Source organism: Larus michahellis, chromosome 1 (genome assembly GCF_964199755.1).
Source record: "Larus michahellis chromosome 1, bLarMic1.1, whole genome shotgun sequence".
In the NCBI taxonomy this organism is placed as follows: domain Eukaryota; kingdom Metazoa; phylum Chordata; class Aves; order Charadriiformes; family Laridae; genus Larus; species Larus michahellis.
Window position 1 is genome coordinate 87,300,665 of NC_133896.1, and position 144,179 is coordinate 87,444,843.

Genomic DNA, 144,179 nt, shown 5'->3' on the forward strand with positions numbered 1-144,179 from the left:
TAGTCCCTGGTTGAGATTAAGTACACTGTAGAGCCAGAAGAGTATTTACAAGCCTTTGTTTTTGATTCACAGGTATTTTCTGCTGGTAGCTATGAAGTAAAGAAGCTATATCGAGGAGGTTTTGTTTTTTCCACATATAGAAGCTGGATCTAGATTTGCCACCAAAAGAAGAATGAACATTTTCGAAGTTTAGAACTGATCACTAATTTCTGTTATTACTTTATCAGCAGTATGGTCTATATTTGAGTCTTTGGTTGCGTAGGAAACAAGAGGCTGTGTTCACCTGAAACTGGTAAGCGTAAAGCAACAGCAAGTGTAAAAGGTTCAGTCCCATCAGCTACTGTTTGAGAGTTAACCAGTTTAGCCATGCTAAATAAAAACTTCAGGTTTTGTGCCCTTAAACTTACAGTAAGTCTTGGTATATAAGCATACGGTATTATCTCCATACTACAGATAAAGACATCATTTGCTCCTTCCTACGGTGGTGCAGCATTTTGACTTTTCTTTATTTAAATATGCATAAAACAGCAAGCAGCGCCACACAGTTTAAGCTATGACTCTACTTTCATTCTATTGTAAAATCCCACTTATGGGATTTTATGCGTCCCACTGGAATGGTTATAATTAAGCACACAAATCAAGTGCAAGGGCAAAAGGCTCCTGACAGGAAGAACAGAATCTGAGGAACATCTTCATGACTCTTGCATAGGCCAAGTACATTATATTGTAAAAGTAGTGAAACATAATGCAAAAATTATTAACTTTCACCCCTAGAAAAGTCCGCTATCAACTCGAGACTGCTTTCAGATGGAAGTCTACCCTTGGCCAAAGTGGGGGACCACACAAATACAGCAGCTTTGAGATTTAACTTCACCATGTTTATCTCCACAAGCCAAGTCAGTACTGCAAAGCAAGCATATCAAAGAGAAGACCAACTAAATGAAAACAAGTTTAGTACTGCGGCAGCTTCTTGCCAAAACTCTTTTGAGCCAGTGCTCCTACCATAAGAAAAGCTTTTCATAACTTTTAAACTTCAGTGAAAAAGTCCCTTCATAAAATTAGACTCTGTCCTTCCAAGGATGCATCCTTAGCTGAGACAGGAATGCTACATCTGTTATGGTCATCCACATACACCTCTCACTGTTCTCTGAGCTCCAAGGGCATCATGGTACACTCAACAGAAGAGATCTCCACTGCTTAACCATAACAGCTTGGGAAAAAGCACCTCTTTTTGATCATTTTGAATCTGCCATTCCCTACGTGTCTTACTGCATGAGGCAGGATGTAGTTGTTCCCTGCTCACCTTCTCCTCATCGTCAATAACCAAAGACTAAGCTGAGGACAACCACTTAGCAAATACGTAGGAACTTCTGATGAGGTAAGTCATCAAAGCAACATTGAAAAAGAAAAAGGAGGTAGCATGTTCATATGGTAAGAGGTCATATGTCGTTAGTGATATAGCATATTCCAAATACACAAGGACTGATTTAGATACTAAAACATGTACTGTAGTGTTAATGTTTCGAAACAAGATTGCTTTTTGATGTCATCATAAACAGCACATACTGTGAGGAAGTAAGCATGAGAAATTCAATAATCACTAGGAAAACAGAGAGATGGGGAACACAAGGATCCCAAGATGAGTGGGAAGGCAGCAAAGTTACATCACTCACCCTTCTTTGCATGCCATTTTGGAGGGGACCATGTATCTCGCGAGAAGATCCACAGCCACGACCTTCTAGGGAAAAGCCCCAGGCTTTGAGGCACTACACCTGGGGAAGAAACAGCAGCGGTGGTGGGTAAGTGAGCAGTGTAACAAACCTCATGCAAACTATTCCTGCTAACTGCTTTACTTGTCTTTAAAGATATTCTGCATTGAAAACTAATTTTATAAACTTGAGCCATCTCTGGACTCAGGTAAACAAATTTATCTGCAGAAGACCCCCGGGAGGCAGTTTTGTGTTGACCATCAGTTCTGATGTCTCTCTTACATCTCATGAGTGTCCAGACTTCCAAAGAAGCGGTGCTTCAGCTGTGGACTAGCGGCCAGTGAAATTACCAGAGAGTAATCCAAGGCATGACCTGTTTTAACTTCCCTTCCTTTAGAAAAGGCTTACAGCGTGCCCAGCATTAAGCACCTGGAGAATGGGAGAGTACGTTGCTCTAGAAGCTTGGAAGAGCAGGTGGACTATTATTCAGACTGTTGGGTGCCTTTCCAAAAAAAGAAACCAAAAAACCCCACAACCAACCACCAAAAAACACATGCCACGAGAGTCTTGTTGTAGCCCTAGGCTGTAACCAGAAGGGAGACAGATTTCTTTCCTCAGAGAAATAATGATAATAAATCTGAGTGAAAGGGAGCACACCAGAGCTTGTCTTATTAATAAAGGGAACGATAACCGTAGCTGGAGGGGATTATGGCACTCACCTAAGAGGGAAAAAGCTCCTGTTCCAGGCTTCTGTTTCAAGACCGGGGCTCAGCAGTAGGTGCTGGCTCAGGAGTCATCGGTTGGCTGTAATTACAGCTTTCATCCCTCTTGCCAGCTGTTTCGCTTTGCATCTTGACGTGGAGTGTTTAATGCAGGCCGTGGTCCCGCAGGTGACTCTGTGCAGCTCTGCCTTGTGCTGGTGTCACCCCGCCTGTGCTGCGAGGTCCCGCATTATCCATCTGCAGAGTAAGGGCAGTGCCTGTATTTGTCCTATGTGCTACAGTTTTGGAATAATTGATGAATGTACATAAATAATGCTATAAAGCAGAATTACTTACAGCATTACTTTCATCATCACACCATTGTATTGTTGAAATCCAGCAGAGCTTTTGCTCCACTTCTCTATGAAAAACTATCACAAATTGTTCTCCTTCAGCACCAAAAGCAGAGGAGCTCTGCAGGACACCATTAACGTAGAAAAGCATCAGTCGGTGCCACAGTAAGAGATGGCAGGAGATAGAAAGCCTGTTCAGATGAACGTGGGACTCCTACCTACCCCAATGCTATGCATCTTTCCGGCACTCTGTGTCTAAAATTCATTTAATTCACCAACAGTATTTTGGGATTTCATACGTGTGCTAAATTGTAATAAAAGACATCCGCTGCTGGCAAAGCATCTCGGCTCGGTGGATTACAGACTCCTCCCCAGCCATTGGGTAGGGTCGCCTGAGACAGCTGAAATCCACTGGGGATTGAAAAGGTGTGAGCAGTAAATAAAAGGAAATCCTGGATCACCGTATAATGTTCAGCTCCCACACTTTGACCTCCTTTGGTGCCTTCTATATTTTGTTAAGATCATATTTCTTTACGTGCTGCCTGGCTTAAAAACCGTCATAAATCTGTGGCGTGCAGTAAGAATAACAGAGAAGGCACCGTGTAATACAAGGGGCTATAACTCCATCCCAGGCACTCGGAGGGAGTCGTAAATCAGTGTGGTGAAGCTTTAGCTGGGAGAAGTGGGGGCCGAGGCTGGGAAGGCAGCAGTAGCCTGGCCCCTGCCCACCGCACAGTGGCCACCTGACTTCCCTCGGACTGAGATGAGAAGCCCACAAGCCTTGGTGCTTCCTTACCGGGGTGGGGGGGGAACAGCTTTTTCCTCCCCTGCTGCAGGTGAGGGGCTCCCCCCTGCCCTCTTCTCTGTAAATGGAGAGCTGTGCCCAACCCCCCCCCGCCTTCTGCCCACAGGAATCCCCGCAGGCTGCCCCGGCCCCTCTGGGGCTCCCCGTCCGCTCCCTCCCTCAGCCATCAGGCTGTCTAAATTAAGGTACAGGCTCTGAGTATCTAATGAGTAACACGTCCTCCGTGTTTCTGATGACTAAAGGCATCATCTCCAATTAACCCAGAGCACACAAAAAAAAAAAAAAAAGAAAAAAGAGAGTTCCTAGGGTTCTCCAGGCTCGGACAGCGATAAAAACGCTTTAAATATTTTTTGGGAAAAAAGTGCACCTTACTACCTTTGGGATAAATAACCTGCTGAATGTGACGTACAGCTGCGGGTTTGTGTTATCGGCAGGTTGGAGCAAAGCCCAGTGATGCCGGTCACGTTGCGCGCGCTGAGGTGTTTCACCTCCGCTTGGCCTCATCTGTGAAAAGGAAGTGACCGCGTGTTTTGGCTCACGTATGGCCAAACCACACCTTGTCTCCCAGCTGCCGACGCCGAGCGTGGTTCAAGTAGCTGAGGCTGGTTTCCTTTTGCAGCTGTTTTAATGTGAGCAATGGACATTTCTTTTTGTGCGTTCACGTACTTACTACCCACACTAATGTAGATGTAGCTCCTCCATTAGAAATTTGGGAATAGCTTGAGCTACGGATATACTACCATATGCCAGATAATACAATCTCCTTTTCTTCGCTCCAGTGTGAAAAATCTTTTTTTCAAGCGTGGAAACTTTCTGAGGGAGATTTTCCTAATTCTCGTTTTGCTCAAATTTTAATAAAATCGGGGGATGATCACTTTTTCTTTTTTCTGTCAGCTAGTACAATATGATGAATGTCTGAAATGTAATGTATTTATGAGGGTTGTTTTTGCTACTGTTAAAACTTCTTAAGCTTTGAAAGCTGCTGAATTGCAAAGGGGAATGAAATGGAAACTATTTTCTCCATTTGAACATCCAAAGCGACTCTCGAGTTTCGATAAGATGGGGAAATAAATGGTAAATCATTGAATCCTGGGCCATCAATCATTTTAATTTACCCATGGTAAATAGCAAAAAAAGGGAGCGAAAAGGAAAATATAACCAAAGTTTTGGACATGTTGAAACTTTAGAGGGAAAATAGAAGTTTTTATATTCTAACCATGCGTATCATATGCCTAACCTCAGCGGAGGTCACTGGAACAAGCCAGCAAGCCAAGCCTAACTAAAAATAGGACCTATGGGATTCCCCATCTGATTTTCGAATAGTCACTGCTGCAACACCATTTGTCAAGCTCGCAGGGTAGTTTTTTAACAGATGTAAGAGAGACATTACCAAATTCAGGTTAAATCCAGAGAGAAGAGAGTGTATCCATCCACATGGGAATGATCTGCTCAGGAAGGACTGTAAAAAACGAGATTAGGTTGAAACCTCCCAGACCCTTGAGTGCTGCACGTTGTGTTTTACTCTTAACAGATCCACAAAAAGTGAGATGTTCTCATCACTGAAAGCGAGATGTTTGAAAAACCTGTCTTGCTGTGCAAAGGAAGATGGATTAAACTGCTATTTTTGACAAAAGGTAAATGTCAAGTTACCTTATCAGGAATTATTTTATTTTTGGTTTAGATGTTTATACAGAGAAACATGTAAGAAAGGTACTTTGTGTTTGTTCTAAGTGCATCAAGTGTTTCTCGCTCTCTTCCAAGTGTTAATTAAAAACATGTACTAATATGTAAACTGCTGCACACTTTTAGCTGATTGAGAGACCTTTTTAACACACTAATGCCTTTGTTTGCACTATAAAATCTCACTTGGGCTCTTTGAAGATGGAAATATTATTGTTTACGTTTGAATATGCAAGCCGGACAGGGAAAATCTCGAGTAAGAGCCTCAGGCCCTGGCTGGAATACAAACACAAGCCACATCGGGGAGCTCAGCTGCAACTTGGTTGTCTCTTAACCTGGTTACTCATATGGTTTTGATTTGAGTTGGAGACTAGGCATGAACTGTATTCCACAACCAGACAAAAGCCTTTATACCATCAAATGCTTAGCATGACTGGTAATCGTTACTGTTAATTGTAAAACAATTAGAAGTGCCAAAGTGACTTAGGAACACAGGTCTATTTGAAAATCTGTGTGTATTTTGGCCTAGGTTTTTTGATGCCTTTGTCTTGCTCTGTTAAGCAGCGCTGGCACTGATTTTTTTGGCGAGATCTGGGCATCCAAGTCACCGAATCCCAGATCTTCACAGACATCTTCAAAGGCTCCCATTTCCCATAGTTTTTATAATGGAAGTTAATACCTGGATACCTTCATGGATGGTTTTTGGATCACAGCCATGCCAATATAGCTTTAAAATGTTTTGTTAATGCTCCTGTTATTCAAGTGGTGTGTGCTGCTCCTAGAACTGGGCCAAGTTTTACATTTTCCTACCCATTCCACTTGTTGCATCTGCATTGCAGGAACAAAGATGTCTGTAGCTCAGCTGCCCACAGCTCTCCCGGTTCTGCAAAGCGCCACGGTGGTGGATGCTTCTTAACAGGAGCCCAGATTTGCTTCCTTGATGTGTCTTCAGTGAAAGTCCAGCAAGGCACAAGGAGAACAGGCCAGGCAGACACGATTGTGCTTCAGCATGACTACAGGCAGGTGTATCCATGAGCCTGTAATAAAGGAGCTGGGCTGTGCTACAGCCCAAACCTGAGCACAACTTTGGGTTTAAGAACTATGGAAGACAGCTGAGGTTGCATTTAACTGGGGCTCGAGGCTCTGCTTGGAGGCCCTGCAGCGTATCCTGGGTGGTCCGAGGGGAAATCCCTCTCTGCTGAGAAGAGGCATGCCCACCTGGATGTCAGTGCTGTTGTTCCAAAGGCCTGGCTGGGCTGGGGGGTCTAAGGGAAGGGTCATGAGCAGACCCACTCCTTGAGCTGACTTACATGTAGTTAAAGAGCCTTTTTCAGTGTGGGCTACATCCCCCCCTCAGTTGGATTTGTGTAAAATCAATGGCATCAGCAGGACTTCCTGGGTGCAAGCAGATAGGTTGTTGCTTTCTTAGAGCTAACGTGCTTGTGAGGTCTCTGAATCTCAAGGGTGCATTGTTGGATTTTTTTCCTAGTAAAAGTTTTAAAAGTTGGTGCCATTCTTTTTGCTTCAAAAACCTTCCAAACATTATCAGCAAGCGGGGCCGCATCCTGTTATTGACTGGCCTAGATGGGCTTCAGCTCTCGCACTTCCATTAAGCGCATTAATTCACGTAGTAATTCAGACCAAGGCAGAAAGCTACAGTGGAAAAGCCCAGCAGAGCAAACACCCCTCACGCAGAGAGAGAGACTTGAAGAAACAAACTCTTCTTGGTGTCCAGCCGGGGGAGCTGCCTCCTGCACTCTCACCGTGCAAAAGCACTTGGTGGGCTCACAGCTGGACCTCCCCTTCCCATCTGCCTGCCTGCTGGAAAAGTCAATTCAGTGCAAGAGGTGGCATCTTCCTGCTTGGGTGATCATTTGTTGGTATTCCTGGGTTTTTTTCGTTTGTTTGTTTTTCCTAAGCGTATGTAGTTTAACCATGGAGCCCTGGTCAAATTCCAGTTTATATAACTACCACCCTGCTTTTACCAGTCCCTTTTGCAGTTTTACTCCAGTGCTGTACCCTCCCTCCCTCCCCACCTTTGATTTGCTGTTGTATTTCATGACAAAGATGACTTTATTTCATCAGTAATCCCAATAACCCTTATTCCCATCACTGGTATGCGTTCATATTGTGGGAACTGAATAGCATTAGTTAAGGAAACCCCTCCAAGTCCAAACAAATTTCAGCTACGCCATCTCTAGGTAACCGCCGTGCACAATCACATTCATGGTAATTAGCAATATGCTCAGACCTCTCATTGTCTGAGTGGTGCATGTTGTTTTACCACAGATCACTTCTGCTAACATTTGGTTTTCTTCTCATTTAGTATTTGTCTCCCAGTATGAGCACAATCCTGGGACCAGGCCCTCTCTGGAGAACCTCTCCGAGCACAAGGGAAGGCAGGCATTTTTTCTTTCCTGCTGAGCACCAGCTCCCTCTGTGCAACCACAAGTGCCGCTCCTGTTTAGCAATATGCGGTGTGTCATGTTGAATCTGTACCAGCTACAGTCTGGCGTGCCAGCTACGGTCTTACTGCATTTTTGGATTCTCTCCCAGTACAAATCCCCCTTTGTAATTTGCCCTTTCAGCGGAGCGCCCAGGAACTACTTCTGCGTTCAAGGTCTTTGCCCTCTCAAGAGCAGCCACGGAGGAACAGCCCCAGCAGCTGGCACTTCGTGGTAGCTACGCAGCCGCAATGCTGGATTTTCACAAGTGGGGCTGGTAGCACTGCCTGTTATTAAGGTTATCCAGATTGTCTAAAAACATTTACCAAATGGAGTCAAAATTTTCATGCTAGGCATCTGGTTTTGGAGAATACGGAGGTTTGCTCTCGTTAAAAAAACCCCCAAAACATAACAGCCTTGAACGGGATCATGGAAGATGTATAAGGCTCCACACATCCATGCAGCAGAGATCTAAAATTCCACACGGGTGGCTTTAGTGTCAGGGATCTGCTTCATGTCTTTGTCGTACCTGTGATCACGCTGGAGTCAAAACACCATGTACTTTCTCCAGGGCACAGAAGGGGAACTAATGACTGAAACCTCACAGAAAATCCTGCACCCATCGATTCTCACCTGGTCTGTTATAAGCAAATGTACAGGCTTTGTTCCAGCAAGACATATTAAGATTCTGCTCATCGACTAATACTGCTGTTATGCTAAAAAAACCCCACAACAAGTTGAAGCAGACACAGCTTACAAAAGTGTATGTTATCGTATGTACTTACCATGTTAACGCGTACTCATGATTATGCTTTTTACTCACACCTAACGTGGGCAACACACTACCACATAACCTCATGAAGAATTAATGCTGACTCAAGTTTGAAAAGAACAGCTTGTTTTTCATCGTGATTCCACCAGCCCAAGCTACTACTTACATTTTGATACAAACATTTTCAGTATACAGTTCTGAAAAATATTTGGTACCACAGACTTGTGCTTTACAGTTTCTACTGGAGTTCCCATTAGCTGTAATGACACCTACTGCTAAGGACAGACCTGATTAACTGCAGGCTTGCACGCTGCTAAATATAGGCACATGTTTTTGCATTTACTGTAGATCCCAGCGAAGAGAACACTATGGATTTTTTTGGCCCTTTGTTTTAATGGGATTGCCAGAATGACTAAAATCTGAAAACTCACAGCTCATTACCAAGAACAAAATGCTGACCCAGGCAGAGCCAAAAGATTTTAAAACAACTTCAGAGACAGGCTATTGTAGAATGCGGAGAGCATTTTCCCTCTTTTCACCTCTTTCTCCCATGCAGAACATTTGCTATGTAGTTACTGAATGTAAGATTAAGCTAGAAATGTCCAGCCAATTTTGTATTCTGGAGAGAACCAGGATGTTTTAAGCTACACACAATGCAATCGCTACTCACGCTCATCTAAGATGTTTACACTGCAGCTGTGAGTCTGCATTTTCAGCAGAAGAAAGAGAGTTCAGAATCTGCAATGCATGTCCCGCAGCCCTCGAACATGGCCAGCATGGTAAGTATCCTTACAGCAGTTTTAAATTAAGAGATCCTCTTTAAACAGCAAGAAGAAAAGAGAAGATTAAAACCAGCCACAGTATCGCCTATTCTCCTATGTTTTTCAGACACGCAGCAATTTCTCCTCTTCTACCAACTGCCTTTATCCCTCCCTATGAACACGAGTCAAATAACATTCCTAACCTTTCATTAAAGGTATTAAAAAAAGTTCCTGTTTTGAGGTGTTGAATGACCTCAAATACCATCTGAGTCCAGATACATGTGATATTTTTGGGCCAGAGAAGCAGTAAAACACCCAGTTTTGCTGTCGAATGTAACATCAGTTTTCTCATTTGCTTTCCCCGTGGATGCCTCAGCTTGCCTAGCTGCAGATATGAGGGTAATGCTTTTTACGTGAGCAAGGCTTTCTTTTGTGTAGCATGTAAGATAAGAATGGAGGATTACAACTAACTAAGTTTTCACTCCAATCTACAGTAATGAGATGATGTATAATCAAAATACATACAAGTGGTTATACATAAAGGGTTTGATATCGCTGATCTTAAGGTAACCTTAAGTTTTACATGATTCCTATTTCCTGGTATATTTTGCATGTGGGAGAATGATTTAGTGTATACAAGCAAAAACGGCACCTTGTTCTTATATTCCCTTTTTTCCACAGTTTTTTGGTATAAGACTCTGCAGTTTGTATGCTCAAAATGTCTTTAACGGACCTAACGCTTTCTGTGAATGGTTTACCTGGTGCAATTTGTGCCTTTTAGATAGCAGAGAATTCTCTTTTGGGGGCATTTAAATGTCATGAAATGAGCCTGCTTATGGGAAACTGAGGGTACAAATCAATGTCTGGTTTTGGTTTTTTAAACCTGTTCCTTGATTTTCATTGTTACAACTTTTTATTTGTAATATAAAGCTGACCTGCTGGAGAATGTTGTGTGACTTAATCTGGTATTGTTTGTAGAACACTGGAAGATTCCTGAAGGGGAGGTAAGGTTGAACAAAACAAGTGCGTCGCTAGTAAAATCCGTTGCACACCAACTAAGATGCCAAGGAAATATGAACATCTTGAATGCCAATTCACAGCACTTTTGGAATAATTTCCCACAATAACTTCGTTCCACTCAAATGAAACAGAAACACAACAGATCAAGAACACACAAGCTTTGAAATAAGCAAAAGTTCTTTAATTAAATTTCTCATGATAAAGACTTTAAAAAGATAATTATTTTGCAGGCAGTTATTAAAAATAATGCAAGACACTAAATTTAGAGCTATTAGGAACAGGATAACAACAACTGTATCTAGACTTACTTTGCTGGTCTCAGAAGCGTATTTTAGCTCTTGTTTTTCTGTGAATTAAGACACTGATGTTGTTATGCTGCTTATCAGGGAAGGCAGTAGGTTGTATAGTTATCTCCTGATTGGGGCAAAATCACTACCCTGAAACCACACAACCTACTACCTCATCCTGTTAGAGCATCAAGCACATCTTCTGAAGCAAACTAACATTTCACTGTTTGCAAGTAAGATTCCCTTAGCACTTTCTAGCCCTCGTATTTCTTAGCATTAAAAAGACCACAATTGCCTCCTGTTGGCCCTTCCTCACAGTTTTACCTGGAAATCAGTCAGAATTGGTGGGGTGACTCCAGAGATATAAGAAGTACAGTGGCAAGCATTGTCCCTCCCAAATTAGCATTAGGTATTAAAAAAAACAAGTTAAACCAGCATACAAAAACTGATTAAAGAAGCCTCTTTACTTAGGGCTCAAGCATTTACCAGTTCCAGGGCAGAACATGAGCAACTGGAAGACATCCCCTTTGTTTTTTGTCCAACTATTCACTTCACAGTTTCTCAAACAGCCTATGCAAAGTAGATTTAAAGAGCTGCTGAATGAAAAGTGCCATTTTCCATTGAATATAAACACAAATGCTACAAAGTCATGGAGAAGTGGGTCAGCTGTTTCTCAACGGCCACTCTCATGGCAGTCTGAGAAAGCTGAACGTGAGCAAGCCCATTGCGGACTGTGTCATACCTCTGTGCCCTGCCACTTCCACCCCACCTTCCCTGAGAAAATGACAAAAAGGAAATTGCTTTTGCACCTGAATGAGAAGTATAGGAACCTAAACACCGTAAGGACATCTGTGTTCTTTCATAACCCTGCTACAAGAACCAAATCCAACATGTAGACAGTCTGAGACTGTTACGGTTGAAAAATATTTGCTTTGTCTTTTGAAGACCTATCCCACGACGATATCACAGCCACTTCAGGAAAGACAGTAGATTGTATAGTTATCTGACAGGCAGGGCATAACCCTAAAACTATACAACCTACTACCTCACCCCAAAGGACAGTCAGACTCTCATCAGATGAAACAAAAGCTGTATTCCCAGACAGCTGGATTCCTTGGTGACAACCTAGAAGACAAAAAACTCTGGGGACAAATATTAACAGTCTTGAGTCTGAAACAGTTTGCTATATACCAGTCGACATTTTGCTTAATGAGCTCGTTTCGTGTTTGAAACGTTTAATAGATTTGCAACTTGTGAAGTTACGTCAGTGACAAGATACACGAGGGGAAAGAGGATACAGCATTCATTTTTAATAAATGCACTTTCGTACTTCCAGCTCTGACATGACTGCATCTTATCAAACCAGTTTTGTCACTTCAAGAAAGGCATCGCTACGACTCAAAGAGAGTGGATGCTGATTTAGAGGGATTGTTTAACATGCTTCTAGATATTCCTCTGTTATCCTAACGGGGAAGAGCTGAGTATCTCTAACTGACTTTCTCAAATTCCGCACGGGTAAATCTACGACTGAAGTAAGAATTCGTCAAGACCGTGAGAAAATGTTATGGCCTACTTAAACAATATGCTACTCCTCAACGGACAGCAACCCAGCTCTGAATCAACGGCCAAACTAAACATACCTTACCCTACTCCACAGGCTTTGGTTAATATGAATGGCAAAAATGCCACTGTAGTATAACCTACTCTAACCTCACACGTATACTGGAGTTTGAGGGCATTGTTATTCCCCACCACCTGGTTTGATGGACAACAACACTTCTCATTCAGGGCAGATCTAAAGAAGTGTAAATAACTGCAATACCAGTCTATACTATAATATAAATACTGCTATTAAAGGAAACTAAGGAAACTTTCAAAGCAAACGTCCTAACTTAATCAGCTAATTTACTTTTTGTTAACAGTAAACTAAAGCAAATGACACATGCATCTTCCATACCCAAAGAAACTAAAGCAATGTTTCACTATACAGCAGATCTCACCCAAAGGTGGTGGTTCACATTTCACGGTAACTGAAGGGATCTTCCACTGCTTTCAGCATAATCGATATGGAGACCTAAAAAGAGAGGAACAAGAGAAAACACACACATATCAATTTCATTTCACTGCACACTGAAGCAATCATAAAGTGAGTGAGAGCACATGCAAAAGCAGAAGATAGCGTCTCTGTACATTTTCTCAAGGAGAACCATGCACAGCACCAGCTTTCTCACTTGGTTGTTATTACCACAATTATTCCACGGCCCATAGCGACCCCCAGGTTGAAAGAGACAGGCAAGAGACAAAGTATAGTGAAAACAGAAAAGGTATTTTTTGAGATTGACTTAAATGTTAAGAGCACTGCTGAGACAGCCAGAGAGAGGTATCAGCTACTTCACCTTCAAGGAACAAACACACTTTTAAACGAAACAGAGAAGGAAGGAGAATACAGATATCTCAACAAATTAGATATCAATGTGTTAATCTATAAAAGGCAATGTTATACCATTAACTTCAAAGATCATTTCACTGCAGTGGACTGAGACCGCGCGTAGAAAGAGGTTGCTGGTTACTGTGAGCTGTACATGGTGCATATTTGTTGCACAAAATAGGAATGGTGCAATTCTGTCCATGCTGAGACCACTGTATTGGAGCAACTACTGTACAGCCCCAGATTTCACATCTTATAACATCAATGCCCTTGTAGGCCAAAAAGGATATATATTAAAATATTCTCTGCATAATATACATAAAGAGTAGCATTAGAGATTTCAACATCTCATTAATGTAAATGGTAAAAATTGGTAGCAGAAGCTGCTCTCTAACCACTGTCAAAGAAACCCATTTGGAAAGCTCTGCAGCAGAAAGCATGATAGTCTTCTCTGTGTACTTAAGTGTTTTAAACGTCTGCATTTTCTTAGTGCCAGCTTTTTGACAAGGTCAATTACTTTCTGAATAATCCTCTGAAAAAACCCTACCCTGTACCTCTGTTTTTTAGATAAAATATTTGAAAACAAACATCTCCTTTATGCGTGTGTTCAGAGATCTCGGTATTTTTCCTAAGAGCCTAGAATTTGTATTGAAGCGTTGGCTAAAATTCTGTGCAGAAGTCAGTGAATTTTAGCAGTGCTGGGTGGGTACCTGTGTATTGTGCAGTCATCTCACCGAAAGTGCCTTCAGTGTAAAATAAACCCTACCCTTATATAAATATAACAGCATTGCATAACATAATTGAAGGAAAGCTGTGTATTGCGTGATTTACTTCAAAGTGAGACTTTTGTATAAGCATTTGCTTTATAGTGGAAGAATAAAAACAATGTAACCTTTCAGTGTAGCAGCTCTTTATGCTGGATGGTCCAGCGAAAACAGCCCAAAGAACCAATCTAGCGTTAAAAGGATGTGTCCGCAGTAGTGCAAAGCCCAAAATACCCCACAGACCCAAACACCTCCACCCCCTGGAAATTTGGGATGAAGATCCTACTCTTACAGCCGATTCCACTGACTCTAAGAGACAGAAGTGAAAATATCGATCCAAACAATGGCGATATTTTGGAAAGCCCGAACACGTTCTAGAGATTTACATTGCCTGCCTGTCTTTAACATATCTTGACTTCACTTTCACTTTTAAGTGCAATGCCATGTGGGAGATTGGAAAATATTCACCCATGTTGAAAAAATGGTGAGCTTTTATTAACCAATTCAAAAGGATTCTCTTCTTCTCTATGAGGATAACGATGTTAAAGACTCTTTTCTCTATGTGCAATTCTGATATAATGTTGCCTTAATGTATGTGTTCCCACACAAACAGTAGTTTGTTAATTCGCAAAGATATTGAGATAATGATTTGTGAAGTACCATAAACTTTGTGTAATACTATTTTCTGTAAGATCTATTATTATGGGTATCAGTAGCACCCATTAGCAGACGAAAATGGGAAAGAATGTGCTTTATGTAACACCTCAAATTAATTAGTCTTCTGCTCTCACAAGCTGCTCATAAACTTATTTTAATTGACTAGATCACCAAACAAGGATGAACTTTAAAATGCTTAATGAAAGGAAAATGCATGTTCATTTTCTTTCTATGAAGAAGACATGCATACAAAATAACTATCTGGCAAGAGTTCTGTTTCTAGTTTAACAACTGTTTAATACTAGGAAAAATATGACATTTCCACATTCCAGCTCTCACTGCTCACTGAAAAATGTGTTGGAACTGATGTTAATAAATACCTTAGCCGTCACTTCTAAAAAGGCACAGGGCCGAGTCCACTGTTTCTGTGACGTAATAGGAAAGAGGACAGTTTTAAAGTAGGGTTGTTGTATAATTAAATGCCTTACTAATTAGCAGACTCCAGGACAACACAGACCAAGCGCTTTGCATTTTCAGAGCACCTTCCACCCAAAAACTCAGAACGATTTACAAACGCAAAACCTCACTGGGCTCCCAGGAGGAAGGTAAATGCCCCGGGTGCAGGCCTGAGGTGCTGCACCGTGACTACTCTGGGGCACGGAGATGGCTCAGAGGCTAGCGACAAGGTAAGCGATTCCCCAGGAAGGCTGAGGGTCTGGATGCAGGCCAGAACAGCGGTTTCCAACATGTCTCCATATAATTACTATCTTCTGGCTTCCAAAGTGGTGTACAGTCACTGCTCCGCTCTTGCAGACTATTTATTAACAAAAAAAAATTTCACAAACATTTGCCGGCAAGAGCAGTTGTGGGGTAAATGGCTGAGGTTCTGCTACCCTGGATGCTGAGGCCAAGGGAAGCTTTCCGACTGAATTCAACAAGCCCTGGATCAGGAATTTGAGCTGCTACATCATCCTTCCAGGACAGGGTTGTGACAGAGCAGTACCATGGCAGGTAACTTTTCTGGAGATTTCAGACAGAAATTATTTGGTGGAGAGAAGGATTCAGTTTCCTGCGACCTACCTATGACAAACTTGACACACAATATTTTCAAATACATTTTTAAACAAATATATCAAAAATGATACACTGTCTTCATACACCTGGCATCCTTCAAGAAGTAAAAAGTATTCCACAAACACAGATTCTGTGACTCCTGTGAAGTACAACGTATATTGTGATCTTACCAACTACAGCTGCTTCTAAAATGGCAAATGACAGCTCTTTCCTCAGTTGTGAAACTTTCCTGTAATTTAATAATACAGGGTAGATTCTGCTGGAGCTTCAGGCAGGCAAAATGGGAAATACTCACAGGATCAAGCCTCCACAGCCTCCTCCTACATTCAGTGGACAGGCACAGGTTTTTCTAAAATTTGGTTCAGTTACGCTCTGGCTCTAGACAGTTCTATGTACGAGTGTTTGTCTTTCTCAGCTGGCTAGAGAAGAACATTAGCCTGAGTACACGAACTTTGTAAGATCTTTAACTAGGCTTCAGTATGGCCAGACTGTGAGTAGGAGAACAAATTTATCATTCTCTACCTTTGTGATAACGTCCAAACAGGTGATCAACTTTGTCTGTGGTGTTTGCTCATCAATGAGGTTTCTCACTGCTATCACGTTCAAGTGCACTGTTCTGGTTTCTACAAACCCTATTCACAGTTTTGCGTGGAAACATTTTCCTCAAAGTCATCAGGAGACTTCTTTTAAGAAGAGGCACAACTGACACGCTGTTGAAATCAATGGTGCACCTTCACTTGGCCTTGGTGGCTTTGAAGTAAGTCCTGATGATCCAATACACCACAAATTATGGGGCATAGAAGTTAAAGTCAACACTTCTGGATCCTTAGACATCTTACACACCAGAAAAGAATTTAGGAGCCAACAAGTACTTGCATTGAGCAGTAATTCTATTTAAATGAGTTGTATAATTTTTATTCACCTTTGTATACTTTTTTATTACATCATAGGTACTGTAACATGGTTCTATTTAATATATAATTTTAAATATTCACTGAAACCATTGTTTTTATCTAAGTGTTTGCAAACATTTGGGAAAAAGGAGCAGCTGTGAAATTACTCACTCTGTGGCTAAATGTGTCTGAGCTCTGCAATAGTTTATATATGTTCCTAAGATCTTGAACATTTTATGTATAAGGGAAAAAAAAGGCAACAGAATGTACAAAATACACAAATATATTTTAGCTTAAATAATTCTGTCTCACATACTGTAGCCTGACTACCAGCCCAGACCTGCACTGGAGCTTGTTACTCTCATGTGGATCCATGCAAAAGTCAAGGAAATTCCTCCATAGAAATGACTGCTCACGTATCATGTTTTAGAAAAGGTTTACAATGGTATCAAAAGAATGGGATGTGCTGAATGATAGCTGCTTTAACCTACTGAATGGGTGTAAAGAGAGATCTGGCTAGCAGGAAAGACAAGGAGTCAGTACTGGGTATACATCAAAGTTGTTCTGCACCTTCACAGACATGTTCTATACATATATGTTAGGCATTTCATAGCTTTACTGCTGTAAAATGCCTTGAATGTTGAACAGATGCTTCAAAAGGGAATGCATTAGGAAAAAGACAGTGTTCCATCAGAACAATACCTCATTTTTCTTGGATGTGGGATTATGTCTTCTAGTTATGCCAACTGCAGTACCTACACTGACAAAATTTTTATATTTCTCTTGCATTTATTTCTGAGTTTTGCTTATGTAATACTCTGAACGCTAAAAAGCCATAAAAGCTAGTATTCAAGAGAACGATGAAAACACTCAGAAACTCTCAAAGCTTCCACACAAAGAGAAATTAAACCAGGGCTGATCACTGGCTGCTCCATATGTTGCACTTGTATTCTTAAGCAAATAAGTATTTAAGGAGATACATTTTTTTTTTTTTAATAAACTCCAAAAGGAACGCAGAGCTGCTCAGTGTATTATGAGCTATTTGTTTTGTAGGACTTAAAATATTTATCTTCCGTGTTTTCCGAGCGTAATCTTTCCGTCCACTTACTTCCCAGCCGGGTTTGTTGTGTTCGCCCCGATGGGCTTTCTGCCCGGGTCTAAGATGGCTGCCAGGCGCGACACGGAGGGCGGCGGGAGCAGCAGCAGCGGCGGCGGCGGCAGGAGGGACTCACGCTGGGCTGCGTTCCTGAGCTCTCCGTGGCAGAAATGACGATTCCCAGGCACCGGTGCCCAGAAATCAGGGTAAGGCCGGCGTCCAGGGGAGACGAAACCTGTGTGGAAATGGCAAATCCACCGGGGGCAGGTGAGGTACCTCTTACGAAAAAACAAATGTTACAGGTACTCTTGATATCTTGCCACGCATAAAAGCAAAAATGCAAGGGCTGGATTATCTGGGAGATGAGTGTCTGCAGCAAAAGGAGATGATGCTGGTACAAATTAGGGATTGTTCCTTGTTAAGAAAAGAGCTACGGAAACGTGTCAGAAAAGAGCTATGGAAATGTGTCAGTTTTATTTTCTCTTGTCAGAGATGGCAAGAATAGAAGGGGCATATAACACCTTTCTTACAGTAAGCATTTCCCTAACATTCATAATTTATCTCCATGCCCTAATGCAGATTGTATTCATGCAGATGACACAAAAATGAAATATTAATTACACCCCCCCCCCCCCCCCAAATATTCACTAATTTTAGGAAGTTGATATTCACTTATTTTTGGAAGAGTTGAACTTGCATAACTCAGCTGGTATCACTCGGATTTGCTTAATATCTCTGAACCCAAAATCAGACACTTAAATTCAGCACCCTTATCTTCTGTTTGATATGCGATGTCCCAACTCTTCAAAGTTGCGCCTTTCACACTTCTCGAGTCCCGTAAAAAAAAAAAAGGTAACTGGGCACAACCACTGATGAAGAGAACAGTCAGGATCACAGTCTTCCAATCTCTGTAGCTAAATACTCAGACATCCCACAGGCAATTACTTGAGTAATGTTTTTAAGCGCTTTTTGATGGAAAAAAAACCTACTACACAGAGAATCTTAAATAAGCTATCTGACTTTTAAGTCAATCAGATCTGGCTTTTTTAATATGTGCAATTCATACAGTATCACACTTAACCCTCTGTGGTAGTACTTATAGGAAGTGTTATGTATTCCAGTTCCTTACGTAAACTAGGAAAACAACCAGAGTCACAAGATTGTGAAAACAATGATAATCTGACATCTTCCGAAAAACTGCCGTCCCCAATCTTAACCCACAAATTCCTTCTTGGGAAAACAGAATTTTCACTCTGAAAGGGATTTAAATCCTTGGAAATTGTTTTCCATGCTAAAAGACATGCAATAAACCAGTATGTGCTAGTCCTAACTTAATTAAGAACCAAGAGGGAATGTCTGTCAGGGTATGTTCTAAGCCTCAGCAAGAAACTAAAATTAATTTTGCAGAAATGCAGCTGCACCAATAATTCTAGTTGTTAGGAAAATATCTTCTGCCCTTTGACCCATAAGGCTTTAGTTTTAAATTTTAGTCCTTCATGAGACCAAGCAGCTGACAAGCAGGAGTGAGGATGTGAGTAACCTCGGACCCAGGATTAGACCAAGGGGCTAAATAACCCAGCATTACATGGATTTAGCCTAAAATTCTGTATTTACATCAATGCACACTTAGATTCGCCATCACCACAAACAGGATAAAGTTACTCGAGTGCTAATGAAGAATAACCTTTTTATTATAGCAGACAAGCAAAATCCATCCTTTACAAACTGTTCCATTTGTCGTGATCACTTTAGACCCGTAGCATTTGAAATTGTGGATAGCATTATGCGAAAAGCTGGCATAAAATCTCCAATCTATGTAGGATGTTTGTTTAAAAATGTTGTTAAAAGCTTAAAGTTAATTTCCATTTCAGAACGATGTTCTGAGGTCTGGACTGCATTTTGGCTAAAGCCACTGGGCTTGTTCAGCCTGACAGTTCAAAAGCAGAAGTCTGGAAGTTCACATACGTTAACAAAGGGAAAATACTTGTACAGGCCTTGCAAACCAAAACTGCAGCGGGCTGTTTATTTCTGGTTACTTCTTTGAGGGGGTGAGGTGAGGCTATAGGTGAGGCAGCACCTCAAGTACTGTGTTCAGTTTTGGGCCCCTCACTACAGGAGGGACGTTGAGGTGCTGGAGTGGGTCCAGAGAAGGGCAACAATGCTGGTGAGGGGTCTGGAGCACAAGTCTTATGAGGAGCGGCAGAGGGAGCTGGGATTGTTCAGCCTGGAGAAAAAGGCGCTGAGGGGAGACCTTATCGCTCTCTACAGCTACCTGAAAGGAGGCTGTAGCCAGGTGGGGGTCGGTCTCTTCTCCCAAGTAACAGCCGATAGGACAAGAGGAAATGGCCTCAAGTTGTGCCAGGGGAGGTTTAGACTGGATATTAGGAAAAATTTCTTCACTGAAAGGGTTATCAAGCATAGGAACAGGCTGCCCAGCGAAGTGGCTGAGCCACCATCCCTGGAGGTATTTAAAAGGCAGATAGATGTGGTGCTGAGGGACATGGTTTAGTGGTGGACTTAGCTCAGCTAATGGTTGGACCCAATGATCTTAAAGGTCTCTTCCAACCGGAACAATTTCATGATTCTATAGAAGACCTGATCCAAAAAGCCCGTTTGCAAAAGCAAGCATTTCCATTGACCCTGTCAGACGTTCTCGTGTCCCTGTTAGCCGATGGCTTTGCCAGGCCATGGCACACCAGGGGACAGCGTGAGGCCTCCACCAGCCGAGGGACAGGCTGCAGCCAGGGCGGCGTGCCTGCCTCGGGAGGTGCAGTGCCTCCCCGGACCGCGTCCTGCCCTGCCTCCCCTTCCTCTGCCATCCTCCTGGAGCCCGAGCTGGGTCCTGCTTCTTGCACTCCTCCAACTCCCGGGGACCTCCCTGAATTTGCCGCTAACAACATTGCTAATTATTGAGATCCCTTTCTCCTTTTAGTTATTGCTTCTCTTTGGTTGCCAGCCGATGATCTCTGTGCACAGTAACAGCTTTGTTACCACCCTTTGATACTGTCTCAAGTTGTGTTATGATTTAAAAAAATATACACATGTGCTTTTGTCACGATTACTTTGCTTCTGCTCTGATCAGTTGTTTTCCATTCGGAGTACTCCACGCTGCGGGCACAACAAAGACACCGAAAAGAAGGCTTACACATAACGCTCGCTGCATGAGCTAATTAGATTACCAGCCTCATTAGCCATCCAGTGCCAAGCCCAGTCCGAGACCCACACCAGGTTTACATGACACAAGTCTTAAAAAGGCGAGGAAGAGGGGGAACCACTGAAAATTGCTGTTTTCACCATGAGGGCCCAATTTGGCCATTTGTGCTGAGGGGTTAAAGGCTTTTGGAGTGCCGGGGGTGACTGGGGCCATGACACCGATACGGCACTGGCTGGCATGGGGAGATGCTCCTCACGAATTACAGGCGAGGAGCTCGGGTGGACAGACACACGGCGCTGCCTGCTCCGCTCCCTCTGCACCACCTTCGGTTTTCTCAGGTGACCGGGGCTCTCCACAGATTTGCTCTACTGTAAGTCTTTTTACCCGAGACTAAAGCTTTCACGGGTTAAATGTTCATTAATGGACTTAAAGCAGGGCTTCAGGTGGTAGAGTGTGAGCAGACCTGTGCCAGAGCTCAACGGTGTGTTAGACTCTCTGTGTCCATTATTCATGATGCTGTTGCCACAGGCCCTAATTTTACATAAATGAAAGTCACAAGAGAACTGTTAGGATGAGCAACTAGGAAAAGCACAGGAAAAGAGCGCCTCGTCAGTCGGTATTAAAGACACGGTTTAGTATTACATTTTCTGATTTTGAAGCCTCTTGGGAGTGGAAATACGCAACACATTTTCTCTGACGAGTGACAAGATGAAACTCAAAATCTCGAAGACGGTCTTTAAAATCAATTTCTTCATGTCCTCTGCACAACTCCATTCCAATTCCCCACATATGAAAAATACATAACCTCTTATCTCCAAATTCATGTGCCTTACAGTTCCTTTTAGCTCCTACTTAAAAACTACTAAAATCTTATCTTAGCTATCATGTAAGCTATTGTTCTGCGCCTGCTCTGGGATGCCAGAAAACTTCAGAATTTAAATTCTGTCAGGCAAGGAGCATATTATACCTTCTCTGAAGACAGAAACATGCACACTAATAGCATCAACCCAGCAATACAGCAAGCAGACTTGGTGCAACTGAAATAATTAATTCCCCTCCCCTTATCAACATAACAAATAAAGTCATATAAAAATACCTACTTTTCTATCTCACAGCATTTATAGCAAACATATTAGACAGTATTTAAACATTTTCCTGTAGGAGAAATGACTTTGAAATAAGCTTCAGGCACAGAATCCATGACATGTAAATTAAGATATACTTCACAAGATATATCTTAGTTGTGAAAGTAGGTCATGTATTAAAGGCACTTCCAGACTGTTCCTTGATGTAAATGTTCTGAAAACATTCTTGTGTGTATAGAATAATATTTTAATTATTTATCAGACTTCATTCTCTAAGAACAGCAAAGGAATGCGTATTTCTAAGAATCTTCATAGGGTAATTATAAGTACTTCTTTGTAACCTTTGTAACTTTATGTAGCATACACTGAATCCCTAAGGGAACTGCATCTTGGAAGCACACCACAGAAAAGTTGATACAGTAGAAAAAGTTGATGTATAAGATCACACGCTGCACATGTTGGGATCCTGACTAAAGAATATCATGACATTTGCAGACTTTTACTACCTTGCATTATTTTGGGACTCTTGGAATTTCCTCAAGACTGGTGTTGCGTATTTGTTCACCTGGCTGTGAGCAAGTTATTCCATGAGTAAAGTTAAAGAGAAAAAAAAAAAAAAAAGGAGAGAGAAAGTAAGAAAGCAAAAGTCTATGTGTTTGTAATACGAATTGAGTTTCCAGGCCAGAATGTCTATTGAGAGAATCTAAAAAAACGCGAGGAAATTCAAATCAGCACTACTATCAATTTATCCACTAGGTGTCACAAAATAATCATACAACCAGATGAAAAGCAATTATACGTAAAATGCGTCAGTGTACTACATCAATGAAGTGCCGCTTTGAAACGAAATCTGTTACAAGAGCAGATGCAGGAAAATGTCATGAATCTCATGAATATACATACTGTCAGGAGTGTATGGGAACCTGAGCCATGACACACAAAAGCTGTTGCTAACCACGGTGTATGTCATGTAATGGATTCACATACAAGCATATAAATGTGCCATTAAAAAAAAATCTTCCTAAATCGTAAAAGTGGTATCATCAGTTCTCACAATCACAAGTCTTACGCTTCTTGCTTTTTAATGCTTTAGCTACTGAACTAATGTATTATGTCAGATACTCTACAAATACTTAAAAATCCCTCCTGACTACAGGGAAAACGCTGCAAAGAAAACAAGTTCTGAAGGCTAAAATTTATGAGGGGAAGAAATAAAAATATATTGTTAATATTACTATAAAATCACAACAAATGTCAAACGTTGGAATTGGCAATAACATGCTGATAGGCACTCTTAGATCCAGACTGTTCTTATGGAAGGGTGTACTGTGAACATTAGGGCACAAAATTACCGAACCATTCTGTAGCCATTATTCATGAGATATTAACCTCTACATTGGAGGTATTTTTGTTCTTAAAAAAAATTCTGGACCATTCTAAATTCATAATTACATGCACACCAGCATTCCTCCCAAACACTGACTGCATTAAAGGATCAAGGCTGGGGTGCTGGAATGGGCACTTTGTTTTCCAAAATGGTTCTTTAATAACAGTAACTTTTCCTCAGAGTTGCATAAAATTTTTATGGGCCAAGTAGACTCCAGTGTGAATTTATCATTATCTGTATTCACACGTAATCCACACATCTAAAAATATTGTAATGAATAGTATATGCAACATCATAAAGTAGAACAGGTTGTTTAGATAAGAGGAGGCAACATACCCTGGACATTTTTTATCATATAAACATAACAGTAACAGGGCTATATACCCTCTGCTGACAAGTGCCATTTCATAAAGCCAGCCTAAGCGTTGTTAAAAACCCTTCCCCCTTTTCAGAAATGCAGTGAAGGAACATATGCCCTAACAACTGCACTACATGTTTATATTGCATTTTATATGTTTTATCGCGGTTGTAAAAAGCAAGCATTTTCAGAGTGTAATTAAGCTCACACGACAAGGTTTCGACTTTTTACATAGTCTTTCTTTATAAGATGTTCTTTCTAAATGTCAGAGCTGCCCAACAGTTTTCAAAGCTTTGAAATACTTTCTAACTTGCAGATCATAGGAGGAAGCTTTCCTTCCCTCCAGTTTTCCCTCCTTTTTTAAGCAACTCAAATATTTGTGCTTACAGGAACACAGGTACAAAGCCGAGAGTGCTGGTTTTTTGCTTCCAATACTAGCATAACTTTATCCATATATGCTAAAAGAATCTGGTGGTTGTGAAATATACTTTCAGAAAAACTGAAAACTATTCTCTGAAGTTTTCCCCACGTTAAAACCATTATCTGACTTTAAAGAACCCTCCCATGATCTCCATTTAAGCTGACAGAATTCAGAGCCTTGTGAAGTCAATGAGAATTTTGTTATCTGACTTCAGTGAAGCTGTGATTTCACTTTAGGCAGAACCATACAGAAGAAATGCAGAGGTAACTATTCATTACATAAGCCCCTGACTCTTTTGATACCAGAAGGTGAATTGATCCAATGTACAATATTATTAATTCCACTCTAATTTTCAATGAGTTGTTCCTTTTTGATCTGCCAGTGGTCCAAGTCTGCAGTATCATTCTTCTTGTAGTCTTTGTTATGGACAGAATCAAAGAACCACAGAATAATTAAGGTTAGAAAGGACCTCTGGAAGCATCTAGTCCAGCCTCCTGCTCAAAGCAGGTCTAATTAGATCAGGTTGCTCAGACATGTATCCAGTTGAATCTTGGACACCTCCCAGGTGCCCGCAACCTCTCTGGGCACCTGTCCCAGTGCTTGGTCACTCTTTGGTAAAAAGATTTTCCTTGTATCTGACTGGAATTTCTCGAGTTCCAACTTGTGGTTGTTGGTCCTCATTCTATTGCTGTGCACCTCTGAGAAGAGGCAGGCTCCATCTTCCCCTTACCCTGTGATCAGGTACTTGCAGACAGCAATAAGTTCTCCCCTTTGTCTTTCTTTATGCAGCCTGGACAGACCCAGCTCTCTCAGCTTCTCCTTGCTTACCATGTGCTCCAGCCCTGGCTAGACTGGTGGCCCTCCACGGGACTCGTGCCAGTATGGCAGTATCTTCCTTGTACTAGGGTGCCCCAAATTGGAGACAATACTCTAAACACAGTCTCACGGGTGCTATAAAGAGGGGAGGATCACTCCTCTAGAGCTGCTGGCTATAGTTTTGCTAATGCAGCCCAGGATGCAGTTGGCATTTTGCCAGAAGGGCACATGGCTGGCTGACGTCAACTTGTGCACCAGGACCCCCAGATCCTGTTCTACAGAGCTGCTTCCTACACAGTTGGCCCCCAGCCTGCTTCGTTATAATCTCACTGATGGCAGTATATATACCATTTCTTAAATTATCAATATTAAAAACTTTTTTTTTTTTTTTGTCATTTGAAAGCTTATCTGTCCTACGCCTCACTTGGTCTCAAAGTACCATGAGTAAAACAGCTTAGGAATGTGAATGTCCAGCAAATGTGCTTCCCATTAGCTCTTAATGCCATAAATTGAAAATCCTTCATACTACTGCTAGAGAAGTGCTTCCACTCAAATCTTAAAGGAGCTTTAGACAAGATAGTAAGTCTCAACAGCAGCATACAAGACACTTACTTTTGCACAGGGCAGGCTTGTAAATGCATGTGGTTCAGAGGTCCTGCACTTATGCATCAGTATTTCACTTACAATGGAATAATTTTAAATTACATTAAGGACTATAATCATATTCTACTATCATTTACTTTTTCATATCCTCTGCCACTAGAAATAAGCTTGAAGCAAGACACCCAGCCCCAAGTGCACTATTCTGGGAAAGTTCAGATTTAGATGAGAACATTTATGCTCATAACTACACGATTTTTAAAAAATCTTAATTCAATATGAATAACCAGTTCAAGTTGTTTTCTGCTCATTAGTGAGCAGTTGGAAGGAACTGGTTAATCATTGTTAGCCATCTGCTTTGGAGAATCAACACTGTACAGAACCTTTTCTGCAGGCAATGCAAAACCACAATGCACGAAGAGCACTAAAGGAAAATCCTGTTTTCAGCTATGTTTTTTTTTTTCAGTGCAGGCTAAAATGGTAAATATTTTGTGGTTAACCCCCTCTCACTCTTTGACAGCACTTTTCTCTGGACAGTGGTCTCTGTGGTACATACCACATCATTTAGCAGTCCCTATAAAGGTACAGCAATAGTGCTGTGGAGAAGCATTAGTGGTCTGCTCAATAACAACTTACTCATGGACAGCCAACCATCAAACCACAAGGTCACCTTTCAGAAGGATGTCAGAAGGCTGCAGGCCACATACAAGATGCCACCTGTGGACTTTGCTGTAATTTACATTGTTAGAACACAAACCTACAGAAATATTAGCAACATTATTCATTTCCACTCCCCCCCTCCTCATCATTCTTCACAGATGAACGGTAAGCTGCTCCTGTGGACTCTCCATTGGATTTCCTGGCCAAAAATGAACCTTTCAGATATTTGCAGTTCTCTCAGGAAGGCTCCGAATTCGCTAATTAAAACCAATTTTAAGTTCTTCTAAATATACAGGCCAGGACTTAAAATGTTGTATTGAGTCAAAAGAAGCATTTGCCTCCTCACAGAAAAAGTGAAAATGAAAGAATAAAATTGGTTGACTATCCATGCTACTTTCTGCCTCATCTTCCCCATCTAGTGAGACTGACAAGAGCTGTGTCATAATTAGAGATGGAAGAAAGCTTCCATTTTTAGATTAGTTTTGGAATTCAGAATCTTCCTCAAAGCATGCATGTGCTTGAAAATGAGGAAAAATATATGTGAAAGATGTAAAAACGTTCCACTGAAACACATGAAGATTGCTGGGAAAAGGCACTTCATAAACGGAGGTTTTATTAAAATATACATTGCTAACAAGTGGCAAAAATCTCAGAAGAACTGCTGAGCGTGAGAAAATCAATACTGCTAGGCTCACTCTCCTGCCCAAGATCTAGCACTGGGGGCCATAATTCAGGTTATTAAAGTCTTTTTTCAAGATTGATTAAAGTTCATTTTAGTAACATCAGCAGGGAACCCTGGCTCCAACGATCCTAATATTGAGAGTGCTAAAGACTGCAGTCTTCCAGCAGAAAATAAAAGCGTGTTTCTCTAGGCCATCTTGAAAACACAGAACTCACAGTGTATTCAATCATTAGAAAGGCCTGTCAGTGAAAAATATTTTTGCTTTAAAAAACCTCATAAAAGGAACACTGGGAAATGTTCCCTCTGACTTCTTCTTGCTCAAGCCATAAACTTTAATCATCCTCCTTTTCTTTGCAGATCTCCTGAGATATATAACAACAAGGGAGACCTACTCTTGCAGATTTCTGAGACCTGTCAATGGTTTGTAATTTGAGGTAACTGGTACCAACAGAGGTCTTAAAAGGAGATCATCCAGTAAGCCTTTGGAGACTTTAGGGTTCAGGACCCAGCATTGTCTAATGTGCACTACAGGACTTTCTGAGAGTACTGTTGGGAGTCCCCCTCTATTAAGCTTGCAGCAAGAGAAAGAAAGATTTAATGAGAACAGTTCACAGAAGAGCTGCATTGTCTTCCAAAAACTCAGCAAAAGAAGTCTTTGGAACAGAGAAGAGAGTAAGGTGAGAGGGAGGAAGGTCCTTTGGGTGTGCAGAGATTTGAGAGCGCTGGATTAATTTCACAACTGTACCACGTATTTCCTTCATAATCTTGGGCAAATATTTGGGTCAGGCTTTCAGAAAAGTAAGTTCAGTTCTTCTGGCTTCTTTAGATGTTAAAATAACTAGTCAGACTTTCAAAGGCAAACTGCAACCTGGCTGTTGGTCTCTGCAAAAACATTACAAGATGAGTTGACCCACGCTGAATGCTTTTAAATATCCAGCCTCAACTGTTGAGGCTATACATCTAAAAGTGCTCACGTCTGTGCTTCACTTCCACACCTGTAAAATATTATGTTCCTATTTCTATGAGCTGAGGAGAACAAATTTGTAACCTCCACAAACCAGCTTTGATAAACAGTGATAAGATCATATAAGTAGGTAGACTGATACAGGGAATCTGTTTCCAGGGGACCCATCTCCCCTGGCTTTGACAAGAAGGGAACTGTGTTTCTACAAACCCCAAACTCACGATCATGAGATGCTATTGATGCCAGGGTAGGTTGCTCTAAACTCTGCAGGGAGCCTGGCCTTCTGGCCAGTCATGGGAATGAGGAGGGCACTTTTCACTCCTTTTTTAAACAGAGACAAGTGCCCCTCTAACATGTGTCGAGCTCAACTGTTTGCTGTGCAGGTTATTATTATGTAGTATCTCATAAAGCAGAGATATTTAGATCAAGATCTGACTTCCCTTCCTAAACTCAGCAACGTTCTTTGATAGCAACAGGATACTTAACCAAACAATTCAGATCCTGGTTCTGAGAGATTAAGACTATGTCAATACGGACATCTTAATCTAACTTCAAACTCCTAAAGGTGTCTTAAAATACCCTGCATCTACCATAAAGGTCTCTAGCTGTCTTAAAATTTAACTAAAACATTTGGACTTCGATGAATTAAGATTAATGGATCCACGCTCAAGAACAAACTCCTGGCATTCCAGATCACCCTTGTAGCATTCCCTCAGAAGGAATCCAGTGTTTCTTGACCTTATTTTTCCAGAGCAATATGGAAATACTTTAATTCATTGCTCATTAGGGTGAGAATGGCACAGACAGACCTGAAATACCTGCAAAAGTTCTCCCTTTCATCCCTCAGCTGGGTCCAGCAGAAGCTGCAAGTCAAAGGCCTTGCCAGCAGGAACTTCACACCAATTGACTCCACATTCTGCAGCCATTTTTCTAAGAAATTGTTACATTTGGTAAGTTTGATTTAAAAGACCCATCAGGAAGATGCATCAATAGTTTTCTGCAGAAATGTAAGAGTAGAGGAAAAGCAGATTATTAATGCTATAGCATCACCCTTAAAGTTGGCAGGAATCAGGCACAGTAAAACAGAAGGCGTGGGCAAGTACTTTCAGTCTTCCTTTATGCCAATACACAGGTATATAGGGCTGCACTCTTGTAGACACAACCCAAGACAGACATAAGAAGTCTATACTCTGATTTTTTCTTGTGGATATATCCACATGAATGTCTTTGGTTGAGGATCATGTATTTTTCATATAGATTTTCCACAAAAATCAACAGCCTTTCTCTAGCATTCAATTCATTATCCACACTCCCCACATTGCCCCATCAACATTTTATTTGAAGTATCAGTGATAGCATCCCATCAACATTTAATCGCCACTTTCTATAACTGAAGCGTATTAACTCTTGATTTCACCCATGCTAAGGTTTATCCTTCTCCTTCTTTTAAAATTCTAATGATATTAAAAATAAAATACCTTTCTAAAGCATGACTCAGAAATGCATAATATTCCTTTCTTCAACTCATGGTAAAGGAACCAGATATAAGCAACGGTAAAAGAATTCTCTATTCTAGTCTATAGCTTTATACTGAATCTTGGGTGTCATACGAACAGGACTTTTAAAGAAAATGTCAACAACTGTAACAGTTACATAAGATACAGTTAGAAAAATATTTTGCAAGGAAAAATGACAGTTTCTGTCACTTGAGAAGATGATTTATACTTCTGTTTTAGAATGCAAGCAGCCAACATGTGACCTGACATTTACTAAAGGAAATAGAAGAGACGTTCAGCAAGATTACAAAAGGAAAAGCATTAATCGCTCTATACCAGCAGTTCCTCTCTGTATTACAGAAAGATCTGCATAGTCTTCCTCTCAACATTATGCAAAAAAATAAAAAGAGAGGTCACAATAACAGATCTCCCTTTTGGCATTTTGTGTTAACTTGCTCAATTTACGAAGGCCATCTGGTGCTGTTTACGCTGGCCTTTTTGCATTGTGTCTCATGTTGTTCTTTATGGACGAGCATGATTCACAGTTCACATTAATTGTGTGTTTTAAGTTATTTTGCAAGCAAATTTGTTGGTTAAAACTGCATAAAGAATGTATAGCTGCCGATGTACACATTCCACACGTGACAGAACATAGTGAAAATGCAATTCCAAATGCAGGGATGTCCAAAAAGGAAAGACGGCAGGTCAGGTGAGCTGGCTTTCATTGCTGGCTCTATTATCTACCTCCTGTATGACTTGAAATGATTACACAAGCCCTTTGGGGCTCATTTTTATCACTTGTTAAATGGACATCATAATTCCCTATCTCACAATGATACTATGAGGTTTATTCATTAATGGGTTCAATTCAATGCTGAGCAGATGGTCCATACAAATTTTACGCATCACTGAAGTAACATTTAACCTCAGAACTAAAGTGGCATATAGTTTCGTGCCAGTCTCTTAGCAGTCACCGTATAAATATTACACAGTCACATTACTGAAAATATCTGAGAGATAAGAGTTGTTAGTAGTGCTGATTTTGCATTCCTCAAGTTACAAATGTACAGTACGATGAATGTAAAAGAACATATTCCTTAAATGCAGTGCAAACCAGGTACTGGCACATCTCCTTGTAATGGTTATAAATGACAAAGAAAAGAGAAAATGGTACAACTCCTGGATTGAGGGTACGGTGATCCAAATGAATCCATGAAATGATTATTTTAAAGTCTCAGGAATGACCACTAATAGTGGCTGGAGGGGTTTCAGTTTGGTGTTGGGAAAAGGATTGTTTTTACTGGCCTCTACCAAAAAAACAGTTCATGAATGTGACTGCCATTTACCTGTAGAAATACAGCTACAATTCATCATAGCAACGAGTTTAAAGGTGTATTTTAAAGATATTTATAAAGATATAAATGCTTACTTTGCTTACTCTGGCAATCAAATGAAAGAAAAAAGTTCTTTTCAAAACATCTTTTTCCAGGTTTCTGAAGACTATTTTTGAACTTTATTGCCAGAAGTAATCTACCATGAAGACCTAAGCACCAGCAAGAAATGAATCCCCAGTGTGATTGCTATGCGTACCTTGTCATTTCCTCTGCATAGATGACGAATCTTCACTTCTTTCGTCTTCTAACTTGGTTAGAAGTAAGTTATTCTTTCTATTTCAAAAAAGAAAGAAGGAAAAAAATTAAAATTTATATGTTATCAGTAGAGGGAAAAAAGTGAGAAAAAGACATACAGTTATTAAATGCAGGCCTTCCAAAGTCTATTCTGCAGGTGAGGAATGTGCTTCAGTAGAAGACCAGTGTCCCTTCAAACTTACTTTGAAAGCCTTAATCACGGGTAAGTGAGGCATGAATGGCACTTTGTACAGGGATGACTCTACCCTCAGGGAAGCACTATGACTTAAGATTTCCGAGACTGCTCAATTTAGCTGCCACAAACCTTGAAAGCTTCAAGTAAAAAAGTCTCCTCTACTTTCACAGACAAGCAATTTTAAAGAAAAGTTGCCAGATAAAAATATTTCAACCTTTACTCCTGACTATCAACCTTGTTTTCAGTCCTTTAAAATTACTATACCAATTGGTAGTAGAAAGATTAACTGTTCTCCGACTAATCAACCAAGCATGCACATCAATATATCATGTATAAATTATTCATAAAATGTAGTATTCAGCAGTTTAATCTCAGTAGCCAGCGACACTAACATTTTTTGATAATGCATTTGTGTCAGTAATACCTTTGCATATGCTTTGTAATCACAGTAAAATATAGAAACCACTAATTACATATAAAAATATACACAGTACGGTGAAATAACAATTTTGTTTTCTTGTACTGTGACAGCGATAGAACTATGGGGAACATGAAACGACACCCTGGATAAATTATTCTGGGTCATCCCAAAGAAGTGATGCTATGACGGTTCTCTGACTATTCATCAGACCGCATGCTAAATCTATTCACTTCTTATTGCTTCTAGCTTTATTCAGTTTATTCTGCTGCTGTTTTTTGAAGAAAGGTTACTTTTCTCCATAACATCCTTAAAATTTGTATATATGCAACAGCCCATCAAATCTCCTGTTTTCCTCCAACAAAAGACACCTCCCATTTTGGCATTTCTCAATCTGTGACCACCATAATATGCAAGTGCTTCACAACTCCTGTTGAATGCTACCCTCGCAACCCCGCAGTAGGAAAATTATTGCCTTTGTTTATAGAATATGAAGATAAAGAGACAGAGAGAGGATATAGCTCACTTTGTCTAAATTAAGATAATAGAATCATATACGGTAACAGTAGATAAAGGGTCCTTCAGAGAGAAATCTGTAGTACATATCTAACATAGGTACCCTGAACCAACCCCTTAGGAGTCTCTCTCTTTTTCTCTCTCCGTAGCAGCAGCTCAGGAATTACCTATACGTGCACCTAAAATAAATCCAAATGTAAGTGAATCTTCTCTTCACTGCAAGTCTAAGAGCAAAGCCCTGTAAAGACTTAAGCATCCTAAAAATTAGGTTTGGGTTACCCACTGTGAGATACCTGGCCTTGGAATGAAATACAGTAAGGCATCAGAGTTTCCCACACAATCTACAAGGAGAGCTGAAGACTTCAGACTGGTATGCCTATGCTTGGATATCAGGTCTTCATATCAGTGTTTATTCACTCCTCATTCTATTCCTCTCTTTCTGTGAAGATAGCTTTCATAAGGCTTCCCCCCCCCCTTTTTTTACTTTACATCCCAAAATGATTTTCTATTTTTTCCCACCTGTTTCAGTATCTTTCACTCCACAGTACACCTTTATATTTTCCCCACATTTTTGCTTTGCTAAGATTTTTCTCTCTTTTGTTGCTGCTTCCATAGTCCACCTAAGTACTAGAATCGTCTGGCTTATTTTTCTCAAAGCCACCATCTCAGCACTGCTTTAATTTGCTTTAGTGGTCAGAGACCAGCTCCTCTTCTTCTGCTCCTTTGGTGACATAATACTTCACTCTCTATTTAACTTACTCTGAAATGTGCCAGTACATCTGTGTACCATTTTGAACAGCTGAAAGAATTTATTTTAAATTGTCACACAGTTTATTAATAATGAAGAAAAATGCATGTGTATATTTTTCCTTAAAATAGAACACAGGTACTGTACAAAAATGTACACTAAAATAATCTTTAGCCTCAGTCAGACATGTGGCCAATGGGAACCCACAGGCAGCAAAGAAGTCCAGACACAAGATGGGATAGAAATTCAAGAGATAAAGAAACTCTTCAAACCTGACTGCCTTAAAGCTGTGTAAAGAATACGTGTTGATACAGTGCCATATTGAGATTTTATAGACATGGTTTTCAGACTATTCCATTATTACGGAAGGCTACAATCCCACAGATGTTTAGACATGAAGGACTTTACTCAGTCACATCACTGTTTTCATGACTGGGTCTTAAATTCCTTCTCCAGAGAATTAATAAGAAAACCCTCACTCTTACATTTATCATAGAAGAGCAGCAGTTGCCAGATATATTTCCGCTGAAACATGAGAATGTTCAACAAGAAACACCATGTTAAGCTTGTGTCCCTTTTCTGAAATGCACTATGCCCATGCTTCAAGGGCTTCCAAGACTTAAGTTAAATATGGGATTCAAATTAAAGGTGCGTTTATGTATTGTTCAGAACTGGGACATTACTTAACATCAGACACATTGTTCCCCAAGCAACAAATACGACCTTCTTTAGCGAGAACCATATTTTAACATGGTGAGTAAAAGCAAAAAGAGAAGACAAACAGCAGGAGCGTGTTAACTACAGTATTTGAGACAGTAAAGTGATACAGCCTGACAGCCAGAGAACTAATGAGAGTGCATCTCTAGAACAGAGAGTAAAATTGTCCTTTGTACTTAATATCTACACACTGAGATAGTTAAGCAAATCTACATCTAGTTTTAGCCAAAGTCACAGAGCTGTTGGTTCCTCACTAATCCAATGCACCAAAAAAGGGTGCTAAAGATAGCCTCGAGGATTAATGGCTGACAGTGGGAATCAATGTACCTGTTTTAACTTAACCCGAGTACATATTTCTGAAGGCCAATGGGATAAGCCACCCTTTTACCATGGCAGGTTTCAATACAAGAGGATTGCTGTTTTAACTCCTGATTTTTAAAATGTAATTTTTTACACATAATGACAGCCGTGCAATGCCAAATGCCAAACGTTGTATAACTGACACATAATGTCCACTAAAATGGAAAAGCCACAGTTCACTTTATAGCAATGCAAGATGTTCACTTTATGGAAAGAAAGGCAAAATTATCCTTCTAATTGATTAAACCCCCTCGAAAAAACGTGACTGACTGGAACCCCATTGCTGGATTTTTTTTTGACCGCTTGAACAATAGCATGCAGGTATTTTTTGAGAATTTGCCACCAAGAGCAGTAGGTTTGAATCTACATTAACTCTTAGCTGACTTCCAGGAAGTGGAACTCCATTGCCCCACGTCTACGTGAATTATTTCCTCCATGCAGCAAAACATTAGTAAGCTCTAATTTACTGTGACCTTTAACTAGACTATTGTGATAATTTTCACAACTTTTACAGGTTCTCCTTCCCTCCTCCCCCTCTCTGTACTGGTCAGACTGCTGACTAATCTTTCTTGAGGAGTTTTAACATTTTTCCTCTCTGATATTCAAAGATCCCTCCCACCTGATTCATGGACTGAAAATATTTGCTTTTCTTAGTTGGAAAATCCTATATCTGAAACTAGCAGCCAATTCCTTTGAAGAATTAAAAGCACTTGCTCTGAGAGGTTCTCTGTAGGGAAATGTTTCCTTTCAGAAACATATTCGCAATACTAGCATAGCTTATAGCAACCACATTTCAATAATCTAATATATCAGATGAAACTTCCAAAGAGTCACTTCCTTGTTGATTATCTTCCCATAGAAAAAGGTCTTGCTCCAACTAACTGCTACTAAGAATACTAAAAAAAAAATTGTGAATTCATCAAATAGCAGTCATGTAAAAGAATCAAATGCTCATTTCCATTTCATGTGGACTAAAGCATTTGTTCACTGAGACATACTGTTAAAAGGCAACCTAATCACAACTGGAAATACAGGCTTATGCTGCCCATTACCTCTAACATCATGACTAAACTAGCGTTTTATTCCTTTAAAATGGTTAACTAATACTTGCTATCTTGAAATGGGAATCTGATTTAACAAAAATGGATTTGAGCTCTAAATGTTCCTTGAACAATATAGTGTCCTCGGTGTTAGCTTGCTGGGTCTGATACTTTTATTTTTTAAATTTATGGAGCTTCATTCAACTTTCAAGAAATGAAGCGAGTATCTCCTAAACGTATCTTGGAAAACTATAACTCACTTCTCCTTCATCCGTTCAAGATAATCTTGGTGAAAGTAAAAGAACATATGAAAAGCATAAAATAGCATTTGTGGCCAAATGCAGTTACACGACTGACACTCGGGAGGTGAAGCCTACTGAAACACAATGGATAAGGCTGAAGCAGGATCCCCATGAAGTGGCACCACTAATCCCATTTTAGGAAAGTGTTGGCTATGAATCTTTTTTGGAGTCATTTCATATTTGCCAAAAGACATCCTAGGTATGGTAACTACAGCTCTTTCCTTTGACCGTAAGCTCCACAGCCTGACTGTGCAACTTTACTAAAACACTTCTATGCAAAATGCAAAACGCAAATTTTTGTGACACGATGCCGCTTCAACGAACAATAGAAAATTGCTTCCACAGTCAAAGTCCTCAAAACACCTGCAAAGACTAAAAGAATGGGGTTTATGCTGAAGTAATATAGAAACAATCAAGGCAAATCAAAGCCATTATGTAAACAAGCAGGTTACTAAAAATAATTAAGAGTAAGTTAGTTATTGATTGTATTTGAACAATCTTGTATTTACTGTTATTGAAGATGAATGCTCATACAACTAGATCATTTGCAAACAGCTGGAATATGTGGACTTAACCCCAGACTTATGTGGTGTTTCACGAGATGCACTGTGCAGGCCCGTATGCTAAAATATGTTATTGTGAATCCAATCATACAAATTGCAGGTTTTAGCGTAAGAACGCTCTGGCCTATGGCAACTGTAGTCCAGGGTGTTCTTCCACATGCAGGGTGACTAACTTCAATAACCACAGCACTTCTGCCAATTTATTCCATATACATACCACTTGTATTTTTTCTGTAACTAGAGTTTACTAATCACTGCTGGAAAGAAGACAGCAGGCTAGACAGATCCTGGTTCAGACTGTTAATTCTTAAGATTTTTAACGGAGCAGACTGTGTTTCTCAAAGTTTTGTTTAATGTACATGCATATTGAAATTGCTACATGCCTCTCAGGCCAGAATAATTCACAATCAAACGCTGCAACACAGTATGAGCAGGAAGAACATCACTGCAGGCAGAGAGGTGCTGACACTGAAGTACAGCCAATGCAGTTCCTACAGCGTTTCTCTGATTCACTGCAGCACATTTCACAGTAGAACTGCTGGCTACTGTCAGCCATCAATATCCAGTGGTAAGATTCATACCTTACTGAAAATTTCCCTGGAAAAGGCTTTGGAAACAAAACACAGGCATTACCAACTGGGCATTATGAAAACAATTATAAATACTGTCAATGTAATAGCAAATGTGCCTGCTTACGGAAATTTTGCTCCAGGCACGATGTAACAGGAGCCACACAAACTACCAGAAGGGTGTCCCCGGGGACTGACATGTGTGCAGCTAAGGGCGTGCTGCTGGCTCCTGGGCGAGAACCTCAGAACATCAGCGCTTTGCAGCATCTTTGGACCTGCCTGGGGGAACAACATACTTTCCTAGAGAGCTACGTGAAGCAAACTCACTGCTCTTTCATGCAAATATGGCAAGGGCCAAGAAGAAGTACTGACACACATGATTCTCAATGCATTGGTCAGGAAAACCAAGGTAGGTAGCCAGAAAGTACACTGCTCAAGGGGGTATGCTAAGGTTTTGTTCCTGTGATGAACCAGCAGTTGTATCTGATACTGCTTTTGATCCTTGTTTTGTCTTTAACAAAGACGATATGTAACTTTTGAGGTAAATCCATATTCTGGAATGTGCTGAACAAATATTTTGTAAAAGGGGAAAAGTTTATCTTAGCGCCATTTTGCTGTGAAGTGATTTATTAGAACTCAGAGCCAAAACAGGTAACAGCCCTAAGGAAGTGCTGAATCTTCCAAAGAATTCCACTCCAGAGTTAAACACTGTACATGAACAGGAAGATTTTTTCCCACACATACATCAATGCAATTCTCTGCACCAATACCTGAAAAAGACGCAGGCATTAAAGAAATGCACACTTAAAGAGGCTACTAATGAGCTTACTTCTGTATCACAAAGTCTAGATTAGTCAATGAATCTTTCAAACTATCTAACTTGAAAAATAGCGTTTGGCAAAGTCCACTGACATCTGCCACAACTTTATTTAGCCTTCTACATTCCCTGGAGGTACTGCATACGAGTTGCTCTGCAGTACCACACTAGAGCAACTGCAGACAGAAGGGAATGTAGACAGACATGCAAAGTGTTTAAAATAGGAAACACAGGCTCTGTGCTGGGGGCTAGTATAACAGGTGTATATATATTGGGAGCTTATATTAATGAGGCTTCTGTTACACATATACAAGGCTGCCAGCAGCCTTTTCAGAAGTAGATGGGTATTTTGGTTAAAGTCAGACAGAGTAACCTCGTAGTAACCTCTAGTCTGGCTCCCAGCCACTAGAGAGGACTCTGAAGGACTGTCCCTTGGTGCTGCATTGATTAGATTTCTTCCCATAATACATCCAGTGTTTTTGCTCAGTAAACCTTACTGACAATTGAATCAAGAATAAAGAGTGAGAGGGGAAATAAAAGCTGATCTCCATGTGAAAATGGGCCATAAAATTAACAAGGTTCTCAACATCAAGTAATTCTGTCTGCTCTATTGTGGCCAGAAAACCAGAGCCTGTAAAATACATAAGCAAGGAGCAAAAAAAAAACCACCAAAAACAAAAAATCCAAACAGTCGTACAACATCAAAGTCAAATATTTAAACACACAATACCTAAGAAATCTAAATGCTAAACTTTCCCTACTAACATTTAAATATTTCCTTATCCACATATTGTATATGCATCATTTTGAGATAGTAGTTATGTTGGCAAATACATATTTGCCGCAACCTTTTACGGTGCTGTGTAAATGTTAACATCCAAGTTTCCTAATTTTCATGTCAACATCAACATCAGCAACAACAGTGCACAGAAAGCACCTGCACAAAAACAAACAAAAAGGCCGCACACTCTTAAATAAAATGTGGATGATAAACCGGGACGTAACAACCCTACGGTGGAGTAATTTTTCTGTCAAGAACATTAGCATCAATGCACTGGGGTACTATAATCCCTCCCACCACCCAGAACACACTCTAAGCTAGTTGCTGGGTACTGAAAGTGCACCGCTGTCAGCTGGACTGCGTGGCTGATTTATTTCAGGGAAGGCAGACTGAGTCTATCCAGTAGGAGACATTTTGAATGTACAATACTTTAATTACACTTGTAAACAAACTTTCATAGAAAATTTTCGCATGAATGAGAATTTGCAAATGCAAAGATTGAGCACAAAAGTATTTCAGACTTCATTTCAGTCTTTTGCCTTTTGCAGCATGCTAATCTGCCTCCTCCAAAGATAGCGCGTTATTTTCTATAGAAAAGGTTGGGCTAGTAGAAAAACAGGACCTGCAAAGTTTGGTGGTGGATTACCAATATTTTTTGCTAGAATGATCCTTAGTTGCTAAAAAAGAAACCAAACCCCAAATCATCGTCATTGGAAAGACAACCGTAACACTGAGCGTTCCAAACAAACAGCCCATTCATTTAAGAATGGAACACTACTTTCTATCAATAATGAATCACCTAAGCTCTGACTAACAATTATAACACTCACCTACTTGGTAATTCATGTAAGAACAACTATGATCTTTCTAATGTAAACATAACCTACTACCAAGTATTAAAGTAGAAAGGATGAACAGGATTGTCACGACTTCATCTATCTGCACTGCATGATAAATAATAAAGTAAGTAAACCAAGTACTTCATAATATCTAGAGTAAGATGGGAACATAATACACAGGATTGCTTTAACAAGGCACACGAGAATACACAAATGATTCATTTATATCTTCTCTAATAAGAGAACTGCTCTCAGAATGGTCTGTTATCCCAAAATCATCAATATAGACAGGAAAACTGGTATAGCATGCAATGTAATTTTTAAAGGTTTACAGCTGTATCTGGATAACAGACTAGATCTTAAGTATATCTACTCAAGCTACACATGTTATCATAACTGGGACCTGATAAAGGACACGCAAAAAAAGCTTCTTGCTACATGAAAACACGTGTCTAATATCAAAGGGAAACAATTGCAATGACCTTTAAATACTGGCATTTGTTTGAGATCTTCTCCCTGAGATCTTTTAAATGAATGACTCTGGTAAATAACATCAAGAAGTGATAATCAGACAAACAATACCTGAGTAAAAAGTCATCATCACAAGAAGCCTAACGGAGTTGATGCTGAATGTTAGCAAGCCTTTTTGCTTCTGCAAACACAGGCACTGCAATTTTTACAATTTTGTTTAAAAAACTGATCTGATCATTTTTGACCCTTTGACATTAACTATGGGAGAGGAATGAAAGCTGGCCGTTCACCTGGCACTAGCTTACATTCCTAGACACTGCTGATCTGTAAAGTCCTTTTGAGTGTCCAAACACTGTGCTAACTAATTGCTTGCAAACTGCTTGCAAAAACTTGCCATCTACATTCAGAGGAGAAAGGTCTTACTTAAAAATAATCTAAAAAATCAATTACAAAATAAGCCCAAGCGTCTCCATGAAAGAAAATGAGATTTTTCATGGAGGTTCTTTACATGTTTCGGAGCTTAAAACAATTGTGTGGTAAATATATGATACGTTTTGCACAAATGGCACTTTAAATATTCAAATATAACTTAAGTTTTTGAGTGCCGTGCTCTTCCTCTTTACAACATCTCCTTTTCAGAAAAGGCTCAGAAAAGAATCAGAAGTTTGATATAGTCCACCCTGATTATCTGTCCTCTATCATTCAAACGAGCAATGCATGGAACTGTAGGATGAATTCCAAAACAGTGTTACACTAGCAACATACCCTACTAAGAGACCTATTAAGTCTTTCATTTATGCCATAGGTATTTAAGTACGATGAACTAAAAATATACCCACTTCTAAATTTATCTGACATATATAAATGTGCAAGAAGTTACAAAAGCATGAGTATCAACACCACTAAAAACAAGCTGCTTCGCAAATCTCAGAAAGGCAGTTTTGTACAAAGTTGGAGACTGCAAAATTTTGCAGGGCACACAGACAATTTTTAATCCTCTCCACTGTTCCCGCATTTAGTGAAACTCTAGGCTTTTCCCTGGCTTTCAGCAGACCAACAGTCAACAGCCCTTCTTAGAATTATTGGAAAGCTGAAAACCTCAGCTGAGAGATCCCAAAAGAGAGTTATTTACCTATTCATTTGTAGGATGTATTGTTCATATGTGTGTTCTGCTGTTGGAGTACATCATGTCTGCTATTTTAGAACTGGAGTATTCTGGCCAGCATTGTCCTCCGAAGTTCATTATATGCTCCCGTGTGCCATGAGGATAACAGAAAGGACAATGCAAGTCCCACTTTCAGTTTCTTTGACAACTCTGAATACCGTTTTTGACATTGTACTAATGGGACAGAGGCAGGTCACGGAAGTTACGTACAGATAAGCCACCCCCAAGCACTTTAACTACCACACACAGAAGTCTGCCTTTCTTCTTGGAGTATCTTTCTACAAGGCACGTTCTTGTGGCTCATGCACAGTAAACTGATGTACAAGAGTTCAACCAAAAATAGCTGGCAATAAAGTTCTGCCAGAAGAGGTGACTGCTCTGGATCGTTCCACCAGCAAATGGTGTTTCCAAAAACTATGTGTGGAACCCTGTATGGCTGCTTTCCAGATGTCAGCAATGCAGACGCATCTCAAGGAAGCAGCAGAACATCCTTGCTGCATGTTAAAATGAGACATGTAATGGAAAGGACCTAGCAAGCCAGACAAACACAAAATACAAGCCCTCATTATTGCTACTTTAAAAAAAAATCCTTTGAGTTATTGACTAAGATATGGCTTATCAAAGCAGTAAACACTTCCAAGAAGTTTTGGCATAATGTTTGTATTCTGCTTGTTGAGGTAGCTGTCCCTGGGAAGGATGTATTTGTACATAAAGATCATAAACATATGCTATTACAGTTATGAATGCATAAGGCTAGGAAGCACTATCATAAGCTGCCTTGTAGTTCCACAGTGGTTATTTTGAATTAATGGAAAATCACTTACTAATCCCCCAAGGAACCTAGATTTCAGACACTGAGTAAGAAATGCTCTTCTGTAGGAGGAAAGCAAACCTTATTAACTCCTAGTTACACCTTCAGAGAACTGACTGGAAATCCAGATGTCTTACCCCTGTAACCTATGATCTGAGTTCAGATCACTTCTGTCTTCAATTTCCCCTCAGCTACACTTGCTTTGCATCGAGTTATTTTTTGTTACATAAATACCTACTTGTGGAGGCTACCGTTCAACCAAAATCAAAAATCTCTTTCAGAACTTCCCCCTTTATTTATTATTGAGGCAATACGAATGTCTGAAATTAATTCATAATTCACATGAGATGATTTTGCGTGGTTTAGGTCCAATGCGATGGTCCTACCAGTTTGATGCCTGAAAACATCACTGTTTCTTGCTGATCCTTTAGAAAAAGCAAAGCCTTTGATGAATACAAAAGGTGAGGGTCAGTCTCAGAAAATGAGTGACCCAAGAAAAAGCTCACTCATGAGAAAATCCACATAGAAGTGAAAATGTAGGTAATATACTTACAGAGGTATGCTCTCTGTAGTTGGTTATTTGCTGGAATGCGGTGCTGATACTTTTATACTCAAGTTATATTAAAAATCTCCCAGTTATTACACCATTAACATGACTGAGTCATGTAGTTCACATTTTTCTCACTATCAACAGTGATAGGTCTATTTGCTGCATATTGGAGAAACTTCGAAATAATTTATAAGCCCTAACGATAAGGAAGCTTTAATCCTTATTTTGCAGGTGAAGAACATATGTACAAGAGAATTCTGAGCCTTTGTGTGAATCACTGTGGCAAAGGCAGAACCTTTAGTTGAATCACCTACAACCTCTATCACATCTGTATGAGCAGCTTTCTGAAAGAGCATGGTAGACAAAGGAAGCTGTCCTGAGAAGAAAACAGAAAGAAGCAATTTTCACTGCAGTCCTCTTAGAGTGCAACTCCCACCTCAAAAGCCAAAACCCAAAACCCAACAAAACCCCAAGAACAAACCAGCACATGCTGTATTTCTAGAGAGAACTTTAGTCAGGTGTGGCAATTTCTCTGTCCCGCCGTGCTCAGCCCATGACAGCAATCCCTACCCGGCAGTCGGTCTTGTTTGGAGGATTTATTCCCTGTTATGCAATTCCTGATTTTTCTTGCAGCTGTGAGATTTTCACTGTAGACGTTATGGGTGAGAAAGAAAGGAAGAACGACTCTACAGAAGGAGTTTCAGATGCTTTATTTTTACTGCCGTACACACCGTTTTCTGAGGTGTTTGGCACTAAGGGTGCAATGTATTAAAATGATTGATTGATTGCATTTTAAAAATAGAAGTAATGTTCTGATACTGGGATTAACTATTATCATTAAGATATGGCAGAATTTTAAACAGCTTTGAAGCTGCACCCTACTGTGAATGTAAAGCGCCCTTCCCCATCCCCCCCTTGCCCACGTTATACACACAAAATAGAGGTTTTCATAAAGGAACCAAGTAAATGCCGCTAACTTCACTCCTCACACAGACAGTGTCGTGTCCGTAGGACCACCGTACCAGCTCCATAGCGCCCTTTCAATTCCCACTCTGCATTTTTCATTGGCTTTCAGCAAACTTGTAGCATCCCCCCTTTTTTTCTCAACAGCGTTATGTGTGGTTCTATGGCAGAAGCCTAATCATAGCTATTTTGAAGGTTTTTCTTTTTAAATACCCTATATATTCTAGATCAAATCTCGGTTTTTGAAGGGGCTGCAAATAATATTCTGAATAAATGGTGTAATTTGGTGGCCTAGCACAGCGTAAGCAGGTTCTGATTCAGAGCTGGGTGAGCGACTGCAGCTACAGGGAGACCCTGCCAGCAGCACGTTCGTGCCAATAGAAAAGAACAGTTGATGGCATCTACCCAAGGTCAGCTCCTCAAATTCGGGAGCTGGTTTTCTTCCAGACACTGTAAAGTCGCTTGTTTAAATGCAGCCAGTCGGCAACAATTAAGCGTCTAAATAAAACATGCAGATTTTGTACTCCTTTTGAAATCTCCTCCATGCCACGCTGTTTATTTTCTATTTCTCACAGTCTTCATTATCCAACAATCAGGCTACAAAATGGCGGTCAGAGTGAGGCAGACATTTTGTAACTGTCTCATTAAAAGCCTAACAGAACAATGAAAATGCGCCGAATGAAAAGAAGCAATCCGAGGAGCCAAAAGGAGCATGGAGCGTTGTGACGACCGAGCTTTTAAGCAAACCCTTTATCTTGTTTTGTAGCAAAGTTAAAATAAAACTGCACCGAGAAGCAACAACCTCACCGTATTTTACCCCCGTGGAGGCAAAATATAGCCCAGGGCGGCCCTTTTCGAACACTTTCACTTTGGCGGGTGCAGCTCGTCACCTATCTGAGCAAAGGCTCTTCTGTGTCTACTGTGTGCCATATGGACTCAAGACCACCCATTGACAGTGACTCAGTTGCTATAATCTTAACCACATTCTTCCCTTGAAAGTCCAGACACTAATGTTTTCTATTACAGCTCCAGGAACTTTACAGTCTTCAGCACGGCTTTTAAAGCACTTGCAACAAAATCAGCCAACGGACATTTAAAGAATGGAGCCTACCTCCGTCTCGGCAGATAACTTTGCATTCAAATTTAACTACCTCGCGTGAAATAGGCTAGGGACAGCAAAAGCAGAACAAAGCAATGCCGTAGCTGATAAAAGCAAAAAGCACCAAGAATAAGCACGTTCCTTTTTTTTCAATTGTGTGCCCACCAGACTGGTCCTAGAAGTATTAGCAGCTGATGCATCCTAAGAAGAAAATATGCAAAACTTTAGGAAAAACTGCAAAGCACATGCTGCTCATTAAAGATTTTGGTACCTGCCAAATTTCAGGTTTAAAAATTCAGACGTTTTAACACTATTTCCTGAGGAAAAAAAAACAAAAACAAACAAAAAAGCCCAAACCAAGCCTACAACAACTTTTAACACAGAAAAACTACATTTTTCTCACCCTCCTATAAATAAAAAAAAAAAAAATGGCTGAGGGAATTTTGCTTACATGATACAAAATGACCAAAGAGGCTGGGCTAATCTTATATTTGAAAAGGGGATATAGGTTTAAAAAAAAAACACCCTGGAATTATATAATGAAAAAATTAATCATTATTAGTTTTAATGCAGCTCTAATTTTGAGGGACTTGTAATACACGACTTAAACCAACAAAACAGGTAAGGAACAATTACATAGGCATGCTGAAAACACAGGCTTTACACAGATGAGACGGGCATTACCCAGGTACATTGACATTAGAAGAGATTAGGCTAAAGCAGTGCATTTCTGCTCTCTCTTTTCTTACGAAGCCTCGCACTCCAGTGCGATGCTGCTACTTGATATTCAATGAACCAGGTCATGCAACAGGCAACTGAACGGGAAGAAATGGCTGGCTCTCAAGAGCCTTCCCAGAGCGCAGGTGGCGGAATGAACCAGCTACCTGGAAAAACAGCCTGGAGCAGCTTATTTTGAAACTTTATATCTGGGTGGTAAATGGAAGAAAGCTGGTGTGCCCGACTGTGTTGAAAGAAAACCACTCGGAGCCCCCAGAGAGAGCAGGGTAAAACCTTCTCAGAAAAGGGAAGAATTTAGCTTATAGTTCACACACGACTGGGACGTGTTGGCCAGTAACACTGCATCTCTCTGCGCTTTTACACGTGAGAAATTTCCAAGCTACACACTGCCCCTTCCCTTACAAACAAGGAAGAGATAGAGCAAGTGATTTGTTTGGGCCGCCTAGACCTGTGGTATATATAAAAGGGCAGGAGGAGAATGATTACCACAGCCTGTACCCTCAGCGGAGCCTGAGCTGCCCGGGACGGGAACGTATGCGATGCTGTTAACATATGGTGGAGGTCCCGCTCCAGACTGTGCTACATCAAGCCCTGAGAGAGACGCGTCTGAAGAGTCCAGCTGCTCACCGACCCCCGGCCAGCCTTCACGTGAAGGCTGCCTCTTACAACACAATATGCCCCTCTGTCTTTCATGGGAGATGTTATTTCTCCCAGACGTATTTCGCGGCGTCCTGTATCTTTGCGGTGGGGCTAGCAATCTGCCGCACTGCTGTGACAACAGGTGGGACCGCTCTTTCGAAACTTGAACAAACCTGCCAAAATCTGGATGCCTGCCAGGCTTACTACACAGAGGCTGTGTTCAAAGGTTATGACCCATCTCTAAAAACCACTGATTTAAAAGCAATGTTGATTACAGTTATCCTTTGCTTTTGTTACAAAACCCTAAAATCGCAGAAAGAATTCCGAGTTCTGTTACAAACTTGAAAACAGGCCAAAGTTGATGAAGAAGTTCCCTAAGGGTCGTGATCCTTCAAAGTTAAGCTAACTCCAGTCTGAGCTGGGAGAAAAAAGCTCTGAGCTAACACAAGGTTTCACACTGGAAGTGTGGGAAACTCGTGGTTTGACAAGATTTCCTTGCAAAGCCAGGTGAAGTTCAGTGGTTTCTGTGATATTTCACAGAGAGTGCCTGGGTGCCTTTGAACTTGAAACTCAAAGCAGAATCCAGCAGCTGCAAACTTAAACACAGCAAGAAAAAGATTAAGAAAAAAATGTTTGCATGAGCTCCTGGGAAGAATACACTGCGTTTCACCTGCTGACATTTGAAAGTGCAAAAGTCTACACACTCTATTGTTCAATTTAAATAAAAAAATGAGGGAGGTATGATAGAGGCACAGTTGCATTACACTTTTGACTTACCTAAGTGAGGTACCTGTGGGTGGACTGCAGAGCCCCTGTTAACACTGCTGCCCGCTGCTCTTCTTGCAACTAGTCACACTGATTTCTAGAAGTTATGCAGTGCCATCCCCACAGGCTGTATCACAGCCCCTTTCCTAGAACCACCAAACCCACCGTGGCTTACTTTCAACAGTAAGGAGGGAATGAAAGAGAAGTCGGTTCTAGCCCTTAAGTTTGGAGAACCGGAATTAAAAAGATAAAACAATGACGTGGGTTTGAGGTTTGAAGCAGTATTTTCCTCCAAACAGCACTTTTCAGTCATGTCTACAACTGCAAGCTTTCAAGGCTGATGAAACAAATGTCTTGGAGTCACTTCCACGAGGGGTATTATATTATATTAGTTCACGACAGTGTGAATCTCTGTGCTATTTGGCGTCTGTTAGCTAGCTGCTGCAGAATACTTAGAGCATCCCCAGTCTTCTGTTCATGATAAAGAGCAGCTTGTAAGCAAGAGAGGGAAACCAGCGTGGAAGAACACGATTCGCCTGGGCACCAGTGGTCTACGGCCATATATACAACTTACCAGCTTTGGTTTGCTGTATGTTAGAATAGGAATAATCACACTCTGTAGGGAATTTGTAATATTTTATCTTTTGAAAATTTGCTTTTCTTAATAGCACTGAAAACAGGAGAATCTACATGCAGTGCATACCCTTGTAAGGGAAAAAGTGAAAATTAATTTAGGCATGCATGAAAAAAGAAATGAGTAAAGGAGTGTAAGCAGAAAAAAGAGAAAGGTAAAATAGGAAAGGAAAAGTGAGATGATTACAGACAGATGAGAATAAAGATTAAATAACAGCCAGCAAAAATTGGGAGAAAGGTTTAGAAATCATACTGAAAATCAGGTAACAGGGATAAAAAGAATGTGCATGTTAATTATGGCACGTTTCTTTGACACATTTTTTTTTAAGCGTAGTAAACTTTTTGAGCAGTAAAGAAATATTAGTATTGTTTAATTTTGATTCTACTGTTAAATCACTAGAGAAAGAGAAAAAATCCTAAATTTGGTCAGCACAGCTTTGGTCTTTGGAGTGCCACTTCTTTGGTGAACTGTTCCTTAACCACTTGTAAATGCTAGAAATTATATATGCTGATCCTAGAATAATATACCCTGCCCCCCAGAAGTCTCCAATTATCCTTTAACACAGCAAAGCTGTAAGAAAATTAACCATTCGTATTAAATGGATAATCAGATCACCTCAGGGTCACTGCAGCATTCTCCCTAATGTAGTTTTTGCCTATCTGACTGAGTGAAGTTTTGGAAAAGAAAAGCAGAAAAATATTTGGCAGAGAATCACAAAGTATCGCATCTGACTTTTTGTTGTATAGTTCTGTGTCCATTTTTGACAAATCTATTTCCTAATGGAGAAGCTTATATAGACAAGAGAGAGTCAAACTGATACAGCTGTGAGCCTACAAGTGCTGTGGTTTTTGATTGTGAACCTAGATAATACTAAAGCTGTAAAAATCATCTGGAATAAAATGAACTACAGCAACAACAGACCCCAGAGTGCTTTCTTGTTAGTTTAAAAAGTCCTGGATTTACCATTATGACCTAATGTAACTCTTTACATACATTCCTCTTCTCTTCATCATTTCTGTAACACCAGTTGCCGTGACAACTAAAAGAATTGTTTTAATAACGCAATGTCCCCCTACATTTTAAATATCACAGGTTCTTGAGACAAACAAATCCACCCCACAACTCCAAAGACACAAAATAATACAACACAAAAAGAAGCCAAAGAAAAAAAAGGAGAACGTTACACACCGAGTGAATTTTGCCCGGAAGTGGTATTTCTGGTCCTCAACTCCACGTGCAAGCTTACTGCTTATGATAAGCTCCATTACTGATACCTCCTACATCCATAACTTCCTTCTGTGCCCCCATGGCAAACCGATCAAAACCTGTGTCTCTCAATTAAACTCCAATAAAATATGCATAACACAATGCGCAATGCAAGTATTGCGAGGTTACAGTCTCAAATGCCACGAGCTCTATACCTACTGAGACCAAGGCATCAGTTAACATCTCATGTGAGATAGTGATGGAAGGCTCGTGAAGTGCCAAGGGACTGTGTAGTCCTTCAAACAGGACTACACAGATGGCCCAACTGAGGTATGTCCTTGCAGGATCAGGTCCTTGTAGCGTAAGTAGCAATCCTAAAGTTTACTCTTCATTACAGAGACACGGAGGTGTATTGGTCAGCACAAATAACCAGACTCTGGTGGGAAATTCTGGGAAGGAAAATGTGAACATCTTGGTTCACTGGAGTGAAATGCTAACTCTTTAAATTCTCGTTGCATGTTGGCATTCTTCAGATAGGGACTTCTGGGTGCTTTGTGCTGGCCTGGAGTGACTTCTACCTATTCCACAAAGTTATCCAGACCACTAATAGTTAACAGAAAATGCACAAAAGAGAACAATCACACATTGTCAAGGGAGGTGAAATTAAATATCCCAACAGACATTCTTGTTCATCGACATTCTGGCCAACAGGCTTCCTCAGATATGACAGTGATAACAATACAGTTAGTTTCACTATTAATGCTAACTCAATGGGATTTTAATGGAATAAATAGTTCAAATTAGCAATTTCTTTTAGGAACTCCGAGCTAGCAACAGCAACATCCGCCTCTCTGTACAGTGACAACAGACAGCTTAAAACTTCACGTTTGCCTCCTCTGCAACATTAGGCATCACATTACTAACCCCAAGCTAGGTAATCATTCTCCTGCCAACCTTAATGAGTTTTCAGCTACATAACTGGGCTTCAAACTAACGAGAAGAGGTAGTATAAGCAGCAGCCTAGCCACTGCAGCACGGCACTCGCAAGGGACTCGTTTACCTGCCTTAGGAGCCGATGTCTTGTACTCCCACATCCAGACAGTGCCTGGGGCCCAGCCCGGCCAGCCAGAAGCTGGTTTGGGTATGCCCTGCTAAGATGCAGTTCTGGCACGGGCTTCAACCTCATCCTTACTTGTGTGACAGTTACTACACTGAAAAACAGCGCTTGGACTACCAGGATGATTTGATTAGCGGCACAGCATGACTGGATTAGCAGCTGATGCACTGTATTAACTCAAGTCTGAAGTCTCTCGCCACTTCTCTATTGCATTACCAATTTAAACATCGGTAGCACTTGTTCTTCCAAACAGGCTCCCGAAGGACCAACTGACTCAAGTGAAAAGCACCACTCCACAAAACTAGAAGGTTTTGTGGGTGAATGAAGCTAAGGTCCCAGTAATACTTGAGTTGGGTCCGTAGTTAACACTTCAGTGAAGACAGATCCTCAGAGTTTATAAGATTTTTATGCCCTTTTTTTTTCCTCATAAAGTATTTATTTTCTGAAATACTTTTAAAACTGTGTAATTAACACCATGTTTCTGATTTTACATGGGAGGCTGCTTTTTAAAGATATTTTTAAGCATAAATTCTGCACAAACTATTCCATATACGTTTGTTACTTTTAAAAGCTTCCCTCTGCCACATTACATACTCCTGAGCAGGGATCACACCTAGTTTAGAATCGCTGTTTACAGGAGTTTTACAATCAAAGTTTCCATCTTTTATTCCTTCGCAACTGTGAAAGAGTTAATTTCACATCTTAATGGGAGTTTACCCTTAATAAGAAAGCATTAAAGCAAGCCAACAATAATAAGCTAAATGAAGGCCATTCTTTTGCCTTTTGTCAATATTTTCATAGCGACAAATAGATCAAACACAAGATATTTTTTAAGGCTTTTATTTTTTCCCTCTTTGTAAATCATAAATACTTTGGTATATTTAATTTCAAAATGAGTTCCCTGTGGATTAGGCTAACACGACGGATTAAAAAAACGTGCCCAAACCCTGTTATATCTTAGATGGAAAAGTACACAAAATGTTCTTTTGCTGTTTCCCCCTGCTCGTATTCTAGCCGTTCCTCTTTCTCCTACACCAAAAGACCTAGCTGTCTGCGTTAATCAAAAAAGTTTCATAGTCCTATTCTCAGACTTCAAAACACTGTAACACAGGTTCTTCTATATAAACTAAGGATTTTAGACTATATTCAGAGGGAAATACTCAAGTGCCTAAATACTTGCCACGCCACGCAGATATAGGTGGCACATTCATGTGGGAAGAGGTAGAAAATTCCCCCCCACACACAGCGTGATCTCAGCCCTTGAAAAGCAGAGGGAGTACCTGCATTTTTTGACAGTCTGTGCAGGCTCTACTTGCTGTCTGTTTGTGGGAGAAGGGTTTGAAATGTGTTTGAAGACCCAATGGACAACGTTACTCCTGAATCTCTATCAGTTTTAAACTTTCCTAAGCAAGGTCAGAAGACACGTCTGCCCAGTGAGACCTGACTAACTTTTCCATACAGGGGCATTGGCTGGACTCTGAAAATATTCCTCTGCAATACCTTCTTGCCAGAGGGGATTTATCTTGCAGACTTAAATGTCCCTTCTCCTGTTCTTCTGTCCTTACTGGTTATATATGACCAAGGTCTCCTCAATGAAATGTTGAGTGCAGCTGTTAACAACTGCTTTAACATATGGACACAAACCCTTCGTTAATGTAATAGGTTGGGGCTTGGTTCCCGCCCCCATGAGATCTGTTTGATGATAAGTCCTTTTCCTGGAAAAAGCTTTCGTAGAAACTCTGAACTCTGGTCCAGCTGTGGCAGCAGTGGCAATGAGACAGCCTATGGATGGGGTTATAGCACGGCCTCAACGCAGAGGGGAGGTCCAGGCTGGACCGCCTCCTCCTTCATCCAGCTGAATCAGAGAACAGAGTCTTCAAACTAGACGCAAAAGTGACAGAAAAAGCTTTCTGTTCAATAAATCATCAACTCTCCCAGCTGGCCCCAGGCAGCTGTGGCGTCTAGAAGCACAAGAAGAGCCCATCAGGAGAATGCCATGAAAACAGCCTGGGATTGCCACTTCCTTAGGTGTTTGGTGCCTTGCCTTGCCTGGCCCCCATCCAAAGTGAAAGTGTCCCCTCTAAAAATTTTGCGAGAGTGGTAAGAATAGTGACAAATTACTTACAAATGGCATCCTAAGTTTTGACAAACTTCTTAGCAGAGAGAGGCGGGCATGCAGCGTGAACACAAAATAATGAACGCTAACTCTCAGGGAAAGAAAAGTCCCAGTTGCAGCTCCAAAAGACTATGAATTTCAGCTTTAGCATGGACGCAGTTTTGGTTACTTACCATGTATTTGAAACAATTGAAGTGGTTTTTTTCTGTGTTTATTTTGGAGCCGGCTATTTTTAAGGTCACAGTCCCTGCTAAGGGAGGAAACTGTGTCTCTAGGGTATTGGGAATTAAACAGAGGAAAGAAAAAGGCACAGAGAAAGTGGCTGCCTTACAGAGAGAACTCAAATGTTTTGTTTCCTTCCTTGTTCAGCCTGTAGTCAAAAAAGAACTTTACAGTAAACATTAACTCATGTTTTTCTAAAAAACAAATGTAATTCTGAATTTCACAGGAATTCTTTTTGAACTTTTTCCCTCCTGGAATCCCTTCTGATAAACTGCACTTTATACAGGGACATTACCACTTGTTGATCGGCTTTTCCCGCTTCAGAGGTTAGGCTTTCCACTCTCCTGTCTGTGGTGGCTTATGTAATGGCACCTATGTCAAGCCAAATATTTTGTGCAGGCAGCGTTCTGACTTGGGAGATAGGAACAAGGAGGTGCGGGGAAGGCAGCAAATGTTTTGAGAGCCTTGGAAAAGCCAATCAAGGCAGAAATCAGCTACTGCAGAGGGCACATACTGCGCTGAGACCACAGACTTCTGTGCCAGGAACCAGAGGAAACCACGGCGAAGGAACAGTGCAGGAAACGCTGTAAGCGCGTGAACAGAGAGGCTGGGAAGACAACGGAGGCACTTCCACCACAGGGAAGAGCAGAACCTTCTGCTATCAGCCTGCAGTCTGCTCCCTCCCTGCAAGAGGACATCACACGAGATGTTACCACAGCAAAGCTACGCTCCATATCTGAGAAAAGGAATTCACTCAGGAGCCTTCGGTGTTAAATAATGCAAAGAAGGATCAAAGCCAGCAGCTATATGAAAAGAGACTTCTTTCATAACTTAATTGCTCATTTTCAAAATACCAGTGTTATTTATTTAAGCAACTATGACCTTTTTTGATGCAATGGTAATGTAAATACTCATGTGTGGGTGTCAGAAGAACATAATGATAATAAAATACTAATACCTTAGATCAGGAGTTGCCGGATTTATTTTGCTGGGATAGCATCCCTATAGAAATACAGCTGTATTGTACCTCGCAGAGGCAGAGGTTACAGCTGTTTCCAATTCTGTCCCAGGCTCTGCATTTGCAGAAGAGAAATACATTTGCATGCATTTTTCAGATGTCTTTTTCTCACGTGCGTACCATGAGAAATACCAAGATTTTGGGAATCCCTCCTTTTAGCTAGCCTCTGCTCTTTTTGTCATATCCCAGATTATGGTAGATGTCAAGTATGTTCCTCCAACTGTAGTGCCAAGAAGCATTATTTTGAGGTGCACAAGATGTCTTCCATGGCTCTAATTAAACAGATAAAGCATGTACAGGCAGGGAACAGCACATGCACACCAGTCCAGAGGACATGCAATGTCAACTAGAATTGCTTAGGCAACAGTCTGGCTAGAAAAACATCAAGAAGGCTAGAAAGTGAAGGAAGACATTCCCAGGCTTTAACAGTGGTACAACACCAGACATAATCTGCTCCTCAGTTACAAAGATGTCAGCAGTAAAATATTATGATTAAGGGAAAGTCTCTAGTCTCTACTTATTACTTGGGCCCAACTGGGATAAAGAACACCAAGAAAGCGCAGCAGTTATTGAAACAGCAGATTATAAGAAACTCTGGGGAAAAAAAGGGGGGTGGTGGGAAGAGACAAGAGTTCTACAGAGTGGAAAAATAAGGAAGAATTTATCCAAATTATTCTTAGACAGTGTTATTTTGCTTCAGAAACAGCACGCCCTGTTCCATGCCCAGGCATTACAGTAAGAAACTACCTTTTGTTTCAGTTAGGACTCTCAAATTTGGGACATTAATAAAAACAGGGCAGGAGCTGATGACAATATAAAATACTTTCCAGAAATTGTCTTGTAATTGTATATGTGATTTATATTTAGGTGATAGCTATGTCTTCATATGCAGCCTGACCTGAGTAGGGTACATACCTGGACCCTACTTTCCAGTGACACAAAAGAGCTACACAGATTTTTCTTTTAATAACCTGCATATATATTCTATAATATACATTAATAAAAGTATGTAAATATACAGAACTGCCTGCTACTGATGTGAAGGGAAACTGTGTGTGACCTCTCAATCCCATTTAAACACATTAGTAGTCTTTAATAAAGTCAAGCAATATCATTAGCTATATTAGCACAGCTAAACAGTCCTTGAGGTATGAGAGAACTATGCGTGCTATAATGAAAGTATCAGTAAATTTAAGAACTAATGGTATTAAAGCCATATGGTTACCACATTAAAAAACAAACTTTCAAGTGTTCAGGAAGGAGATTAAAAGCCTGTAAAGCATATTTAGATCGTGAATACACAAGAATTAGGTGTGTTTTGGGACTTGCTTTATTCAAATTCTGCTGTAATAAATACATATTTTGGAAGGCAATGAGGAACTCTGCAAGCAGATGATGTTATTCAATAGAGTTTGAATATGAGAATACTCCTTCTGACATGCTGAGGGAATGTAGTCTTACCGAGAAAGATGTTCTAACTGAAACATGTGAATAATTAACTCTGAAAAAATGTGGAAGCTGCATAGATAGGAAGAGCTCTGTGTTACACTTGACCAAAACCAGAATGCAATGCAGAGGGATTGCAAAGTTTTCCAGAAGTTGAGGCTGTGGCAGGATGTTCTAACTAAGCATACCTTGAAGGAAAGTACTGGTTTTGATTTGCTAGCCTTCTGAAAGAACAAATACTTTCCAAAATGTGAACAGCCTACTGTGTTTTTAGCAATGTTTCTAACAAGTATACTTTAACTACAAAGGAGCAGGAAAAAAATCTGTTCAAGTGAAAGATGACTTTCTCAACTTCTTAATGCACATTAGGTGACTTACCAAAATACTACTTTTTTGAGTAACACTACTTCTAGGTCTCCCTTGTTTGCTTTGACATCGTATCTGGAACTGACAACGGTAAGCAGACTCTGTTTTGCATGTTATCGGTGAATCTGAAATAAAGAAAAGAATTTTGTTTCAGAATTACTTCTGTTCTCCATGCCACAAGGAACACAAGCACTGTCAAACTTCAGTACTGACATATATGAAAATTCCACTGAGCTGTCAAAGACAACATCCTAACACACCAGAAGCCAGTACCAAATGATTCCATACAAGATGGATCTACGTTAAGGCAATTTTAAAATAAGGTCTCATCTATAAAAGCTTCTTACCCATAACACTTACTGTAAGCCTAAAACTCACTTAATTTTTTCTTGTTAGGTCTGTTTTCAGTGGCATGCTGTTCAAAATATCACCACTGCTTAAACAAACTGGAAAATTTGCTATTTCTGTGTCCCAGATTTTCACTGTGACCATTTCAAAAACTCTCCCTTACGAAAGAATGCCACATTTGTATTTACGAACAGCATGGCTCATGCACTTTCACACTGGTTGGAATACTTGAATAAAAGCAAAAAGCCTTAGCTTTTCGTAGCTGAATCTCATGACCATGTAACGCAGCAACCCAAAGTGTCAATCTAATTAAGCTCCATGGCCTTGATTTGATACATTAACAATCATCACTATTTTTATCAAAATCGAGGAAGGGTCCACATGAGTTATTAGCAGAACAATGAATCTCCGTCACTTCATGACAACATCAGACTGTATAGAAAGAATACAGTATTCTGATGATCCCTGCAACAATTATGCAATTTATACCGTCAGGTTTTCACCATTGACTTTTCTCAGTTGCCATAAGATCCAGCAAAAGTATGCGAAGCAACGAAATCCTGTTGCACTGAATGTGAGAAACTAACTGGTGGGAAAAAATCATCTACCTTTTACGTTCTGCTTTGTTACCTAGGAACAATCCCCAGTTGCCCCTCAGGACTCTTCAAAGGTTGTATCGGAGCTGTTCAGTGCATTTAACGTTACATCACTGAGCTGCAAAACCCCATCATGAAGACAATAATGTTTGCTATGTTTGTTATTACTCCAAGCAGCCTGGTACCAAAAGCAAAAATACACCATCTTCCTCTGTCAGAAAGTTGTTGAGAAGGTAGTTTTAGTTTCAGGAAACTAGGACCACTCTTGTTAAGCAGGACACATTATAATCATGGTCTTTTCTGTCACTCTCAGGTCTGTAAACTTGTTAGGAAAAATCCCTCCACAAACCTCGCTTTAAGGACGACCTGGTGGCAAAATCTACACTGAAAAATTCTAACCATCTTTTGTACAGATTAAGTTATATTCAGGACGTGATACCATCTTTTTTCAGTGGCAGAAGTCTCACTTTATGCCTCTTTAGATTGTTACACAGAAATACGTTTCCTCATTCTTCCTGCGTGAGAGCTGTGCAAAAATCTACTGCTGACACAAGCAGCAGCATATCCAACAGTGAAAACGCCTGTAAATGTCGTTGGCAAAATATCTTTTAATTAAGAAGGAAAGCACACCCATGACGGAATCTGATTTGTGTTTTACTGCATTTAAAACTTCACAACTTACTAATTCCAAGTAATGATGTGCCTACCATTTTGGTTAAGTGCAGCTTTTTAACATACTATCAGCTTGCTGTAGTTGCTGTATTATTCGCATATTCTTTCACCTTTCCCAAAGTATGCCTCATTAAAAAGGAGTTTTGATGGGGCTTGCTATCTTGAAGAAAAAGTTTTAAATAACACTACAGCAAGAAAATATAACTTCTCTCATTTTTCTGTTTCTCAGATTTCTGCATTTCTAAAGACACAAAGTAGTATTAATAAAATACTCCAAAAAGCAGCTGCTGTAATAATTATTCACCAGAAAAAAAGGTTCTGCTACAGCTTAAAATATATTCAAGCCATTCACAATTAGCCTGATTGTGTCCTTCAAGTCAAAGGGGGTAAACCATGAAGCTGAGTTCTAAGGTATAATTCATGATACAGTTTTCATGAAGCACCTGCTGCCGCAGGTATTGAATAGGCCCAGCATTTGTTATTCCTCAAAGCACTGCACCGAAAACACACATATGAATTAAAGAATCATATGAAGATATGTGTGTGCCCAACTAGGCTTACCCCCATGCAGAGAGAGATTAGTGTATTCTTCGCCCGGACTCTGACAGTTGCCTGTGCACAGTTACGGTTTGGCTCCAAAGAGCAAAACTCTCCACAGGGTGCTTTACTGTGATTTGATTTTCAAGGGAGGAGTAGTATTTAGTCTTGCTAATGACATTTTCCAGAAACTGCTTCAGATACATTCTTTCCCTCCCCAAAATTATTTTTATGATCATCAGTACAAACTAGGCTCCCAAGAATAGACTGGCTTCTTACACATACAATGTCAAATTGAACAGGTCAAAACCTAATCTATTTTCTTTTCTTAGGGATTTTTTTCTGCAATGGATTTATACATAATTGTGTATACCTGTACTGCAAACATTATTATTTTAAATATTTTTTTAACAAAATAATGTGAAATAAAAAAAAACAAAAAACTTTCTAAATTATAAATAATAAATTAAAAAGAAAACCAATACCCAGCTTCCACCGTCAAATCTATCTCTTCAAAATACTCTGTTTCTATAAGGAAATTAAAGTTTTATGCTGCCAGTACTGAGAATCCAATATGAGCCTGATCCTTTGCACATAAATTGCCTTGCCTTTGCTCCAAACTCTCAAAGCCAGCTATGTTCTGGTTATCTCCTTCACATGCCATATGTGTCCTACAGCACATTAAGTGCTTGTATCCCCTTCTTGTATCCCCTAGAAAAGGCAGTGCCAGCGCTTACACCGAATTTTGCATGCCTACAAACAGCAAGTGCTAATTTCACAGTTTAAACAGGTTTTCTCTAACTGTAACCACAATCTGTCTATTGCAATGCCACTAGGGATTTCTTTCAGCTCTACTTGATCCAGAGCTTTACTATATCACTACCCATTATAACTGATGTACATTTATCTAGGCACATACATATCCATAAAATAAAAGAATATGTTCTATGTTTTTATCGTCTGAAATATGAATTTAGGAATTGTCTTTGGTGATAGTCTTCTCTTTTGTCTGTGCATTACCAGCAAAAGAATAACAATGCTCAATGGATTTCAATCAAGAATTAACAAGAGGAATGAAAAATATTTTATGTAGTTCCCTTTCTTCATATGCAGAACTAAATCAGGCGTGTCTTCTTGGTATTCGTGCAGATAGACACTGTTTTCATACAGTTATAAATAATCACTGAGATTATTATCACAGAAAGAAGTTAGCGGGGAACAAACACATAAAAAGCCTTTCTGGTTTTGTTTATTTATACACTGTATTTCACAGCACTTTTTCCTATCATAAGTCAATCAGTTAGACATTGCTGAAAGAAACCTTGTCCAACAACAGCAGGAAAAGAAAAGAAGCCTTGGGATTATTTTCTCAAAGAAACTAAAAGCAAACCAAAACAGGGCACAATATTCAAATGACATTATATTAAAATTATATATGAAATTTTACCAGCTGGGGGAAAAACGGTGAGCTAAGCATATCCCTTTAGCTCTCCCATTCTGTTAATTCTTCACTAGTGCACGTACCTACAAAAGACTTCAGCTGAATTCCAGTTTAATCTCTCCCTAGACTATCCTGGAGACATTCTGTTTAAATATGTTCTCATTTTCTTCATGTCATGTTATGTGTTTCTTCCCTGGAAGTGCAGTGTGTTGTCCTGAGAGGGTAATACAGGTAACATTTAATATATAATTGTAAAATAATAGTAGCATTTATCAAGTCTGAATTCCACCGGCACTATTAATTCTCACGGAATATACACACTTAACTGAGGCCACAAGCTCTGGGACTCCAAAACGCTGCAAACCATTTTTAGCTCCAGCAGTAGGGAAGGAGGAAAGTCAAGAGAAGTCAATTTGCACAAAGACCGGTGACTAAACCAAGTCTCTGTCCTGGTTTGGAGACCTGCCCTTAGAACTTTATCTTACTATCCCCAAAATACAGTGTTTGTGTAATCACAAGAAAGCATGAAAAAGAAACTATCCATAAAAGATACTTGAGTTTCCCTTTCAATAGCATCTAAGTTTTCAGTGGCAGTTTTGCACTGAGCATTCATTAATTCAACAACAAAACAACGGACGAACTGCAAAGTCTTAGAGGAAGTCTTTAATTTCAGTTTTCTTTGTCTAATTGTTGATAAAAATATCCTCAAAGTAGACACACTAACAAGTCCGTATCTAGCTCCAAGGATGAAGATGAAGCGTGTAAACTAAATGATATATCACTAATGCAGGTATAAACTTAAAAAACACAAATTCTGTCTAAAATCCAGGAAAATTCAGTTTACAAAAAGATCACCACCTTTGCTTTTTACTAGCTAATGGTGCACGCTGCTTTCACCTGAAATATTGTTGCATTTTCCAGAATTCTACACTGAATTAAAGTGGCTGCTTTACCACATGCACTCTAATATTATTTCAGCAAGTGTCACTGGAGTAGCGCAATGCAAATAGAACTTGTATTCTCATCTGTACTTCTAAATTGTACTCCTGCCCTGAAAAAGTAGAGTGCGTGTGACAAATTCAACGCCCTTTGTACTTTTCCCCAGTAACGCAGTACAGGAACAACCCAAGAAGGTTAGGCGTATGACTAAACTTATGCACATGAGTGGTTCTCCACATCTCGGAGAAACCTCTGCTGACCACTCACCAAAAAACCACTGAACTCCAGTTAAGAGAAAAACAAAAGTCCTTGCAATGACTGCATTCTGTCACCCAAATTCAACTTCCACCGCCATCACCAAGGAAAGATTGCTGTGGTGGCCTACATGCTGGTCTATATGTCTGAGCCTAGAAAACCACATCCTCTTTGCCTCTGTTTCTCTCAAAGGCTGCGGATTATCAGCTCTCTGTGTGAAAAGCTGGGTGGCAGGAGATCTGCAGCTCACAGCCTGTGCTGGGTGGCCCAAGGAAGACACCGAAACGAACTCTATGGCAGGTGGCTCGGAGAGCAAGTTCATACATGCTGGACAGAAACCCAATCTTTCTAAAGACTTAAGAGGATCTACATATCCACTCTTCGTTTGGAATTTGTTTGGCAGTCACAAACTTAAGAAGTCTGAAAACCACCCCTTTACACAAAAGCTCATCCACTGGCACGTGCGATAGGACGCTCAGGTTTGCTCACTTCACACTCCCAGGCTAAACAGCTTACTGAGCCCCGACACCCAACAAAAAGACGTAAGAAAGCCTTCTATAGTTGGATGCATATTTTCTTCCAACAACACAGAGGAACATCTGAAAACAGTATGGCTATGTGCAGAAGGCATGCTTTCATTTTACATATTTTTATTTTATTTTATTCATTTTAATTATCAAAGCAGAAAGAAGTTTAAGTATCGAAGGCTGTAAGTTTAAATCCATTAAACTTCTAAGTTTATTTATCTAAGTGGAGAAAAATCAGCTAACTGAAAAATAACTGAAAAATATTTTCAGTAATCAAAATAAAGTAAATGACATTAAGTAGGGAAGGGAAATGAGTATTTTGTTTTAATATGCAATTTTAACATAACACCTACTTAGGATGGTATTTGAGAATTCACATAAATATTTTAACATTCTAAATTGCATCTTTACTGAACTGTACATAATCACATTTATTATTTTTATCATTTTCACTGAAACAGAAACCTAGTAAGCATAAATTTAATTTCAGTACCTTAAAGCAATAACAGAGCTGTACCTTTGCGTGCACACAATGTCCATCTTTGCTGTGCCCAGGACTATTTTCAACTGCAAATGATTCCTTAAGCTATAAATGCGCAGTAAGAGACATAACTGGCTGCATGATTGAAATGGCCTCCGGAAGGAGGATGCAAAATCTGAACTGTCACCTCCAACTCTGTTTCTCAGTGACACGGAGGCAGAGTTCCACAAATAGCCGGGAAGTTATATTAAGAGGTTGTGTGATGTCCTGCCAGGGTCTTTACTAGGCTTCTAGAGTACAAAGGTCATATATTATTTATTTATAGAGAAGGAGGATATTGTACAAACCATGTGAGGTTTTAGGAAGCTTGTACTTCTAACTCAGATGATTCTGTGATTCTGTGAAATAACGCAATGTACACCACATTTCGAGAAATGGCGTTAAAGTACGCCTATAATTGAAAGGTGTCCTCTTTAATATATGGTCCTGATTCAAGAAGAAAATCAAGATATGTGCTTAAATCTTGCTCAGCTGGGACAGAGCTTACCTTGGTTTATGGATTAAAAGAAATTACAGGAGACTTCCGTCTCCTTTAGATAGATAGACTGAGCGGTGCTGAGATGAGGATTCCTCTTATTCTGTGTTTGTAGAGTGTTTAGCACAGCTGTATCTTTTTTCTCTACACATAAAATCACTTTCTCTTCTGCATTTGTGTAGCACACTGTACGAGTTGTTGCAAGTATAACCACTACGAGTCCAGCCCCTCAGCCAGAACATACATCCCTTTATCATAAAGGAGTTGGTAAGATTTGATTCTTACCCCCGTTCTGCCACCTAGTAACTGCAGTCGCTTGGTCAAATCATTCCTGCCTTGCCTCTGCTCTCCTGGGACCAGGTAGTAGAGCGCTAATGTTTGCCAGACAGCTGTTGTGTGGCTTAATTATCTCCACAAAGGAAAACAGAATTACTGCAAATTGTTGTTCAAGGACTTGAAATGCATGCCATGTCTGTCAATAACATCAGCAAATCAATCAGTATTTTGAGTACATATGTATACAGGCTGTTCTCTAAAAAATAAACAGCTTTTTCCCCTTTTCAATTAAAGAAGAGACTGAGGTAGCCTTCAGTCCTGTAGTGAACCCTGCCTTCCCTCCCACTCTTCACTTATTAACAGCCTGGAAAACTAAAGCATATTGTGCCTCTCTCTCTCTCGACACTGTTTTTATTTTAACATTACTGATTTTCAAACTTGACAGAGCCTTTAATAAGACATAATAGGAAAGCTGAACGTCAGTCCCAAGAGTCAGAAAAACACTCCATTTTAACCTGTCTGAAATGCAGCAAACAGCTTCAAGAAAGAAAATGAACAGACAGAATTACTTAAGTATTCTGTGTTAGGATATTTCTATTGTATTGGTACGAACCTCGAGTATACATGAGACATATATGCCCTCTGGAAGATGCATAAAGTCACTGATTTTAGAAGTTTATATTTGAGATTTTTTGCTTAGGCTGCATTTATTTTGATTATAGACAGTATTCAGCTGATTCAATTTAGAAATAACCTGATTTCCTACCTTATCTGAAAAATACAGCTATTAGTGATCTTCCTAATACAATGAAGCTGGTCATTGCTGGCCCACACCAATCTCATAACGGTGGGGTTTATAGTGTCCTTTTATGATGTCTTCATAGGCAGTACCATTTTCTGAATGTACTGATCCTCACAGTTTCCTTCTGATTTCTGCTTGACAGGAACCCATTGTGGGAATAATCCCATTTTTTACTTCTTCTGGCATCTCAAGCTACCCTTGACATTTCTTTTGATGGGTTCCATCTTTCACTGCCAGCAATGTACTGTCCACGGCATTTTCTTACACCTTCTCTCCTGTTGTCTTCTCGCCTCTCCATTGTTATGATGGCTTTTTATTCTTTCTGTTTCCTTCCCCTTTACTGCTTGTCTCTTAAAAAACCTACCAAAACACAGAAACTTGTTTTGTTTAAAACACTGGATTAAGCTTGAGCATCCAGATTTACTTCCTGCACTGAAACAGATTTTAAAAACAGCTTCTCTATTTTCCAGTGCTAAAAGCCCACCACTGATGTCAGATTTTCAAGTGAGCTCAGCATCGACTGGTTCCTGCTTCAACTCTTATGATCAGATATTTGGAATAGCTCAGGGCCAATAGAGGTCAGCATTTTTGGAAGTTCAGCCTTTTGTTCTGCTGTCTAAATAGGACTTCACATTTTTTGACATTCTGGCACTAATCTTTCAGTGCCCCAGTATGTCATACGAAAACAAAACCAAAAAAAAGGCATTTGAAGGTATTTGTCTTCTTCCAAGCTTTATCTTTGCATAAAAGCAATACACGATCAAATATTGTACTACTCACAGCTTGTCTTGTATTTTAACCTGTAACTCTACTATAAGACTCATTTAAGAACACCACTCTTACGTAACGTAATGTCATACATTATATTTACTGCAATAATTTACCAAAAAGAAGATTTGACATTTAAGACAGCCCAATTTCAGTGGACTAAAACGTGCAAAGTCTGTTTGCATTAATAAACCTTCTCAAAATGAAATCTAGTAAGGAAAACTCCCACAGGCAGCAACACTTTATAGTAATTTGGTTAAAATCAGTCTCTCAACATCATGATTTTGGATGTTTGTTTGGCTGGTCATTTGGTTTTGCAGGAGTAATCTTAGCAGTCTGCAAAACTTGGTGAGTAAATAGTAATTTCAATACTTTGCTTTCCATCTGAAGCTCTTAATGTGTTTTACAAACACAGCAATCAGCTCAGGCAGTTACAACTTGCTCACTTCCAACTCTGCGCTATGCCCATTCTCAAGGATAGATAAATCTGCTAGCTCTTTTCATCCCAAAACCCATGGGTTCGGTGACGGGTAGGGGCTACATGGGACCTGTAGTAGTATATTATACGTGTTCTACTGTTATGGCCAAAAGAATTTAAGAACAGTCTAACCTTAAGCACACCTTGTGACTTCTGGCAACGTCCTAATTCATTAACCATGTGTGTGTTTATAAAACGCTTGTTCTACCAGGAAAGAAAATGTAGCATCAAACTCTGAGAACATGGAAAATTTGACAATTTAACTCTTAAAGTCTTTTGATCCCCTTTGTCTATTTAAGTACTATTTAAGCATTTATTAGCCCATTCTAAGGGAATCTTGTGTCTCAGCATGTAACAGACTGATGATTTCTATTCTTCCTATCTTCTTTAAATAGCAGAGTTCCTCAGGAACCTTTCCTCTCCTCTTCCCACTTCCCTCTACCATTATCACTGGAAAGCTGAAAATCACTGAACACGTTGATCTCAATGAGATCCCAATTAGGATCAGTGCTCTACACAAAATGAAGGATATCCAACACACATCAAATGACAGCAAAGTCAAAAGCATATGGTGTTTATCAAACAAATATTTTTTAAAAACCCAAACAAAACATGTTCCAGAAGCATTAAATTTTAGAAATAGAGAAGTACCTCAAGAATAACACCCAGACCCAGTGAAGTACCCTAGCTTATACTTAGTCTGAAACATGGCAGCGGAGTTAAACATAGGCTTAAATGCTTCCTTTAACTGGAAACTATCATAAGTTTTTCTGCTGTGGCCAAATATGCCCATACTTATAACTGATATGACTGCTAAGACATAATTTCTCTTGATCTACAGACCTTTTAGGTTAGTAGTTATTTCATTTACGAGGCTATGCTGTCTGGGATTACTTAACTATGTTCTCTCTAGCACACCGATCTAACTTCTAAAAATGAATCACATTTCAAAAATATAATCTCAATAATCCTTTACCAGCTTTGCTGTCAGATTCCATAAAGCGTCCTTCCATCTCGAATTAGCAGGAGGTAGTTTCAAAACAAACAATAAGGAAGTGTCCCTTCACAACACATGTTAACCTGTGGGACTCCCCGCTACAGAGTAACGTGGATGCTCGGAGTATGCAGGGCTCAAAGGGAGATGGCACAGCTTTACAGAATAGAAATCCACTGTGGATTATTAAATAGAAAATTAAATAGAAAGGAATGACGCTTGGCTGCTTACATCTCTGGAATGGCTGAACACCAAGGGGTTACTTGGTCGAAATATGATATACAATTTCCTTGTTCTTACAGACTTCCTTAGGCATTCGGTTTTGGTCAGTGCTAGGAGAGGTGACAGTCCGAGCAGCTGGACAATCCACCCTCTCTCCGCTGGACGAGTCCTGGGACTAAGCTCACATGCTCATTCTTAGGCTCAGATGTTCCAGTCCTTCCTAAAGGGAACTCCTACTCCTTGCACACTGCTGTTAAGTGTATGATCAGCAGTAGTTGATCAAAATGTAAAATATTACACACTGGGGCTTAAACAAATCCTGTTTCAGCCTACTAGCTCAAATTGAGCAAAACTGTTTCAGCATTTTTTAATTTTCCTGTTTCAAGGAAAAAAACTACCTATTTTTTTCAGTTCCACCCAAAACTAAATAGCCTGAGATACAGTTTTAGAATAACAGAGGTTTCATGAATATTTAATGTAGTTCACGTTCATATTCAAAATTAAATTTCAAGCAAAAAGTTAATGGCATTCAACAGAATCGGAACTGCTTTATTGCTTACCCCAAGTTCTACCCATCAGTTACCAAGTTTAATGACTTTTAATTCAATCTGACCAGCAGCACAGATGTCTCCTAGTACTCTTTGCTAAGCCACGGAGCAAAAACGATTGCATCTGTGAGAAAAACACTCTTTTGCCTCTTCCCAATTCCTATCTATTCCTATCAAAATCAGATGTAAGAAGAAATTCCACCAGAAAAGTTTTTCTCATGAGACTGCCAACTGATTCTGCAGATTCAGCTAAGTAACAGACTTCTGTGCACTTCTCTGAACAGATCCTCCTAATCACTCTTTACAGGATATGAGAACAAAATTAGAAAAGGGGTGGGGGATGTGACTAAAGTAACACAGAAACTTCACAGATCTCTATGTGCCACTTAATACTTTGTGAACAGCCAAGTATTTGTGTTTGTCTTTTAGGTGGAAATTTTAAGATGCTGAATCTTGAAATGGATTATAATTGTGCCGACTGAAATTTCATTCAAATAGACTTGGCAATCAATTCCACCGCTTATAATCCATAAGAAACGCTTTGGCTGCGGTGTAGCACAAAGGACGCAGTTACTTGGAAACGTGCTTTCAGTTTCAGGAATGAAAGGCAAATTTTCACATTTTAAGAAAACTACTGCATTGTTTAGATTGAAGGCAAGAATTCTGCCTCCTGTCTTTATTCTAAGCAATGCAGCAGTTTCCTTAAAATGCTGAAAATTGCCTTGCATTACCAAAACTGAAAGCGTGTTTATGCGATTTTAGCTAGGTGGGATTACCATCAAGGTGCATGGTCTCCACAAATACTGTTGGAGGCACAGGGCCATCCTAATTGTCGTTTCTTTGTTTTTTGAAGTGTAAGGAGAGAAAAATCGAGCCCCTCTGAGGTTTGGAATATAACCCATTTTTGCATCATCTTTAATACTAATTTTCCTGCGTTTAAATCAATCCTCCCACTACCCACAAGAGGCTACTGGGATCCGTCCTGTGAACCCCCTCCTTTTCCCCTAGCATACTTCTCCGTGATGATCTCATTCTCCACTCAGATATCTTCACATTCCATCTGTAGGCCGATAACTCATAAATCTGCCCCTTCTTTCATGGCTTGTCTCATTTCATCTCATCCTGTCTCATGTCTCTTCTTGGGTGTTTTGTTGTCAGTTATGAGTCATTGTAACTTAGGCTTAATTCACATCTGAAACCCTCTTCCCTCCCCACCTTAGTGTTCAGTATATACTACTTAAGTCCAATGAATGCCCTGCCTCCAGAAAAAAAAAAAAAAAAAAAAAGAAAAAAAGGGAAAAAAATCAATTCGTGTTTTTGAACATTATTCAAGGAAACCACACTTTTAGACCGCAAGTTCAGGAACTTCCAACATGAAGGCTGTCAACTAAATCATCATAATGTCTTAATTTTTTATTTTCTTCCTCCCCAGTGTCTTCATTGCATTTAGATTTTACAGCTGACATTCAACTAACCACTGCTACCTAGTCTTCGTTTTGCAGTAGAAGCTGCGCACACCTCGGCTGCATAATAGGTGCAAAGCTGTCATTTTGAAACATAGGCATCCAAACATCACCATCAACTTAACAGCACCCAGACATCACTGTCACCACTCAGTGAAGAATCAGTGTTCAAAAAAAGGTAACCGATACTCCTGCACTTTCTGAAACCATTGCCTTGGTTACAAGAAGCAGCAAACAGGAACGAAAGAAGCGGTTAACACAATTATCTGGAATAATCCTGTATCACATCCTCTATCAGTATATTGATACTAATTCTTCCTATACTCAATGCAGAGTATTTTGGATTGAGAAGGACTAGGGTTCTGAGAGTTTTGCAAAGTTTTCCAATTAGGAAAAGTTCCTTTTAAAATGCCATCATCTTCTAGAAATACTGACTGTGATAAATATACTGATTTCAAGTTTTTTAGGTCCCAAAACTACAGAAAATTTGTGAAATAGAAGTACTCCTTCTGTGAAAACCAAAATTAATTAAAATCTGCATATCTCAAATATAGCAACACTTGTAAGCAGCTTTGGTATATTATAATTGTAATTTATTTAGAAAATAGTGTATCAGACTAGTGTTAGAAATATGAAAGGTTTGCAATGAGTATTAAGTGTAATTTTTTCCCCAAAGGAGGAAAAAAAATCTTCCTTTTCTAAAGTAGCTTGTTACTCATAGTTATTCAAATTATATATAGTCTGAAATTTCTAAGAGGAAAATCTGACTTTTAGATTTTTCTTATTCTGAGGGAATTAGAAGTACTGGAATGATCACAACCTGAAATTGGAAGTTAAGCCTATTTTCCCCATAACTGTGAATTTTTAGAACATTAACTAAGGTCAGTAATTCATAGCTAAAATACTGGATGTTTGATTTGACCACCACCTTTGGGTACAGAATTAGTGCTTAATTTCAGGTTATAGAATGTTCTCAGGCACTATTCTTCCTATCTATTGTCAATAAAATTTGTATAAGGCTCATTTCTCCTGTCTTAAGAGTGTTAACTCTTCTGAAGGCACTGCATAACTGAGTATTTAAACACTTTTTAATCTCGAGCGTACTTATTTTCAAAAGGCTTAAAATTAAAATGATTTAGATGCAATTAATCTTCTTATAGGAAAATAGTATCGCTCTTCAAAGTTGAAGAGAAACCTTTCCTAAATCTACATTAGGAGATTCTGACAGCAGTTTCCTGTTCCTACAGAGAAGACTGTAGCTCCAAAGAGAAACTGAGGATGTTTCTGAAGGCCAATGATGTGACTCAAGGTTCAAAAACACTTGGAAGGAAACCAAGAGTTTTCACCACTGACTACATTTTGCGGTGCTGCTGCTAGCAACTACTTGTGTTGGAGGACCAATGTTACAAAAAAACAGCCAGTGAAGACAAAATAGTGAAATGAAAAGTACTACTAATGCTACACCAACATTCCCTGCTCCCATGTGTTACATCTGTATTATGTGCAGAAAAACCTGGTGCTCTGGGATTTAATATCAATTTTGTGTATGAGTTATGTGAGGCTCACTCAGATGAAGCGAACTGCATGAAGTCAAAGAAGAAGTTTGGTAGCAAAATCCGAAAAAGTACATCGATACTGACTACAAACACACTGCCGAAACCACGGGAATGCACACATAATAAAATACGAACTTGAATAAATATCCGGAAGCTGATACAGTGTGTAGTTCAGGAATTAAAAAAATATTGAGTGACTTTGCTGTTTACTCATATTTGCTTTTCAGACAGTCACATATGGTATAACAGTTAACAAGAGTGATTTTTTATATATTAGTGACATAACGATTAAATATATACCCTTAGGAGGTACCTCTGCTTTTGGGGTTTTGTTTGAAGTATTTAATTATGAACAATAGTTTGCGATATTAATTATCACAATTTAATGATTGTAATGAGATAATATAAGATTTTAATGACTATACAAGTAGAATGTTTTCTCTGAATCCACTTTGTATTGATGCACTCTGCAAACACAACTCTTACCTTTACGCCTATTAGCAGTCCCATTTGCTTCACTGAATTAATCAGCTATAAAGGGACCTACCTGTGTACAGTCAATATCTCTCCACTATTATCATAATACAAAAATGTATGTAATTGCTTGTTGCTATTAAGTTATCAGTTTGCTCATCTATAGAACGTCTGTCGTCACCTGCTCACAAGGAGCTTTGAAAAGTAATCACACGATTGTTCTCCTCGCTTCAGAGACACATAACATAGACTAAACAGACCTATACTACTTTTCCCTGTGTGTGCTTGTAAAACCAAAACCTATTTTTCTATAATCTAGACATTTACAACCTTTCTCTAGATTGCCCTTCCAACGAGAAAGTCTCATTTCTGCACTGGGAAGAACTACGAATGCCTTATTTCCATTCAAATGTATACACAACCTACACACTATTTAAATCTCACTAAAATGCTTGAGGCCTGGCAAGAGGTACACAGGACCTTCTGTCACCTCTGGGAGCCAAAATGAATTTCATCCTTACTGTAGGCCTAACCCAGGGCTTATGCAGTTCCCAGGATCTAATTCCTGAGGTCACTGGGAGTTTTATTGTGCCTTAGCCCATCAGTAGAGGAGAGCCCGTTCACTTTGCTCCAGCGAACATCAGAAAAGAATCTGCTTTCTCCACCGTTCCTCCGATGTCCATCAATGCTCTGGGTAGCGATAGATGGTAAAATCTGACTTAGCTAACAGATGGGATGGAACATCCAGAAGCATCAGCGTGTGTTGAACACTGAGCTGCAACTCGGACACACTACTTTTTCAACCCTAGCTTCATCTTTAAGTTGTGTGGTGGCATACTGACTAAACAGCTTTAATCCTTCTTGTGACTTTTTCATTTATTTTATGTTGTTTTATCACCACCTTGCCTGAGTTAACAAAAACATTCTCCTTCAAGTGCATAAACTGCAGAGCACCCCACATCATGCAGCAATTACTACTATACATAACAAAAGCGCAAATACCTGAACACCTTGTAGATTAGTCTCGAATGTCTTCTCTTTGTGTGTCTTGAGTTCATTTTGCCAGATTACTACTTCATCTTTTTAGGGGCAGTCTGAGACAGATACGCTGTAACAGCAGAAGAAAAAGCTATCTGAGTACGATTTTAGTCAGAAAATGCAGAATAAACACAGCAAAAGCCAAAACATCATAAAATAAACATTTAAGTACTGTTACCCCCTACAGCCTGTTTTACTGATAAATGTGACATATCATGCAGAGCAGATAAACAAGAAACAGTAAACAAACAATGTCATTTCATAGAAAAGGATGGAAAATAGTTCCACTTTTCCTTTAAGCAGTGGGTTTGAACTTTTTGAACTGGGCTGTGCTCATGACTATTGGCAGTGCTCGACACTTTGCTGGATTAAGTGGCTTCTTTGCCAGCCCCTCTCCTTCTTCCCTTCCTCAGTTGAACCAGAAAATACCTCTGTTATGATATACAGACACCTCACTGGTTTGGGACTACTCACACAGAGTATACACATTACAGCAAAACTACATGCAAAATCTAATGAAAACTTTCCCTCTATTGGTTACTCAGGAATTGGGAGAATGAGAAACAAACCATTTATTGTACAGTGAGGTGAAATCATCTGCCACATAAACTGGCATAAGCTTGCATTGAGTAGAGTGATGCTGTGCCAGTTCATACAGGGAGAGAATTTGGTCGCTGCATGTGTAAAAATCCCTGTAAAGTATCTTTAAATTCATCACAATAAATACCAGAAAAGCCTCTTCTCTCCAGGCCAGTAAGAAAATGTTTGTTCTGTTTTTGTGAAAGAGTCAGTTCACTGACATTAACAAATCAACACACATAAACAAATATTGCACCTTCACATAGATCTGGGTGAGAATGAAAATGTCACAGAATGTCCAAAGTACACCTCAGTTCTTGTTCTTCTGTATTTTCCTTGACTCCCCTCAAAAACCTAAACTAAAACCCGTCTTCCCCTCTAACAGCCTTAGACTTCAGGCCACTGTGAGCCCTTCCCTGGCTGAATCAACTTGGATATGTCCTCCTCAAGACAAAATTTTGAACATCAAATAAAAACCATTCTCCTTCTCACTGCTTCTTCTAAATCCTGCTAGCTGGTGGTACGGAGTATACAGCAGACACTCCTGGCGCAGGACTGAAACACTCTCTCACATGAGTGAGAGACTGGCTAGTCCAGTCATTGCATGTGTACCATAACCGCTTCTAGACTGCTTGTGCCCATTTACCTACATCAGCTGCTATTGCTGACCCGCTGTCTTGATTTTTATTGTAAAAAATAACACTTGGTACGATCTGAGTTTTAACACTCCTTAGTCTCCTACCTACTGCAAGTGACCGCATGTTTAAAAATACACATTCTAAATTACAATTAGTAGTTGTGTACAATACTTAGTTTCTTCTACCTTCAAAAAACAGCTGGATGGAAGTTAGTTGTCATCACAGATAAGGAGCTCTACCAACCAGACACTATCATGGGCCCGTAACAGTCACAAGTCCAAGTCTGCACTACCCCCTGCTTCTCCAGGTCTTTACCTCCCTTATCATTAGATACTGATTACAGCATATGGTAGACTGATGTGTTACTCAAAGGCCACACAGCGGCATAGAGGTCTAATTCAAATCCAGTTCCAGTAGCAGAAGACTGACACGTTAGTTCCCAGTTTCAAATGCTTCTGTTTGCTAAGTTTTGCCTTTCTGGTAACATCAGAATCTACACATACACTTGAAATGGGTTCTGAAATGCATCTACTGTGCATGAAAAGTACTCTCCATAAAGGTATTCTTTCATTAAATATCGCAAAGTTTGGATTTCTCATGAACATTAATGCAAGCCTGAAATTTTCAAAACTTGGGGCAATGTGATTTTAGAAGATGCAATCTTCCCTAAGAGCAATTTCTGAAGATTTTGGGTCCCTTTGAAGATTTCTGAAGCTGCCCACCCAAAGCCACTAACTACTTTCCAATCTTAAGGTAAGGTGTATCGTGAAAAGTGATGGAGTGGCTGCTACTCGGAAGACGTCAGAAGATTTACACATCAGTAACATCCCATGGAGTTCAAAGCCATGTCCTTTCCTGGTAGACAAATTCTGCCATTAGCAGGAAGTATGTAATCTCACTGAAGTAAGCTGTAAGGCTAGAGTGGAAAAGGATAGATAAAGAAGACTCTGTACACCAAGTAACTGCGGGGAGTCTAAAGCTGAGGATCTAATAATTAGCCTTATCTCTACCAAGGTGCAGCAGAATAAGCTGAGAACTGCAAGAATGCCTGACAAGGCCCAAGGGCTCTTCGCAGCTGCAGAGAAGCCTCATTGTTCTGGAGAATTTTAAGGACGAGCTCACGTGGAGAGAACATGAGAAATTTCTTTCTCCTGCCATGCTGCTGATGTGGGCATCTGGAAGGTACGTTTATCTACACGCTTTTTCCTTCACACAAGCCACAGCAATGCCGAAGGTTCACTGTTGGGTTCCTTCTTACATGGCTGCTCAGGCACCGTGAGCGATAGGTGCACAAAGAACAGGCTCTGGGGCAGCCAACTTCTGCTGCCCTGTGGCAGGGAATCATAGAATCATAGAATTGTTAAGGTTGGAAGGGACCTTTAAGATCATCAAGTCCAACCATTAACCTACCCTGACAAGAGCCACTTCTAAACCATGTCCCTAAGTGCCCCATCTACCCTTTTTTTAAACACCTCCAGAGATGGTGAATCCACCACCTCCCTGGGCAGCCTATTCCAATGTTTAATAACCCTTTCAGTGAAAAAATGTTTCCTAATATCCAATCTAAACCTCCCCTGACATAACTTGAACCTGTTTCCTCTTGTCCTATCACTTGTCACCAGGGAGAAGAGGTCAGCCCCCATCTCTCTACAACCTCCTTTCAGGTAGTTGTAGAGGGCAATGAGGTCTCCCCTCAGCCTCCTCTTCTCCAGCCTAAACAACCCCAGCTCCTTCAGCCGCTCCTCATAAGGTTTGTCCTCCAGACCCCTCACCAGCTTTGTAGCCCTTCTCTGGACACGCTCCAACACCTCAATGTCCTTCTTGTAGTGAGGGGCCCAAAACTGAATGCAGTACTCAAGGTGGGGCCTCACCAGTGCCGAGTACAGGGGGATGATCACTTCCCTAGTCCAGCTCACCAGAAGCCCAAGGGAAAACTCACTTTAAAGAGAGACAGGTCTTCCTTGAAGTTCTTACATTTCAATCTCTGCTTTGCACAGGACATATTCAGGATAGTTTAGTTCATTAATGCAAATATTTAGATTTAGAGGTTTATTGGTGATTACTACATATCCAAACAGTAGCTGACACTTCATCTTCCAAACTGAAGGAAACATCCAGGAAAAGAAGGTGCTCCTTCCTCCTCTATGCTGTAATACAAACTCAAACAAAATACCAGCAGGTAGGAATGCAGTCACACACTTCATGTCTTTCTCTGGATGACATGAAAGTACGCCTGAGTAACAAGTTTATGGGAGGACTCTTCCTCCAAAACCAGAGCAGTTTCTCCGTGAAACGTGCAAATGATACAGCACCAAATTGATAGGGATCATATATCTCTTATCTGTAAAATTTAAGTTTCATTGTCCTTCTATTTTAAGACATGGTGGTAACTAGAACAGACATGTTATGATTGCTCCTTCCTAATGTTCACAGTTGCTCCCCTTTTGCATCAATGATTTGCCAAAGAGGCAGGGCAAATGCCTTAACAGTGAGTCCCGATTGCAATGTCCTATGCACCATTAGGCTAGTTTTCTATAGATTGCAAATTCTTGTCTTACAGGCCATCCCTTCAACTGTCTGGAGGAACAGGGCTGTTTCGGCTATTCTTGTTGCAGCTATTTTCCGTGACCGACCACTTCCATATTCTCTGAAGAAAATAATCAAAGAATTAGTTATACCAAAACCAAAAGGGAATGTATACATTTTACATTTGCATGGTACTATGGACTCACAGATTTCTTCTACTCTGACAGAAATTGCATCATGGGTCTTTTGCAAATTCCCATTGAAAGCAAGTGGAATTTTGCCACTGGCTTCAAGGAGAGTTGGAATGGCTTTTGTGTTATTTTAAAGTGCAGCAAACAATATCCTTTTCCTTGGGCAACATAAAATACTGCACTTGGGATATAAAAATTTGTTTGACTATGAAAAAGGACCTAAAGCTTCTATTTTTAATGCCCCAGCCCTTTCAATGCCTACAGCCCTCCAGCCAGCTGCACTGCTTTAACAGAGCAGCAGTGGAAGAGAAACTGGAAAAAACACCATAACTGAAATATAAGCAAATGACCTAATCTACAACATGGATCTGTAGCAAGTCTGGTTCCACTGCCAGTGAAGTCCAAGACAAGTTTCATCTTCAAAGAAAGCAGCAGAAGGTCTTTACTCAGTACAATAAAGCGTGAGCAGTTTGCAATTTCATATAGTTAAAACATGTTGACCATAATGAGTGATTATGCCATGTAATTTTTTTTTTCAAGTTTCCTAATGCTCTCACATGGTCCAGAGATGTCTTTTTGCTTTTTCTGACAGAGACAAAAAAGAAACGAGGTCAGAGAGGATGTAAATGGGAGGTTAGGGTTATACTACATCTTCCTTTCTCAAGCAGATGACACATTTTGTCATTGTTATTTCATGATTAACTTGTATTACCTGGGATATTGTTGAGGCTTTCAAGTCTAACTTAATTCATCCCAGTATCAACTGACAAAGCAAAATCAGACCTTTATTTACACAGCCTGTAAAAAAGTATTACTGGCAGGCTGAAGGACATGGACAAAAGTGAATACCTTTATTTGTTTCATGATTTGTACAAACGTACCTTTTGCAGCCTCTAGTGCACACCTAGCAATTCCGAAAACCCAACAGCTTCACGGCACCACTGACATTTATACTAGACTGGGTGATGAAATACACAAGGAATGCCATTTGAATAGAAATTCTGACCCATAATAATAACAATAGTATCATACTCCATAGATCTGTTCTCTGCCAAACGCAACTAGTCCAAGTCTGCCATCGTGTGTCCCATCTGCCTTTCCAGGGACCCTGTGCTGGCAACCTCACGCAGATAAATCACCTGAGGAGCTTGTTCCAGGAAGGGCCTCTAACGCTGCATGCAGAGAGGGCAGATGGGATTTGCAACAAGCCACAGCTTGAGCATCCTGAGAAAACGCCACTCCTTAGCCAGCCCCTTGCCTGGAACTGTAACACATACAAGGGACCTAACCGTGGCCATTTGTCTCCAGTCCATAAAAGAGAGTAACAGTGCTGCTCCACCTCACAGGTACTTGCAATGGTTGAAATTGAGTAAGGCTTTAAAGGCTGTGAAAAACTCAAATGCTCCATGAGTAACACCCAAGAGCCACAGACACATTCTTTATTAGTGCTCAATGCAACTATGATGATTTGAAAAAGCCAAACTTAACATTTAGAATCTGACTGAAGAGATTCAGACCTGACCGGAGAGTTTAAATTAGAAGATGTACCTTACAATAACCCAGTCTACTTCAATGAGACTGACTGTCTGTATCAGATCTGTATCACTATTTTTATTTCCACTGTACTACCAAAAACACTGACTTGAGATGACCACAAAGAAAATACGCTAGCAAAAATTACTCAGAAATAATTTTAGCCACATAAAATGCCTATGCTGCTCTGGCATGTTCCATCAAGAAATAGTTCACAAGCTATTGCCTTGAAGGTTACACTTATTACTCACATGTACAGAAAACAGGACTTAGGACAAACCATCTGTATTTTAAATGCAGGGGATTGAGGCATGGTAGAAGAAGAACGTTCATCCTCTCCTAAGAAATAGTGCAAAAGACTATCCAAAGTAAATAAATAATTTGAGAACTACTACTCAGACGATTGTTATTTCTTTTTTCAGTTAAACATTTCTCTCTTAATCCCTTTAGAACTAGAATATCATTAGTCTAATTCAAGACTATGCGCCTTATTTCCTCCTTTCCCCTCAGAACAAGGCCATACCAATCAGTGTGCGTTAATCTTGCAAATCAGTTTCTCCGAACGCCTTGCTTTTCTCAGCAGCTGTATGCTGGCTTCATCCCGGAGCTGAAGTCAGCTGCTCTGGTACTTGCCACTAAAATGCAGAATGTCAATCACTTACACTACTCACGAGAATTAGCACAACACAAGCCTAATTAGAAACTAAACACTGTGTTATCTACAATGATTCGGAGACGGAGGAAGTTGATGCATGTTTTAGGAACCTTTCTTGCTGCACAGTAGTTCATGATAACACCCACCTCACAGCTCATTAGCGAATCAAAATATTATACTGTATAAATACTACTTTGCTCTTTTACATTTTACAGAAGCCCCAGGTCTCAGAAGCCTCCATTACAGAGTATATGTGATTTAGTTATATTGGAACATTGTAGGAAATGGAAAGCAGCCCTTACTGTCCAAAAACAGCAAAATGGAAGCCAATATACTGTATACTTTGGTCCTCTCTCTACAAAAATAGTCCCAACCAGCCTCAAGACATTTTAAACTGAAATACATATTGGCAGAACACAAAGAAACTATATACTGTATGACGCTGTACATGAATTCTCAGTACTTTTGCACTGGATTTATTTCTTTCTCTCTCTTTTCGGCAGAAAACAATGTAACCCACTATAAATCTAGATGGCACTACTGCAAGCTTCAACCAGAAATCCAAATGCAAGGAGGGGGAAACCTGGCAAAGAACTAAAATCAAAGATGTAAATGTTTAACAGCAGAAGAAGGACATGAAAGGATATGCAGCTGTTTTTCTGCACGATTTCTCAAAATGGGAATTGGAGAGCACAAACGTAGACCATGTTCTCACTTCTAGTTGAGATAAACATTTACAAGCTATTCATTTTAAACAGGAAGACACAGCATTCGGACACGACCTTTAATTTTACTGAGTCTGTGAAGGCAAACCACCACAGCTCTACTGCAATGCAGTTAAACATCCAGGAGGAGATGCATACTATTCCACTGCTTTGTTATTACAGGTGTACTTGATTTTACATTCAACGAGGAAGGTGCAATTTTATGGCTGTGTGGAAAAATCTTTAAAATGCTAGTGGGTGGATGTCTAATGATGCCAGGCTGCTGTTGCAAAACATAATACGAAGATAAAGCATCGAAGAAATTGTCTATGTGCCAATGAATGAGCATTTAGGTAAATAATACTAAACCATACATGTACAGATTTGGTGTCATTACACTATTATTACAGATGGGTACCCCGCTTTTGTTCTTTTAAAAGGGTACAATTCTGATGCGTTATCATTAGCTTTCTAGCTAGAAGCCGATAGAACTTGAAAGACACCAACAAAAGATAGTGGAAGATTAATTCACAGAGAAAATCTGCAGGTTTTGAAAAGCCATAATCTACTTGTAGCCTGAAAGATGAAACACGTTTGCTGTTTGCATAACGTTCCCCACGTTTCCCATACAGAAATATATGCAGACAATTTTTTACTATGGGAAACTATTATGGAAGATATCACTTTGTATTAACAGGCAAGTATATATTTATAGCTTTTTTTTTTTAAATTAAAGTAAGTCAAAGGCTGAAAGGTGACAAGTTTGGGCTTCTGTATCCCAACCTGAGACACCTTATAGGTGGATCTCCTGGGCAGAGCTGAATGCTTTGAAACCTTTGGAATGGGTATCGGCAAGGTCTCAACTTTGGTTCTCCAACACTGACATTTCCAGAATTACCAGTCATTTTTAAACCTTTGCTTACAATCTTTAAAAAAAAGTTTTGTAATATCCATACAATCCATGATAGAATCTGGTAATTCTGTAGGGGAAAAAATATTGTACATGTATATTACGGGTAAAATTCTTTCCCATTGTGTAACTGGTTTCTCATCATTAAGGGCCTTAAATATTAAATAGACCCTCTGTTTTAGCTTACTATTATTTTCCATCAGGAGATGACTGAGGATCCCTTCAAGAGGTTTATTTCAGGCTTAGAAAACAGTTAGATCCAACACAGGCTGCAACAGAGTACCAAAGCTCTGGAACAGGCAATTCTGAAAGCTTGAGATTATTTTTTTTTAAAGAAGCACTAAAAACAACCATGACTTGGAAATATGAACTAACTGTAGCAAACTAGAAAAAGTGTTTTGCATTATTTAATCACCTGGCAAAATGCTATTGCTGTGTTTTAATTTTAAAAATTAAAAATACCATTTATTGAAAAGCAAGTGTACTATTTTCTACGAGACAAATATACAGTGCTTTGTGAGGTTCCATGATTTTCAGACAGGTCAATCATACGAACATGATTTTTACTAGAAAGTTTTTTTCCATTCTAGAACACTTTTACTGCCATTTAGTTTTCCTCAATAATAACATGTGCAAAACAAATATTGCTTGTGACTCTAGCAACTGCTTTGGACATTGAGACGAGGATTGCAATCCCCATCCGTAGCACACTGGACTGAAATCTCAGATCCTAAAGCATACGTTAACTTGATGAAAATCAAAACTGATGCCACTATCTCATTAGATGGAATGCAAATGGCTTTCTTGCACGTGATCTCCCAATGCATTGCAGGCAGCAAAGAACATTTAGGAACAGTATTTTATATTTCTATCGTGTTCCACCTGAAATGTCTGCCTGCTCAACAAACATTAGCAAAGAGACTTTTCACGAGGCAGCAGTGTATGATGTGAGACGGAAGGATGGTAGAGAGAGGTAAGTGAAGGCTGGGGCACAGCTGAGAGCAGAGCCCTGACCGCCCCAGCACAAGCCCTTGGCTTTCAGCACAAGTTTGGTTTCCTTGGTTGGAGAAACACGTAGGAGGTGTGACAGGGAAGTCTTCTACCCTACCTTTTAGGAGGCCAACTGTTTGAAATCTTATGAAGAGGGAAACATGTCCAGCTGTTACCGGGTTTGGTTGCTAATCTAAAACTTGACAAGCCGGTTGAGAATGAGGAAAGTATTTTAGAATACCTGGACAGGACCTCATTGAAAGCTGGGGTACGGGTTTCTAACTGCAAATAAACCTCAGTTTCACACAATTCCAAACAGGCCCAGGAATTACCTGAAAGCTTCTGCTAATTTCCAATTGCCTTCCAACTGAGAATATGCAAGAACCGAAATTACGTAGCTTGCTGTGTCCTTTGCAGGAACATTTGAAGAGAGTATGTTTCTTTCGGCTCTATTAAAGGACAAAAACAAAGATAAGAATCCAAATCTAAAGCAACACTCAAGCGCTGGGAACCTATTTGTCAGCATTATGACAGCAAATGTACCAGCATTAATTTATGATTAAAAATTCAGGAAAAAGGCAAAAAGAAGGAAAAAAATTACTTTGGGAAACACATAAAAGTCACCAAGCTTGCCTTCCTCTAATTACAGAATGGTTCTGGCTGGCATTTCCAGGTTCTGTAATGGCACTGGCATGTCCGATTTTGCTGTAAAATTCTGATTTTATTTTTGTTTCATGAAATTTACTGTCCTTGGTTAAAAGGTGTTGATTTTTTTCATAAGGGATTTACCTTCTATTTATATGCAGATGAAAATGATCTAACTTGAGAAGGATTGCTCTTATGAATAGGGCCCAGAGACATTAAAAAAAGGTGGGCCTGTTTTATGCAGAAAAACTAGTACAGTCCACTTGGAGCTTAACAAAACACTAGGATCTTGTTGCAAGGTGTATAAAGCTAGATGTTCTTCTTTTAGTCCGAGGACTGCTTTCAGGTTATAAACATTATGGGCTGTTTTTTCTGAAAATTAATTGCTATGGATCCAGGCCAGCATGGTCAGGTGAAAAGCAGCACAGGGCAAGACTGAGTAATGAGAATTTCAGTTAAGCCTCGAAACAACATTAATAAAGGCAACATCTTAAAAAATATGCACATACATACATAATGTATATATGTATGTTTTAGAGGGTCCTATGTTTCTGGTAATAACTGTGGTTATTGCACAGAGAACAGTAATTTGTCCAAACCAAACCATAAATAATTAAGGCCAGGATTTTGAAATCGGATCTGTGTGGGTGGATTTTTGCACCCCCGCGGATTCAATGGCAGGATCAAAGATTAGGAAAGCCAGAAATACACTCAGAATCTGAATATTGCTGAAGTACAGCACCTGGCATTTCCAGGGCGGGGAAGGGTCTGTTTTCACTGCCACCCTCCCACCCAAATGCCTGACAAACAAACACTTTCAAAGCAGCAAACAATCACATTCTTGTCCCACCCTCCCCACAAAAGCCAATTCCTACCGCAGCCATTTCTTTGAGTTATGAGTTAGAGCTAAGGAAACATCAGAGCTGGCATTTTGAGCTTCTCTTCTCCTTACTCTTCCAATTAAAATAAGTTTAGCTGAAGCCCCTCTTCCACACCATATATCAAGCACTGATTTTATTTTATAATATTTTTTTTGGACTTTCTAAAAGATAAAGTGTTTATTTTTATTTCAGCTGTTCTGAAAGTCATCAGAGAAAAACTACACCCATTGCTAGTGGTGACAGTACGGAGCAGGGGCAGATCTGCAGGCTTACACTGGGGAAGTTGTTGACAGCTGTCACACAAGAAGTCACTTGATGCTGACAACTGGACAATAACGACCCACAAACTGAACTTCCACTTTTGGACAAAATTACTGAGAATGCTGTCAAGTTCAAGTACCTGAACAGAGTAGCTCTATTTGCCCAAGCTGATCAAAGTACGGACATGGAGAGATCACAGCGCTCTGCTATTGTATCCTGAGAACTTGCGATGGTCAGGTATTATGTGATTGCAGCACATCTATGAGCTTTAACACACTGGTCAGCAGGAGACACTGCAGACACTGTCCTGCCCTCTACAAATCTCAAGAGTTTCTGGCTTACTTTTTCTCTTCTGGAAATCTGGGAAAAAAACCAAATATTCTCTTTGACAAGTCTAGGTCACATTTTGCTTCTCTTCCTGCTCAGTATGTCTGAAAGGTAACAAGGGAGGTTTACGTTCAGCAGTTTATGTGGATGACGCTCAGTCCGTTTCAACTCAAACATGTCTGTCAAATACCCTAGCAGCACCTGGAAGAAACACAGGCTATGAATGAGGTCTATACAGCTGCGACTCAACCTCACTAAAAATGAGGTGGGTTGGTTGTAGAAACTTAAAAGTTAATCATGACCATGACTGCAGCTGTCCTTGGGAGGGGGCTTGAGTGTGCATATGTTGTCAGGGTGTTAAGCGCATGCGTACATGTCATACTTAGTATTTTTATCTATTTTTGCATTTTTGGTAAATTTGTGTTTCGCTTGATTCAAGAGAATTTGTTACAGTTATATTCAGGAATCTTAACTTAAATCATCACCAGAATACAGCTCCCATTCATATGGGATAAAAGGATAAATACTATGGCCAACGTTATGGACAGAATCAGCCTAGATCATGTCCCCCAGTTGCCTTAATTTGTGGGAGAAATTCAAAGCTCATCAACAATTCAGCTGATTTCCATGGAAACAGCTTTTCAACTCATGAATCAAAATCGCATGAGGGCCAAAAATGCCAAACACAGATTATAAAAATATTTTTACACATTGGGATTCTCAAAATAAAAGGCAAATAGTTAAGCAGAACAGGAATAATAAATTCACAAGGGAATCATTTTTCATTATGCACACTATCTTTGTTATGTATAGTGCATATCTACCTGGTATCCAAAAACTTATATTCTTTGAAGGTTTCATTAAATGCCCTAAGTATCAACACATTTTCATGGTTTTAATATCTTTAAAATCTTAAAAGCAGAAAGTGCCTGTATGTGGAGAAGACACATCAGCATTATGTTTAGTTCAGTACCTCACCACAGGCCACCTCTAGATCTGGACTTTGCTGGTTTAGGACAACGGCTAAATATATTTTTACTGTGTTTCCCAGTGGAAACATTATCTCTGCTTCAGAATTATCACTTCTCTTGAATATCCACAAAAAATATATAATTATTGCTCTGGAACACATTTGGAGTATGTGATTTCTCTAAGCAAAGAGGGCTCACTGTTAGACTTTTGTCTTAGTAGTAACTGAGGCTCTTGCAATAAATATTAGCAGCAATATTTAACATTGGCAGTGACAAAGCTGTGTAAGAATTAGGTTATTTCATAATTTTCAGTATTGCACTGAGAGAGGTTTTACAGTCCTGTTTCAGTTAGAAATTATATAATTTCTCATAATCTACAGAATAAAACCAAATCTGTACATACCCAGTTCAGTTCCCAGGATACAGAACAGCGTGTGGTATTCTGCATTATACCAGAACTGCTAAATTTGTTAATATCTTACTGTCTAGGAAGAACTTTTTCAGATCACTTAACTTGGAGAAATTTTACAACCACTATAAAGATTGTGCAATGTTAAGGACAAGACATAGCTCAGATTTTAAATATATGAAAATAAGACAAAAAGTCTAGCAACTTTGTTTCTCAGCTCTTAAAATAATGAACAGATTCCCTTCCAAATTGAAGAGTAGCAAAAAAAAAGAAAAAAAAAAAGAATTAATTCAACAACTTTAACTGAAATTACTGGGAGTTCGTTCATTCTATTCAATGAAAATTTTATCTGGTGCACAGATGGTGGTTTGTTCATTTGTTTTTTCTTGCAAATATCTTTATTATTTGGTCATATCTTTAAGATGGTTGAATATTTTTCCATTAACATTTCAGTTTTATGGCATTTTTCTTTTTGAATAAACCACATATACTGCAGATATATAATGAAACCTAGCAGAATACTTCAGAACTGTGTATTTATCCTGCTCTGGTTTATTTATTCTTTCTACATATTCCTGGGTTTAAGAAACCTTCAAAGCACTACCCATAATAAAACACCAACGTTACATGAAACTTTTAAGCCCAAGAAATCAGGGTTTCCTAAAGATAGCTTCTAAGGAAAGTCAGGGTTGTTTTTTTCACACCACCTTTACTGATGCAATTATATTTAATCACTGTTAACAGTCAAGATTTTTAGCAGCTAGATGAAGTATATTGTATTAGCTTAATAACCATATCTTTCTCAGCCTTTTAAAAACCTGTTTTCTTTTCTATTGGAGCAGATAGCTAGAGGATTGGAAACTTCCAGTGATTCTTTTGTAGACTGAAGTGGTTTAACTGTGTCGGCTCATATAAGAAGACAACTCTAATTCTCAGAGGTCAAGAAAGAGAACAAACAAAAATCACGTTACCTTTCTACATTAGCCAGAAGCACATATTCTCAGAAAGGAAACTGGATAGAAAACATTAGATGCTGTAGCAAAAATATACAGGCATAAAAAAAATTAAAATAATTCAGGAAATTTGAGACCCAGATCTCTTCAACGTTTTATGAAAAAGAAAGCCCATGCATTTAGAGCTAAATTGGATGAATCCATCACTAGACTCAATACCCCAAAGAAAATGTGGCGCATAGTACATTAAGTTAATAAAAAACAAACAAATGTACAGCTAATAAGTCTGAAAATTCAAACCTTAAGTTCCTCATTATAAAAGCCACAAGTGACTTTCTAAGCAGAACTACCCAAACCACTATGCTGTGTCCCTTGGGACAATCAGTTTTCCTTCTCATCTTCTCTGCTGCTTTTGTACTGATGCATAAAAGTTTAGTTGTCTGGGGCCCAACCATTTTTAGGCAGCTTTGAGCAGTCACCAGCCTAGTGATGAGATGATCATACGTGATGAAAGGACAAGGTTAACTCACAATTTCTGCGTTAGTGTTTCATGTACCACATGATGAATAACAACATGAGAGGCCCCTATTCTTCTAAAATATAATTGGCTTTTCTTTAGAGAACACTGTACAGAAAAACAAAAAATGGGGGTAACATTCAGGTCATGCTCAGATAGATTAACTTCCTGGTGCCTCTTTCCAACATTATCTTCCTACTTCTCCTCTCTCTGAACCACGGATGGGTCACCATAACTTTAGTTTTGACAGCTGTTGTGCTTTTCATGCAAACTTTTGGTGACTAACTAGAGGTTGCTAACCCAAGGCCATTTAAAGGCTGGACTTCACCAGGGACTGGTTTGATTTCATATTCCTTCATACGTGTTGAGCTCCAGAACAGCCTCGTCTCCTGTTCTGCTGAAGCAGAATTTGCTTTCACCTTGCCAAAACCCTGTCATAGAATGGTTTGGGTTGGAAGGGACCCTAAAGATCACCCAGTTCCACACCCCCTGCCATGGGCAGGGACACCTCCCACTAGACCAGGCTGCTCAAAGCCCCATCCAGCCTGGCCTTGAACACTTCCAGGGATGGGGCATCCACAACTTCTCTGGCAACCTGTTCCAGTGTCTCACCACCCTCACAGTTAAGAATTTCTTCCTAATATCTCATCTAAATCTACCCTCTTTCAGTCATACTGCCTGTTGGTTTCCTTCTGCCTCCTCTATCTCTGGCTGAGGATGGGAGAGCCCATGAGGCATCAGCTGCACAGTCACTACTGAATTATACGCTCGTGACTCCCTCCCTATCAGCCCCTAAACATTACTTCACTTTCGTGCATTGCTCATTGTCTTCATTTCACCACTGCTCCTGGACGGCTGCCTCTGTGTCGCACTTGTCTTGCCCTCTGCTTCCCCGCGGCACCCGATATCCCTCCCCACAGCCTGGCTGGCTCCATGGCCCCACCGCCTGCTGATCCACCAGCCTGGCGCAAATACAGTTGGTGCAATCAGTAGCTCAAAACATATGTGGTGACCACTTTCTGCAGTGGACACGTGCTACAAGCTTAAGCCTTGCTGTAAATCACCTCCCGAACCTTGGAAATTTCTCTGCAACTGTAAGTACAGCTGCTTTTCCACAAAAGAGGCTGCGTGCAGCACTGAGACCTCAGTAATGATGATTTCCATGTCCCTTCCAGCACATGTTCAGAGGTGTGTACCAGCACATCACCGCAGCGGCATCCTTCATGAGCTCGTCTCTGCCCTGTTTCCCGGATTCATTTTAAGCGTAGCCTGTGTATTGCAAGAGTGGCTGCCGGTTTGCTCCTTTCCCTGGACAGTTCAGCTGCTCTTGTTCTTTGATTCATTCCTTTAGGGTTAGATGTCTTTTTCTCAGCAATTCCTCCCATAAACTGGAATCACATGTCCCACAAATGATCCTGTCTCTAATTAGGAGATCTTTTATGTCTCTAAAGTACATGTGCATGCCAGAATTCTCAGCAACACGATGCAAGCATCTATCTGGTTCTCTGCTCTTCCTTTGGGGATTTAGAGAAAAGTATCTCTCTGCTACCTCGTGTATATTTTCCTCAAATATTTCGCTCAGCTGTTCCGGGGTTTGTGTATTCATTCCTGGCAATTTTATTTCACTTTTTCATTTTGTCCTGTGAGAATGTAAAAAAGCTGTACCTTCATTTTGTCATTTTTATTCCCTTTGTCAGGTTCGTATACAGACACAATTCTTCCACAAATACGTGAAATCTTCTTGGCCTGGAAGTTTTGCATTCCTAGTGGTCTAGTTCCTTGCAGGGGATTAATTTGCCCATTTCTAGGTGCTGTTAATCAGATTTTTTTTTCTCTCTGTGGGTCTCTCTCAGCCTGCCTGATGCTAACCATGTTTCCATGCACAGTGCTAACATGAAGGCTCCATATTTTCGCAGGCAACTTTAATGCAGGTATTCGGAGAGCTTTACTACATATGAAACATGGATATTTCAGTCAGGTTCAATGAGAATAAAATATCCAGTTTTTCAAAATGGCAAACAATGCTCCTCTTTCCAAGTTCCAGTTGGGCTGCCACAGCCACAGCGACAGGAGGTTGTTCTGACAAGCTCGGCAGACACCTCCAAATCTTCTGTAGAATTCTCCTTCACCTCCCTCCTGCCCAAGTAAAATATTACATTTCTTTTCCTAGACTTATAATGGCCTTGTTTAAAAAAATGACAACGTTCTCTAATGGGGAGTTTCCTAAGAAGTGACGGTGTCAGTCAGTCTCAATTGCAGATAAACATTCTTGCTTGAAAATTTCTGGAAGCATTGCTTGAACCTAACAAATCACCTGGCAGAATAATTTTGCTCTTCTGCGGCACAGCTCCTTGACTCTGTAGCAGACACAACCTGTCTCCCCATTAATTCATGCCTCTAAGAACTTCTCAGCTCCATAAGCTGAAGGGAAATTATGTTTTAATCAAGTACATAAGCTCTGAAAAATAGTCAGAGGCTCTGCTCTGGGAAGATGCTAAAACCCTGTAGGAACAGAGCTCCCTTCAGTCCCTCCTGCTGGGCTGAGTTGCTTTGCAGGCACAGAGCGCCTCGCTGCCTTGGGTTGAGAAGCTCTACGGAGGCACCACCAAGGGTCCACCTGCCGGAGGCAGGGTGTCAGAGTGCTCTCCAGCCAAGCACCCTCAATTCGTAGGTGGAGGTGACCATTAACATCCACGTGACATCCAGCACTTCAAAATGGGTCACACACGACCACCCCTGGGAAGGACTGACACGTTAAAACAGACACAGCATCCTTAGAGGTCACATACGTGGACCAAACAGTGCTATACTTCAAAGAAGTAAAAACTTTAGGAGAGTAAATTAAAATAGTGCAAATGAAGATGTGAGAATTGAAATTGTTTTGTGAGGTTACCGTATGCTGAATTTGACTTGGCCATAAAGAAACATAGTGAAGCCATGCCACCAAACAACGCCTCACATCCAACTGGTCTTCTCTCAGGACAACGACGGTGCTGAAATTCAATCTTCCAGCACCTCTCTTGGAAGCAGAAGTGACAGCAAATTTTAAGGGCTAACTTTTGGGATCAGTACATGCAGGCCTTTCTTTTTGCAAATTTGATTTTAAGGCTTAATGTAATTCTTGCTAAAAATAAGGTAATAGAAGGGTTCCGGTCTTGCACTGTAATGAACTGCAGGCTCAATTGTTTGAAGAAGTAAAATTGCATTGATGAGACCAGATCAAAGACAAACGAAAAATCAGATATTTCCTCTTGAGGGTAAAAACTTTAGGAGGCTCATGCTTTTTCAAGCAGCCCTTACTGCGGTTTAAAGGCAGGGTGATCTTGTAGTCAGATTTAATTTATTATCAAAACATCAACAACAAAATAAGTGGGCACGTGCAAACTCCAGTGTCAGAAAATGCTCAAAGAAAAGCAAACATACCAGATACTATTACCAAGTATAACGTGGGACCAATCTTGCTTTGTTTTAGAAATTAGCTGTAACACAGACAACAGAATGGCATTAGTAACAGCTACAACTGTCTACCATCCCCAGGCAGTAGACCTCCTGCAAAACTTCAGAGGCACCACCATTTTTAATTCCTTGCCAACATATACACGTGTCATGATTGTTGGGATGCCAACCATTTCAGGACAGAACCCAAACAGCAAGAATTTTTAATCCAGGGAATACTCAGAGCAATTTATGTCAATCCCAGCGCCTCACTCCAGAGTCTGAGAATAATATATTGCACAGCTGTTACTATTATATCTAATATACACTTCAAATTATTTATTCTTTTATTCTTTTTTAAATAAATAATTGTTTATTGTGGCCATTTTACTAAATCTGAATTTTGTGGACACACAATTTAATTGTCCAAAAATACTCAAGAGAACTGAGGAAAAAAAAAAAAAAAAGGCAGAGAGGCCAGATAATTGCTTGAACCCAGGTTGTACAAAATCCATTTTATAGATGTACCTTGTGATTATGTCAACCATCTTAGTAGCCCTAGACTCACTTGTGATTTGTGGAGCTCTTCCACAGAGAGCTGAGTGGTCAAATGGCATTGATTAATTTTATGTCTACCTGCTAAACCGTATTTCAAAATGGGAAAAGGACTCACTGCGCTTTCTTTATACTGTTACCCTATAATCAGTATTTGTAGTCAGAGCAGTAGTGTTGCATGAACCTATGAATTTAGAGCAGTCTGTGTGCCTGTGACCACAGCAGTTCCACATTTATGTTAGAAATAACATGCCATTAAATTTACTTCTCAACAACAGCATGCAGTCTGGAGTTTTCATATAGCAGAAGCAGCTCTCTCCCATAAAATAACAATTCATTTAAAAAAAGCCCAAACCAATAAAATATAAGAATCATATCCTGAATATCACATGCTTAGATTTAATCAAAGAATACCAGATATTCCTGTAAAAAGGCTACAATATCTTCAACATACCACCTTCTCCTATTCTGCTACCAATTTCAAGAATTGCTACAGTCTCCTGGTAGGCGCATCAGGCTGCAACTCCCTACAGTCTTCAAAAACATAAGACAAGAGAGATAATGATCTCAAAACTGGTAGGGTTTTATCCAGCACCCGAACCTGGTTTCTTAAAAGCAAGAAAGATACTCTTCTTTATTCAAGGTCCAATGTAAAGGGAAAATTAAAGACTGGCCTCTAAGCAGTTCTTATGGGCCAGATTATGTGAAGCAAGTCAGTGCTAGGCACCGAATAGTAAATGAGAGCAAAGTTAAGGCTCCTAATCAAACATCTCCATGGCTGCGTTTACAGGCTGTCTGGATGCTACAGCCTGTGGGCTGCTCTGTGTGCTAAGGGACTATGTGAGAACACTATTTGAGACCTCTAGGAAGCAGTGAAATTCAATGGGGAGTTTTAAAACAGCTTGAATAGTTCATCTGATATAGGTTCTGCAGCAGTGATGCCAATGCTGCAATGCTGGGATCTGGTTTCATACGTGTTACTTGTTCACAGGAAAAGAAAACTTGCTGTATCACCCAGTCATATCACTGAGCAAGCCTATAAACTACTGGGGCACGGATGGAGAAAACACTGGGAGCCGTAAGAATCGTCAGATGAGAGATGAAACTGTTAATGGAAGTTGTGCAGTCCATTTGACTGGAGGTACCTGAGGCTGGTTTAGCACCAGTGCAACGCTATGTCTCAAGTACAGCGAGGCAGAGCAGAACATACCCCCCAGCGTGTCAAATACCTAACAGAGAAATTCCTCACCACAGAGCTAAGTCCAGAATGATTGTATTTAAAATTGTGGCTACTTCTCAGGGGAGAAGACAGCAGGCGTCTTTAAGATCCATTTATTGATTCTCTGAGGTGCATTTAATCTACTAAAAAAGGCGTGCTTCTCAAATCCATTTCCTTGAAAGTATCAAAACCACACAGAAGTCCAAAGACTGAGTAAAATAATGTCTGATACAATAAAAAGACAAAATTGTATTAACAGATTCATCTGTCACTGATGAATGGCAATGTCATATTAACATTTCAAATTAGAATACTGGCACCTTTTACACATCCCCTTTCTACCCTAATTTTGACCACTCTCTGTAAAGAAATAAATACACAAATACATATGCATGAAAAACATAAATGACAATGTTAACAAATTATGATAATTCTAAAAAGAGACAAAGGACTTCCAGTTTTTAATCAGCTTTTTTAGCAGAGACAATTTAAAAAATAAAAAAATTTGCAACAGGAGTCAATCTCCCATCCTGCTATTTCAAGACCTGCTCCAACAGTGTCTAATTTAGAAATAATATAGATGTCCATGGTGAAAGAGCTTTTGGTCCCAAAATACAAGAATGACTCTATGCCTCGGATTTATACAGCTCTGCTTCCACTAGTTGGTTGAGGATGCTTTGCCATATGGTGACTTGACTTTATTTCCTCCAATGTCAACATTTTTAGTAAAACGTAACTGACGAGGTTTAATTTTTATTTTATGATTGTATATATTTTATAGTTTTTAATAACTAGGCCATTCTTATTTCTGACAGTGAAATGAAGAAACTTCTTTTTATTTGAAAGAATAATTCCTGATGCAATTCGCAAAGCAAGAACACAGAAGACACTTATGCATGTGACAGAAGTGTCCTGAATTCTCCTGTTAAAAGCAGCACATCTCTTCCTAGTCAAGCAGGCACTGGTTCCAGTCCCAAGCAATATGGGTGTGCAGGTCATTTCATCATAGAATCATAGAATGGTTTGTGTTGGAAGGGACCTTAAAGATCATCTAGCTCCAACCCCCAACAGTTCCCCCCCCCAACACCTCCCACTAGACCAGGCTGCTCAAAGCCCCATCCAGCCTGGCCTTGAACACTTCCAGGGATGGGGCATCCACAGCTTCCCTGGGCAACCCGTTCCAGTGCCTCACCACCCTCAGAATTTCTTCCTAATATCTAATTTAAATCTTCCCTCTTTTTTGGTTTAAAAGCATCACTACACTCCCTGATAAAGAGTCCCTCCCCAGCTTTCCTGTAGGCCCCCTTCAGGTACTGGAAGGCCGCTATAAGGTCTCCTTGGAGCCTTCTCTTCTCCAGGCTGGACAACCCCAACTCTCCCAGACTGTCCTCACAGGAGAGGTGCTCCAGCCCTCTGATCATCTTCGTGGCCCTTCTCTGGGCTCGCTCCAACAGGTCCATGTTCTTCTTATTTTGGCGGCCCCAGAGCTGGACGCAGTACTCCAGGTGGGATCTCACCAGAGCGGAGTAGAGGGGCAGAATCACCTCCCTCAACCTGGTCATCTCCTGTGACTACACAACCTGCTAGACATTGGGTGCCCAGGAGCAGACACTCACCATACCTAACGAAGAGGATATAGGTGCTTACAAAACAACCCTTCCATCCAGAACTGGTTTTTAAAGTAGGTGGGGAAAATCACCCATCTCATTTCACTACCTACAGAGAAATTACGTTCCTAGTACTTTAAACACAGGAACTATCAACTCACTTGATGTCTATCTGTCTCAGAGTTTGCTTTAGCTGGGTATGTAGCTTCCAATGATGAGAATTCATACATGCTAATCATTGTTTGCTTAAAAATTCACTTTCATTGATTACTAATATAAGCATGTTATTGGGAGTACTCAAGTAATATTCTGAGGCTGAAAATATTTGATAACCCCTTTAGTAATTTGTAAAAAGGTAATATTTACAGAAATTAAAGAATATGTCTTATACCAAAATAATAGAAAGATTATCACTTACCCAAAATACTCTAAAGTAACATTACTGCCTTTCTACCTTTCTCCTGGTTACCCAGGGAATTTAATTACCTTCTTGTGCTATTCCTTGCAAGCTCTTTTGTTCCTTAAGTCGTCAAAATAAAATTTCTTTTTTCAATATTAGCTAGAGCTGAGCCACTTTTTCTTACAGGACCTCTTGCACAGGAATTATGTGCAGAGAAAGAGCTACATACTGATGACCGCTGCCATATTTATTTAAGCCTGTAGACATTTTTAGAACCTATCAGAAAAAGGTTTGAATTATAAGGAAGATATACTCATCTCACAGTCACTTTTCAGCTGGAGGTTCAATCAGCCAACTGAGTGTACGAACAAAGGTTTATATTTAGAGGACTGAATAGAAGGAGGCTGCAGTTAAAGCATAAAGTCCTCAAAACTTAGGAAATGCCAAAGGTAAGACTCCCCTCTTCTCAGAAAAAGCTAACTGTTTTAACGGAAATTGCCCTACCACAGTAACTCTGAACAATATTCTCAGCACTGACAGTTCATCCCAAATACTTTATATTTGGCAATATTCTAAGGAACTGATAACAATGCAAATATGAGGCAAACAGCTTCTCCTACAGTTAACTTTCCCTGCTTTACTACTACTATTTTAGTTGGATAGTGAAAGTAAATATTTTTCCAATGAATTAACTAACTTGAGGATATGTCTTAATCTTTATGTTACATACTGTATTTCTATTTCAGCACATTCCTCCTCTGGAAAAAAAGAAAAAAAAGAAAAAAAAAGAAAAGGATTATCAGTCATTTCCTGTGGACTGGAAAGAAATCCAGACTTAAAAGGCTTGCAAGAGCAATTTAATATTGGAGCAACTGCACCGTCCATTTTCTGTATTCATTCTCATCAGCCAAGTTAAGATCTCTTGTGTACAAGGGAATCTGCTTTTCACAGGTGTGCCTAAAGCTTCTGGTAGGAAAAGTCCAAGTAATTCAATTTATTGTGGAACTGCAAAGGAAACTGCAGCTAAGAAAAAAAAACCAACAAACCACACAACCAAATCTCTTTCTTAATCTGAACACGTGTAAAGTAACTTTCAAGAAATGTTACAAGCACCAGGTCAGCCTTTCCCTTCTGCTGGTTTGAGGATTTGAGAACACCGTGATCCCTGGGCCAGAAACTAAGAAATTAGAAATAAGCAAACTTAATTTGAATATGTGTTTGCATCTGTTTTCAAAATGCCTCATTTCTCACTTTGCAACAGGTTAAGACAAAGCCAGATTTACTGATTTCTCTTTCTATTTATATCTGGAGCAATGCAGCATCAGCTGACAGAGTCAACTGCGCATATCCAGGACATGGGAAGCATTGGAGAACAGTTTCTCCTCCCTCTGAGAGTGTCTAGAACAAGTGTATTTGAAGGAAGGTTTATTGTGCATTAAAAGACTTTCAAGGTGTGTTCCAAAAAATCCTTCTCTGAATGCGTAAATGAGAATTAAGAGAATGAGAAAACAGTAAGAAGAGTATTGCATGTTAGTTAGCCCAAGACACAAAGATCAGCTTTTCCAAAATAAACTATCTTATTACTGAGAAAATTCTGAAACAACATAGCAGTAAAAAGAGAGGCTAGTATTTATTGTATACATTGAAGATGTTATGACTACAAATTTATTTTAATTAGCTAATTGTGACAATACCATTGGGCAATACCTGATCTTATTGTTAGCTGGGTTTCTTCCTCAAAAAATGAACTTCAGCCTGCAGAGACTTTAACCTTAACAAGATTTCATACATCAGAGTTCTTGGAACAGACCACTTCCTTAAAAATACATGAGGATCAAGTTTTAGAACATTTTAATTTAGTCTCTGGTCTTGCAATTTATTCTGAGGTCTAGTCCTAAAGAGATATATGTATTACTTAACGTACATCAGAGGCAGCAGTAATAACTCACTATTTTCTTAATAAGAACAATGACCTCCTAACCAGACTGATTTTTCCTCTCTTTCCATTTTTTACAAGAAGATTCTTAGGTGAGCTATTTATGTTTTAAATTCAGTGTAAAATACATGAACACCCAAATCTCAGCTTTTTAATGCCACTGGCACATAATTAAAGACATAAACAAAGACAAAAAATCAACAGACTGGTAACATTTCATCAGTGGAAGTCATTACTCTATATAATTATTTTATGGCCTCGAAACTCACAATCCGCCAGTACCCTTCCAGTAAATATGCTCAGACCCAAACAAATGTCCCTAGTTGTTGCGGAGATAAATGGGCTTCATAGCCAACAAATACACGCTATTTTGGACCAAGCTGTGAGAACAGTCAAATCATAGACTCAAAGGCCCTTAGAGAAACTGTGCTGCTGGCAACTCTCATTCTTACACACCAGTGACCCTCCAGGACTGATACTTCAGCTGATCTCAACTGTCTCAGAACTGACACAAAAGATGCACAACCCCTGAAGTTAAAACACCCCTCACATGTAGGGCTTTGTCCTCAGACACAGTAAATCCAAACCAATTTATATATTTATACACATGTATGCATGAATGCAAGTATATTCACCCACATGTATGTTTCCTACACAAAGCAAAGTAATATCATCCTATGCCGGGATTCCTGCTCAGCTTTATCATGTTCTTGATTTCATCCGTAGTCGGACCATGCAGGCTACAGATCAGTGCAATGGATTCCTCAGCAAAACGGTAATTTACAACAGCCATTTCTAGAAATAAGACACTGATGTAATGGTTATATAAGTCTCTGCATGTTTTCATTAATATCTCTGGTGGTCTGGGGTGTGCACAGAATTTGGTACCAGTGTACAGCTATCATTTTTATCTACAGCATTTGGAATGATAACAAAAAAAAAGTATGCATGCTTTTCCTTTATTGCAGATACACAGACGATAGGAGGATAGGGGATAACCAGATTTAAAAAAAATAAAAAAAATAATCTGCATGCTATTGATTCTCCCACACTTATTACCGACTGCTATGTCTTCTACCACAAATATTCTCTTTGATGTTAACAAGAAAGATGAGCGGCAAAGGCTGCAAGAATGCTTATGCCCGTTACTGTCTTAATTATAAACTTGTCTGACTACAAACAAATGAAAAATAAATTGTTTGTATGCCCTGGCCAAATTCCTACGGCTATAAAGTGAGCATTCCATTATTTGTCAAAAGCAGAATTGTATGTTGCCATGAATATTGAGAACTGTACCCAGTACACATTCAGACAACGAGGTCTTTCCCATGAATTTTAGTTACATATATATATAACCTGAAACAGAAGCTGGAGAAAAAGATTCATGTAAGTACTGATATCCCTTGGAAAATGCTGTTTATATGAAATGCTATGACTACAGTCACAGAGAAGGTATTCTCCGGACACCCCAACTACCTGTACTAAATTGATATCGCAGTAAGGAAATAAATTGGAAGAATTTAATTCCCTAAATGTAAGCTAATGGATACCACTACTGAATAAAAAACCAAAACACTAAGAACAAGGCAACGACATTAACTATAGACAGTGCAAATAATTCAGCTATTTCTCAGGAGCTAGGGAAGCCAAAATATATTGTACTACTCAGCAATTCATACTTTCCATACCTACACTAAAACTTCTTTTACATAGTTAAACATTTCTGTACTTCAACATCTATTATCAAAAGAATAAATAAAATATAATATATGCTTTTATTTTTTAATAGGAAACAATTTATTCAATTATAGATATATTTAATCCTAGTAATACCCTTGGGCTTGTTGTTTCTGTTTTCATTATTTGAACAAATATTGCATTGAAATTTTCTTAAATGGAATTGCTCCTATAGACATTTCAGCACAGAGGCCAATGCACAAACAGTATCTTCCCTGCCCTAGAATTACACCTGCACGGTTCATGTCAGCTTCTACTTTACAACTAAGTTGTTTGTTCTTTTTTTTTAATCTTACCCCAAGTTTCAGAAGAATCTTCTAGAAGTCCTGCAGACAATGTGATAGAAAACGTATTTGTCTACTTTCATCCTGCATTTTGAACGATGGTTCAGATCAGGAAGAGCTTTTTCAGTGTTAAACTGTAATTCTTCTGCTGCAAATTTCACACTCCTTACAGGAAGACTACATCCAGGCTGATACACTGGAAAAATAATTAAAAAAAAGATAAAATCTTTCACCATGCAGAAACGTAAATATGTATCAACTGAAGCAGCAAATATCTGTAAGGGTTTTCTTTTTTCTGCTTTTGTAACTCTTGGGCAGGATCATCAATATTAGCTGTAAAAGAAAGGATGTCTGAACGCTGCATTTAGATCTCAAACATACAGAGGTATGTACAGAATTGTGAGTCTAAAAATCAAAGTTTTACAGAAACCTCAATTTTTAAAAATCGGGTCCTATATCAGAGTGTAGGCAGGGAAGGAGGCATTTTTAGTGCACACATTTTATCTTCTCAAACAACTCCCCATACATCGATTTTAGTCTTTTTATCAACACGCTGCTAGATACTTCTCTATCTTAATCCATTAGCTTTGTGATCGCACTGCACAGAATGACACTCTTTGTCAGGAGACTGCACTGTACCACGAGGAAAAAGCAACAGATCGAGCAGCGTGCACATATATTTCCAACTGCTCTCTATACAGTGAGACAAACTGTAAAAGAAAAGAAGTTATCTGCATTGTAAAGCAGGACAGCAGCATTGTTTTGAACAGTACGCCGCATGCATTTCAGCGACGTGAAAAGGACGGGCACCTGCTTTTTGACTTACAAGTCACGTAGACTGTAAAATAACAGAGTAAACCTGATCTGATGAATTGGCCAGTACAGGAGTAACATTAACGGTTTCTCAAACATCTTGCGGATTATTTATTACAAAGGTTTTCTAGTATGAAGAGTAACTCTGTAACTGTACAGCCTGGAAACTCACACCGGAGATTTCCTAAGGACACTGCACAGTGTTCAGGAAGCCAGAGATGGAATCAATGTTGCAAGCTTAAATCTAAGATAAACCCAATTAACGGCTGAAGAATTATCATGCTTTTTAACCAGAGAAGGGCCTCCCCCACAAAGCTTGTCTCTCGCTAAAAATCCGTTCTGCAGTTTGCGAGAGGGGCCAAGCCTGGTGTGCGGCAAGAGACTCATCTCCATCTGCAGTGTATTTCTGGAAACCAGTCATGTTGGATGATTCGAACCTTGCAGAGGCAGGAATTCCTGTCGCCCTGCTCACACAGACGTGTGCGGGCAGCCCAAAGGCTCCTCGAGCAGTATTTGAGCATCTTGACAGTTTAAACTTTAGTGGTTATTACAGTGCAAGATTTACATATTTAAAAATGCTTGTCCCGGACAGGTTAAATATGTAAACAAAACCCGACGTGTGTTTAATAAAATTAAATGTATTTTTATATTTAAATTATATGTAATAAAATTAAATATATGAAATATTAAATTTAACTGTACCCATGTAGAATACAGAAACATACAAATTTCTATAGAAACATATATGCTGTTGTACTCAGCAAGCAATTTATATAGTGGCAGCGTGATTAATTTCAATCCATACTTCCAAAAGCATGTCTCAGAGCATTAATGTATACTTTAATTACTGTGCCAAGCAGATGAGCACATAATAGCAGCTATCATTTTAGAACTTTACAGCCATGGTTCACTATTTGAAAAAAACCTTCTTAGATGAACATTTGCTTTACAAAAGCAACAGACTCTTGATCTTATCAAGGTTGCTTAATTTTAAAATCAAATCACAAATTTCATGATATTCAGTATTGTTCTTAAAGCCTTGGCTGCTGCAGTTATGCAATTACAAGACACTTAACAATTTTTAAGACTAAGTATATCTCTAACCCTCGTGTTTTATACTTAAAATGTGTATCTCAGCAGCTCAAAAACCATGCAGCAAAGTAAAAGAAACTCTACAGCGTTCTAGCATCTCATAGCATTTAACCTATGTCATGATTTTTCAATCCAGGCTAATATTTTTCTAAATTAATACCTGAAATTAGTAATGCCACACTATCAACCCAGGAATCCGCTGTGAGGGCCACGGCCAGGCCAACCAACAGTGTCAGCTCCTGGCAGTGGTTCTAGCTGATGGTCAGCAAAAATACCCATATACCTTAGACAAGCTTGGAGAGAGCAGCACGGCTCACGTGCAGCCACCAAGCCTGTCCTGGCTACAACCACCACGTGGACCTGCATGTGATAGCCCCAGCAACATCTGGATAGGCCTCCTGCATCACACATCAGCTTGCTGAGCGCTACCGCAAGGTAGACAGGTTAAGGAGGAGGACCCCAAGACACTCAGGGGTCTGGAGCATCACCCCTGTGAGAACAGGCTAAAGGAACCGAGCTTGCTCAGCCTGGGGAAGAGAAGGCTTTGGTGATAGCCTTTCCACACCTGAGGGCAGGTTATTGAGAAGTCAGAGCCAGGTTGTTCACAGTGGGGTGTGGTGGGAAAACAAGAGACAACAGACATAAGTTGAAATGTGAGAGGCTCAGGCTGGAAATAAGGAAAAACTTTTCTGCCATGAGGTCAGTTATGCAATGGAAGAGGCTACACAGAGAGGTTGTGCAGTCTCCATGCTTGGAGGCTTTCATGACCCAACTGGATGAAACCCTGAGGAAACTGGTCTCATCTTGCAGCTGACCCTGCTTTGAGCAGGAGGTTGGACTAGACACCTCCTGAGGTTCCTTCCAACCTGGAGCCTGATCCTATGATCATTCTGTGTTGCTGATTGTTGCTGCCTAAATGGCATGTTTTCTGGAGCTAGTCCCCTCTCACAAGATTTTATTTGTTCTGTTCATTCATTAGAGTCCTCACTATGACACCTTTCAGGCCCCACAAGACTGTCTTCTCTGACACCAGTGCGTTTTTTCTCGAAGAGCCAACAATTCTTTCAGGCACTTGAATCCCAAAGTATTTTAGCAAATACTCTGAAATCCATGAACCGATTTGTCATGGTAATTGTTACTACCGAATGAGTAACCCTCCTGCAGTATCAACATGCAAAACAGGGAAGGAATGAAATATCTGTAAAAATTTTTCCTCATCATGAACAAAATCCAACTTAGTCAGGACATTTTTTCCTTATCTTTTCAAAAAATACAACCCCATATCTGACCTTGAATATCCTTTCTCATGGGGGTCAAGTCAGTTGCTAAAACTGCTGGTATAAATGTATTTCCATTATTTTTTTCCTGCATGTGTTCTACATTTTCAGCTCCCAAAGCATACTGCTGAAATCAAGAACAGCCCTGTGCAGGCAGGCAGCTTCCAGGCATAACAGAAAATCAAAGCACATGCACAGCAAGGCCCATGAAATAGACCTCCACACATGTACCTGTTTTTATGACTACTATAATACAGAGCATTATAAATACGACAATACACGAAGGAACTGGGAAGCGAGAGTGTTGAGCTACCTAGAACTTCAACCATCTGACATTTGAAAACGCTCGTTTGGCTCTTACACAAGGCCCTGGGTACATTTTGGTTATTGGAATTATCATTCAAGTCCAAAAATAGTATACGGTTAACTCACTGAAAAAAACCCTTATTATGAGTAGTAAGAAATACATAGTTATAACAGGCCACCCCAAAGCACTTCTAAGACACAGTTAGCACAAACCTGCTATACTTTTGTTAGAAGACCACCTTCCACAAGCAACCGATTTTCATCAGTTCCTGGAGTGCTTTTGCTTAGTTTCTTTTTCTTGTACAGCTGTGCCCTAACTTCATTTTGTTAACGTATATAATTTTTCCTAAGAAAAGATCAAGTGGACAAATCAGGTTCCCACTCCCGGCACCAAGATATTACCGAGCTCCATAAGCTATTAAGGGGTTCCAAACTATGGCAAACAAGCCCCTCAAGGCTCACTTAGGAAAAAATATAAAAACACAGGTCTAAGCCTGCCAGCATGTCTGCCTCTTAAACAGTCATAGAAACCTGCCTCAGAAGAAAAAAAAAATATCTTTATTATGTATGAGGTACAGACCATCTGCGGTGGGCTCCGAGAGCCAACTTAAAAGAAGGGCGGGTGGCAGGGGGGGAAGCAGTGTTCCCAGCTGCATTCACAGTCAGTGAAGAGCTTGAGACTCAGAAGTCATTTGTGAGTAGGAAAGAGGTGGTGGATTAGGATGAAGAAGTATATGCAAGACCTGTCGTTGTAAAGGACGCAAAAAAAACCCCAAAATGTTGTTACAAACATACTGCGTGTAGGGGTATATGGAGAAAGGCAACAAGAACAAAGAAAACCTGGTGAAAAGAAAAAGCTCAGCCCATAAAAACCAGTTTTCTAGGAGCGCTCTCTCCCCGGCACGGTGGTAGAAGGAGCATATAGAAGGTAAGGAGGGGTGATAATGTTATTACTCTCATTTTAATGTAGACCACTGAACTCCTCATGACATGGGAAGTTAAGAATGGCAACGGCAGTAAACTGGTAGCAACAAAGAATTTGGGGAGGCTTTCCTATTTACTCTTTCTTTTAAAGAATTAAACAGATCTTTCCATATTAGTCATAGAAATTTTCTTAATTCTCTTGACACCGCTTTTCACTACTACCACTACACACGTCCGTATTAGCTATGTACTATTATGCATGCCATACAGCTCCATAATGTTTCACTTCTGAACAGGAAAAAACAACCTTGTTTTTTAATTGTAACCACTGAAACTTGAGTTACATTTAACCCTCCCACCGAAAAAATCCCTGTGAGAACATTTTCTAACTTCTAGCAGCTTGCTCTACATTTACGTGTTTGCAGTTCAATAAACAGGAGACAGTTACATTAGCTATAAATGAACTGTGACTAGGTAAATATGAGTAAGCCTTTCGAAGTGACTGTTGCTGATTCTGTCAGGGAGCAAATCTATTTGCGTCTCTATTCAAGCCAGAACCACCGCAAGGATTTGTCCCGTTATGTAAAAATTTGCTGGCTTTTTAAACACTGCACATTAAACCCTGGTTTCACCGATATCCCTGGATCAAACCCTGCCTGCCTCTCCGGGGCCAGGATTTCACCTGGAATTTGAGCCTGTATGTGGGCCGTTCCTGTACATACTTACCCATGATGGAAGGGCACTGACATTTGAGCCCTGGTGAGCCTTGCCGTCACAAGCTGAAGTCACTTTTCCCAGAGGTCTGCTCCACCTAGCTGCTGGAGATCCTGGCTCTCCGTGCTGAGTCAGCACACACAGACCTAAGGCACGCTCCAGCAGCTTAGCAGAAAGGTGATGCACTCCGGAAGGGTTTGAGCTGAACCTGGGGGTTTTGCAACGAAGCAGCTAAGGTGTGGGCACACGTCCCCTCCTGGAAATTTTGCTGAGGAAGAACTAATCCTCAGTAAAAGGGTGGAGCAGGGAGTTTGGGGCAGCAGCAACTTAAACCAGTTCAAGGAGGTTTGCCAGAGCTTGTCTGTCAGCGCTCGAGCTTTACTCCTGTAAAGAGTCCTACCAACTTCAAACGGGCTGCGTGCACCAAGGCAATTACTGACATCCACTCTTGCAGAGAAGACTGAAGGCTAATTAAAATATGTATATTTTTTTTAAATGTGCACGATGACATCACTTTCACTTTGCTAAAGTATTACAAATACTGGGAGAAACAGTGCAAGATTATTGTGCTTAAATTTGCTTATTTATTTAAAATAAGGTCAATTTTGCATATGCATGCCAATATCCGTAGAAAATTTACTAACCGCACCCCTACAAATCTATGCTAATCTGCATACGCTAGCATAAATTAAGACGAGTCCTTGCTATAAAAATGCCTTTTTATCCACGTATCTAGAAATACGCTCATGCCTAAGCAGGGAATTTTAAGTTGTTTCCCAGACTGTTCCTGCATCCAACTGCAACCTGTTTATTTTGACCTCAGTTCTTAGAAACTGTTGATGCCACGGTAGAAATATGCTGTGTGTTCCAACAGGCAACAAACAGTCCTAATGACAGAATACTCCATCTGTGCTGCCAGAGCGTACAGCCTCAGTCTATAGCTCGTATATGCTCTAGCTGAGCATGAATCCTCGAAACGCCAAGCGAGCGGGAACGTAACCTGCGCTGCAGCTCGTATTGCAAGGTACGTTCTGACGTGACAAAACTACCCGAAACAGGCCTTTGTCAAGGGTCCCAAGTTAGACAGCTTACATCAGTATAATCCAAATGCACCAGCAGCACTTTTATTCCACTCTCCCTGTTCTGATTTTGTTACGTAGAGGCTTTTTTATTTTTTCTTAATGTTTTAAAACGACAAAGTAAAGAAAACTGGCTTAAAAAATGTCCAGTGCTATCAAAAGGTAAGAGTTAAAGCATGCAGAACATATGGCACTATTTACAGCAGGCTAACACGCTGAATTCAAGGGAATTTTCCATCAACCTCGTACTCTGGAAAAGGTATATTACAGAAAAATGCATGTGGGGATCCTTTAATTTTTCTTGCATCTTCTCTTCTTATATGATGCAGCTGTGGAGCAACACCCACTGGTATTGGTAGCATGAAACGGCGATCCTTTCCTTTTACCAAGGTCTGGTACCAATTACCATGGGTTTAGAGGCACTATATAAAAGACAGTGCTGATTTGTTTCTAAATTTGTATCTTGATTAAACTGTCAGACTATAGCACAAAAGCAGAGCTTACCTGACTTTAAAATGCTACTACAATAAATTATCCAAGAAGTGCAGTACAATTTGAAAATGCTTATACATGGATCAATACTACGCTTTATGTTTAGATTTTGAATTTTGCTCATGCCAAATCAAATGGAATACAAGCAGCATTTTATATTCAAACTGTAAACTCAGTATGTTCTAAGTAAAAACTATGTGAGGAGAGACTGTGAAGCAGGATTTTAAAAATCAGCAAGTTGGCCAAGAGAATAACAACGGCATTATTATTTTCAAAATTACTTTTAACTGTGTTTTGGTACACAAAAGAGCAAATATGAAAGGCCAAAACTCACATATTCTCAGGAACACCGATATAAACCTCCATGGGTCAGAATAATGCTTTTCAGCATTTATCCTTGTAAACAGAGCAGAATTTAGTCTCGCTCTGTTAAAGCAAAGTTGTTTCCCCAAGAATAGCATCAATGATACCGAATATATTTTAACTATCTAGAATATCAACATCTAGGATTAGTGCTGTAAACATACATAGTGATTGCGGTATAATGAAAGAAAAAGTCAACATAAACATGGTGAAGCAAAACCAAGATCAGCCATGCAGAACTTCCAAAAAGTAGTTTAGGAATTAAACTACTGTTATTAAAAATATGATTATTAAAGCTTTAACAGTATACTGAACCATTCTGTATAATGCAAATATTACATAAAAAAATAGAGATTCATTTTCAATCATGATTACAAGCCATCACTTTTCCTAAAGTTTCTGGGTTTTTTGCCAATGTTCTTGTATATCCTAACGCAATTTTTCTACTTACTTTTACACGGTATCCATGTAAGAAAATAGTTATTCTAAATTAATTAATTAGCATGCACCCTTCCAGAGAGGGAACAGATGATAAAAGTATTACATAGTGAGTTCAGGCATATTTTTATACCCTCAAAAGAGGGTAATTGATCCTCCCCTCTCCCCAGTTTCAAATGTGGAACTTGGCTGCTATGGGTTCTTTCCCACACAAATCAAGCCTTAGCTCTTTTGAATTGAAACAATATGGGATGATTATTGTGGGAAATTTTTTACTGTTACTGTAATTCAAAACTTTCTGTACCCAATTTTGCATTTTCTATAAATCAAAAACCCATTTCACTTAGGGCTACAATTAAACAGAGGAAATCAAAGACTAACTTCTAAGCAAGTCTTGCTATTAATCATAGGATGAACTAGTAGTACAACTACTTTTACTACAGTTCCTTTCTGCCTGAGAACTACGTTTTAATCTGAAGCTTGAGCTCTTTAGAAGAGACTGTGTCACAGATGAGACAAATTAAATAAAGGTATACTAAACCGTAAAGCATTCCATGCTATTTAAGATGGAAGAAAAAAACCCCAAAGCATACTGACTTCTGTAGTAACTCCAAAACAACCACTAGCTACAATACAATCAATCACAGTTATTTATAGAAGCCTCTCTCACCTTTTGACACAACAGAAGCCTGCTAAAAAGTACAGCGCCGACAATGTTTGCACTAATGCAATGCTACTACACAGACAACCACTCAGGGTCTGATGCTGCAACTACAGAAGGTATCGTGCTTTTTCCTTCATCAGAAGCAGCCACGGAGTCATGTTGCTTACTTTACGCATCTGAACTGAAATACATCTTTTTCTCCTTTTTGAAGAATAATTTACAAGAGCAACTCATTTCAACATTGAAATTTAAATTTAAAATATGAGACACAAACACAAAATTAAAATACTACTGAAAAATGAAACTGTGTGGAATATGTAAACTCAGGGCTTCTGTTTTTTCAAATTGGAAGTCAAAACGATGCATTTTTATTTCCTAAAAAGAAAAAAATGCGTGTTGTTTGCTAGACAAAATAAAATATGAACTCTTAAATCAACAGAAAGACGTGTTTCACCCAGCTGTCTTGATTTTTTTTTCTCTGTTTCTCAAATTATTTTTTTTTATGTCATTACTGTTTTTCAGTGCCCAGATATTTTTAGGGAGAGGTTTAATGCTTCATGGCATTACTCTTTGCAAAACTCCTACAGAGGTACAATTCACTGAATTATTTGTAGCAATACATCCACAGTAAGAATAAGCAATAATAGTAATTTATTCATAAAATATGGACTAAAAAAAAATTGGCTTCCAGTTAAACACAGTCTGTAATGTGTATTTTCCATGCTAAAGAGAAATCTTTTACTGATTGCGAGGTAAAAATTAAAATGTATCTTGTAAAACTTCCCATTCTTTAAAAATCAGAGACAAAGAAAATAGCTGTGAAGAGTTTGGGGAGTTATTGGACGGGCTTCTTACAAAAACAAAACAAAAATTCTCCCAACACTGACTTATTATTCAAATACCGTGTTTCAATAGAACACCAAGAGAGAAGTTTTCACCTCTGAGAAGAATCAGATTTAAAAAAGCAAATGACTTACTGAGACTACAGATTGAAACATTGTTTTACTATTGATTTTCTTCCTAACGAAGATTTGCAATGTACTTGCAGATCTCATTATCTCTGACAATGAACTCCTGGAGCAATCAACACCTCTGTTTCTCAAGAAGTGCGTTCAAAACATGTCAGTTCATCTGTGACACGATGAGTTCCCAGGTCTTTGCTTCAGTGTGCCAAAACTTACTCATTATTTTGAGCGTACCGTTTACCGAGCTGAAGGAGAGGGGAATTTCTCATTTTGCCTTCCTCCCTGATCTGAGCATCAGGCAAAGGCAGGTACTGACTACACAGGAGATGCACCGGCCAAAACAATGCTTGGAACCATAGCCTTGCCTAGCAGTAATTTTGGAAAGACTGGATGTGAATTGACCTAAGAGTAAAAGAAAAAGTGGTGAAACCCCAAAAATCAAACACAGAAGTTTTGAAATCTTGTGCAAAGAGCACGAAAAAACCTGGAGCACTTACTCCATTTAGATAGTTACAAACCCTGCCCAACTTAACAGTCCAAACTAGAACGTCTGTCCCTTCTCTTTTTCTCCTCAGGTTTATCACACTAATTTCTCCCATTTGATCTCAAACGATACTGCAAACTGAAGAGGGGAAACTGCCTGCCCTGGCTAGCTTACACTCCTTGGTGCTCAGCAAGTCTACACACATCTTGGATGGGAAGTGTTCTCACACCACAGGTAATGAGAATGTAAGAAGGCAGGTTACCACAACCACTCAGGAGCCAGCTGGAGACACCTAAATGCAAGAATAGAACATAACTTGGGGCTCAGTAGCACTTGCCCAAAGATTTTCAGCACCATTAATAATCAGGCTATAAAGCTCTCAAATTGGGCAGAGGATTACTAGGAAACATTTCAGAAAACTCTGGCTGTAGGTCTCCTGTATTTTCGCTTTGGGTTCAAAGCACTGTTTTTCACACAGCTGCAGATGAGAGGAGAGGGGAAGCGGTGGTAGGAGCAGGAGAGGACATGGAAGCAACAGAGTCTGGGACTACCAGTGGGTGCAAAAGTAAGTCCTATGCATGAGCATCTGTAGGATTCAATTGTCATAGGCACACTTATTAAAAATGCAGGGGGAAAAAAAACCCGGCCAAACAAATGGTTTTTACAGTATTCATTAAAACACAGTTGGCCTCCTGCAGTAACTGAAGCGGCACGGCTTTAGCTGGCTTGAAGCTGTCCACATGGTGGAACCAGTGTGGCTCTCTGCGCTCAGTCAAACCCTCGCCTGCTTCCCAACTCTCCGCATCACGTGTGTGTCTGGGGCACTCTCCAGTGTGCCTGTGCCCTTGATGAGAACAAAAATCGGAGACGGGGTGACTGAGAAAGCCTGCTCACTTGAGCTGACTGTAATTTGCTACACAATGACAGTGCTGCACGAACCAGGCACGCTTGCCTGTTTTCTAGAAACTAAACTCAGTACAAACAGAGGCTAGGTTGCTGTAAAAAGAAATAAATCCTAAACTCAGCTACATTCAGGCAAGCAGTAGGCTGAAAAGAATGGAAATATCAGAGAAAAAAAAAAAAAGAGTCAGCAAACAAAAGGTTTAAAATATGCCAGTGCCTTTATTTTTAAAAGCTCCCTCCCAGTTCTCTATTCTGCAGGGAGCACATAAAATGTTATGATTTGTAAGTTTTAGTTTCCATGGTCATTGTTTAGTATTCTGTAAAGGTTTGGAGCTTTTTGTTTTGTTTTGTTTTTTAGTCAATGATCTAATTAACTACCCCATACAATCTTAAGATGCCATCGACATACTGCATTTTAATTATTCGTACAGCAGAATCCTAAGCTGGAAGGGCCACAGACCAGGCAACTTCACAGCATCTTTCTATTGAGCTGTTCTGATCAGAGTTAAACTTTGATTTGAGTTATATCCATGCAGATGCTGTGCGTGTTGCAATCTTTCCTATTACTTATGAATGCATAAAACAGAGCGACTAATTTACAAGACAGTGATGATGAAAGAAACCTCATGGCAAGTAAGCAAGTGAGCACATAACCTTCCAGTTTGGTGAAGAATACCACTGAATTTTGGGAGGCAGAGGAGTCTCCTCCAAAAGCTATGAGTGAAAGTCTCCATTCAAAGGAAGTCAAGGACTAGAATAGCAGCTGCAACACAGATCTAGACTATGAGATGCCGCCTTATGCAAAGCGGTGTTTAACCCCTCGAATTCTGCAGGCACAGCATCTCAAAGCAGCCCACAACTTCTCCCTTCTCAGCTCAGTGTTCTCCACATGTGTGTTGTACGTGGTCTATTCAGACATCAACTGTTTCTCGTGGAAGAAATCTCATGGGCAACGCCAGAGTTATCTCCAACTTACAAGAGGAGGTGCTGAGGCAGAGAAGGAGGAGGAAACTTGAAGAGGCTCTTACTGTTACACCCAAGGCTGAGTGTAAAAGAATCTCCCAACCTCTTACTCATTTTTCCAGACAAGGGCGCCACAACTTCCACATACAAATACTTCATCAAGGCCTAATTTCTGGACAACAGCATGCCTAAGATACATAATTTACAAATTAAAGGATATTCTATTAAAGGATAGAAGAGTAACTAGAGAAACTCTTGGGACTGCAGATTATACTGATTAGTTAACACCATTGATTTCAATGGCACAATAAAAATTATTTTTTGTATACAGTATTTCTCCCAGCGGCTTCTACAGCAGTAGTTCACAGTACATAAAGGACATAAAAAAGCTGTTAGCTATCTGAAGTGGTTTGAGTGGGACTTAAACTCTATGCAGGCCTTGAACTAGTCATGTGCAAAGAGATGAAATTCACTCTGTGAAGAATGGCTTTACTTTTTTTTTTTTTTAATTGCCATGAGAAGTAATACCCACTAGACAGTGATGTGAAACACCGCCATTGATCACCTGGATAAACCTTTTCATTACAAGCGTTTTTCAAAACTACTCATTTGGAGCTGTAACGAAGTCTGCAAGTGTAGTGGCAAAGTAATTTTTCAACTTGATCCCTTGATGTCAAGTGAATTGTGAGACACTTATGTTTGTTCTTCCACTACTTGCAACTTTAAAACTAATACATGACGTTAGGCCGTAGGCCTGTTTTTTCACAGATTAAAAGCTTGTTAGCTCTTCCTGCTGAACCTTCAATTAATCTGTATTTTAGGTTAGATTGTATCTCAGGAGGAACACGCAGATGACAAGACAAGTTACAAAATTCAGAGATTTGATACTGGCTCACGCACACCCCCTTTTCCACCTGAAGTTCAATCCACCACCAGGCGGATGTATAATCTTTCACCTACTCAGCGCAGCAGGCATCAAAAGTTAAAAGGCTTGAAGCAATTATTTTGACAATAATGGAATTTTAGTGCTTCTGTGTCCAACCCAGAACCTTATGTGGGTACAAAACTGCCATATCCAGCCGACAGTGTAAAGAAATCTATTTTGGGAAAAGAATTACGCTTATACTCTAAGCTCCTTCAACTTGCTAAAACTGATTGCAAGATGCGGACTGCAGTGCCACAGACTGCAGAAACATTCACAAGCAAGTACCTATATGTGCGTACAGTACCTTCCATAAGCATGGAAGTATCTTCATAAAGTTACAACCATTTCATTGTCACTCCGGGCTTCCAGACTGGCCCGCTCTTTACAACAGGCACAACCACCTTTCAGTTTGCTTTTCCCTCCCAAATCAGTCCTCTTTTTTCGAGAAACTCGAGACCACCTTGTTCCCCACTGGCTGTATCTGCAGCCAAGTGCCGTTCCTCACCCGTTTGCCTTAAGCAACACAGTAAGTTTTGCATCCTGAAAGCATTTTGGGGCCAAAATTACAAGCACCTGACGGATGCCATTTTTACCCTGTTAAACACAACGCCCTGCGAGCATTTTATGTTACAGAGAAGAAAGTAATTGCCACTCCAAATAAAGTACTAAATAGCATCTTAAATGTGTACACGTGAATATTACACGTTCAACTTCATTTTTATTTACACCAAATAGGAGTGCATCCATACAAAAAACCACTCTGATCTCCTGCGTGAAACATATATATTGTAGAGTGGGTTATACTTTAAATGAAATAATTTTATAGAGGCATTCAGAAGGCACCGAGGAGACAGTAGAAATAATTGTTTTAGTATAATTTAAAATGTAAATGTCATGTAATATGTAATTTAAATGTAAATCTGCACCTTAAACCTTCAATCCATCAATGTAAATCTCCATTTAAGAAACAAAATTTCCATGTGATCATGTTAATTCCTCCTTCTACAATAATTATAGAATGAGAAATGTATAACCTTCCATTAAAAAACTGCTAACTAACTATCTTCATAACAGACTGAGTTGGAAAACTATTTTAAAAAATGGTTACTAATAAAAATAAATGTAAAGATGTAAATGGTTTATTCACATGATAACTAAGCAACAAGAAACCCCCTATATTTCACACTGCATTAAAAACAAAACCAAACCCCTCGATGAACCCCCGCAGCAAAATTTATATGTGCATGCCCTTTGGGCCTGTAACAGAGCTTCCATCCGTCTTGGGATATGATCAATTCCTTCCCACGCACCCTGCAATTCATAAATGCATGCTGGAGTAGGAAGAATACCAATGCTGTGTCCCTTAAAACAAGAAAGCAAGACTCTTGACACTCCTTGGTTTAAATTAGACACAGCAAGAAGGTAAAAAACTAACCGCGTCAGTCCATAAGGTCATGCAGAATGTAACATTCTTTAAATGCACTTTAAGAGTCATTCGAGGTCAGGCTTCCTGTATCAGTTTTTTAAATGAGTGCTACTTTGGTTCAAGAGTATAATCCAAAACTCTCTGATATCTGTGGGAGACTTTCCACTGACTCAGGACTGGATATACTATTTCGTTTCCTATAGACCAATAAGACAATGCATCTCATCTGCCAAAGGTAACAAAAATATCATGAGAACTCTCCTATCTTTAAAAAAAAAAAAAAAAAATCTGCAATCAGAGAGAAAAATAAATATCAAAAAGAAAGGAAAAAAAACAGAATGGTTTATCAAAGAGTAAAATCTTTTGAAAATAATACTTGCTGTATATACAAATGTAGAAGTAAATACACCAGAGCTCTTTGTGTATGGGTAGCAAAACAAATACAATGATCAAAATCTCTTGAATGCAATTAAATAACTTTCCTACCCTTTTGCACACTGAATTCCAATAAAAAACATGACTAATTTTTAAAAGATTGCAAAGGCATTTAAAAGCGCACGTCAAAGCTTTGTGTTCACCAACTCAGTACTTCCTGAACTGAAACAAGTCCATCTAAAACCTTGTAAAAATTTGGAACTTCTTTATGGTTATTACATCTTGCAGATGAAAATGCAAATGAATTCTTCTACAGTTTTATCTTCTGGTCAGAACAAAGTCTTTTCTATCACCTATCCTATTGTGATTCTGTAACACCAGTTACTGTGAGTAATGTATTAGAAAGACTAATATAACTTGGGTCAAAAAAATCAGTATTTTGTGTATCACCTTTACAGAACCCTCAATCTGACACCTCTCTCTGATGAATTAACTTCAGTGTGAAGTATCTTGGCCTACCATGGTTGTAAAACACAAAAACACTATCATGTATTTCCCTATGCTACTCAGTGCCACTGCCTGCCCCCCCCCAACATTAAAATAAATAGACTTGATGGTGCAGCTTCTTGTTTCCTAGCTCCTGAGATCAACTGTTTCCAGTGTACCTTTCTATTTTTGAAATTACTTAAAACAATAAAAAATTAAATAGAGAAAAATAAAGAAAAGAGGACTAGTTTCAAATAATGCCATTTTTTCTAATTTGGCATACTAAGAATATTTGTGCCTGTAGTTATAAAAGCATGTGAACTCTTTTATTATTAAAATTGAAGCTACCCTCTCCTTCTGGAAATGTCCGCTTACATTGAAAAAAGAATTTCAGGAGCTCAATGAATGCCATCGTAAACATATCTATAAGCAGGTATCTGAATACATGGGCAACATGCCAAGTGTATCTCAGATTTAAAGTGTTGCAAAATATCAGTCAGCAATTCAAACATAATCAATCAAAGGCTATAGAAAATGATGACTTAATTAATATTTAATAAAGGTATATTGGTTATTATAATAATAAATTCATTTTTTCCTTAGCTCCTCTTCCCTCCCCTTTGCAAAGTTTTCAGTCGGTATCCAAAGCAATTTACTTTTCTGTTTGTGTTTTAACAAGTTTGAAAAGAGCAAATCACTTTGAAACTCCAGAGAGATTGCAAAGGAGCTAAATGTTTTCCTTGGCAGATAACAGGATACGACAGTTGAGGTTAATTTAAACTTACGTGTATAAAAATAAGTAGGTAGTACATTGCCATCTTAAATCTACGGAGTCCTTCCAAAAAGACTGCCTAATTTAAATAAAGAATGCATAAGGTAAGGCATCAAGTACATACCAAATATGGAACCAAGATTCACTCTTCTTTTAATTCATAAAACTCTCATTTGGAGCATCAGTGAGATGAAGCTCTTTGGAGGCTCCACGCTTTTTTTAAAACAAACTAACAAAACATGATCAATGCTTAGACCTGTATTTTGGAGTATCACGCCTGGAGAATTTTTATGAGAGTTTTGAAGTTTTGTGGAAGACCCTGAAAACCACTATAGCAGTCAGATCATTATTACGGACTATTATGTATATAGGCTTAATCCAAATCCCATTTGAAGTTGATGGAAAAAACCCTGTCACCTTCAGAGGCCTTTGGATCAGATCCTTTGTTTCGAGAGGTACGGCATAGCAAATTTCAAACCTATGCAAGAGGGAAAAGTACACAACTACTAAACAAGCGGTAACACTAATCTTCTGTGAAAAAAGACTGTTTTTACAGAGAGCAACTCATAAAGATGCATTCTTGTATTTGATGGTATATATTTTTAAAAGATTGTCTGCAAAGGCCCTTATTTTGGGCATTCCATTCCTGCATATCCACCTACGAATTAAGGCATCTGAAACAGAATTATGTTCTGGTTTGGAGATCGTGAGTCAAATTTTAATGAAATCCTACTAGCACTGGGGTCACTAGGAGATTTAAAATATTCTACCTGAGTGCAGGAATAGCTGCGGAAAAAGTTCTGCATTGTTCCTTGGAAAATCACAAATTGGTCTGCTTGCTAGTGAGAAGTTATAGATCAGATTTATTAGTGATTCCACAAATGTGCATGCATACTACGTTAGTGAATATCTGGGTAGAGGGGGATTGCTCCAGAGCCCATCAAACTCAACAGAATTCATCCCAGTGTGGATCAGGCACGGAGTCAAATGCATAAACAAGTACAGATTTGCACAGCCAGTACAGTTTACAGTAGTATAAACTCAGGCCTTGCGAAAGTGCGTGTGCACTTGAAAACATCCACCCCGCCATTTTATATCTACTGGGATCACTCGACTTACGAGTGTCTATTGTGCTGGCTACAGGGATTTAAACTTTTTGTCTTCTGGCTGCAATCAGCTAAGTCTAGCTAGCTGCATGCACACTGAATAAATTAATATCTACCTTTGCAAAAATCAAATGCACTGTACAAGGGCGGACGCTATATGAACACATATGTAACTATGAAGAAACATGTCCTACATATGTCTTATTTGAGAAACAAAGAGAAATCATATTTCTAAATATTTTTTTTTTCTTCTCAGATAGGTACAGGCACCATAAATCAAAATTAAAACTGTATGGCAGTATTGCTTTGTTTTTTTTATATATATATATATATATATATATATGTTAGACCTCCACAACAACCACCGTCGCAGGGGGAGAAGGAGGGAGGGCTGATTACCTGCACCTGTTTCAAGCTGCGAGCAACTGATGCAGTTAGTAGGAAAAAAATGCCTAATTAGAGCGCATTTCCATTTTCTTGAGGGAAGGTGTCACGATCACAGGCCTGCCTGCACCTTGAGCACCCATGTGCACAGGAGACTTGGAACGCTGCCCTAGGAGATAGAAGGCCCTGCCGAGGTTTCTCACGCCACAGGAATATATGTGGCACACGGACGAAGGCCGATTACAGTGAAACCGCTTTGCCTGCACGGCAGCTGCTCAAACACTGAGTGGATGTGAATTACACCCCTCCTTCCCCCCCAGAAAAAAATTTTTTTCTTCAAAAGAAATCTGGATGAAACAAGGCATTCCTTCCACCCGTCCTTTTATTTCTCCTTAGCTGCTACAAAATGTTTATGAATACTTGGCATGTACTAGAAGGCAGTGCTGTACCAGTACAGCCACACAAAACATAATCCAGCCTTAGAGTCTTGTGTTATCTTCTACAGTCAACGAAGACGAGAACTCCGGACTGCACCCACATCTGAAAGTGGTGACTCCTGCTCCATTCCCTTTCCCTTTCTTCTCCCCGCCTCCTCCTTGCTCCCTCTCCCTTTACCCACAATAAAATCTCCCTTAACCTGATCCAAACCTGGCAGCGTTCACCCAGACAAAATTCCGATTAATTTCAAAAAGTTTAGCCTGAATAAGGACGCCACACGTCCCTTTTATTACCTGGGAAAGTGGCCCATCACATCGTAACCCACCTATTTTGTGTAAAACGCTGTGGACGACGCTCCCCTTGTTTCCTTGCAAGCTGCTCTCTGCCTTGCACGTAACAGTGCTCTCTGTCGAGCACTCCCGATTACTCACAGGCCTAGAACATATGTACCTTTCCCTCATGTTCCCCGCTTTCCCTGCCCCAGCACCGCTTGGTGAAAGCCATATTTTTAGGAAAGCTAGGTGGGAGTTTAAGAATAGACTGTTCATTTATCAGCAACACCTTAAATCTCCTTTTGGAGGATAAAAAGCCATTTGGAGGATGGGGGTGGGGGGAAAAAGACGGAGTCTGGAGCAAAAAACAGTGCATCTTACATTATTTTCACCATGTTTCACTCAATTATTATCTGAAAATACGCAAAACTTCATCCTAGCCAGCTACAAAAAAATTCTTTTAATTAAGCAAAGCATTGTCTATGCTTTTAATTTTTCACTCCATGCACCAAACATTTTGTACAAAAATCTTGGCAGTCCAGCACAAAACACTTTCAAAATGTAAATGCTCTAGCTTATGTGCATAATTCCTGAGGCATTCATCTGAAGGGCTGAATATTCCTACTGGCAGTTATATTTCAAGTTACACACTAAAAATAATTTTAAATTTAAAACCTGCATTTCACCAATCTAATGAACAGATTTTAATCCTTCTTCAATTAACACACACGTGATCTTTATGCACTGTTATGCTCATTTTCAGCACACTTCTAGAAATTCTCACTGTGAAATAAACCAGTAATAAGGCAATTCTGCTTCTTTTACTTTCACAGCGATCATTTCTAGCAAGCCACCACAAAATAATGAACTAATACACCAGAAGCAATTTTATATTCCTTTAAGTGCTAGTCCTCAGCAACAGAACAATCCCCAACAAGCATTACAACCTAAGAAAAAGAAATCCTCTTTAGATAAACAGCATCATTAGGGGCAATATCATTGAATACTCTGAAATTTCTCAGTGAGGAGTGTTTAGCAGTTTGTGATTTTATAACAACTACTACAAGTTGAAACCCTCAACTAGTATTTTATTTGCATTGTACTGTGCAGCTACTACAGGCCTCTAAAAAGTACTTGGAAGAAATTGATCTTAGCTATGACCAAGCCATACGTTCCTGAATTCCTTTCTTAATCTACACAGTTCACTAAAACATTCTCTACTCACTTTGAGCTTGACCGGCCAATAAATACTGCTTTACTACTTAAAGTTATGAGTTGTTTTTCAGTTTATGTTGCCATAAAACAGTTCAAATGCAACGCCAATACGAAGATGGTTTTGATACAATGCTGTCAATGGCCTGAATTTAAAACTATTTTTGTACAAGTCAGTAGGTATTTTCTGATTATTTTGTGGAGGTTTTTTGCGGAGAAAAAAACCCCAAACTTATTTGGATTTGTTTTGTTATTTACTTTAATTCCTGGATATAAATAAAATTAAAGGAAAAGATTAAAATATTTTACATAAGCGTCCCATTTTTTCAGTGTAGAGGAAAGCATTTTGTTTTACAAATATATATGAAAGGACTAGTTTTCTCATAAGTGTCTCTAAAATTAATTTATTTCCAGATCTTTTAATTCGCACATGCACTTGTCTATATAAAGAATACAAAGTCAGTATTATAATAGGTCTGGCAATTTCACAGTAGTAATAAATCTTAAGTGTATAACCGTCTGCCAAATTGTGCCTAACTCAGTACATCTATATCCACATGCTACTTTGATCTATAAATGGCATTACTCTAATATTTAAGTATTATACTTAAAATAAATTCCTTCATTAACATCCGAAGAGCAAGAGAAAGAGAGTGGGAGTGTGCGTGAGCATGTGCCCGTGCGCGCATGTAAAAGATAAAGAAGAAAATACACTTACGGCACTTATGGACCTTTAAAGGCCATCAAAGATACTATTTTAAAAATATATTATAAAAATGGTAATAATAAACTAATCCTGAACAATTCCAGGTATTATAAAATTTAAGTATGAACCCTGAAAATATTTATGTCCAAATTCACGTTGCTAAGACAATCAGGAAACATAATTGTAATGAGATACAATTACTGCAGATCATCATACAGTCACCTTAAAAAATATTAGTTGAGAAATGCGAACGCGTACCCTCGTGTATACGCACACAAATGGCAAAAAACCCTACGTACTTGTTAGCAGCTGCATTAGAACTGCTCTGCACATGGACGTTTAATAATGTTTCAAACCTACTGAAATATTAAATAAATATAAAAACTTGCACCGCCCAACTTTGTTTCTTTTCTTGAGCTTCCTTCTATTTAAAAAAAAAAAAAAAAAAAAGGGAAGGGGGAAATGCCATTCAAGAAAAAAGCTATATTGTAATCAATGAAGGCAAGACTGGCACAAGTCCTAGAACATTTGCATTCAGAAATAAAAGCTGTGATCGACCTTTGTCTGCTAAGAAAATGAAGCTTGCTGGTTTTAAACAGACTAGCGAAGGGAGGGGCAGACTTGATAGAGAGGGAGAAGAGAACCTAAAAACCAGCAACAATAGCAAATATTAGTATATCACATCCCTAATAGCCAGCAAGTGATCATCCTGAACGAGCCTAAACCTCGCTGGGCGGATAACGTAGTACTGGTTAATAATAAATTAATGGGAAGACGCGAGCCAATTTGCCGATACCCATGTAGTTTCTGAAACTTAATTTTCCTACTTGGCAAGGACTTGCCGCTCACGCCATGGTAGCGGCACATAAACACGAAACGCTGGTGGCACGTCAAGGGGGGAAGCCGGGAAAGCGGTGGGAAAGCGAGCTTACCCTGTGCAAGGGTGGGAAGCCAGCCAGCCTCGGGGAAGCCGCCGATGGTGGTGGTGGTGGTGGTTGGTGGTGGTGGTTGGTGGTGTTCACCTTGCAGCTCTGCAGTCTCCTGGAAAAAGCAGGCAGAAGGCACTGAAGGGAGCTCGGTGGCATTTCTCGCCCTTGCACAAGGCCTGAGAAGAGGAGGGGAAGGCGGTCCTTACCTAGCAACCGGCGCCGGCTTCTCCCGCTCCTCCGCCCGCTCCCCTGCCACAACTGCCCCCGGCTGCCAGCGCCCGCCCGCCCGCCCGGCAGCAACAATGGGCGGCTGCGAGGGGTGGCATGAAAGGGAGGGAAGGGAAGGGAGAAGCGAGGGGAGGGAGGGAGAGAGACGGAGGGAGAGGGAGAGAGAGGGGAGGGGAAAAAAAAAAAAAAAAAAAAAAAGAGAAGCGTGTTAAGCTTGTCTGGTAGTTAACAAGTCTTGAATGAAGAATGTTAGCAAACAGACAAACAGCATGTCTGATGCATGCTAATAGTCCTGGCTTCACCACTGACACTATGAATAATTCAGTAGAAAGGAGGGAAAAGAAGGGGACGGGGTGGGGGGGAGAGAAAGAAAAAAAAAAGGCACCCTCCACCCTCCCTTCACGCTTTCAAACGTCTGCAGAGAAGACGAGAATAAAAAGTATGCTGCAACTTTCTCCTTTCCACCCATCGCTAAGAAAATATTCAGCAAAAAGGCCTGCTAGGCACCATCACTTTCGCCAGTGCTGCCTCTCGGAGATTTTCGATTCCTATTTTTGTTGGCTATTAATTTCCTCCCCCCCCCCGCCTTTACCGCCTATTTTACTTCTTTTGTCTAGGAGCTGGCACCTGTCCCAGAGACGGCATTTTACTGCACATCCCCTTTTCCCTCCTCAGCGGAGAAAGGGGGGGGGGGGGGGGGGGGGGGGGGGGGGGCGAGGTTTGCAAGGACGAAACAGCCTCTGCACCCCCTACCCCACACCCAGCCCCCTGCCTCCCTCCCCCCCAATATTTCCATTTCAGCCATGGTCAAATTACAAGGGGGTTTAGAGGGATATCATCCGCCCTATTTCACATGGCGCAGATACCTAAAGCCATTAAAAATATATTTCTATTAAAGCCAGCGAGAGCAGCTCGTTCCCTAAGCAGCACTGTGCACTGATACTCGGGGGAGAAAAATCACAAATAAAAGCCTTCATTCTCACAGCATACAAACTAGCAAAGCCCGATTCATCGCTCAGTCAAAGAAATCAATTTCTTTAACGGAGGAAAAAGAGAGAGAGGAGAGAAAGAGAAAAGGAGCAGCGGAGGGGAAAACACTTGGAGCTTTAACCTCGACATTGCGATATACAGTACAGCCGAGCACAGCGCAGGAGAGACGGAAAATGAGCCCCGTTCTTAAAACGGTGGAAGAGGAGGGTTAAATAAAGCAGAGGGAAAAGAAGATCCTATTTGCAGCATTTTTAAAAGTTCTGCTCTGGCAAAGGCCGTCTGAAGGGGAGGCCCTTGCAGCAGGAATGCGAGCGGCGGCAGCAGCAGCAGCAACCTTTTTTTTTCAGAGTCCAGCCTCCCCCTTGTGAGCGACTGGAGCAATCTGGCTAAGGAAGAGGAGGAGGAGGAGGACGTGAGCTAGCGAAACGCAGAGGGCTAGAGCTGATGATGAAAGAGAGGCACGGCCCTGCGTGAGCAGGCTCGTTTTCATCATACGCAGAGAGACACACAGAGCCATCTATCTATCCATCCCGCCATCCCTCCCTCCGCCGCCGCGAACCCAGCGCCCCGCCGGCCAGCGGCAGCCGCTCCGGTCCCCCCCCGCCCCGGGGCTTCGGATGGGGACGGCCCGGCCGGGGGCAGGAGGGGGGGGGACGGACGACGGACTGGGGAAACCGGGGAGGGAAAAAAAAAAAGAGCAACGGGGGGGCGGGGGGGGGAAGGCGCTGCGCTGGAATGCATATGCATCCACGCTATGGCAATATGCTTGACAGTACAGTGCGGTTAATGAAGCTTTTAATGGGGGGGGGGGGGGGAAGGCGGGGAGAAGTTCCTACGGAAATATCTTCCGGGATTAAAAGGGAGAGAAGAGGGCTCTTCTTTCTATTTACACGTACCCAGACGTCTCTCTGTAGCAAAGCAGCCCGCCAGAACCACGAAACTGCAGCACGCACACGAAAAAAAAAAAAAACAAACCAAAACCAAAAAAACCCCCACCTCAAACCCAAAAAACCCCAAAGCCGCAGAGCTGCAAATGGATATTTGCAAAAGTAAATACTGTATGTGACAAAAAAACTTGGTGATTTTGTTTTCTCATGCCCTTACTTCTAAACCAGCTGCACAGCCAAGCTCAGGCTGCTTGGCCCTTATAACTATCTTGGCAGCGAGTCAAAAGCTGATAAGCATTTGGGCGAGACAGCTCAACTGCTGTGCTGGAAGAAAAACAGCTGCCATGATTGCTGTTTGATTGAGAGCGCTTACACACACTCACAAAAAAACATATCGGACTGCAAAGACGGGCCACAAATGCCTGAGGATTCAGCTTCAGAGGATCACCGCGCATTTCCTTTAAAAAAAAAAAAAAAAAGAGTTTTATATAGTTTCTCCTCCGTTCTCCCTCCCCTTTTTTAAAGAAAACGTACTGCGTCGACTTGCTTTTCTTCTTCCCATCCCCCCTCCATAACCTCAAGCAAACTCAAGGAATTGTGCCAAAAGTCCCGTTGCTAGTTACCAAGTGCATTTTTTTAAACGTCCCTTTGATACTTCTTTCCCTCGTGCTTGCCATGGAATATGCAAGTCAGATAATCTTTCCATTACTTACAAGAAGTAATTAAAAAAGAAAAAGAACTCCTAGCTCAACGTTCCTTTCTCTTTTTCTCTCGTAAGGGGCAGAAGGAGGGAAACGAGGGGGAGAAGGATATTTTTTCTCTTTGCCGAGTCCAACATTTGGCTTTTTCCATTTGTGGCGGATCACTGTAACGCTATTGTAAAACAACTTCCTGCCCCTTTTGGCTCACGTTCCAGAAGCTGCTAGGCTAAGTTCATAGCACAAACTTTTTTCCCCCTTGCCGAAGAAGAGAGACAAAAAAAAAATTTCCCTGCAAATTATTTTCCCCCTTTCCCGGCTAATGGACTCACAAGGTGAATTTATTGCAGCTCTTTAAGAATGTTACACAAGAGACGTCGGTATCCCAGCTGGATAATTCATAAGCTGAAAAGGTGGGGTCATTATAAATATATGTCTGTCTGCGTCTGTGTGTGTGTGCATTTTAATTTTGTAATTTCGAATTGTAAGTCTTAATACCATCAGGTGGATAATGAGCTAAGCTGCTTCATCTGTCGTACTAATTTGTATATCTATCATAGCACAGATCATTGGCTCAGTGTATACAGCCTCCTACTTTCCAATTGCTTTTGTACTCTAAGGTGACCCGCATCCCTCTCGTCTTCCTCCCCTCCTCTAAATGCTCAGGCTAATGAAAATACCCACCGAAAGCTTCTAAACCCTCCCTGCTACAGACGGGAGATGTTGCAGTCTCTGCTAGAAGCCAAAAAGGAAAAAATAAGGCCTCCACAACTTGCTCTCTCACGATCTCTCTCTCCCTCTCCCTCTCCCTCTCTCTCCCTCTGTTTCTCTCATAGCAACAGCATTTCTTGGTACGCCTGCTTTGGCATACATCAGCATTTCTACCCGTCCAAGTGTCCTTTTGCGTCACATCTCGCCATCTCACTCAACCAATGAAATCTCCTTGTTGCAATAAAAATATATATACTTTTTCTGTTATTGGTATATTCAAAAAATTTTTTTATGTGCTTTCCTAACAAAAAACGTTGTCAAGCATTTGATTTGCCCTACATGAGGGGAGGGGAAAGAGAAAAAAAAAAAAAAAAAGGAGACTGTACTGGATTCAACCTTGAAGAGTCTTCTTTGTGGAAAATACGTTACCGTAAGAAAAAAAGGGATTACATGGTTACTTAAGGAAAGTCATAGTTGTCCCTCTCATTTAATATTTATTTTGCTTATGCTATCATTGTTTTCCTTACATACTTTTAAAACAGCTAGGCAGTTTCAGCTGCTTGGAAAAGTCAATACCATGTGTTTCTAAGACTTTGTAAGATATTCTTCAGGAAAAAAGGATATTAATTGGTATTTTATTCCTCTAAAAATTGATCACGAGGTGATAGAAAAAAAATGCAATTGCAAAATAAAACCGGTAGATAGGAGTTTCTATCCCTTGCAACTCTCAGATCCCATCCAAAGAGGCTGCTCTCCAACCTTCTGCTTAAAAACGCACTGTCCTGCAAAATGGAGCAGAGGTCTTTACAGTCATAGCTTTTTTCCCAGATGCATTTCCTTCTTACATAAACTCACATGATTTTTACAAATGCAGTATTTAAATGATCAGCTGTGGTAATGAGAGTGACAAAAACTTGTTACTATTTACAATGTATTACAGCTTGTAATACAGCCGTTCCATGAGCTGTACGTACTCTGCCTAACTGGGAAGACTGGCAAAAGCAAGCGCCAGTAAGAACAGTATATACTGTATTTGATGGAACACGCTTTCTGCTTATACATCAAGTATATGAAAACCCATCTCATTGTTTTCAGGCCTGACTTTAAACCCATTTGCTTTATTAAAATGCACAATATTAGCCAAGACTAGAAAGTATAGGGTGGCACATGTGGGTTTCTCAGAACTGGCTGGCTCTGCCACATCTTGAACGACTACTGCAGTGGCATATTTAAGGAACCTCTGTTACACATTTTTATCCAGCCTCAAATCTCAAGAAAATGCTCAACCACTGGCGTTCTGAGGAGAAAAAACATTTCTTTTGTAAGCCAAATATATGTTTTATGGTTTACCCTTACCAACTTTTTCTTTTTTTTAATGGTGTGAAACCACAAAATGCTTTTAATATTTATTTTTAGGGAATTATAGTAAAAGCATACTAGAGATTATCAAGACATAGCTGACAAGATATTTAAACAGCAACTTTCCCACAAATTTTTATTTTGGTAAAAAGAAACCTAGTAATTCTGACCTCTTCTAATAACTTTGGTATCTATTGCATATAGACTGTGGATGCAGAGGATATGTATGCATAAATTCTGGGTGGTTAAAAAGTAAAAGCAAGCAAAATTTCTGGATAACAGACTTAGCAGCAGACAGCCATAATGTCCACCTAAAACTCTTACCATCTTTGTTTAAAAATAATGGCATGACATTTGCAATAGTATCTATTTTAACAGAACATGCAGAGATGAGAATGTTAACCCTGCACAGAAAAAAAGAGATTTATGCAACAGTGCATTCAACAACTTTTAGTGCCAATGTAATATAAAAGACAGATCATTTTTTTAGGGAAGGATTAGACTCAAGTATATGAATAGCTTAGTTGATAGTGTTTTACTTGGATTTTATCGGTTTTCTGAATGACTTTCCCCTTTTTTCTCAGATGCTATTTTTACCTCCTTATTTATTTTTTTATTTTCTATATAAAAATACAGATCTCCTTGCTCTTTACTCTCCATATCTATCCCTTCCTTTCTCACTTTTTGTATAAATGTGGAAACAGATGAGTTTCATCTCTGCTTTTGCCCGCCTCATAACTGGGATAATTCTGGTGCATTTGTAGGGTTAAAAGTGCATTGCCTTTAGACAATTATGGCTCAGATTCATTCACTGAAAGTTACCCTTCTTCAAGAAGATATATAACTGCATTATATCTGTCACCATAGCTGTAAAATAAGATTAAAAGTCATCTAACTTTAGGTTACCGCAGTACTAAAAAAATAAGGATTTAGGAAAGAGGAAAACAATTATGAGAAGTCCAACTTCTAAGATTCACTTAATAGAAATGGAACTCCAAAAAGGGAAGTGGAGGAATTATTTTAAGATTCATCATGTGTGAATAAGTTCGAATTACGTAAATAGTAGTAAGCCAATATTTTCACACCACAATTTATACTATTACATAATTTTATAACCTCTCTCTTTCCCCTTATCACAAGTTTTGTCTATTGGAAACTCATTATAGATACTCCTGCTAAACACTAATTCATTTGCTTATATTTTAACCCGGAGTGGTATCTCTCGTTCTTTCATCTTAGTTTTGTGTGATACAGGCATCAACACTAAGGTCAGCTCTAAACAGATTTGTGATTTTTTTTCTTTCTAGATAGTATAGCTCATTTTCAGTATGCGGTGGTTTCTAATCTAACAGTCTCCAGAAATGTTTAATAAAAATTATCAGGTACATGTTTTTTAAAAAAATAATCCAATCAAACATATTTCTTTTTTAGGATTAAGCTATCCAGAAAAGCGTAAATTCACATTTTTGCATTTTTTTATCTTGTAATTAAAATAATTCCAGTACACGTTACAAAAAACATCACCAAGAATAACTTTACTTAACATTTAGAGAGCTTTTCTTTTTAAAGACACTCTCCAGTGATTAAAAGTAATAATAAAAAAAAAAATATATATAAAAAAGTAGTCTTGTCCATCGTTCCCTAAAGGGACCGAAGGTGCTCTGTGGGATTATAGCTGGTGTACACACCACAGAAAGGACAGTAACTGCACATTGTACAGGTTATTTGCCGAAGTTCTATTCTACTATTGAATGATTCACATTAATTCCAATGGATCAGTGGCATATTAAATTATGGGGGAAAAACATTTAAATACCAAATAAAGACAATTTTGAAGTAAGTGATTTGAACTGTAAAGGCAAGCTGAACAAGGATATATTTCCACATTCTTCCCTTCAAAACATAATGAAGCATTTTGCAAAAATACTTCTTTCAGTACACTGTATTTTAACAGTAATGTTTTATAGCAAACTTGGCATTAAACTGGTATCAACACAAATGAAACTCTGGCAGTAGGACAAATGTTTTGTTTTTTAATTTTTCTTTTCTTTTTTTTTTAAAGAAAGGAGCCATTAAACGGTGCATTGCATTAGCAGTTTTTTAAAGGGTGTCACCAACACAATTTTGTTTATCTTGCCACTATTTTTTTCCTTTTTTTTTTACTGTACAGAGTTGTACACTTGAAACGGATGGTATTAATAGTCTGCTTATATATCATGCTTACTGATGAAAATTTACATCAGCAGCAGCAGCAAATCAAAGTCCAACACAGGATTTTATTTACTGGCTTCTATGTATTTATCAGAAATACCCGACGAAGTTCCTGGAGGCTAACTGAACTGCAAATACATATTCGCAAAGGGGGAAACTAAGCAGTGGCATAGCCACGTCCAGTTTTACGGCCAGATAAGAAGCAGGGTCTGTAAAACACCACTATTTCATTCCACTGAAAAGGCAGCTAAACTTTACCACAGCAGCGCCAGGGGGAAACTGGCTGCGAGTCCTGCTCTGACAGACTGTAATTTATTCTTCACGCTGAGAGCGGACAATGCAGCTCCACGCTCGGGGATCACGGTCTTCTTGTTCTTTTCCTGATAGCCCACGCCACGCCACGCCACGCCGCGACAATTCCCGGTCCCCCGTCCCCAGGTTCCCGCTCCCCGGGTCCGGCACAGGTGCCTCCGCCCCGGCCCATCCCGCTCCCAGCGGCCGCAGGTGAGGGGCTGCCCCGCCGGCCTCCTCCCTCCCTCTTTCCCTCCTTCCCCCCTCCCCGCTCCAGCCAGCACCTCGCCAGCTGCCGGCTGCAGCAGCCAGCGGCTCGCCCAAGGGCCAGGGATGGTCATAGCTGTTCTCATCCTGGCCCACGAGAAAAGCTGCAGCTTTCTCCCTCTGCCTGCCTGGGCACCCACCCGGGGAAACGCTGGACTGCCCGGGCTAAAGTTTACAAGTTAAAATCTTAAAAGAGATTTTTTATTATTATTATTATTATTATTTTTTTAGCATATGATATTTCTGTACCTTCAGCTGTGACTGGCATTTCTGGTTCTCCTGCTGTAAATAACTCTGTCCTGGCAATGCTCTTCTCCCGGTAGCACTAGGGGGACAGAGTTAAAACAAGCTATTGGATTCTAAAAACACAGCCCTGCGTTTATTTAAGTGGACAGGTCTGCTTAAAAGTGGATGCCCTGCAGAAATAGCTACTGGAGGAAAAAAAAGTGGGAAAAATTAAAAAAAAAAAAAAAAAAAAGGAGAAGGAGAAGGAAGAAAAAAGAAAAAGAAGGGTAAATAACACATCATTAAAAAAAAAAAAAAAGTTAAATTTCAGAGAATAATAAGCTGCAAAAAGTAAGCAGATGTACCTGATGAAATCTGTAATGAAAACTGAAAATTTCTTAGGTCCAAAAAGGGAATAAAATACCTTTGTATTGTAAATTACTTAAAGGCTTTTAAACTAGGCAAGAGTTGTCCAATGACCAAGTTCTGTAATATTAAGAGTTTCTAGTTTTTAATTACAACAGAGTGCTACAATCCTGAACAAAGTGAATTGTAATGGGAACAAGAACGACATACAACAGAAATTCCTTAGTGGTTTTTTGGTAGTGAAATGTTAGTAAGGATGAAAAATTTACATAAATTTTAAGAAAATAAAAAAATATGTCCATTATGGCAACACATTCATAGCATAGTTCGAATTATTTAGTACACAAAGAGATACTTAATCCAAAATGGTTGCAGATACAGAATTCATAGGGACCTGATTGGTTTATGAGCTGAGTATTAGCATCATATCTATTTTATATAGCCAGCTTCAGTTTTACAGTGCAAGTTAATATTTCTCTTTGGCACTTTAAAACTAAAATATATGGTACATAAGGTGCATCTTTGATTGATCTACCTAGCTTGGCTATCCCAAGTATTACTGGAATCTCACACTGTAACAGAGCACATAGGCACTGGTAAATTTAAATCCCTCTTCTTGAAAAAAAAAAAAAAAATCCTAATGTGAACAATATTGACACATTATTGTTATTATCAGAAAATGCAACGTTGAGAGAATAATGAACCTACTGCAAGTATTCATGTATTTACTGGGACAGATAATCCCAGCTTCTATATTCTTTATATAAGTTGCAGGTATAAATTATGGTGTTCTTTTTTCACCACTATCTTCAATTCGATACTTCATAGAATTTGTGTTCCATGAAGTGTCTTCCTGGGAATCATTCGGGTTTTTTCTTCACGTCTGTCATGTTATACTTACTAAACTTGTCACACTTGTATTATTAAATTTCTTACGTTTTGAAGGGATGCCTAAATTTACATATTTGGCTTTAACAGTATTCTGCTGCTTTTCAGTTTAAGTAAACAAAATGTCACACGCGCACAGACACACAAGCACACACACACGTGATTCTGTATTTCCCTTGTCCAGAAAGATGTATTCCCACAGAGGGGTACGTTTAAGCATTCCGTTTCACATTTAACCCCAAAAAATAATTAAAAATGACAGAATACACAGAAAGGACGTTAGCAAATTTGAAGAGACAACTGCCCCGCTCCCAACCGCAGGCTGTGAAGAAGGTGCAGCGTTGGGTAACGTGCATCAGCAGAACTTCAAACTCCCTCCACCACCAGCAGCTGCAGCGGTGGAGCGACGGCTCTGGGACCCCAAAGCAGATGCAGCAGCAGCAAGGCCTCAATTCAGAGCATCGCTCTCTGAAACAAACCGTTGCTCTTCGTATAGAAAGAAGAGACCTTTCCGTTACATTACCTTTATGCTACAGGGCACGTAAAATGGTTTTTAAAAAGAGAGGGTCATTTTGGTGTTGCCAGCAAACCAGAAGTTCATTGCAAAAAAATCTTTTTTTGTAATTTCCCATTTTGCTTTTTAAAAGATGAACCAGCATCTATAAAGATTAAATGTATGCCATAATTTAATAAAGGTTATAATGAAGTATATTACAACCTTATAAAACCAATACAAACAGTCTCATAAGGAAAACATTCAATGGAGTTTTTACTAAGCTATCTACAGTAAGAAAGTGCAATATGAACAATAACACTGGCATCACCAAAAAAAAAGAAAAAAAAAAAGAGGAGAATTGTGAAAAGCTTCTTCCAGACTTATTCAGTGAACTATGTTTTTCAGTTGTTTAAAAAGCACTTCCTTTTCAGAATACTGAAAATTCCCAGGAGATATCAGTGACTAAGCCATGGAAATTTCAAGTTCCAAATTTAACCATTTTTTCCTAGGGCATAAGCGTGTTTTACCAGAGATTTTAGATGGATGATAAAAGCGCCGAAATGTTAGAAGGTCAAGTCTTAAATTTAGAGTCCCAAAAAAATGTTATCAACAGAAATGTAATGCAATGGTTTTTTTCTTGGTCCACCAAAAATTTAAAGAAAATTGCACAGCGTTTTTTCTAGTGCAAACAAGTAACTTAATAAGAAAATTGTGAGGGAAAAAAAGACAGGGATTCTTTTTGCCTCTTGGCAGCAGGACAGTGAGACTTGGATCGAAACAGAGAACTCTCCCTGACTCAATTAGAAATACATCTGCTTTTCAAAAACTTTTGAAGCCAAATACCAAAATCAAAGTTGTCATCTAAAGCCCATATTACTTCCGTCATTTATTTGTGAGAAAATTAAACAATTCCCCCATCTCCCAACAACTGTTTTAACAAAATCACGTACTTCGTCTCTTCTGCACGTATGTGCCCACACACATACATATGTGCTGTGTGCAATATGGTAGACCTATACCCGAGACGGACATGTATGTGTATGTATGTGTTTATGGTCTCATGTTACAACAGCCCAGTAAGTATGAATACTATCAGAGTAAGGCTGTAAATTAGTATTCAGTTTACATAATACGGCTCAATAGAAATCACAATATTTTAATAATGCAGCCTAAAGACTACTAACAAAGGGTTACATTTGAACTATAACAGGAAAATCACAGGAGACATGGTTCAGGACTAATTTTTTCTAGTTATACAAATAAACACATCATTTAAAAAAATGTTAATATATCTAAAATATAGAGTAAGAACTATACAAAAGAAGTTGATCATAACAGAGCTACATCAGCAGTAATTTTATCCCCACAGCATTATCGTAACAACTCGTCGCTACGTCCAGAGAACACGTACAACTAACTAACTGCTCTGCGACCACCAGAATGTAAGACCTCGTTCCTGTACTTAGACCTGAAACAATTAAGGAGACTGACATAAAGATCAGGGATTTCGACTAATAAAGCACTGCAATCGTACACCAAAACGTTGTTCCAGCACTCAGCTGGCAGCTCTCTGAGTTCTCAGCACAGAGGGGAAAGCAAAATAGATACTTGAGATTCATTGTGGGGACTTGCAAAACACAATTTTGCTTTAATACTGTACTGACACACAGGCTCGTATAGCAAATGGGTATCCCATACCTACAGGGGAAGAATTTTATAGGAACATCAGATTTACTGTATTATTGTTCAGGTTTTTCTGGCCAGCTAATGGCCAAAACCTTAATCAGTCTAAGAAATTTATTGGAAACCTATTGGAAAAGGCCATTTTGTGCTGGAACTACTATGTTATTCCAGCTTTCGTCTTTGCCTTCCCTGAACAGAGAACGCCATTTTGAGGCTGTCATGCATTTTTCTTTCCAAAGCCGATAATGCCAGTGGAAAACACAAGGATGGTATCCTCGCACTGCAGAAAAATACAGCAATGCAGTTTCACAGAGTTTCACAGTTTTTATTTTTACAGGTGCAACTGAAGTCTGTCTTCTATTTCCTGCTCACCCTAATATTGATTTAAAAACCACACACACATAAATGTGTCATATGCAGCTATCTGTATCCATGGAGTATTTTGAAACTTTCACATATTTATTTTTATTCAAGTATTCAATGGAAAGAGGCAGAAGAAGAGATTTTACCAGAAGACAAATCGGACAAAAAAGCATTTACTTCAAATGTATTTTGCTGAGTTACACTGGTCCTAAATATATATCCAGCAGTCCAGTGTTTAGAAAAATGTTTATTTTCAAAAAGTAAAGAATAGACTCAGTAATTTCCATAGTGCAGCTGAAGCCTGACCAAACCCATATTCTGTAAGACTATTTTTTAATTTTTCATTTTTTCTCTCCTTAGATAACCTGATATATTGAAAATCATTGTCCAAAGGATCAAGGAAATCAACGGGGTAATAGAAATGGCTTAATACTAAAAGTGGAATAGCCAGGTGTACAACAGTTGCTTAACAGAGGAGGCTGTTAAATATGAATGGTTCTTACTTAGTTTTCACTGCAGGGGTCACATTTGGAAACAATTTTGATAAAGCAAATTTAGAAAGATAATACAAGAGTTCATATTTCTAATTTCAGTAACATCTTTGTCTAGGAAATGAGAAAAGTCTTAACCACCAGTAAGCTTTACCAGGTACACTAGCTGGAGAAATCCGTGCCAGAAATACTAATGCTGAGGAATCAAGTTCACGCAGCAAAATTAACTATTCTCTGCCCATTCCATTAATCCAAATTTTGCCAGGGATAAAGCTCTTTTTTAAACAGTAAAACAAAAAAAAAAAAAAAAAAGAAAAAAAAAATCCTGAGAGTTTTGAGTCAGGAATACCCAAAGCAAAAAATCTCCAAAAGGCCCCACTTAATAAGAAGCTTTCATTTCTACTACCACACCTTAGATTACCACATTGCACACTGAAATAATATTAGACATGCACTCAGAAAAATTAGTTTTCATTTCAAGCAGACGCTTACTATATTTATTGTAAGGTTCCGATATCTTTTTGAGGAAAATGAAACATTTTAAAATTTTAACATTGGCTGAGTATTTTCTTTACGTTTTTTTTTCCTTTTTTCTGTAAGCAGCTGTCCATGTTTTAAAATTCTCTTACAGCTCGTCACGTCCAAATAAAGCACAACTGCACCAAAGCTTTAAGGGGGAAAAAAAAAAAAAAAAACAAAACCCAAAAATGAACACAACTGACATTGCCTTGACTCTCTCTTGAGTCTTTAAAATCCCACAGATAACAGAAACACAATACTACTACTGAAGAACACATGGTAAAAGGGAATAGACCTTGTATTTTCATTATATAACTAATTGACACAAGCAAGGAATATACATATGCTAACCTGAAAATATTATTTTTATTGGATAATAAGTATAGTAAGTATGCCTTTTCTCTCTGGCTTCCATTAAAATCGAAAGCTAGTGGAATTTCAAGTAACGAATACAGGACACAGAAGGGCTGGTTTCAGTATTGCTGTAGTTAGCGTCACTTGCTGCTCACGTACCGACTCTCTGCTGTTCACGTTTGGCTCAGCTCTGAATGCAAGTTTTCATTAAAAGGGAATGATGTTTGAGCTGCTTGATCCCTTCTTTTGTTCAAAGCGCTTATTTTGCTGTATTACAGAATGCACTTTTAAATCTAAGAGCAAACGATTGGAAGTGTTTGTTTAAATAATACAACTTCAAGAAAAATAAGGGAAAGATGTAGCACTTTACTTTAAATGCCTGGAATGCAAAGAAAACAAATTAAAATGAGGAAAGAGAAAGAAAGAGAGAGAAAAGTTTGCTGCCTTATACAAGAGAGCGTTACAGTATTCTGCATCAGGCAAATCCGTATTATGGCACATAATCTGAAGGAGAAAAAAAAGCTTGGAAGTCTGCAACAGTTAAAGAAAGTAGCATACTCTCTTCTCCCAAGAGAAGAGCGTGGTACAGAAGGGAAATCTGCATAGCAAATGCAGCAGCACTACCCCAGGCTCTCTGTACAGCCCTGCCTTGGGGAGAAGGATGCTCTGGACAAGGTGGAGGCGCCTTGACCATGCCCATGCTCCTGCCCACACACTCCTCCCAGCCCATGGGCACGACTGAGCCACTTCCAGCATCCACGCTTCCAGCCTCCCATTCCACAAGGGTGGACTGATCATGAGAGGTGCCCACAACTGTACAGAAGACACAGATCGAGAAGCATCTATTGGATGGCTTCCTGCCTATTACCAGAGCGGTCTAAAAGGAGTCCAGAGAAACTCAACTGCAAACAGCATGGCACCCAGCATTTGCAAGATCATACCCTAAACCAGCAGTAACGTCAGGTGAATCCACCCTGCACTCCATTATACCAGTACAGTAGAGTCTTCCAGCAATTGAGAGAGGTATAAAACATGAAAAAAAAACAACAACCCACAAAAAACCCCAAAAACCAGTAAGTCCAGAAATACCCAAGAGCTAAAACTTACTGTCATACACATCTTTACCTTAATTCTATTTGTGTCAACAGCCACGGAATCCCCAAAGCTTAATATCATACTATTACTTATTTTTGTGATGGTAACTTTATAAAGTCTCAATACACACACATCCCTTGTGCTCAGTTTTAACCCTGCTGTGTTTTACATAACTTGGCTGCCATCTGAAATTAGGGGCTTTTCAAAAATTTTTTTTGATAGAAGGAAGAAATGTAGAAAAGGAGTATTTTGACTGAAGATATGTGTCTACAGCTTAGTTATTTTATGATCTATCATTCACAGATTTTACTGATGAGCAAAGTACAACGCATAGATGAAAAATAATAAACATCTCTCAGTGAAAGGTGATGGTTTTCTGTAAGCAAGTCTTCCAGACAGATTATTTCAGCTACCACATTTATCTGTGTTCCCCGGTCACAGCAACTACAAATGAGATGCATCACATTCTGCCACCAGTTACTTTCAAAGCCAAAAACATCACCATTTTTGCATAAAATTAGTGATAAATGTGAGGACGTCCTCGTTCCCTTTGGCTTAGTACCCCACGCTTACCATGCTCGGCTTCACAGGGCTCTGCGTGCGTGTATTTTATATTTACTTAGTGCAACACAAAGAAAATGTTATGAAAAAGGTGCTGAATACAATCTGCTAGGACACGGCATCACGTTTCCTTACAGGCTGAGAAACAATGCTTATTTTGAGACCTCAGAGGCCCAAGTTTAACGCTGCAATTGCCGTGAGGTTTCTCTCTTCCTTTTAAGAGAAAAATTGTCTAATTTTCACTAGTCTAATGCGCCTTCGTTTGGAACAGTCCAGTGAAGGGGGGGGGGGGCAGGGAGGGAAGAATTTAAAGGCTGAAAACTGAATTACTGGCAGCATGGGGGGCAAGACCCAGGCAATATATTTAGTTCAAGGAGGGATTAAGCGCCACAGCCATTGGTAAGTCAAGAGCTAATACGTCCCCATTGCAACAGTTTGACTTTTTCCTCTCACCGCCGTGACTGCTGCACGCTGGGGAGGTTGGGGTGAGGCAAACCTGATACTCTGCCATTCTCCGCCAGCACGTGCCTAAATTAGTTCTCCATTTTGCGGTGGCCCTCGGAGAGCAATTCCCATTGAGAAGCGAACAAAGGCCGCGACCCTGGGGTCAGAGTGTAATGCAGGAAGCATGACCTCCCCTTTGTTCCCAGCAGCGCTGTTTACTCTGCCTAAGTAAAGATCACCAATACATTAACTAAAGAGGATTAAAAAGGTCATATCCCTAGGGATGGAGCTCACGCAAGTGGCAACTCTCTTCAGTCACTAAATCATTTGACGTCCCCCCTCCTACCCCCCCCTTCAAAATAGAGACACCTTAAGCTGCCACGGCTCAATGGCACATTATTTCCAGCGAAAAAGGCTTCATGTGGTCTTCCTTCCAAAACCAGGTTAACTTCTGCACAGCTAGCCAGCTGCTTTGAAGTTATTTTTAAAGTTATCAGAATATTTTAAGTGAAAACTATCACCTCGATACAATTTGTTTTCTTTTACATCTCCTTTTGAAAAGTTCTGAGTTAATTTACAAAATTGTTGGGGTCTTAAAATGGTTATTAAAAAGTGTAATCTTTTGTAGCTATTATATATGTGAATCTTAAAATATCCTGTAGTATGTGGATAGGCAGAAAAGTTGCCTGTTGCTGTAGGCAATTGCTAACTCCAGGATGGTTCACTTGCAAAGACGAAACAAGGAAATTGAAATGAAAATATGCTGCCTATAAGAATTCCCATGTGCTGCTAGCTAGGCTTAACCAGGCTAAATAAGCAATTCTTTTGGCTGTTAAGCTTTCTATTATCAACTGTTCAATAATATTTTAGAACATCATTATTAATATGAAATATATTAACAGAAGCATCTCTTGAAATGGCTAAATTAATGCTGCATTGGTAACATATGGGAGGCAACGTGGCCAATTAGACAGCACGCTGGATTGTCTCTTTTCCATTCTCGCCGCTAATCCACTGGCTTGCTGGATGATCCCAACTTTTGCTTTATGCCTTGGTCTCCTCATCTGTGGTGATATCGCTCACTGGGATGCAGATGTTACCGTCAGTTACTCAGCCAGGATGGGAGAAAAAGAGCATGTGGGAGGGAGTGGTCTAGACTAAGATATTTTCCCTTCTCTACCCTCAGGCAGAGGCACTTCTGATGAAGCCGAACATTGCTAGAGGTTCCAGAAGAAAATAATAGGAATAAGGCCAGGCAGGGGGTCCAAGCTGATCAAAGGCTTTGGTGCAGGGAGCTCAGCACCACAGACAAACCCCAGAGGGACTAAAGGCAGCTGAAATCAGCACTAGATCACCCATCACGCCAGCGACTTTGAAAGGAGGACCAGGAGTGCCAGACTCCAAAAAACACAGTCCTAGAGTAGCACCATACAGGAGCTAGCTGTGTGGGGAAGGGGTGAGAGGGGGTCCCTCAATTCTCAGATACTTTATGCAAAATGACTGTTTTTGAATCCACAACAATACATGCAGCTTTTGAGTCTCCAGCAACATGAATTAATGCATAAAGTGTGGCGAGCTGAGGTCTCATTATAGCCAGCCTGCATTCACACCGGTATGCTCTGACTCTTCCCATCTCTTCTGCTAGCCCTGCATCCTCAAGCACCAGGCAGGACGAGGGAGGATGGAAGATTCTTTACCCTCCTCTTCAGGACATTCAAGATGTCACTTTCCCTGTTTGCAGGCTTCTTCATAGCAGGAACCCATGCATTTCAAATGTTTTTAAAAGGATTTGCACAGATAAGTGAAATCAAGAATCCAATAAAAATAGCATTACATCTCCCTTATTATGTTCTCTCTGTTTGCAAAAAGAATCACTTCCTTCTTCACCCACCACTGCTGTTCCTTGGTTTCTGATCTTTCTTCACCCCAATAGGAAGAGAGGGAAACCTACTGTCATCAAGAAAACCAAAAGGAGAAAGCCCTCTCAGCATACACGTGCCACTGGGGAGCACAGGTTTAGCCCAGATGGCTCACAACAGATTCCAACATGGCCAAGCGTAAAGAAGAAACTTCCAAACCATGTGTTTGCACCGTGATGGGCGGTATTCCCACTGCAGGTGGGTGAAAGACTGGCACTCAGTATAACTCTCTTCTACATTTTCTCACCTGTCCACTTCTATGCCTGGAACAACTGAATCTAATAATACCATTTCCAGTGATTGCTCTTCCCCAAAATCTAATATAAAAGTATTAGGCTGGAGTCAAAGAAAGAACAGTGGAGTCAGAACGCCTTGACAGACAACAAGTTTAGAAAAGCCTCTGTCCAGAATGAAACAAGTACCTAGTGAAAAACAAAAACGTATAGCAAGTATTTAAAATAAAACTACCTAGAAATGCAGCACCATATTGTCATGTTGTATGTTTATCAGATCTTCCCATTGACTTCAATGGGAACGCTCTGCTTTTATGCATGAAAGATTATGCAGGCGTAGCACATCCATCAGGAAAAAAAAAAAAAAAAAAGGGTAACAAAATCTCCAGATGCAGGAGAAGTAGGTGGACAAGGGCAATCTAAGTACTGAGAAAAGCTGTGTAATAGGTTAAGGCAAAGAGGTACGTTTTCCGAAAAACAAAAGCACTGAACTGAAACATCTAGAACAAAGAACATACTTACAAAGTAATATTAAAAACTGGATATTAGGAGCATAAGGACTGAACCAAAGGCATAACGACAATTTATTGACATACATTAGAAGCGGGAACACTGCACAACAGTTGTCTGGCAAGGCTGAAATAGTATCGGGAAACAGGGAGCGAATAAAGAGGAGGAAAAACACTGCAGAAAAGATAACGGCCGATTATGACCTTGAGATATTTAGCCATGCAAAAGAGTAAACTCGCTCTTTCTCACCCTCTGTGACCATATTAGCATTTCTTGTTAGCTAGGCTCTTGATCTAGGGTATAAAAAAAACCCAAAAACCCACACCAAACCAAAAAAAAACCTGTATACTCACTACATCTTCCAGTGGAAACTCAAGATTATAGCTCTCAGTCTTTCATTTTCCACTTCTCTTCCACCCTCACACCAGCCAACAGCACTCTCCCTCCAAGATGGAAAGTAAAAACCACACTCTAGAAAGTTAAGGAATAAGATGCCCCTTCTCTTGAACAGGAAAACAGAGGAAACATGACTTTGTGACACAAAATTCTTGCATAGTCCATTTTTTTGGAGAGTGGAGCAATATTGACCCTATCTCATATTCCTGGATACACCTCTCTATCTCATGACGCTCATAAATCCAGAGGTACCCAAAGGTGCCTTTTAGCTTAAAAAGAAGTCATCATGCTTAATACAGGTGGAAAAATCCATGGTATTCAAGTGATCAAATTGTCTCCTCCGGTCCCTCCAGACGGCAAATCCCATTAATCAACTCTTTTGCAAGCAAAGGGTGACAGAGCAGCAGATACCAAAACAGAAAGTGCTGAAATAACTGGGTAAGTTAAAAGGCGAGCCATTCTGAGGACTAGATGCACATGCAGGAGTTCTGAAGCAGCTCAAGGTTGGAGGCAGGGTTTCCAAGAAAAACATACACTCTCCTATCAGAAATGAAAGGGTAGCACTCCTTAAAAATAGCCACAAATGATGATTCAGATTACATGCCAATGAATTCTAGCGTTTAGTAAACCGTCTGGAAGGCTACTTTAAAAGATTATAACTTTAATGCCTAAGCAGAGATTCTATAATGGAGAGAAAAACAACACTGCTAACATAATTAAAAATATGTCTTTTTTAACTTGGAGCACATCCGCAGAAGAAATTATTATTTATCTGGCCCTTCAAAAGGGCTTTGATAATGTGACTCATAAAGACCATAAAGAAAACAGAGTAATCATGACTGAAAGTTGGAGTCATGATTAAAAATGAGCTAGGCAGCCAAAAGTAAAATGTAGGAATAAAAAGACATCTTAAGAAGAAAAAGGTTAACAGTTATTGCATGCAGAGGCCATGCTGGTATCAGCTTTTAACTTTAGTTAGCAGTCTGGAAAGATCGGCTGTAAAACAGAGTGGCAAAACTGACCAGTGAAAGGAGCGTATTTGGGTTACTGAAGGGTTTAACAAAGTTGAGCGAATGTGAAACATGATAAATATTTTTTTGGTGATTGCTAAGGAAATCATATTGCAACATTCCCAGCAAAGGGAAAAGACCCGGGTGCCGTTATAATGAGTCGACAAAAGCTTTCATATAATGTCAAATAACCCAAGTTTTACAATGCATGCAAAAAAGCACAGAATACTGCATTGAAAACATTACCCTTCTAATATACGCTTCCAGGGAAAAACCTTTATGGGGAATGCTATCTATAGTTCTTTTTACTTTACCTCATTAAAACTACAGAAGTAACAGGTGTGCAAGGGCAGGTGACCAAAATGATTTGATTTACAAAAAGACTGCCATATACAAAGACATAAAGTGATTAAACTATTTATGTTAGCGAGCATATCAGCAACAGGCGTACCTACTTTGAAAGTCAGGATTTGTAGTCTGACTTTCTTGCCCTACTTCCACTCTTGAATGGGGGACTATCCAGTTAAATTAAATAAGCAGTAAATTCAAACTATGGGAATGCATTATTTCACAAAGTGCAGGCTGAGCATGTGAAAATCGGTGCCACAGTCCATCGTAAAGGGACATGAGTGGGATTCTGAAAGAATACAGTTCTATTCATAGCCTACAAAAATATAGTGTTAAATGGGACTGTTTGCTGGAAAGACCGTAAAGATCTTTGCGCAAGGCCAAGATAAAGGCATCGGCCAAGGGATCTAGCTGGCCCGCTTTCTGTCAAGGACAGGGTATTCCCAAAAGGATCAAATGTTGGTTGTCTTTGCCCTCCGTTTCTTTTACCAATCAACCCTTTATAAGAACTGTCAGGGTAGACTCAGCGTTAATTAGATTGTGGACCCGATCCAGTGCAGTAATTTCTACTTTTAAAAGTTTCCTATGGCCAAAAGCAACAGCCAAAAATAATAGACAAGTTCACTTTAACTAAAGTGAAATCATTCATCCTCTAAGCTAGCTACTATGCCTGATACGATGCTATCGATGCATTGCTCAAACTACACAAAAGTACTTAAAAGACATGTATGTTTACTTTGCCACCTGCTCTTCCCCTCCCTGCAAATAATTAGCAAGAATCTAAATTATAAGATATTATTTTACTATACAACTGTGTTTCCTTATTTATTTTATTATCTATTTCCCCATCCACGCATCATTATTTGAAAAAAACATTTAATAACTATAAGAGATTCCAAGATGTGTGTCAGATTGCCACTCATATGGTGGTTTACTGCACTTCGTCTTCAGTCTTGTGGCTAACAATTCACCCAAACTGTGATAAAACCTCACCACAACCCACACGCTGCTGCTCTTCAAAGGAAAACAAGGATACATAATTAAGAGATGATGAGCTCAAATATAAGACAGGAGATGAGAGAGCAGATTCTGTAACCACACCTGTGAGTGGTTATACTACTGAAGAGTTTCTTCAGCTCCATCTTCCCTCACAGTATCAGTAGAAGTTACACATTTTCAAAATACATTTGCAGCAGCAACATTTGCAGCAGTAGAGGAAAAAAACCACCTTTAACAGCAATTATACAGAAACTAAGATTGTAAATAAGCATTATTAACAAATAAACCTTCTAATAAGTGTGGAATAGGTCTTAAAAAGACCCCCATATATATATATATACACACACATATATTTATATGTATACTTCTACTGAAAATACTGTCAAAATCTCATCCCACAAGAATTGTTACCTGAAAATGTTCTCACGGTCTCATTCCAACATTTTGTGATACTGTAATTGCTGTTATAATATAAAGAACTATACATGAAAATATCTGCGTGTATACGTGATAGTTCAAGGGCTAATACTGCAGCATACTGCATGGAAATAAAAATTAAGAAGTGGGTACAAATACATTCTAGAATCTACAGGATCGGTCCCTTGTTGGATATTCAAAATAAACAAAACATTAAACCACTTTCGTTATTACTCTATAAATCTGGAACTAGTTTTTGTGCGTTTTGTCATGATTAGTGAAAGAGTTAAGTCTGGGGCAAAACAAGGTGCTAATACAACCACCGAACTCAACTGAAGGCAACGGACCATCTTTCAGAAATATGCATTAAGAAACAATAGGATTACATGTTTACTTGGTGATTAAAGAAATAAGTATTTTTGTTTTACCAAAAAGAAGTCTTCATTTTGTCATGAAGGACCACATCCCCACAAGTCAGTGCCCATTTGCAGGGCCAGATCCTCGAAGCGGCAGCCACACCCTCCTCTTCCTCATTTTTTTCCACTGACCATGAAATACTTTCTAAGCCAGGCCCTGAAAAAAAAAAATAATACATTTTTAATGGACACTAGATACCACATAGCTGATTTAATGAGGCAGATTAGAAACAAATATCTGCACATGCAAATTTGTACTTTCTGTTTCATCTCAAACAAATTTGGTAGGCCTGATTTGGCGCTCTATTCAAATCACAGGAAACATCACTAAAAAGTGTTCTATACTAACATCAGAATCAAGCAGTCTATCTCTTTTTAGAATTTAATATAACACATTTTCCATTGGTACTGGAAAAAAAAAATAATCACAAATCAGAGGCTTTTCGGAGTACCTTAGGACAAGCGTATGTATTTTGTAATAGTAATAGATGCCACCCCAAGACAAGCTCAGAAAGACGTTCCAAAGGTTGTGTCTTCAGTCTGTAGGGTTCTATGGATTTGAACTTCAGGTGGATCTGTTTAACTCTTACTTTATTTTTTAATATTTTTTTTAAATGGTATTTGAGTAAAAGTTTCCCAGCTTATGACTCACTCATAACCTCACCCAGACTATCAAATGATTAGGATCACAGTATCTTTAACACAGTTAATGACACTGCATAGCGAGCATCACCCAACATGTTCTTACTCTTATTATATTTCATACAATTTGTTTTATCAATTCAGCAGTACATAGACCTATATAGAAAACGACCGTTGCTATAAACTGTTTTGAATGTTGTATCATCTGCTGGCTTTAATTCATTATTTAAATGCCACTGTAATTATACTACATTTCATATTCTATTTAACCAGAGAATACTGAATATGAATACAAAGTGATAAAATCAACTTTTTCCAGCATCTCAAAAAAACACACACTTATTTTCAAATAGCCCACTCCAGCATTCAACAACAAAGCAAAAATAAAGTATTTAGGGTTCAGCAACTTAAGCTCTATTTTTTGCAAATAACTGCACAAAGATATTATTATTCAGCTATCATTAGGACTGTGAAATTAGTATTAAAATAAGCTGCTTGATTATTTAAATTTAGAACTAAATATGTAACCTGAATCCACAGCTTCGTACTATTATGTTTCCTGAAAGAGCAAATTGATATTAAAATAAAAACATTAAGGTTATATTGAGATGTGTGTTAGGGGACACCAACGTGTATTACAGTAGTAAATTAAATACTGGCAAATCCAAAATAATTTTGTAATCCCAGCACCTACTGCGTATTTATTGATGTACAAAAAGCACTCTTACAAACCAGACACACTTTCGCTGTTAGTAGGGGTGCTCACAGTTTCATATAGTCCTACTACATCCCGATAGGTTTCCAATATACAATTTTGAAATCTCAAAGCCTGCATAATGCAGGGTTAGATAAAGTACACATGCTTTATTTTGCACATATAGTAAAATAGAAATAACTTGCAGAATAATATCAATACTGTAGTATTTGTAGACATGTTTATTCACGCAGAAATCTTTTTTCTCTAAACTGCAGAATATTAGGTCATACGCGTACCTTTTACCATACTGGAGTGCTCCAACACACAACACCGACTTTCAAATCCAAATAGATATTGGAGGAAAATGTTATCACATTACTATTTTACTGGTCTATAAAGATTCACCCACAAAGCCCTCCCATCCATATATTCTATGTCAGAAAAGCACACTTACTGCAGACTGTTTGTATTTGTATTTATGAAGGTGCTCTGCAAAAAAGGGAGCAAACAGAAATCCAAGGGTTAACAGAAGAAAACAAAACACAACGCATCACCACATCAAAATCCCCAGCCATACTGAAGACCTCGCAAGAGAAGGAAAATGTTCGTCAGGTAACAGCTTAACAAAAAGCAAACACAGAATTTAGTGTCTCGGTAGAGCCTGGATACCAGTTTGGGATTTAGGCAGCCTTGGATTACAAGGACAATTCCCTTGAAAATGTAGCCCACAGTTCCTGCACTGTTTTCTACCAATACCACATCCAAACTGTGACTAAACACCTCGTTATGCTTCTCTGGCACTATCTGAAGCAAACATAATGCACAATTTTATGTGGCACATAAAAGTGGAGGAAAAAAAACAGGCTATTTTCTCTACCAAATGGTAATGAAATGACAAATAGCAAGTTCTGGGCAAAAACTTGCAGGATCAGTAAATCTTTTTTCCCGCTTTTTCATTCTGTGGTAGGCAACAGGTGACAAAATACAGCCCCCAATCTTCGGCTTTAAAAATAAGAAAATTAATTCGTCTACAAGACATCCATAATACAGTCATGGTTTTCTTTTTTTTTTTTTAATTAAAATTGAATGAAAAGGTTTAACTGGGCCTCTACACTGGCTTCAGAAAGTAAATGCTTTTCTTAATACTCATTTGTAGATTGCAGATGTTTCATTTAAAGAAAATACAGCCCCCCCCAGTTACAAATAATAACTAGTGGCCTTAAGTAACAATCTAGTATTGATGGATCTTAAAAGAGAACCCCAAACTGCATTTTCAAAGGAACTGCATGCCTCAAATATTTCACTACAATTTCTTTTTCCAATAACTTGCTAATTGATCTTAAATACGTAGATGAATTATGAGGCAGTAACCTCCAATTTTTTTAGCTCTTACTCCAGACGACCATTATATTCTGATTTATGAATATTTGAAATATTTCATTTGCTGTTCATGGCGCTTAAACAGTTAATCTAATTTATGAGAAGTAAGAATACCACATTAAAGGCTCCTTCTATTTTCTCCTTTATGCTTCACCACTTCAAAAGCATTTTTCCCATCTATTACTATTTAGAAATATTCTTCCTTTGTGCACTGAACATATTACTATAGTTCAGGAGGCCGTATCGACGACATGATTCCTTTGCTGGTCTCCATGCTAGTCATTAAATAATTTTACTCCCATACGTACACACGCAGCTGGTCAAGTGCAAGAAATGACTTTGCAGCATTCAGCCGCATCTCACACACTTCCATAGAAAAAAAGAAATTAAAAAAAAAAAAAATCACAAGGCTACAGAAATTATCAGCTTCTATCACTGTCCGTTTCTTGAATCTTATATTGCTCACACGACATTTCAAATGCAGTGGTATACCGTGCTGTAGCACTACACCTGTGTCCCTTTTAGTGAAAAAACCCCAATCACAGGCAGGCTAACAAACGTTTCAATTCTGCTCATCCCCATTTCTCAATTGCAATTAAAAAGCGAATCTTTCTTTAAAGACGCTATTTCCTGAAATATTTAAACGCTTAAAAGATAAAATAATCGTTTATCTATTTGGAAAGCTTTGCAATTTCTTCCCTATAGAAAAATACAGCTTTGCAGCACCAGTGAAGAGTACCCGGTGCAGCAGATGGTTAAAATTCTGCATCATTTTTAATAGCCTTAAGAGAAAGCACTGCCTTTTTGCGGGGGAGGGAAGCGGGGGGGGGGGGGGGGGAGGGGGGAGGAGAGGAGAGAAAAAAAGCTGAGAACAGCAATTTGCAGCCCTTTTTCTTTTTTTTTTTTTTTTTTTTCCTTGACAGCAGCTAGCCACGCCTCAGTCTGGCCCTTCCTCCAACCTCTGCTAACCTAAAAACCAGCGCCAACCTGGCAGCGGGCCATATATTCAAAAGTAAACATTATTCTCCTGCCATTTTTTTTTCTGTGGCGTTTATCATATCCTGATTTTTTTTTTTAATTTTTTTTTTATTTTTAAATTTGCTCCCGTCCCCCTCCCCCCCCACCCCCACCCCCCCCCTCGCGGTAGCCGAGTCTTTGCCCCGGTTTGTTTCGCTTTGCAACTACATCAAAGGTATCAGACTCTTATCTAAGATGGCAAACTTGCCAAAACCGCGTTAGAGGGCTGTTACCTTCACCCCGGGAAGCGGCGGGCTATTTCGGAGCGGGGAAAGCAAAGAGCCAGGCGTTACCCGGGAGGCGCTGCCGCCCGGCAGAACTGGATGGCACCACCTTCTCCATCCCTGCAGGAACGGGCTCGCTCTGACACAAGGCACGCGCTTCCCCCGCAGCCTCAGCTGCCGTTGCAAACCTGGATTTTGCCTCCGCGCCTTTTCCCTCTTCTGATTTAATTGCTACAGGAGGGTTGCGTTGGTTTGTTGTTGGTTTGGGGGTCTGGGGTTTTTGTTGGTTTTTTTTTTTTTAATTCTGAATCGGTCTGTAAGGCGCGGTGAGGGCGCACATCCAGCACTGCACCTGACTCTTTTGTTATCCCTCACCATCCGTGCCCATTCCCTGTCCCTTCCGCTCCTCGCTTCCCCCTCCCACCTTGGGCTGCTCCTCATTTAGAAAAGCTCAAAAAATATATATAAAAATAAATGATAATTAAAAACCCCCAGACTAATTAAACCAGTTGCACGCTACTGTTTGGCTTTGGGGTTTTTTTGTTGTTTTTTTTTTTTACCTAGTACACTGCATTCGATGGATAGTTGACATACCGGCAGAAAAAAAGAGGAGGGGGAAAAAAAAAAAAAGAAAAGAGGAAGGGGCTTAAAAATAAAGAAATAGAGAGGGACGCTGCCGCTGGAATCCTCCGAGCCGTTCCCTGCGGCTGGGTGCCGGCGCTGGGGAGGGGAGGGGAGGGGAGGGCGGGGAGAGGAGAGGAAAGCCGAGCCGAGCCGCTGCGCTCCGTCCCGCCGCGGGCCGGGTGGCGGAGACCGAACATCGGCCATGTTGTTGTCCCCGTCGGAGCTGGCGGAGCGCCGCGCCGCCTGCCGCAAGGCGGGTGTCGGGCGGGGACAAAGTTTATTCTTTATCGGGACCGGGGTGGGGTGGTTTGTTATTTTTATTTATATTTCGCGTTAAGAGAAGCCGCGCACCCCACCCCCCCCCCCCCACCGCCGGGGGTGCAGAGCGGGAGGCGCCCGGCAGCAGGTAGCGCAGCCTCGGAGGACTTCCCTCCCCCCCCCCCTTTATTTTTTCCCTTCTCTCGGCACTGTAAAGTACAAATAACGTGGAGCGGTTTAGTCAAAACAGTCATGTGCGAAAGTAGCCCGGCGAACAAAAGCCTTTATTTATGCCTTTGGCCGGCGAGGAGGAGCCTTTGTGGGGGCGGGCGATGCCGCGCTGCTCCCCGCAGACACGGCGTGTCTCGGAACGCCACGGGACGGCCCGCGGGCTCATTAATAATTGCCAACGGCTCGCCATCTCCATATTTAAATTGTGAAGCGGCGTATGATTAATTAAAAAGAAGGAGAAGAAGAAAATAAAGGCGAAGGAGGGCAGGCCCGTCCGAGCCGGCTGCCCGCGTTAACTCCTTCTTTCCCACCGGGGGCCGGCGGGACGCCTCCCCCCGGCTGGGGCCTGGGAACTCGCCGGGAATATTAATTCTGCTATTTTTGTGTCGTTCGTCAACCACGTGAGCTCTCTTGGCAAGGCTCTGAATAGCCACGGGCTAATGAAGGGGAATTTGCTGCGATACATTCGTTAGCTTTTCATTTGGGGGGAGGAAAAAAAAAAAAAGAATTGGCTTATAAATTTTAGCGTGATTGTAAATGAATGTATTTTCATGCAGCGAGGTTAAAAGAGGATTTACGAAGTTATTTATGTAAAGAAATATTGCAATTAAACCCCAGCAAAATGTGTAATTTAAACTCATCCGAGTGCTCCAAACTATGATGCTTCACACTGAAATGCTGTGATTAACTTGCACACAGAATCTCAGCTCCTCAAGCATAAATGAAGACAAGTTAATATTTAAAAATATTTAACAATAATTTATCAGAGAGCTTAAACTTCAGATCACTCCCTTTCTCCCAAGTACTTAGATTTCAGATCTAACTGTAAGAGTATGGCCAGTTTGGGTTTTTCTTTCCTCAAAGGGAACGGCTGCGTTTCTGACCGCTGTTTAGTTCCTGAACCCCCCCCGCAACCTTCACCCGATGGAAATTCACGCTGTCAAAACCCACGTACACGGAACAGTCCCCCCCGCCCTGAGCGAGGCCGAGCCCGCAGGTTACGGCCGGGTCCGAGGCGGGGGGCTGGGGGAGGGGCGCTCGCTGGGGCGTTCGCTGCCCCAGGCCCCTCGCTCTGCCCGCCGCGGGGGGCGGCGAGCGGCACTGGGCGCGCACGCACACGCACGCACACAGGCGGCGGGGCGGGGCGGGGCCGGGCCCGGGGCCCGCGGCCCGGGCCCGGCCGGTGCTCACGTGACCGGCGTGATTCAGCAGGCTGCCGTCATCATGGAACCCCCCAGCTCACCCACCCACCCGGCCGCCCCGGTGGCTCGGTGCCGCCGGCGGGACGCGGCCGCTGCCGGCGCTCCTTCCCCTGCTCAGCCCGAGCCCGCGGGTTTAACCCTTGCGCTAAATCCCGTTGTTCCGGAATTAAATCTGTAACTGTGTGGTTCTTTATCCCCACTGATCTTCAGTTTCCACCATTAATAGTCACTATCGCGCGGCAGGAGCAAAGCGTTGCCGTTTTTTCTGCAGACCAGAACTTTATTTGTCAGGGCGATGTGCAAAATGGATGGACTATGCACCAAAGCAAAGCTGCCTCTCCTTGTTAAGCCAAGGACATACTCATACCTGAACCATTCTATGATTTGGCTTCTCGTGGAAATGGGTAGAGTTGGAAGGGACCCTGAAGATCATCCTGTTCCAACCCCCTGCCCTGGGCAGGGACACCTCCCACTAGACCAGGCTGCCCAAAGCCCCATCCAGCCTGGCCTTGAACACCTCCAGGGATGGGGCATCCACAGCTTCTCTGGGCAACCTGTTCCAGTGTCTCACCACCCTCACAGTAAAGAATTTCTTCCTAATATCTAATCTAGATCTCCCCTCTCTCAGTTTAGAACCATTACCCCTCGTCCCATCATTACACTCCCTGATAAAGAGTCCCTCCCCATCTTTCCTGTAGGCCTCTTTTAGGTACTGGAAGGCCACTACAAGGTCTCCCTGGAGCCTTCTCTTCTCCAGGCTGGACAACCCCAACTCTCTCAGCCTGTCCCCATAGGAGAGGTGCTCCGGCCCTCTGATCGTCTTCATGGCCCTCCTCTGGACCCACTCCAACAGGTCCGTGTCCTTCTTATGTTGGTTTCCCCAGAGCTGGACGCAGTACTCCAGGTGGGATCTCACCAGAGCAGAGCAGAGGGGGAGAATCACCTCCCTCAACCTGCTGGCCAAAAAGCCTTTTTTTTGCAGAGTATGAATTCTGTCTATTACTTGCCAAGCAGCTCCAACAAGCTGAGTTTATCCAGGTATGAATTGGGCTAGCTATGCATTATCTCCTTGGTATGGTCAGTTCGCAACCTGGTACCGAGTTTGTCCCAACGAGCTGTAATCCCATTGGTATTATTCAGCATATTAATTAATGTTCTGAGCAAGGCCAGAAAGGAGAGGCTGCAAAATGAAACAAATTCATTTACAGGGCCCCAGTTTTAGGACCCACTAGATGCTTGGTATTAGAAAGAAATTTCCCCCGTCTACATATTAATCGGTGCATGTCTAGCAGAGTCCCTCAGCGTCCTCTGAAGCTTTTGGTAACTGCTCTGATGACAGGGATTAGGGACAAGAGCTGAAACACCAGAGGTTTGAGCAGGGATGACAAATTTCTGTGTTGTCCTTCCTGCTACCGACATTCTATAAAAGTTTTAACTGGGTGTAATCTGTTTATCTTTGCAATATGTGAAGCGACACTGGGCATTTTACCAAAACCATTCTATAACTACCACCATCAAGAAAATTTCCTCCCTCCCCCTTCACAGATCAGAATAAAGCATATTCTATGAAGAGCAACTTGTTACACCCAAATGTTTTGCATTGAGTTGGCATCTAAAAGTAAACAAACAAACAAAAAGCATACTGAGCAAATCCTAGCCCATAAAGGCCTATCAAGGCAGGCCCAACCTATTTAGATATGTATTTGTTTTTAGAGGCTACAGAATTCTTTGGCGGATACAATCTTTTAGCTATAAAAATGTTAATAAATACTTTGTTTAAAATTAATAAAAAGCTTGCTGTTCTCTCTTAGGAAGTTTGCTAAGTGTAGTCACAAGAACAAATACGAAGTATTTTGTTAAGTGAAAGTTGCTTATGTCAAAATGTTCTTTATCATCTTGTATATTTATTGCTTTTCTCTTGTTTAAAGGAGTATGACATTGTCAGACCTAATACTAACCAAAGAGTCAGACAGGCGTGGATGAAAGATCAGTAAGACTTTTAATTTCTCATTTCTAAAACAATTTTTAGAACACGTGAAAATATGTTTTAAAAATAATTAGAGGTATACCGAGGGTGTTAAAACTGGAAAAGTCAATAACAAATTTAGTATATTTTTTCTTATTTTTACATACGTGTTCAATTACAGACTTCCTAGTGTTATGAAGCTTATGTGAATTGGCTAGTGATTCCAAACTCGACGTGCTTGCTTAAAATGATCTCTCTGTGCTTTGTAGCTAAAGGAGTATAAGGAAGCTGCAGAATTGTATCTTACTAAATTCTAATGGAAAAAAAACCCTCCCTTAAAAATCTTCACTACATT

At 39.9% G+C, this 144,179-nt stretch overlaps 2 long non-coding RNA genes across 2 annotated transcripts in view; both read right to left on the reverse strand.

The window, feature by feature from the left end:
• The window catches only part of LOC141744444 (uncharacterized), a 9,397-nt gene extending 6,862 nt beyond the window's left edge, over positions 1–2,535 (reverse strand). Inside the window, exons 1-2 of the long non-coding RNA XR_012587453.1 lie at positions 2,429–2,535; positions 1,674–1,772 (exon numbers count right to left, since the gene is read on the reverse strand). This is a non-coding gene — a long non-coding RNA (uncharacterized LOC141744444). The remainder of the gene's footprint in view (positions 1–1,673; positions 1,773–2,428) is intronic.
• Positions 2,536–10,404: 7,869 nt separating this feature from the next.
• Positions 10,405–115,010, reverse strand: LOC141744446 (uncharacterized). Its single transcript, XR_012587455.1, has 8 exons — positions 114,415–115,010; positions 114,212–114,320; positions 93,713–93,896; positions 68,802–68,907; positions 53,900–54,012; positions 30,658–30,734; positions 17,457–17,679; positions 10,405–12,606 (listed from the first exon to the last, which is right to left on the reverse strand). It is a non-coding gene; the product is annotated as an uncharacterized LOC141744446 (long non-coding RNA).
• Between the last annotated feature and the right edge of the window lie 29,169 nt (positions 115,011–144,179).